Genomic DNA, 144,179 nt, shown 5'->3' with positions numbered 1-144,179 from the left:
GTATACTTTCAAAATGAGCTGCCTGCAACTCTAATAGAGTTATTATTGTTGTTATGCAACGTTTATATTTACAATTTACTTAAAGACTTTAGACTTCATATCCATGGTATATGGTTAATATACCACACCTATCAACAAATAGATTGCAATTTTGTTTTATATTATGCATTATAAGTTGTTGACATAATGTATTCTAAGTTCAAGGTTCATAATTCTTTGTAGGACTCATTCTCAGTGTGATGGCTGATGGGAGGCCGCTTAAATGAGCTCCTGTAACGTATTGTAACATAACGCAACGTGAGATGAGGCTCTCAATTTAATTATTGAGGCATCCTTAGTATCTCCACCAGGCCAAAAGTGCTGGATAATAAGATAGTGAGATAATAAGATAGTGCTGGAGATTATGTTTTTGTCCTTGTCTGTGTGTCTGTATGACTGTGTATATTTGCTGAGATAATTTTGCAACCCACTGGATCAATCACCTCCGCATTGTTTGTACACACTGCCAGTAGGCCAAGTAAAAACTACATTTTTCAAATCAGCCTCATGGTGATGCTATACCCGCCTGATTTACGTTTTGGCCTATCTCTCTTAAATCATAGGTCATACAATCCAAACTTTTCCCTGGATTCCTTGGATAATTTCGCAACTCTCCATATACAGTAGGGAACCCCTATTTCTACCTAAATAGATTTTCTAACATTTTGTATTTAATTTAAAACACACTTTTTGCTACAACTTTATTTTGTCTAAGGCTCACACAAATTGCTACACGTTATCTCTAGAGTCATGTTATAAACACGTATCATGCAGATGTTTGATATAGCCTAACCATATTGCTATAATTGGCCTCCAAAGAATGTTGGAGGGGTCTATTTACAAAAAAAATCCAGAAATCTTCAACGCCTCATCCGACCAACCCCAAATTTGACTCTCTTATTGAGGGGCCGCTATACACTTTAGGCCAAAAGGGTTATCTAATATAGTGACACCATTATGCCGATTGGTGCTATAATTTTTTCCTGCATAGGGCCTCAGATTGTGAACCTCGCTAAATAAATAGGTGCTGTTAATATACTGTGGTTACCTATGGGCAACCACACAAAATATAATATTAGTATTGGTGTTGAACTGTATGGAGCCGTAATGTGCATTGCTGCGCATTCACATAAAAGGGAGGAAGGCCACCATGACCATAGCACTGCTGCCGTAGATGAGGAACTGCAGGATGTTTTTCTTTGTAAAAGTTGATTGAGCTTGTTGTATCTTGTTGTACCTCAATGTATTTCTTCTGCACTGTGCATGAGAATAGCATGACTAAGCATCATCATTTCCCACCACCACGACCAAACACATATACCCCCCTCAGGAGACGTACTGTAACTAAACACCCAGTCAAAAACTGTTTAAAGACTTTCATTTCTGGTTGAACCTCACCTGGATTACATATTGCCTTAACAATAGCACTAACACTACACTTGCCTTAAATAGGAATTCACAAGTGACCCGCTAATGTAATGAACGACTAATGCTATTACTAACTACTATTAACTGTTAATGTTTGTCGTTGCTGTAATTCATGACTGCTTAGAAATGAACTTGAGATCGTTGTCTTCATAATTCAGAACCTTGACCACAGAGGTTAATTAATACACTGATTGTTTGTGTCGTTGTCTTACCTGTATGAAGATGTGAAGGTTTAAGCCACTAGTTTGAGCAGAGACTGCAGCAGTAGAGAAATGGGGTCCATGACTCCAAACATCAAGGCTGCATGCTCAAACTAGTAGCTGTCTGGTATCTGGAGAGAAGAGCTTGGTAAAAAGACAAAAAGGTCATGAGAGACTGTGACAACACCACAGTGTCTTCTCCTGTGTTTATTTAACGACAGTGATCCACAGTGCAGTGAAAAACTTTAACCTGCTCCTTAGAGAAATGTTACATTAACATGGAAGTACAGTTGGCTACGATCAGCCGCAGGATTTTGGTGATTGTGGTGTGAAAACTGCTGGCTTAAGCCATCCTTCCCAGACTGCCTCAGTTCATACTGTATTTGTATTTACATATGTGCCTCTGTTGTTTGTCTCTGTATAGAGCACACCAGCAGCGTCATTTTTTATATTTATTTAGAGTCAATATGACCTTTGTCTGCGCTGAATTCTATATGTTCACTATATGAGAACATGTATAGACTCTGTGATCAATAAAGGGAATTACAACTGCTACCATAGTTGTGTATTGTTTCTAAATGCCACAATGTTTCTTGGGTTGTTGTTGAAGGCAAGCATTATTATTTTACTTTTTCACTTTTACTTTCTAATTGAAGTGCAGAAATAATACCTGTAATACCATAAATCTGGTTGAGCAGCTCAAAGGGTGTCAGTCATCCTAAGAAAATGGCACAATATCCCTTTCAGTTGAAAAAACATTTGTTTTCCAAATCTTCAAACAGATCCTTGAAATATGTTGACCATTCAACACATTAGGTGTAAAACTCCTATACCTTCTTTGACATGACCCGATTTATTGAATTTGATATAAAGAGCCACACGACAGAAATGTTAAGATGGTTAATGTATCTTAGACGTTTAGAAATGATATTCAATCTAGGAACTGCAGGAAGTTTTTCTTTGTAAAAGAAATGCATATAGGGCTGAAGGTTAGTGTGTTTTGTAATAATAATCAAAATCTACAAAGTAACTAGTAGGCTAACTAAAGTTTTCATATAATTGTAGTGGGGTAAAAGTAAAAGTATAGAAAATTGTAGGCCTACATACTGAAGAAAGTAAAAAAAATACCTCAAAATTGTAAGTGCAGTACTTGTGATGTTACTTTACACCACTGACTATACTGTAGATGAATTTATTATGTTGTTATAACTACCCTACACTCCATGTAGGCTAAGGCAATAAATACAAAGACTTCTCAGGATTTTGCCCTTCTTCGACTACATGAACTGATTTCACATTCGGTTCATACATTAGCCTATCATATAGGCTAGTGTGTGTGTGTGTGTGTGTGTGTGTGTGTGTGTGTGTGTGTGTGTGTGTGTGTGTGTGTGTGTGTGTGTGTGTGTGTGTGTGTGTGTGTGTGTGTGTGTGTGTGTGTGTGTGTGTGTCATACTGTTGCCAACTCTCCTGTTTTCGCCTAGGAGACTCCTGTTATTCGACCATTTCACCTGGACGACACCTGTTCTGCCATTTCTCCTGTTTTCGCCTGCTTTGTGGGATTCCACAACACCTCCCCTCACTGCTATGTTCTTCGATTTCTCCCGTTTTTCTCCTGTTTTGGGGGGTCCCTCAAGACCTCCCCTCACTGATATGTGGTCGGCCTCTCTCTCTCTCTCTCTCTCTCTCTCTCTCTCTCTCTCTCTCTCTCTCTCTCTCTCTCTCTCTCTCTCTCTCTCTCTCTCTCTCTCTCTCTCTCTCTCTCTCTCTCTCTCTCTCTCTCTCTCTCTCTCTCTCTCTCTCTCTCTCTCTCTCTCTCTCTCTCTCTCTCTCTCTCTCTCTCTCTCTCTCTCTCTATATATATACATACATATATATCCATAAACGTTACGTAACTTCAGTAAACTATGTCTAAACTAAACCTAATCTTAATTATTTATTCCTAAACGTAACCTCAGTAAAACGGTGTCACGCCCTAACCTTATCCTCACGTAAAACACTCTTTTTTTCGAGCGGTCCACGAAAATAATTGGGGGTGAGCGTGTTTTGGGGCGAGACTTCCCGTTACCGTCTTGACAAGTCACCGATTTCGGCGCAACACCATATGCTTTGTAGCAGAAACTTATTAAAATGCACCAGGCATCCGCTCTTCAAATTGTGAGTATGAATGAGCCTTTAGACTGATTTATGTTTTACACTTGTCACTGTAGGCCTGATATTAGATCATAATCATATTGCTTAACGCTATCTGCATGAGGGACGGACGATGGTCGTAGGCGTATATCCATTTCAGAAGCGAGGGGGACAAATTGTTCAATGTTTATTTATTCATTGAAAGTTCTCCAATTCGATATTCTCAAACAGAAATCAACAGATTTAAAATAACCCGTTATAGGCCTATTCACCTACACAAACTACATTCTAATGCCTGTCTTATTTGTTGAGCATAATAGCCTATTCATAAGTGACATTTTGTGACATTTTTCACCATGATCACAGGTTTATAAAGACTGAATTAGACCTACTTTGCTAGTCTACAATAGAAATGTAGGCCTATGGCCTAATGCCATGTTTAAGGGAAATACAAATTCCAAAATGTAAAAAATGAAATTATTTATTAAGCTAAAAATCTTAATAACCTACTGTAATAAATAAATTCGCTGTCAAGTATGTCTACCCATAATATGGTGACGTACTGTAGGCTATATAGCTGAGAAGGCAGTCTGCTATTATCTCTGTGGATCAGTGGTGGAAAAAGTACTCAAATATTTTACTTGAGTAAAAGTATCAATACTGCACTGTAGAAATACTCTGATACAAGTAAAAGTACGAAATTCAAAATTTACTTGAGTAAAAGTATTTTCAAATAGCCTAGGTATAAAATAGGGCTTAAGTGGTTAATGTATGTTTTGTAATGTAATATATTTATAATAATCTTTATTTGTATAGCGCTTTTTAAAAACAAGTTTACAAAGTGCTTCACAACACAACCCACAACAGACAGTGTGGGGAAAGCAAAACAAAAAACAGAAAAACAAGACACAGACAGTTCATTTAACAAATACAACAGCAAAAAAGCAGAAAACAACAATAGAGGCCATACAATGGAGTCCTCAGATGGGTATAGTGCTCTAGTTAAACGCCATTCTAAAAAAGTGGGTCTTTAGACGAGTTTTAAAAATGGCCAGTGAGGTAGCTTGTCTAACTTCCAGAGGAAGATTATTCCATAAAAGTGGAGCCCTAACAGCAAATGCTCTACCCCCTTCTGTGACCATATTAGATGTTTTTACATCAAGCAACAGTTGGTCTGATGATCTAAGGTTGCGAGAAGGGATGTAAGGGGGCAAAAGGTCTGAGATATAGGCAGGTGCAAGGCTGTTTCGTGATTTAAAAACAAACAATAATATTTTAAAATCAATTCTTAAAACCACAGGTAGCCAGTGTAGTGAGGCCAGAACAGGGGTGATATGGTCAAATTTTCTGGTTCTAGTAAGCACCCTAGCTGCAGTATTTTGGACTAGTTGAAGGCGGTTGATGATTTTTTGAGGGAGACCGGAAAAAGGGGAGTTACAGTAGTCCAGGTGATTTGTGACGAAGGCATGAATGAGAGTTTGTGCATCAGAGAATGTAATGAATGGCCTGATTTTTGAGATGCTCCTTAGTTGGAAAATGGCAGATTTTGTGATGTTGGAGAAATGTTTATTAAAATTGAGACTCGAGTCAAAAATGACAGCAAGGTTGTTGGCCTCCTTGGAGCATTGCAAACCTTGGGCTTCAAGCAGCAGGGATACACTGTCTCTGTGTCTTTTTGGTCCAAACACAATTACCTCAGTTTTGATCTTATTCAGCATCAGGAAGTTGTTTGACATCCAGGATTGAATGGCAGTGAGACAGTCGAACAGTGGGGTGAGTGAGGCGAGTGAGGTTGGATCTAGTGGGTCTATGGAGAGTTAAATTTGAGTGTCATCGGTATAGAAATGGAAAGATACTGTATGTTAAACTTGCGGATAATTTCACCTAATGGGAACATATAGATGCAGCAGAGGACCAAGGATTGAACCTTGCGGGTCGCCACAGGTTATGTCCGCAGGGCTGGAGGACAGATTACCAACTGCGACAGTGAAAGTTCTGTCACTTAGATAGGACCTGAACCAATCAAGTGCTGGCCCGGTCACACCCAGCCACTTTTCCAGCCGACCAATTAAAATGTTGTGGTCAATTGTGTCGAATGCCGCCGAGAGGTCCAACAACACCAATACAGTACACAGGCCCTTATCCGAATTCATCCTAATATCATTTATCACCCTAAGAAGTGCGGTTTCTGTGCAATGCTGTGCTCTAAAACCCGACTGAAATCTTTCAAAAAGTGAGTGCTCATTTATAAAAGTTAAACGTTGAGAATAAAATAATTTTTCAAGGGCTTTTGAGAGAAATGGTAATTTAGATATTGATCTAAAATTATTGAGGTTATTGGTGTCAAGTTTGTTTTTTTTCAAAAGAGGCTGAACAACGGCCGATTTGAAAACAGCAGGAATGACACCAGAGGATAGAGATTTATTAAAAATTGCTAAGATGTCTGGGGACAAAAAATAAGTAACCTCTTTTAAAAATACAGTGGGAATCGGATCTAGGGGCGAGGAGGAGGGTTTCATACTGGAAATTATCCGCATTAACTCCGGTTGGGAGACTGGATAAAAATTATTACAATTTTGCAGCACCTCCGCATATGGAGGAGTGCACTGAGAAGGCACGATTTGGGCTCTAATACTTAAAACTTTGTTTAAAAAGAAAGACCGGAATGCCTCACATCTCTCAATGGAAACAATGTCAGTGGGATCGGAGGGGCGGTAAATGAGAGAATTAATTGTGCTGAAGAGAAGTTTTGGATTGTGAGGATTAGTAGCTATGAGATGAGAGAAACAGTTTGATCTCTCAACTTTTATGGTATGGTTTAGATCTAAGAGCAGTTTCATGGTGGTGAAATTATGTGGTAACCTAGAGGCTTTCCATACACGTTCTGCGTGTCTACATGCCCTTCTTCTGGCCCGGACACGGTCATTAATCTATGGTGGAGGCTTTTTTGCTAGTGGAGAGGCTTTGGATATTTTAAGGGGGGCTGCGGTGTCCATGGATACAGTGCAGTGTTGCATAAATTGCATGGTTAACTCGTCTACAGAGCACAGGGGATTTGGCAGCTCAAGCTGCTGGGAAGCGTGGTACAGTAGGTGCTGCAGCAACTTCTGCATGGTCAGTGGAGTAATGGGCCGGAAAGATCTGGGGGCTCTCGGCATAGAGACATTATATCTGCAAAGTAACTAGTAACTAAAGTTTTCAAATAATTGTAGTGGAGTAAAAGTATAATATTTGCCTCTGAGATGTAGTGGAGTAGAAGTAAAAGTATAGAAGACAATTGGAAATACTTGTACTTAAGTAAAGTACTTGAGTAAATGTACTTAGTTACTTTACACCACTGCTCGTAAGACTGCGCCGGCAACCGGTGGAGTCACGGAGTCAGGCTCGGAGAGAGATCCGTTGTAACCAGAAATCTCCCACGCTGCTGATCCATAAACTGCCCTTCCATCTCATGGGAGAAAAGACTTCAAGACTTGCGCTTCCCGAGCTCAGCTGTCATGTCTCTCCAGGAGGCCAGTGAGGCTTATCTGGTCGGTCTGTTGGAAGCAACCTGGGTGCCATCACGGCCAAAGACATCCAGCTAGCCCGTAAGTGGAGAGCGTGTTTATTCTGACCTTGTTGCCTGGCCAGCAGAATAATAATCTTTTAACCAGTTAACTGCGTTTTTTTAGCATAATATACAATTTTCAGCTTCTAATGAGGTCCTGCAGGGTCCGTTCCCAAAGTGTTGCATTCCCATACTTCTTCATGCTTAAAAAGGCTCAGCCAAGGGTTCTTTATCTAAGCGTGTCAGATGTGTAGACCCAGATATACGTGACCTTCATCATGCTGCCACATCATTGGGATACCAACTGATTCCATTACTACTCTAGAGGCAAGGAGAGAGGAGTCCAATGATCCAGACCCTTTCTACAAACACAAATCACTACAATCTAAGAAATGGGAGGTCACTCACACAGCCTGTGAGACGCACAAAAAGGCACCAGATGTCCTTCCTCCCAAGAGCATACAAAGCTTTACCAGAAGTGATTGAAAACGTTTTACTGTTTGATGTTTTTGACGTTTGATGATTTGTGTTTTTTAAATGTTATCTTAGAGTGATCCTCTTTAATCTGTAAGAAACATCATATTTGATACATAATGCAATGATGTTTTATAATAAATTCGAAACTTAAAAATGTAAAGCATAGTGGGATACACAATGAATACTAAGATAGAGAACTAACTCTCTCTCTCTCTCTCTCTCTCTCTCTCTCTCTAGGCCATGCTTGCATGGGTTTTCACGTGTGCTGTTGGTCGTGGTGGTCGTGGTCGTGGTGGCGGTACTGGCGGTAATGGTATATTAGGTAATGTGTGTGTTAAGTGCATGGGGCACTTGAGTGGCACAGTGGTAAAGTAACTGTCCTCCACCTAGGTCTAGGCGTTCAAATCCACCGCGGTGCATCCAGCTTTGTCGAGATTCTATACAAACACAATTGGCCTGTGTTCGGGGGGCGGAAGCCGGTTGGGTAGGGTGATATTTGCCACTTTACGACATATTCCTACAGGCTGGGGCAGCAGGAAATGTTGAATGGGAGTAGAAAGCATAGATATATATAAAGGCTAGATGGCTCAAGGGGGCGGCGCAAGCGTAGCTCAACCGCGGCCATCTTGCGACGGTCACTCATAACATTATGTCTATGGTGCATATACTTTGAAATAACCATAGCGTGCTCAATTTTCATCCGATTTTCAAACGGTTTGGTGTTTTGTAAACACCAAAGATGTAGTTATGATACTGCATACTTATAATTATAATCATGTTTTTTTTTTTTATACAATAATATCATAACTACATCATTGGTGTTTACAAAACACCAAACCGTTTGAAAATCGGATGAAAATTGAGCACGCTATGGTTATTTCAAAGTATATGCACCATAGACATAATGTTATGAGTGACCGTCCCAAGATGGCCGCCATGTGGCGACGTCGTACTCCATTGGCCAGCAGCGCGGGTGAGTCATCTAGCCTTTATATATATCTATGGTAGAAAGGAGGTGCTACGTCCTGGGGACTCCTCACTGGCAGGGGAGCCAGTAGGGTAGGCCTACAACAGCAGTGACAACACACAGAAATGTGTGCGGGGAGGAATGAATTGGCATAGTGACTAAAATGGGGGGTAAAAAGTAAAAGTCATAATTTGATTTGATTTGATTTGAATCCAAATATGTAAACAGACCTGAAACAGACTCTGTGTTTGTATAGATTTTCGACAAAGCTGGATGCACCGCGGTGGATTCGAACGCCTAGACCTAGGTGGAGGACAGTTACTTTACCACTGTGCCACTCGCGTGCCCTCCATGTGCACTTAACAAATAACTTCTCCCCACTCCAGGATTTCACCCACTCAAAGGACTTGTCGTTTTTTTTCTTTTAGTTTTACTTTTAGCAGAAAAAATAAAATAAATACACAAATAAACATGTAAATTAACATTCAAAGAAAATCAGAGTAAGAAAATGTACATTAAATAACGACTTGTTGTTTTCAATTGTTTTGCTTTATCAGTATGTTATATAGGCCTACTATAGACCAAATCATCATGACATCACCACAACCAAAAATCTATTTCCGGGTAGATAACGCCAGCTGCGTCGCATTGCAGTAGTATTATTCATTAACCTTATTTCTGGAAGAACAGGACTCTTATGATATTGATAATTGAGTATTAGAAATTAGAAGTATATACAGTATACATTTTGTTCTAAATATTCACAGGTTGACAAACATTGCTAATGTCTGGGTCTGTTTTCTACATTCTACCTGAAAATACTGCCCTACACATTTGTTTACAAACATTCTGGTCTATAGACAAACTGTGTTCAGCATATTGTTTTGAAACTACCTCAAGTAAAAAAAATAAATAAACTTGCATCCTGGGTACAATGCAGGAAAGTGATTTATCTCCTGTCTTAACCCCATTCAGCCGGTGTCAGTATGCAGGCAATTTACATTGGGGTGGGCATATTCCTTTCCATCCTGGTCCTGACTTGTCTGTGCTTGTGCTTCTGTGACGGCTGCCACTCAGAGGATGCAGAAGAATATTCAGCTTCCAGCCAAGCTGGAGGGGAGGTAAACTCTTATGTCAGCACTTCCCAACCTGTGGGCCAGGCACACTGGTGGGCCGTGATGAGAAAAAATGATGGTGTATTTTGACAATGCGTTTTCATTGTGCTATAGATAAGGAACAGAAAGTATACTACGTTAGCTCCATTGATCCAAGCCGGAACACAATCGATTGATTGATCATTAAAATAAACTTGCTCTGAGAATGGACGTGGCCCTCCGATCTGATCACTTAAGTTGTTAAGAGTGAACAGGACTGTGCCTGGTGTGCTTTCCTAACTCCACCAAAGGGGGGTGTTAGAGAGGAGTTAGCTGGTTTTGCTAACTCCAGGCTCCACACCCTTCTGACCTCCAACCTCATTGTGAGCTTCCAGGTCCATTCTGCGAATTAAGAGTCTAATTCCGCTTTTTTTGTTTTTTTTTCATTTCCTGAAAAATGAACATTTACCGTACCAGTCATAATTCCATAGTGGTATCTCTAGCTCAGTGGTTCTCAAACTTGTTTGGCTCAGGTCACCCCTGTAAATGATCATCCACTGTACCCCTGAATTACATCATTACTTTATAGAACCTTATGTTTATGTCATATTACGGTATGTAAATATGTAAATCTTTCCCCCTAACATACAGTATGCCACGAGGAAAACTTATAATATTCGTTTCCCTTAAGACAGATTGAAAATAACTTTATACTTGACGTTTAACCACTTGACCCCAGCATCCCTATTCTGGGAGGAATATTCGCCAACAATAGCCGATCTACAAGCTCACAACGTGCCATGTTGTGAGTTGTGACGCGTTGTGAGCTTGTAGATCTGCTATATTTGGCAAAGAGAATTGGTGTAGATTGAAAAAGAAATACAGAGCAACTCTGGTCCATTTTACTAAGTATAGAGGGTCTAAGGGGTTCAACTGAAGTGATATTGATGAATTCCAAATATTATCAAAGTATTCTGCGGGACCCCTGGACTTGCGTCACAGCACCCTAGGGTGCCACGGCACTCATTTTGAGAAACCCTGCTCGAGCTGTTTCTCTGTTGCTTGTCTGTGGCTCTGGTCTGTTGCTCTGTCTCTGGTAAGAACGATTTGTGCTCCCCACTACCTGTGCCTTTCCTAATTACTGCACCTGTGCCCCTATATATACAACCCTGTGCTGTTCATCTAATGCCTGCAACCAAATGCCCAATAGTAATACTGCAAAATATAGTATAATAACCAACTTAACATAATAATTTTGATGATTGAACAAGGTAACATCTGGACCCCGCCTTAAAGGACAACTTTGTTTTTTTACAACCAAGGTTTATATTTTAGCTTGTAATTAAAGTAAATAAAAGATGAGTGTTATTTTTTTTTCATTTACTGCTTTCTATAGTTTTAGCAATTTTCGCATTTGTTTTTACAGTGGGCGGGGGCATTCTGTCCGGAGGCTAAATATGCTTTTTTACACAATAAAAAAGGTCCTGTGGTCTTTGATGGCCAGATGTGAGTTATTGGGGGCTAGAAGAGCTACTGTAAATAATAATAAAGAAAACGCCGGGTCATTGTGTAAAAAAAAAGGCATATTTAGCCACCGGACAGAATGCCCCCGCCCACTGTAAAAAATATCGCGAAAATTGCTAAAACTATAGAAAGCAGTAAATAAAAATAAAAAAGCACTCATCTTTTATTTACTTTAATTACAATCTAAAACATAAACCTTGGTTGTAAAAAAAACAAAGTTGTCCTTTAAGTTTATTTTTGTTTCACTCTAGAGGTTAATCTGAAGACAGTTTGACTTCGACTTTTGACTAAAAACAAAAATGCTCAACCTGTATTCTTGTTTGCTAGGAATCAAATCAACTTCATACTACCAACAAGCCAACGGTTCCTTCATACAACACTTGCCCTCCCAACCCTCCCAGCTATCAGAGTCCAGAATTCAGTAACGTAAGAGCTTCTTTTTCTGTGCAAATGTCTGTTCATTCCCTCTCCTTAACAGTCCCATTTCACTTAACACTTAATACAATGGGGATTTTTTTTCATATGAATAGACACATTCATATCAAATGGAAGTCTACCTAAACTCAAATCCTTGGGTCACATCTCTTGTTGTAGGTTGTTGTTGTTGTGACCGTTCCTTTCCCTAAGGTTTATGTATGCATTAACACACACAAACTATACAAAACATCCATCCCAACAGGCCAGTTGATCTTCTGTTTGGTAATAGTCTGTTCTTTATAATCATCTACTGGTGGTCAGACTCGTCTGAGAATAACTTTCTTTTTTCAGTGAGCATTCAGTTGTTGTTTTTTTCAGACTTTGAGACTTTGTGAAATTATCTCACCATCTTATCAAAAAAAAAAAAAAATTAAGACTGAATATATAACAGCTAAATATGGACATGCAGTACATCTACCCAAACCAACAGCATGCAATAAGAGTATAAAAAACATTTATAAACATGAATTCAGAAAATCACTGAAAACATGTACATCCTACACACAGCATACTCTGCAATACATTCAGGAACATTTACAGCTATGCTAGCAGCCTCAGCACTATGCTGATTTGTTCTATTCCTGCTCAACACAGAACCCAGCGCCTGTGGTGAACAATCATGGCTTCAGTACTCCACGGAGTCCACGGAGTCCAGTCAGTCCACGCAATGGGATTGGTGCCTCCTCACCGTTCCGACAGGTACTGTGTCTACAGCAATGTTTCTCAATGTCGAGTGCTATTAAAATGTTTTATCATTAATTCATTGTGATATTGATTTGAAGTCATATCGCCAGGCCCTGGATGACGCGACCAAATGTGAGATCAGTTTTGCCCAAATATGGAGTTCCACACGGCTGTGACATGGACTGTGACAGTATATGATATTAACTCTTTGACTGCCAGAAATAAAACATTGTTTGCTAAGCCACTGCCGGCGATTTTTTGTTTTCCTTACCTTTTCAACTAGTCACAGAATATTTATCTGTGCGACCCCCCGTTCGCTATTTATAGGCCATTGGATATAGCATGTCTCGTCAAAAATGCAGAGGAAATCCAGGGAGGCGAGAAAAACTCATCAATTAGAAGTTGATTCACTGATATAAATGAATTCATAAAGAAATCAAAAATAACTTCTTTTGAGGTTTCGTTAATTTTATAGTAATATATTATTTATGTTTAAATGACATTGTTTTGTATTGTTAAACATTGTTTTATAATTCAGTATATCTTTTTGTCTGTTTTATCATCCGTGTGCATAGAAAACCCTTCAAACGTAATAGACTGAGGAGGAGTCTGAAGCCTGTCCTGGACAGGAGTCTCCAGAGGGTAAAAAACAGATGCTGATGTGTGTTTGATTCTCTCTGTACAGGGTCCAGGTCTGGTTGACGACGGGCAACGCTTTGAGCCAAAAGAAAACCAAAACGACTCTGCCACCGGTGACGTGTACACCTCAGACAAACTCAACTTCCTGTAAGGCAGTGGTTCCCAAACTTTTTAGCTCGAGACCCAAAAGAGTAATTTGATGTCCCCCGGGACCCAAACTTGAAACGTGAAAATAGCAGAATTACAAGTTCACAACACGTCACTATGTGAGGCGTTGTGCTATTTTCACTATTTCTGGAACATTTCTTTTTCTTATTTATGAAATCTCTTTGATTGTTGTATTTATCTATGAAAAAATGTTTGAATTTGTTTTTAATATATGAAAAATTGTGAATTTCTTTGGACATTTTTGGAAAATCTTTTGAAATGATAATATTTTTTTTTTTAAAAGGTAAGGGATATTTAGTGGGTCCCGAACCACTGTTTGGGAAACAGTGCTATAAGGGGTCAGGAGAGGGTCGGGGTTTGTGGGAAATCAGGTATCTGCTTTAAAGGGGACCTACTGTATTCAAATCATAGTTTTTACTGCACTGAATGCTGCTTGTTTTTTTTTTTTCCTACTTTCAAAATGAGCTGCCTGCAACTCTAATAGATTACTTATTATTGTTGTTAATAAGTAAGACTTTAGACTTCATATCCATGGTATATGGTTAATATACCACACCTATCAACAAATAGATTGCGATTTTGTTTTATATTATGCATTATAAGTTGTTGACATAATGTATTCTAAGTTCAAGGTTCATAATTATTTGTAGGACTCATTCTGAGTGTGATGGCTGATGGGAGGCCGCTTAAATGAGCTCCTGTAACGTACTGTAACATAACATGATGCAACGTGAGAGGAGGCTCTCAATTTAATTATTGAGGCATCCTTAGTATCTCCGCCAGGCCAAAAGTGCTGGATAAGATGATAGTTTGATAATAAGATTTTAAGTTTGATAATAACCTTATTTCTACCTAAATAGATTTTCTAACATTTTGTATTTCATTTAAAACACACTTTTTGCTACAACTTTATTTTGTCTAAGGCTCACACAAATCGCTACACGTTATATAGACTCGAGTCATGTTATAAACACGTATCATGCAGATGTTTGATATAGCCTAACCATATTGCTATAATTTGCCTCCAAAGTTTGTTGGAGGGGCCTCTTTACAAAAAAATCCAGAAATCATTAACGCGTCATCCGACCAACCCCAAATTTGACTCTTATTGAGGGGCCTCGTTACACTATAGGCCAAAAACGTTTTCTAATATAGTGATACCTTGATGCCGATTGGTGCCATCATTTTTTCCTGAATAGGGCCTCAGATTGTGAACCTCACTATTACATGTTGGGGTTGAATAAATAAATAGGTGCTGTTAATATGCTGTGGTTACCTACAGTATGGGCAACCACACAAAATATAATATTGGTATTGGTGTTGAACTGTATGGAGCCATAATGTACATTGCTACGTGTTCACATAAAAGGGGGGGAGGCCACAGTCATCATAGCACTGCTGCCGTAGATGAGGAACTGCAGGATGTTTTTCTTTGGAAAAGTTGATTGATTGATTGAGATTGTTGTATCTTGCTGTACCTCAATGTATTCCTTCTGCACTGTGCATGAGAATAGCATGACTGAACATCATCATTTCCCACCACCACGACCAAACACATATACCCCCCTCAGGAGACATACTGTATACTAAACACCCAGTCAAAAACTGTTTAAAGAGTTTCATTTCTGGTTGAACCTCACCTGGATTACATATTGCACTAACACTAGCACTAACACTGCACTTGCCTTAAATAGGAATTCACAAGTGACCTGCTAATGTAATGAACTACTAATGCTATTACTAACTACTATTAACTGTTAATGTTTGTCGTTGCTTAATTCATGACTGCTTAGAAATGAACTTGAGGTTGTTGTTCTCATAATTCAGAACCTTGACCACAGAGGTTAATTAATACACTGATTGTTTGTGTCGTTGTCTTACCTGTATGAAGATGTGAAGGTTTAAGCCACTAGTTTGAGCAGAGACTGCAGCAGTAGAGAAATGGGGTCCATGACTCCAAACATCAAGGCTGCATGCTCAAACTAGTAGCTGTCTGGTATCTGGAGAGAATAGCTTGGTAAAAAAGACAAAAAGGTCATGAGAGACTGTGACAACACCACAGTGTCTTCTCCTGTGTTTATTTAACGACAGTGATCCACAGTGCAGTGAAAAACTTTAACCTGCTTCTTAGAGAAATGTTACATTAACATTTCATGCATACATGGAAGTACAGTAGGCTACGATCAGCCGCAGGATTTTGTTGATTGTGGTGTGAAAACTGCTGGCTTAAGCCATCCTTCCCAGACTGCCTCAGTTCATACTGTATTTGTATTTACGTATGTGCCTCTGTTGTTTGTCTCTGTATAGAGCACACCAGCAGCGTCGTTTTTTATATTTATTTAGAGTCAATATGACCTTTGTCTGCACTGAATTCTATATGTTCACTATATGAGAACATGTATAGACTCTGTGATCAATAAAAGGGAATTACAACTGCTACCCATTAGTTGTGTATTGTTTGTAAATGCTGCAATGTTTCTTGGGTTGTTGTTGAAGGCAAGTATTATTATTTTTAACTTTCTAATTGAAGTGCAGAAATAATACCTGTAATACCATAAATCTGGTTGAGCAGCTCAAAGGGTGTCAGTGATCCTAAGAAAGTGGCACGATATCCCTTTCAGTTGAAAAAACATTTATTTCCAAATCTTCAAACAGATCCTTGAAATATGTTGACCAATCAACACATTAGGTGTTTGAAAAATCCTATACCTTCTTTGACATGACCCGATTCATTGAATTCGATATAAAGAGCCACATGACAGAAACGTTAAGATGGTTAATGTTTCTTAGACGTTTAGAAATTATATTCAATCTAGGAACTGCAGGTAGTTTTTCTTTGTAAAAGAAGGTTAGTGTGTTTTGTAATAATAATCAAAATCTACAATGTAACTAGTAGGCTAACTAAAGTTTTCATATAATTGTAGTGGGGTAAAAGTAAAAGTATAGAAAATTGTAGGCCTATGTAACGGTTGATCTGCGTTGTGTTGTGTGGATGAATGAAGTTCCAGACCCCTCTCTTTGTTGACAGTATATTCTGGTAAGAATAGACACAATTCTCTTGTCAGAAACCTCTTTTGGTATAACACACGCCTCAGCAGCACGTCTTGGACAAATCTAATCAAGAATCAATAAACCAATCAATAAACATAGGCTACTGTGCAACACAATACAATACAATGAAATAAAACAAAACAATATGTACCTGGTAAGAATAGACACAATTCTCTTGTCAGAAACCTCTTTTGGTATAACACACGCCTCAGCAGCACGACTACAACAGAATTAAGAGCAGTTTGTTGTAAACCATATACTGTTTGGTATGTCAAAAGTACTAACTGAAAACATGTACAAAGCATCACTACTTCATGTAGGTACATTTAGCATGTTTAGAATGACCAGTATTCATCACAGTAAACACTTATTGAAAATATAGTGTGCTGAGGAACGCATCTTACCTTGGGCAGATCTAATCAAGACTGGCACCCCTCTAACATGGACACCTGTGTTACTCAATAAGGTGCCGCCGCCCACTAACCAATAAGAAGGAGCTTAAGGAGCAAGTGGAACCCAGTAATCTCTGTTACACCTACATACTGAAGAAAGTAAAAAAAAAAGTACCTCAAAATTGTAAGTACATTACTTGAATATATGTGATGTTGGCCTACTCAGTTACTTTACACCACTGACTATGCGGTAGATGAATTTATTATGTTGTTGTAACTACCCTACACTCCATGTAGGCTAAGGCAATAAATACAAAGACTTCTCAGGATTTTGCCCTTCTTCGATGATGACATGAACTGATTTCACATTCGGTTCATATATTAGCCTATCATATAGGCTAATGTGTGTGTGTGTGTGTGTGTGTGTGTGTGTGTGTGTGTGTGTGTGTGTGTGTGTGTGTGTGTGTGTGTGTGTGTGCGTGCGTGCGTGCGTGCGTGCGTGCGTGCGTGCACACGCTCCCCCCAAAACACAGTCGCCCTGGGGAAATCCAGCGACCTCGGAACGGTCTCCACCTTCCTAAACGTAACCTCAGTAAACTATGTCTAAAGTACTAAACCTAATCTTATTTATTCCTAAACGTAACCTCAGTAAAACGTTGTCACGCCCTAATCTTATTCCTAATCTTAACCTCAGTAAAACTATGTCTATTAAATCCTTAATTAATTTCTAACCTTATCCTCACGTAAAACACTCTTTTTCGAGTGGTCCACGAAAATAATTGGGGGTGAGCGTGTTTTGGGGCGAGATTTCCGGTTACCGTCTTGACAAGTCACTGATTTCAGCGCAACATCATATGCTTTGTACGCTAGTAGCAGCAGAAACCTATTGAAATGCACCAGGCATCGGCTCTTCAAATTGTGAGTATGAATGAGCCTTTATTTATGATTTATTTTTTACACTTGTCACTGTAGGCCTGATATTAGATCATAATCATTTCATATTGCTTAACTATCTACAAGAGGGAGGGACGATGGGCGTAGCCTATATCCATCATTTCAGAAGCGGGACAAATTGTTCAATGTTTATTTATTCATTGAAAGTTCTCCAATTCGATATTCTCAAACAGCAATCAACAGATTTAAAATAACCCCGTTATAGGCCTATTCACCTACACAAACTACATTCTAATGCATGTCTTATTTGTTGAGCATAATAACCTATTCATAAGTGAAGCATCGTGTCCCACGTGCTTCACGTGCATCTCCTAATAGCCGCATTGTTTTATAATTTTTTTGTGTGATATTTTTCAGCATGATCACAGGTTTATAAAGACTGTTGACATTAAAAAACAATGAATTAGACCTACTTTGCTGATTAGTCTACAATAGAAATGTAGGCCTAATGCCATGTTTAAGGGAAATACAAATTCCAAAATGTAAAAAATGAAATGATGTAGGCCTATTAAGCAAAAAAATCATACAATCAAATAATCAAATAATAAATAAATACATTCGCTGTCAAGTATGGAGTCTACCCATACATTGGTGACGTTACTGACGTAGGCTATAGCTGAGAAGCCAGTCTGTTATAAATATCTCTGTGAATCAGTGGTGGAAAAAGTACTCAAATCTTTTACTTGAGTAAAAGTATCAATACTGCACTGTTGAAATACTCTGTTTTAAGTAAAAGTACGAAATTCAAAATATACTTGAGTAAAAGTCCAACATCAAAATATACTTAAAGTATGGAATTACAATAAAACTCCTTGAAAAGAAAAAGTACTCATTATGCATTGCAGAATGTCCCACTTCACAAGTTTTGAAATGTATAAAAATCTTTTGAAAATAGCCGATCTACAAGCTCACATGTGTGTCTGATGGCTGACCCTGAACAAAGCTCCTCTCCTGTGAGTCTTTTAGCGGAATCACTTCATCTATACAGTGTACCAGCTCTACTCCAGCAACTGTAGAGGCCCTAGTGCTCTGTTTCATAGTGCTTTAACCTTTAAACAAAAAACGTGTTTGTTTTGACCAAAAAAGATCACTTACCCTACCTTTTAAAATGATCTTTAAAACAACATATTTATAGGCGGCACTCAGGTCGTTGGCCTGAAAATGAAACCACCTCGTGCATCCAGCTTGGTTGGCCAAGCATCTAATCTAAATGTACACAACTAGAGGTGCGGGTCGCTACGCGACCCTTCCGTCTAGTCGCTGGCGCGAGGCTCTCGTGTAGTGGGCTGTAGACGTTTTGGACACGCAAACCAAAAGCGAGAGCAACAGCAGTGTTTGTTTCGAGACGCAAACCGAAAACGAAAGCAAACTGAGAGACGGACACATTTCACCCGTTCATCTATCTATCTATTGACACAGGCTCTTGCAGGAGTCAGGACCAGAATGTGCGGCACAGATTGATGAAGCAGCCCGCTCAGCCCAGAGCCTTCTATTAGAGAGTTGCGCCAATGAGGGTAGGGGGGGGGGGAGAATGAGGGGAGGGGTCAGAAACAGCGTCGGTCACGTGGTTCATGTAGCTGGAAATAATGACAAGGAGCCGTCGACTTCAATGCATTCCATTAACTTCCGGTTTAGGGATTTGTCACTATTCGCCAATGTATGTGTATGTAGAAGACCTGGCCCGAAGAAGTGAACGGAGTTGGCGTAACTCTCTAATAGATGGCACTGGCTCAGCCCAGCGAGACGGCGTTCGCTGCATTCAACCCTCCCAAAGAGTCAGACAGACAGTATTTGGATGTGGGGCGGGAGACAGACAGTATTTGGATGGGGGGCGGGGTTGCCATGTCCAGGAGTTGTAAGCGTGAAGTGGCGTACAATTGGTTAGGGAAAGTGCGTCCACACATGCGCAGTGCACAGCGCGGACACTGGTCGTCGCGTTCGTCTCGCGCATGACTGTAGATTCAAATTGTAAGGTAGATTGACAGAGGTCGATCTTTGTTACTGCTCTAGAGATTCCTTAAAAAGATCCCTTGCTAATAAGCCAAATATGCCTTATATACATTATAATTTGCTAATTGCTAATAAAACATTTAAAATGTTGTTTTGATGTGCATATTAACTGTAGGAAGTATTAAGTTGTTTTTTATTAGGACATGCTAATATCTTCCATAGGGCTGGACCACACATTGACAAATGACATCATCAACTTCTAAATTAACTAAGAGGTGTTTTTAATTTGACATTTTAGTTATAGAAATAAGGAATATTTGGCTTATTAGCCAGGGATCCTTTTAAGGGCTTGGGCAGCGTTTGTCAGACAGGCATGCTTCTGATCCATAAACTGCCCTTCCAGCTCATGGGAGAAAAAATTGCTCAGGACTTCAAGACTTGCGCTTCCCGAGCTCTAGCTGTCAGGTCTCTCCAGGAGGCCAGTGAGGCTTATCTGGTCGGTCTGTTGGAAGCAACCTGGGTGCCATCACGGCCAAAGACATCCAGCTAGCCCGTAAATGGAGATCGCGTTTAATCTGACCTTGTTGCCTGGCCACCAGAATAATAATCTCTTAACCAGTTAACTGGGGTTTATTCAAAATTAATATACCATTTTAAGCTTCGGCTGAGGTCCTGCAGGGTCCGTTCCCATAGTGTTGCATTCCCATACTTCTTCATGCTTAAAAAGGCTCAGCCAAGGGTTCTTTATCTAAGCGTGTCAGATGTGTAGACCCAGATATATGTGACCTTCATCATACCAGTCCTGGATGATTCACCTGTTTGGGCTGGCCTCCCAAAACACTTGACTCAGGATCTCGAAAGTCTGCAGAGAAGGTGCTGCCACATCATTGGGGAATGATTCCGTCACTACTCTAAGAAATGGGAGGTCACTCACACAGCCTGTGAGACGCACAAAAAGGCGGGCACCAGATGTCCTTCCTCCCAATAGCATACAAAGCTTTACCAGAAGTAATAGAACACTTTTTACTGATGTTTGTTTTTGACCTTTAATCTGTAAGAAACATCATATTTGATACTGTTATAATGCAATGATGTTTTCTAATAAATTCGAAACTTAAACATTTAAAACATAGTGGGATGCAAAATGAATACTAAGATACTCTCTCTCTCTCTCTCTCTCTCTCTAGGCCATGCTTGCATGGGTTTTCACGTGTGCTGTTGGTCGTGGTGGTCGTGGTGGTGGTGGTCGTCGTGGTGGTCGTGGCCATTCTCGTGCCGGCGGTACTGTCCATCGAGGTATATTAGGTCATGTGTGTGTTAAGTGCACATAGAGGGCACTCGAGTGGCACAGTGGTAAAGTAACTGTCCTCCACCAAGGTCTAGGCGTTCGAATCCACCGCGTGCATCCAGCTTTGTCGAGAATCTATACAACACAATTGGCCTGTGTTCGGGGAACGGGAGCCGGTTGTGGAGGGTGATATTTGCCACTTTACGACATATTCCGACAGGCTGGGGCAGCAGGAAATGTTGAATGGGAGTAGAAAGGAGGTGCTACGTCCTGGGGCCTACAACAGCAGTGACAACACACGGAAATGTGTGCGGGGAGGAATTAATTGGCATAGTGACTAGAATGGGGGTAAAAAGCAAAAGTAATAATTTGATATGAGAATCCAAATATGTAAACAGACCTGAAACAGACTGGCACATAACTTCTCCCCACTCCAGGATTTCACCCACTCAAAGGACTTTATTTTTTATGATCAAAATTGTATTTGAGTTTTACTTTTAGCTGAACAAATAATAAAACAAATACACAAATAAACATGTAATAAAATTAATATTCAAAGAAAATCAGAGTAAGAAAATGTACATTAAATAAGGACTTGTCATTTTCAATTGTTTTGCTTTATCAGTATGTTATATAGGCCTACTGTAGACCAAATCATCATGACATCACCACAACCAAAAATCTATTTCCGGGTAGTTAACGCCAGCCGCGTCGCATTGCATTAATATTATTCATTAATCTTATTTCTGGAAGAACAGGACTCTTATGATATTGGTAATTGAGTATTAGAAATTAGAAACACATACAGTATATATTTTGTTCTAAATATTCACAGGTTGACAAACATTGCTAATGTTCTGGGTCTGTGTACTTTTCTACATTCTACCTGGAAATACTGCCCTACACGTTTACATTCTGGTCTATAGACACCCAGGTAACAAAGTAGTATACTTTAGTATATGAAAAATATAATGTGTACAAATATTATTAAAAGTATGCTTTGGATTTTTATACTTAATTTAAAGCATATTAAAAATATAAATAACTGTACTTTAATGTGTGTACTTTGAAAACGTATACTGACTTACTAATACTTATAGTAGGAATTAAGTGTAGTGTAAGTATTTTATAATACACTATTTCTATGCTTCATTAAAGTATACTTTAATTTAACTTCATTATATGTTTGTTTAATTATAATAATACAAAATGCACTATAATAATTTTAAGTTATATTTTACTGCATTTTTTAAAATGATACCAAATTGCAAATACCTATAGTGGTAATTTAGTGCTCTTATGAAAAGTACACTTATTGTCATGCCTTGTGTAACATACTATAAGTATGCTTTATTAAAGTGCCCTTTAATTATACTCAGTTAGAGATGTACTTAAGTATGCTTATTTTAATGTAAGGTCATTTTAAATTTTAATTTCAATACATTGGAAGTATTTTTTAACTAGACTTAGCCTACAAATACTTAGTGGTGATTTAGTGTACATGTGTGTACTGTAGCGTACTTATTCTGAGTTGGTTTTAGATAGCAATGTTAACTGTAATATTGCAGTATTATTTTAAAACTTAATCAAAACACCTCAATGGCAGCTGTCTGGAAACAATCTATATTTCCCATCATTGGCGTGCCGTGCACAGACATTTTGAGGGGCAGGTGCTCAAGTGAAAAAAAAAGGGAACCTTGTGTGGCACGTGGAACCGCAGACTGCCTAGTAGTGTGATATTTATTACAGGCACATCTTGTACGTTGTAATTGCATATATATTTATTTCAATAGCCATATGCTGTCTGATGCAGATATTTAATAATATTCAACAGGTTGGTTTCTGCTGTAACAATCCTCCTATAATCCTCCTATAATTTGACAAACCTCTGTAGTGCGTGGTGTAGTGGTGAGGCCATAATTGGTTCTGCCCGTTTCTCCTCAGTGGCTGGAGCAATTGATCTGAATTTGCACACAGCCATTGACCATTACCATGTGCACCTATTTTCCGATTACACGAAATGTCAGCTGTTTATTAGCGCTTTTGTGTTCGCTGGCTCCGGGTTTGCCAGATCATGTGCGCATATCCCCCCACGGGTATGCTCTAGTTCAATATAACATACATAAGTAGGCTACTACTATTCTTAATGTACCTGTACAGAAGATTGAAATACCACCTTGAACTGAGCATTATTCACCATCAGTGGTGTCAGTCAGTGGACTCATCCACTGTCACAGCTAGACTGGACTGTGTATGTTTTACCATTCTGCCTCGGACGGCGCTGAGTCAGCCGAAGGTAACTTTGCAACGCTGGCTCAGCGGTGCCTCTCGTGGCTCAAGTCACCTTCAGACAGCGTGCCTCCGCCGGTGCACCCTTTTCAATCTGACTCATTCAGCATACATGGTGTACAGTCTAAGGATCACGTCAAACATTTATTATGAGAACAGTCCTGCATGTAGGTAAGCTTTCTTTCAGGATGATCATTGTCATGTTTTAATGTTTTTCTTCTCATATTATGGTGATTATTCAGTGAGGCTGGTCGGTGGTTCAGGCTCCTGTTCAGGCAGAGTGGAGATATACTACATTGACAGCTGGGGGACGGTGTGTGATGATGAGTGGGATCTGGATGATGCCAAGGTTGTGTGTAGACAGGTAGGCTGTGGAAGAGCTCTGTCAGCACCAGGGGGAGCCCACTTCAGACAGGGTGATGGAAACATCTGGTTGGATAATGTCAGGTGTTCAGGCAGTGAGTCACAGCTTTCATGGTGCAGTCATGGGGAGATTGGAGAGCACAACTGTGGACACAGTGAAGATGCTGGTGTTGTTTGTGCAGCAGGTAAATATTAATTTTATTGCAATTAATAATGATGTTTATATGTGTGTTGTTATCCTATCCTATATTCAAATTGACTAAAGGGAGGACGGGCCGGCCCCTGACATCACACTCATGTCACCATGACTCCATATAAGGAGTTCCCAATGCAGCTACCCCCAATGTTGAGCTCATAGGACTAGAATCTAGTCCTATGAGCTCAACATTGGGGGTAGCTGTGGCTATGCCACACCTGGCATAGTCAAAAGATCCCAGGGCACACCTAGATATACGGTGTGCATATATATACATATACGTATTTATATACAGCCTGAGCCCACGTATCTATTGTGTGCTATGATTGTGTGTGTGTGTGTGTGGGGGGGGGGGGGGGTGTTCTTTTTTCATTCTAAAAGTTAATCGGAACCCCAAGGCATGTCACGCGGCACAAAAAGGTCCGGCGTGCCGAGGTTGGGAAACGCTGGACTAGATAGTACAATCCCTTAGATTAATCAGCACCTGGTATTGAGTGGGGTAGGGGTAAACGCTCCACTGGGGTCTTCAGGTTCCTTCATTGGTGTTTTGTTGATAGGCCCACGACACCTGCTGCTGGAATCAGAGAGTCAATTTGTCTTTTTTGGCTTCACTTCAAATGTGGTCACTGCCTCTCCACCAGAGCCATATGCCTCTTGGGATAATAGGATGAATGCATATCTTTTACTGACGAACTTTGAACTTTTCATTCACATTGGGAATCCAGGCTTCTACTGTTGCTAAACCTGCTGCAAAAAATATTAAAAGTGTAAGTGGGCGATCTGAACTCTCAATGACCCCAATGAACAACCTGCCGACTCCTCAACGAGCTGTTGTCACGGAGATGACAGCCCATTGAGCCATAATACAAGTGTAGGACTACACAGAGAAGCAGTCTCATGTAAACAGGTCTTTTCAACTCTTGTGTGGGTGTGGCTGCTGTAGCGCACCTCTGTAGACCCGCTCATGTTGAGAGGGAAGGGAGGGGCACGGCACGGGAGTGCCGCAGGCACATGTAGGGGGATGTCTGGCAAAATTACGACACACATTTGGGCAATTGTTAATATATTAGAAGCTTTTAATTGATCGATGTCACCATGGACATCAAAACTTTCAAAAGGGCACTTGCTTGTCCAGAGGGCAAAATGGCAGGTGCTCTAGCACCACCTAGAGTCTATCTGTGCACGTCCCTGAAGTCTCCACATACACCCTTGAAAAGAACACACCCCCTATCGCTGCTCTACCAATCCTGAGACTGCATGCTGCACTGGCTTCCCCGTGATTGGTCAGAGTCACAGGGTCCCTTTCAGCAGAGCCATAGACCATATTCACACGGCGGCCATATTGGAATTTAACATTGAAAGTGCCGCCACCCGGGGTGGCTACTTTCATTGACTTCATAGAAACATGGCCGCCGTGTGAATTTGGTCTATTGGCTCTGCCTTTCACATTTGCTGTCATGTGATTATGACATAATCAAGTGTTCCGTTTTTTCTCCATCTTGTCACTGCAAAAAATCAACAGGAGAAGGGACACATGACTCCGTAGACATAATTCCACACCAGCCATTGCAGCCAACCAGCCAACCAAGTCCAGCCTCAGGTAGAGGGGTGGGGTTCGGGCCTGCTAGTTAACACTTGCGTGACTAAGCGGCCAATCTGACCTATTTTGAACAAGTGCATTTGAAATTGACTACAAATATGATAAAAGTATGTTAAATCTACTGTAATACCCTTTTAAGTAGATTTCCAACACACTCAAATTATGCTATAAGTGTATTTAGAATGCTTGCTGGTATACTTTTCACTGCTGTACTAAGTACACTTAAGTTTATAAAAAGTTGTAAAATTTTAGCACACAATTTGCACTTTGAATATACTCAAGCATACCTTAAGTAGTAATTTATTAGTACTTGAGTACACTTAAATTCAATTTAAGACGGCAAAAATAGTACATCCATACTAAAAATATACTTTAATACATTTTAAATAAACCAAATGGGACACTTAAAAAGTACATTTGAAAATTATTATAAATATGATAAAAGTGTTTTAATAATACCCTTTTACACTACTGATAATGTACTGTAATCCCATTTAAAGTAGATTTACAACACACTAATGTGTTGGTGAAAATAGTACATCCATACTAAAAACATACTTTAATAGATTCATCATAAGTATACTTTTAGTATGATCATTTTTTTACCTGGGCAAAGCAAAGCTGGGTTCAGCATATTGTTTTGAAACTACCTCAAGTAAAAAAAAACTTGCATCCTGGGTACTATGCAAGAAAGTGATTTATCTCCTGTTTGAATCCCCATTCAGCCATTATGCAGGCAGTTTTCATTGGGGGGGGCGTACTCCTTGCCGTCCTGGTCCTAGCTTGTCTGCACATGTGCTTCTGTGACGACTGCCTGTTTCCAGGACAACCTCCAGCTTCCAACCAAGATAGAGGGAAGGTATACTCTTATGTCAGCAGTCAGCACTTCCCAACTTGTGGGCCGGGCCCAGTGGTGGGCCATGAGGAAATTATAAGTGGGCCCCCAAATAATTGGCCAAAAATAATATTAAAACATTAATTTACAAAAAGTAATGGTATATTTTGACAATGCGTTTTCATTTTGATATAAATAAATAGGAATTGAAAGTATACTACGTTAGCTCCATTGATCCAAGCCGAAACATAATTGATTGATTGATCATTAAAATAAGCATGCTCTGAGAATGGACGTGGCCCTCCGATCTGATCACTTAAGTTGTTAAGAGTGAACAGGACTGTGCCTGCTGTGCTTTCCTTCAGCAAAGTCACAGGTGTTGTCTCTGACATGTACTGCCACAAGGCCTGCATGTACATAAAACATGTAAAATGTTTGTAACGGCATTTTTTACACTGTCCAAATTGTCCATTTCTATTGCCGTTACTTCACAGGTAGGGGAAGGGAGTGATCCTACGTAGACACAGATACAAACAGATATTGCCGTTTTAGTTGTATCGTCGCTGTCTGGCAGAAACCAGCTAACTCCTTTTTTCAGCTTTTTAATTTGTTTTCATAAATCAGTGCTATTGAACACCCTTTACGTCTGTGTGTTGGTTAAAAAAATATTAAAACAATGAAAAGTATTAAAAAGCGCTTTGTGACAAAACCAGTTAACTCCATTGGATCCTCAAACTGTCTGCTGAACCAGCTAACTCCACCAAAGGGGGGTGAACGTACCAGTCATAATTCCATTGTGGTTGCTCTAGCTCAGTGGTTCGCAAACTTGTTTGGCTCAGGTCACCCCTGTACTGTCCTGTGCACCCCTGACGTTTTCATCCACAGCACCCTGAATTACATTACATTGAGTTACTTTATAGAAGCTTATATTAATGTCATAAAACGGTACGTAAATATGTAAATCTTTCCCCCTAACATAAATGATGTCACAAGGTAAACGTATAATATCCGTTTCCCTTAAGACAGATTGAAAATAACTTTATACTTGACGTTTAACCACTTGACCCCAGCATCCCTATTCTGGGGGGAATATTCTCCAACAATATCTACAAGCTCACAATGTGCCATGTTGTGACGCGTTGTGATCTTGTAGATCTGCAATTTTTGGCAAAGAGAAACTCAGGTGCATTTTACTAAGTATAGAGGGTCTAAGGGGTTCAACTGAAGTGATATTGATGAATTCCAAATATTATCAAAGTGTTCTGCGGGACCCCTGGACTTGCGTCACAGCACCCTAGGGTGCCACGGCACTCACTTTGAGAAACCCTGCTCTAGCTGTTTCTCTGTTGCTTGTCTGTGGCTCTGGTCTGTTGCTCTGTCTCTGGTAAGAACGATTTGTGCTCCCCGCTACCTGTGCCTTTCCTAATTACTGCACCTGTGCCCCTATATATACACAACCCTGTGCTGTTCTGTTAATGCCTGCTACCAAATTTCCAATAGTAATACTGCAAAATATAGTATAATAACCAACATAATATGCCAACAACATAAATGGCTCCTACAATGTTTTTATTTTATAGATCGTACTTTTGGTGATTGAACAAGGTAACATCTGGACCCGCCTTAAATGTATTTTTTTCCACTCTAGAGGTTAATCTGAAGACAGTTTGACTTGAAAATGAAAATGCTCAACCTGTGTTCTTGTTTGCTAGGAATCAAACCAACTTCATACTCCCATCTTCATACACAAGCCAACGGCTCCTTCATACAACACTTGCCCTCCCAACCGTCCCAGCTATCAGAGTCCAGGATTCAGTAACGTAAGAGCTTCTCTTTCAGTGGAAATGTCTGTTCATTCCCTCTCCTTAACAGTCCCATTTCACCACACACACACACACACACACACACACACTGTATGTATGTATATATATATATATATATATATATATATATATATATATATATACATACATACAATACAACAGGGACATTTGTTCATATGAATAGACACATTCATATCAAATGTAAGTCTACCTACAGTAAACTAAAATCCTTGGGTCACATGACTGTTGTTGTTGTAAGTTGTTGTTCATATGAAGAATGTCACTCCTCCTCCTGTGACCGTTCCTTACCATAAGGTTTGTTAATGCATTAAACACACACAAACTATACAAAACATTCATCCCAACAGGCCAGTTGATCTTCTGATTGGTGATAGTCTGTTCTTTATAATTATCTACTGGTGGTCAGACTAGCACCAGACTAGCATTCAGTTGTTGTTTTTTTCCCTGACAATTCCTGAGACTTTGTGAAATGATCTCACCTTGTCAAAAATCAAACAAAATTCAGACTGAATACATAACAGCTTAATATGGACATGCAGAACATCTACCCAAACCAACAACATGATGAGAATACAAAACCCTTTATAAACATGAATTCAGAAAACATGTACATCCTACAGACAGCATCTGCAATACATTCAGGAGCTAACATTTACAGCTATGCTAGCAGCCTCAGTACTCTGCTGATTTGTTCTATTGTTGCTCAACACAGAACCCAGCGCCTGTGGTGAACAATCATGGCTTCGGTACTCCACGGAGTCCACGGAGTCCTGTCAGTCCATGCAATGGGATTGGTGCTTCCTCACCGTTCCGACAGGTACTGTGTCTACAGCAAAGGTTCTCAATGTCGGGTCCAACCGGTGACCACCAGGGATCCAAATGGACCCTACGGGTCTTTAACTCGGAGAGTGTAAAAATAGATTTATAGCCCTGGATTCAGAAAATCACAGGAAAGATGTACATCCTACACATAGAATAGGCTGCTCTGCAACACATTCAGGAGCTAACATTTACAGCTATGGTAGCAGCCTCAGTACTATGCTGATTTGTTCTATTGTTGCTCAACACAGAACCCAGCGCCTGTGGTGAACAATCATGGCTTCAGTACTCCACGGAGTCCACGGAGTCCAGTCAGTCCACACAATGGGATTGGTGCTTCCTCACCGTTCCGTCAGGTACTGTGTCTACAGCAATGTTTCTCAATGTATTGTTGAGTGTAGAAAAATCATTAATTCATTGTGACTAGAAGTTCGGGCCGCTGCGCGGCCCTCACATCTAGTGTCCGCGCGACGTCGCACTGTGTAGGTGTGTACATGTAGTGTGCAAGGAAGTAGTAGTGTTGAGTAATGTGATTGAGGCAAGAGAAGTATTGGGTATGAATGTAGGCGGGTTGTTGTTGATTGAAATGAGATTGCATTGTTTGTTAGATAGCATGGTTTATTGGCATGGTGTGATGTCGGACAGTGTTGGTGGCAACATGTAAATGTGAGAAAGGCAAAATAGCAGTGAAATGAAATGACATCCAGAATAACATTAACAGTGAAGCATTAATCAGGAGCAGGTGTACAGTATGTTGCATTGGGGGGAGAATACAAACAAAGGCAATGGCAATTATGTTGAAGAATGAAGGTCATTTGTCACTATGCAATCAGGGAGTAGCAGCACATGCAAAGTGTTTGAATGAGCATGTTTGGATTAATAAAAGAGTTCGGGATAAACAACGTTGTCAGTAATTCCCTCATCATTGTTCACAATGAAAACTTTGACGGCGCTGGCTCTCTTTCCCCTGGAGAAGGCTGTGTAGAGTTGGCCATGAGCGAACACAGGTTGAGGCAATCTCACACTCAATGATTTTGTCCATCATCTGCAGTACCACCATTCTGGTGCCATTCTTGAGAGTGCGGTCGGGACCTGCTTGCAGGTTTCTCAGCAGCATGACTGGGGCTCCTACTTTCAACTTGAGGTTATGATCAGGCATTCCAGAGGGTGTCAGTGAATTGAGGAATTCCACAGGCATGGAGTCCTTGTGGTCGTCCTCCAGAATTGTGTCGGCTGAAAAGTAGACTCTCTGTTCTGTAGGGAAGTCTGCCAGGCATATGTTGTTGATTTCTCTAATGTCATTATTCAGAGGAGTGTATACAGTGCCATTGAGAAGGTTGTCTTTGTTGACACATCCAGTTTGCAAGTCAGGAAAGGTGAATGAAATGAGAGTTTGGAGATCGTGAACCAAGTGGTGGGGTTGAATGCGGACCTGCCATTCTGTGTCCTCCTCGTGTGGGAGTGTTCCTTCCCCTAATGCAAGGAGATAGTGGGAGAAGTCCTTCTCTGCTGCGTGTGTTCTCATGTTGAGGTTTAGCTTGTGGTGTTTCATGTGAGGATAGAGTGTTGACATCTGGATGCATGCTGAAACTATCTGGGGCCTGCCTGCTCTTTTGATAACGGGGAGGGTTTGCCTTGGGTCTCCACCCAGGAGGACAGTTTTGCCACCCCAAGGCTGCTGTGAGTGCATGAGATCCCTCAGTGTTCTTTCCACACACTCGACGTTAAAGCGGTCAACACTGAAAATCTCGTCCCAGATGATTAAGTTGCTGTCTTTAATGAGCTTGGCCAGATTGGACTCTGCGTTGATGGCACAGACAGAGTCTTGGAAAATGGGGATTGGGATCTTAAATCGTGAATGAGCGGTCCTACCACCCTCCAGGTTCTGTGCTGCCAAGCCTGTGCTGCCCACACACAGCACAATGCCATGCTCTGCGCGTATCGTAGCAGCAATGACCTTAAAGGTAAAGGTTTTGCCATATCCTGCAGGGGAGTTGAGAATGAACTGGCGTGTGATGGTTTCTTCTTGTGGGGCATGCACTGCCTGATAGACGGATTCGCAGAGTGCCATTTGTTCCGCAGTGAGCTTAGGAGCAAGCGACTGTACAATTTGTTGTTGCTGTGTTATGTTGAATTTTTCAGATCTGAAGATTTGTGTCAGCCTTTCCTGCGCAGTTAGTGGTCTTGGCTGTGGCATGTCATTGTAGTTGGATAGACCGCTGCCCATTTGTGAGAGTTCATCATCAATTGCAAGCAGTAGCTGATTTTGTATGAATGTTGTGTCTACTGCGTCTGTGGGGCACCTTTGTGCAGTGGCCTCCGCATGGAGAAAGTCTTCACTGAGCTCTGCAAAGAATCTGTCATACAGATGTTTGGGCTCTGATGGGTGACAGTAGTGGAGGATGATGGCAAAGGTTTCGCGGACTTTCCTTGGAGATGCGTAGCGTGACACCTCATGCATGGCGGTAATCCATTCTAGATCGTCCTGAAGCAAGCCCATGGCTAGAGCTGTGTCTTTGAAAGTGTCATAGTGGTTGCCATCATGTACCTTAAGGTCCTCATAGGTCTGTGGTCCTCTGATATGTGCTAGGAGCAGTTTCAAGTAGAATCTTTCTCCTTGGAGCACGGATACATTGGACATTCTTCCTATTGTACGTGGAATTTCCCTGTCCTTGGGTGCGTGGACTCTTTTATTCCACATGTGGGCCTTCCATGTGTAGTGTTCGGGAATCTGCATGTATAGATATTGCCTTGCTTCAGGGTCCTGGCTGTTTAGTTCGAAGAAGGCAAGCAATGTAGTGGGTTTGGCTGCTGCTATGGCCTCCTGTGCATGGCCTTCTCTGAAGACTATGCTCTGCTGGCCGTCTGTGTGGATGGCGAGATTGGTGACAGCAGGGAGTCTGTCCTGGATCTTGTACTCCATAGTCCTCCAGTGTGCATCATGAGCATCAATGGTTCTGGCATTGATGAATTTGGAGATCTCATCCCTGTCTTCAATGTCGAGGGTGCCAACATCAGCTCCCTTATGTACGTATTTGTACAGGTACTTGATGGTCTGGAAGGAGCCTACAAATTCAACGTTGATGTGGCATTTGTATTTGAGAAGGACCCAGGGGTTGTAAGGAACGACCCACCTGCTGTCAAACAGAAAGCCTTTCTTGTTGAAGGTGTGGCCGTCAATGGGCCGCCTGTACTCCGGGTAGCCATGACCATGATGAGGCAGTCGAGTGGTGGCACAGAAGTTTTTGGGGAATTTCTTAGAACAGAGGCCATTGACCATGCAGGGGCTGTTGGGGTAGCCTGGACCACAGGGTCCATGGAGCATGGATTGACACACCAGCTGATGCAACTCTGGCTCCTTGTCCAGGTCAGGTATGTCTGCTCTAATGATGTGATCAATGTCATCTACAGTCAAAATCTCGTGTAGGAGTAGCAGTATGTGGGCATGTTTCAGTCCTCTCATCTGTCCCTCAACAGTGTGTATTCTAGCCTTCATTTTGCCAAAAACTCCCAGCTTCATGTCGCGGAGGAGCTCATCCAGACTCCGTTTGAAGACTTTATTGACAATGTCTGGTCTGTCAGTGGGCTGCTGGTGTTCAAAAATGTTATTGAGGACACCTTCACTCCGTGAGTTTGCCGTAATGGTAATGAAGAGGTCAAACTTTTTGTATCTGGCTGCTATGGCAAGGGCATCTAGATAGTGCTTGTAGAGGTATCTGGGGCTACCAGTGTGTGAGCCTGGAAGAATTATCTGTTGACCAATGTTGGTGGCCTCAGTCTGTCCTGGCTGTGTTTGCTGAGTAGCCAGGGAATCAATCAGACCAGAATACTGGTGGGCCCTGTACTTGTCCTGTAGTTCCCTACTCCTGTAGTAGTTCATCCGGCAATTTTCTATTTTGGAGTATTGATCACAGAAGTATTCTTGAGCAAGTCGGGCCGACTTCAGAAGGGTGTTGAAGGAGTGGGTTCTCTGTTGTAGATGGAATCTGAAGAACTCCTGAAGAGTGACTTTGGCTGTGGGTGACTGTGCATGAACCTTTGTGATGGGGTTGTCGATGCTGAAGCCAGCATCCCCATGTGGCAAGATCAAGGGATAAGCGGCTGGGTCATACATAGGGTGTAGTGAATTGATGTGTGTAGTCTGGCTGTGATTAGGTACATCAACTGGAGTTCTGTACAGAACAATGTCTCTGGGCTCTGTCTGGCATCCTGGTGCAAAAACAACAACGTCAGGGACAGCAGGGTTGAGGTGACTTTTGTTTGCCCCCTGTGAGCTTTTTGACTTGAACAACATTTTCAGTGCCTGAGTTGGGTTGGCATTGAGTAATTCTGCGCTGGTTTTAAAGATTTTTACTAAAGGGTTAACTGTCTTTAACTCATTTTGAATGAGGGTTAAAGTGGGCTCCTTAATAAGGTCCTCTCCCTTAGCCTGATGAAGGCGGTTCTTAATTTCATTGTCCTGATCAAATACAAAGATTTGTGAGAATTTGGGTCGGTTATTGGTGTCAGGAAAGAATGCAGAGGGAGTGAGGTGGTACATTTGGCCACTCATCTTGAACGGTCGTGGCCCTAGTCCTTTGAATGCAATGATTTTACCGGTGACATTCTTAGAAGCCATAGACACTAAGCCATTGTACTGTCGGATGTTGGCCATGAATTGTTGGGATTCTGGAGAGGTCCTGTCAAACAGAGCTTGAAGTGCAGGAGGGGGGTCCTTGAATGGCTGTAGTTGGATTGTTCCGTAATGGCAACAGGCACTGAAGGTTTTGAGTGGGACAGGATCTTTTGAAAGTTTTGATGTTTCCCAGGGGAACATGACGGCCTTGCATGAAGTGCAGATACAATCCATTGCAGGTGTGGGAAAGGCAACTATTTCTGTGAGTTGTTGTGGCTGTGTCCACGCTCTTCTGAAGTGTTTATCCTTTGGTTTTGTCCTTTGTGATGGATGAGAGTGTGTTGTGTATTGATGGTCCTCATAGCGGCGTTCTGCGAAGAGAGAGATGGACAGCATGCATGATTAGGCAGTTGTGAAATGTGTGCGTAACATAGTAATTGTAATATTCTGTGTAGATGTAAGGAAAAGGAATGTGAGAGATTGGGTGATAGAATGCATTGGAGGGATTATGGGGTAAATCAAAGCACTTACTTTTGGCGGGGGGGCGTCTGTAAGGAGCGAGTTGTCCTTCTGCTGGCGCGGTTGCTGTCACTGCGGTTAGCTGAGAAGTGGAGACAGTTGTGTGTGGGCAAAAAGGAATTAGCCGGGATGTTGTGGTATGCAGTTTGTGGTTGAGAGTATTTGTGACATTGAAGAGCGTTTGCGGCTGCATTTGCGCGAGCCACACGCTGGCGAGTGGCATTGCGTGTGCGTTTGCCCAGCATAGCTTTTTTGCGTGGTCCCATGGCTGCGTGCGAAGTTGTGGGTACTGTGTAGTAAAGTTTCCTGTTGTCTCTGTGTCGTTCTGTGTACTGCGTAGTAAAGTTTCCTGTTGTCTCTGTGTCGTTCTGTGTGCTCTGCGGGGGTAGGGGCTACGTGCAGTAGAGGGGGTAGGGGCTACGTGCAGTAGAGTTGCAAGGCAACAACACGTGGACGTGTGTGGCATTGGTAGCGTCGCTGAGGACACTGGCATTGGCCAGGGCATCCAGGTCCTTTATAGTGATGGCTGTGCCCCTGTCATTATGGTGATGTCAGATAGTGTCAGACATCTCCATATATGGAGCTGCCTATATCAGTTATGCCCAAATATGGGACCGTGATGGCTGTGCCCCTGTCATTATGGTGATGTCAGATAGTGTCAGACATCTCCATATATGGAGCTGCCTATATCAGTTATGCCCAAATATGTGGGTTCTCTGATGTCAGACCAAAATAAGCACCCGGAAGTGAATTTCGCGCTGGGGAAGAGATTTGCATAGTATTGGGGCATAATGCGTTTCATATTTATTGTACATCATGGAAGTAGAGTAACGGTATGGGAAGCAGCCGGTTCAGAGGCAGAATATTGAGGAATTTTGGGGTAAAATGTGGAGTTAGTTGGGCCATGTGTGTGCGTGGAGACCGCGCACACACACATGTGTAGCCCCATGAGTTTGGCCGTCAATTATAGGTGCAAGATATTGATTTGAGGTCATATCGCCAGGCCCTGGATGATGCGATCAAATGTGAGATCAGTCTTGCCCAAATATGGAGTTCCACATATGGCTCCAGACTGACCTCCAAGCACTCTGGTGTAATGGGTGCTGCCTACAGTAGCATACTGTAAATGGACTGTGACAGTATATCATATTAACCAACTGAGTTGATTATGAACACTTATCAATTAGAAGTTAAGTCACTGATCTGTCTTTTGAGGTTTCATGAATTATATATTATTCATATTTAAATGATATTGTTTTGTATTGTTAAACACTGTTTTATAATTCAGTATATCCCTTTACGTCTGTGTGTTGGTTAAAAAAATATTGAAACAATGAAAAGTATTAAAAAGCGCTTTGTGACAAAACCAGTTAACTCCATTGGATCCTCAAACTGTCAGCTGAACCAGCTAACTCCACCAAAGGGGGGTGAACGTACCAGTCATAATTCCATTGTGGTTTCTCTAGCTCAGTGGTTCGCAAACTTGTTTGGCTCAGGTCACCCCTGTACTGTCCTGTGCACCCCTGACGTTTTCATCCACAGCACCCTGAATTACATTACATTGAGTTACTTTATAGAAGCTTATATTAATGTCATAAAACGGTACGTAAATATGTAAATCTTTCCCCCTAACATAAATGATGTCACAAGGAAAACGTATAATATCCGTTTCCCTTAAGACAGATTGAAAATAACTTTATACTTGACGTTTAACCACTTGACCCCAGCATCCCTATTCTGGGGGGAATATTCTCCAACAATATCTACAAGCTCACAACGTGCCATGTTGTGACGCGTTGTGATCTTGTAGATCTGCAATTTTTGGCAAAGAGAAACTCAGGTGCATTTCACTAAGTATAGAGGGTCTAAGGGGTTCAACTGAAGTGATATTGATGAATTCCAAATATTATCAAAGTACTCTGCGGGACCCCTGGACTTGCGTCACAGCACCCTAGGGTGCCACGGCACTCACTTTGAGAAACCCTGCTCTAGCTCTTTCTCTGTTGCTTGTCTGCGGCTCTGGTCTGTTGCTCTGTCTCTGGTAAGAACGATTTGTGCTCCCCGCTACCTGTGCCTTTCCTAATTACTGCACCTGTGCCCCTATACACAACCCTGTGCTGTTCTGTTAATGCCTGCTACCAAATTTCCAATAGTAATACTGCAAAATATAGTATAATAACCAACATAATATGCCAACAACATAAATGGCTCCTACAATGTTTTTATTTTATAGATCGTACTTTTGGTAATTGAACAAGGTAACATCTGGAAAATGTATTTTTTTCCACTCTAGAGGTTAATCTGAAGACAGTTTGACTTGAAAATAAAAATGCTCAACCTGTGTTCTTGTTTGCTAGGAATCAAACCAACTTCATACTCCCATCTTCATACACAAGCCAACAGCTCCTTCATACAACACTTGCCCTCCCAACCGTCCCAGCTATCAGAGTCCAGGATTCAGTAACGTAAGAGCTTCTCTTTCAGTGGAAATGTCTGTTCATTCCCTCTCCTTAACAGTCCCATTTCACTTAAAACACACACACACACACACACACACACACACACACACACACACACACACACACACACACACACACACAATACAACAGGGACATTTGTTCATATGAATAGACACATTCATATCAAATGTAAGTCTACAGTAAACTAAAATCCTTGGGTCACATGACTCTTGTTGTAAGTTGTTGTTCATATGAAGAATGTCACTCCTCCTCCTGTGACCGTTCCTTACCATAAGGTTTGTTAATACATTAAACACACACAAACTATACAAAACATTCATCCCAACAGGCCAGTTGATCTTCTGATTGGTGATAGTCTGTTCTTTATAATTATCTACTGGTGGTCAGACTAGCACCAGACTAGCATTCAGTTGTTGTTTTTTTCCCTGACAATTCCTGAGACTTTGTGAAATGATCTCACCTTGTCAAAAATCAAACAAAATTCAGACTGAATACATAACAGCTTAATATGGACATGCAGAACATCTACCCAAACCAACAACATGATGAGAATACAAAACCCTTTATAAACATGAATTCAGAAAACATGTACATCCTACAGACAGCATCTGCAATACATTCAGGAGCTAACATTTACAGCTATGCTAGCAGCCTCAGTACTCTGCTGATTTGTTCTATTGTTGCTCAACACAGAACCCAGCGCCTGTGGTGAACAATCATGGCTTCAGTACTCCACGGAGTCCACGGAGTCCTGTCAGTCCATGCAATGGGATTGGTGCTTCCTCACCGTTCCGACAGGTACTGTGTCTACAGCAAAGGTTCTCAATGTCGGGTCCAACCGGTGACCACCAGGGATCCAAATGGACCCTACGGGTCTTTAACTCGGAGAGTGTAAAAATAGATTTATAGCCCTGGATTCAGAAAATCACAGGAAAGATGTACATCCTACACATAGAATAGGCTGCTCTGCAACACATTCAGGAGCTAACATTTACAGCTATGGTAGCGGCCTCAGTACTATGCTGATTTGTTCTATTGTTGCTCAACACAGAACCCAGCGCCTGTGGTGAACAATCATGGCTTCAGTACTCCACGGAGTCCACGGAGTCCAGTCAGTCCAAGTCGCAATGGGATTGGTGCTTCCTCACCGATCCGTCAGGTACTGTGTCTACAGCAATGTTTCTCAATGTTGAGTGTATAAAAATCATTAATTAATTGTGTCATCAGTCTTGCCCAAATATGGAGTTCCACATATGGCTCCAGACTGACCTCCAAGCACTCTGGTGTAATGGGTGCTGCCTACAGTAGCATACTGTAAATGGACTGTGACAGTATATCATATTAACCAACTGAGTTGATTATGAACACTTATCAATTAGAAGTTAAGTCACTGATATAAATGAATTCATAAAAAATCTAAAAGAACTTCTGTGTCTTTTGAGGTTTCATGAATTATATATTAATATATTATTCATATTTAAATGATATTGTTTTGTATTGTTAAACACTGTTTTATAATTCAGTATATCTTTTTGTCTGTTTTATCATCCGTGCGCATAGAAAACCCTTCAAACGTAATAGACTGAGGAGGAGTCTGAAGCCTGTCCTGGACAGGAGTCTCCGGCCGTAAAAACAGATGCTGATGTGCGTTTGATTCTCTCTGTACAGGGTCCAGGTCTGGTTGATGGCGGGCCACGCTTTGCCACCTGTTACGTGTACACCTCAGACCAACTCAACTTCCTGTAAGGCAGTGGTTCCCAAATGTTTTAGCTCGAGACCCAAAAGAGTAATTTGATGTCTCCCCCGGGACCCAAACTTGTGAAAATAGCAGATCTACAAGCTCACAACGCGTCACGATGTGAGGCGTTGTGAGCTTGTATATCTGCTTTTTTCACTATTTCTGGAACATTTCTTTTTATAATTCATTAAATCTCTTTGATTTTTGTATTTATCTATGAAAAACTGTTTGAATTTGTTTTTAATTAATTATTATTTTTTTATTTCTTTGGACATCTTTGAAATAATAGTAATTAAAAACAAAATGTAAGGGATACATATTTTGTGGGTCCCAAACCCCTGTTTGGGAAGCAGTGCTGTAAAGGGTCAGGAGAGGGTCGGGGTTTGTGGGAGTGTCATTGGCGTGAAATCAGGTATCTGCTTTAAAGGGGACCTATAGTATTCAAATCCAAATTTTGACTGCACTGAATGCTGCTAGGTGTTTTTTTTCTACTCTCAAAATGAGCTGCCTGCAACTTGTGATAGATTACTTTTTATTGTTGTTTTGCAACGTAAATATTTACAATGTACTTAATGTTAGACTTCATAGCCATGGTATGGTTAATATACCACACCTATCAAAAACAAGTCCAGGATTCATAATTCTTTGTAGGACTCATTCTGAGTGTGATGGCCTCATTTTAATTATTGAGGCATCCTTATTATCTCCACCAGGCCAAAAGTGCTGGATAAGATAGTTAGATAACAAGATAGTTCTGGATATTATGTTTTTGTCCTTGTCTGTGTGTCTGTATGACTGTGTGTATTTTCTGAGCTAATTTTGCAAACCTACACTGGATCAATCACCTCCACATTGTTTGTACACAATTCCAGTAGGACAAGGAAAACACTACATACATAACCATAGGTCATACGATCCAAACTTTTCCCTGGATTCCTTGGATAATTTTGCAACGCTCCATATACAGTAGGGAACCCCTATTTCTACCTAAATAGATTTTCTAACATTTTGTATTTAATTTAAAACACACTTTTTGCTACAACTTTATTTTGTCTAACACAAATTGCTACACGTTATCTCTAGACTCGAGTCATGTTATAAACACGTATCATGCAGATGTTTGATATAGCCTAACCATATTGCTATAATTTGCCTCCAAAGTTTCTTGGAGGGGCCTCTATACAAAAAAAATCCAGAAATCATTAACGCGTCATCCGACCAACCCCAAATTTGACCCTCTTATTGAGGGGCCTCGATACACTATAGGCCAAAAAAGTTATCTAATATAGTGACACCATGATGCCGATTGGTGCTATCATTTTTTCCTGAATAGGGCCTCAGATTGTGAACCTCGCTATTACATGTTGGGGTTGAATAAATAAATAGGTGCTGTTAATATGCTGTGGTTACCTACAGTATGGGCAACCACACAAAATATAATATTGGTATTGGTGTTGAACTGTATGGAGCCATAATGTACATTGCTACGTGTTCACATAAAAGGGGGGGAGGCCACAGTCATCATAGCACTGCTGCCGTAGATGAGGAACTGCAGGATGTTTTTCTCTGTAAAAATGGATTGAGATTGTTGTATCTTGCTGTACCTCAATGTATTCCTTCTGCACTGTTTATGAGAATAGCATGACTGAACCTCATCATTTCCCACCACCACGACCAAACACATATACCCCCCTCAGGAGACATACTGTAACTAAACACCCAGTCAAAAACTGTTTAAAGAGTTTCATTTCTGGTTGAACTTCACCTGGAATATATATTGCCTTAACACTAGCACTAACACTACACTTGCCTTAAATAGGAATTCACAAGTGACCTGCTAATGTAATGAACTACTAATACTATTACTAACTACTATTAACTGTTAATGTTTGTTGTTGCTGTAATTCACGACTGCTTAGAAATTAACTTGTGGTCGTTGTCTTCATAATTCAGAACCTTGACCACAGAGGTTAATTAATACACTGATTGTTTGTGTCGTTGTCCCAGACTGCCTCAGTTCATACTGTATTTGTATTTACGTATGTGCCTCTGTTGTTTGTCTCTGTATAGAGCACACCAGCGGCGTCGTTTTTTATATTTATTTAGAGTCAATATGACCTTTGTCTGCGCTGAATTCTATATGTTCACTATATGAGAACATGTATAGACTCTGTGATCAATAAAAGGGAATAACTGCTACCCATAGTTGTGTATTGTTTCTAATTTCCGCAATTTTTCTTGGGTTGTTGTTGAAGGCAAGTATTATTATTTTTAACTTTCTAATTGAAGCGCAGAAATAATACCTGTAATACCATAAATCTGGTTGAGCAGCTCAAAGGGTGTCAGTGATCCTAAGAAAATGGCACCTATCCCTTTCAGTTGAAAAAACATTTGTTTTCCAAATCTTCAAACTGATATGAAATATGTTGACCATTCAACACATTAGGTGTTTGAAAATTCCTATACCTTCTTTGACATGACCAAAAAAGTCCCTATTAATTGAATTTGATATAAAGAGCCACATGACAGAAATGTTAAGATGGTTAATGTATCTTAGACGTGTAGAAATTATATTCAATCTAGGAACTGCAGTTTTGTAAAATAAATGCATATAGGGCTGAAGGTTAGTGTGTTTTGTAATAATAATAAAATCTACAAAGTAACTAGTAGGCTAACTAAAGTTTTCATATAATTGTAGTGGGGTAAAAGTCAAAGTATAGAAATTGCAGGCCTACATACTAAAGTAAAAAAAATACCTCAAAATTGTACTCAAGTACAGTACTTGAATACATGTGATGTACTCAGTTACTTTACACCACTGACTATACTGTAGATGCATTTATTATGTTGTTATAACTACCCTACACTCCATGTAGGCTAAGGCAATAAATACAAAGACTTCTCAGGATTTTGCCCTGAATTCTTCGACTACATGAACTGATTTCAATATCAGTTCATATAAAGGATAATATATATGTGTGCGTGTGCGTGTGTGTGTGTGTGTGTGTGTGTGTGTGTGTGTGTGTGGTAGCGGTTTACCATTTAAATTCACCGTTGTTTGGGGTGCCAGCCGGCTTTTCAACAGACACATTTTTAGAGTGAATACTTTCAAGAGAACCCACCACAAGGATACATATTTACCAGCCATGCAACCTGCATGTATATAACATGAACCCATAATTTCCACACCAAACTGTTTCAGTCACAATTGGTCACAGGGGAAGTCTCAATTCAACACATATATTTTTAAACAGTTCAGATAAAAAAAGTAACACGCTGTCCTTGTTTAAATCAAAAAGTACCTTTTAGGATTTTATTCATTACTCAGTTCATAGTTCAGTTCTGCAGTTCCACTTCCAAAAATACCCTAATAGTTCCTTAATCCACAAAACCCAAAATAAATCCTGTTTAGTAAACAGTTCCACGCCCAATATAAACAAATATAACCCCCTTCAAAACTCCTCCAACCTCCGCGCTCCACCTGTTAATAGGCTCCAAAGAAAACTTTAACTCCAGCAACCAGGCTCCCCTTTACCTTTGGTACCATGGCGTGGAAGGTGGAATCCTGGATAAATGGCCGGTCCTGATCCGCCGTTGCTGTCGCCTCGCCGATGTCCACTTGTTGAATTGTTTGTTTCGTTTTGCGCGGATCCAACGGTCCTCTCGACGCGGACTGGCGCGCGGCGCACGGACGCTAAAGCCACTTAAAACATATGGCTATAATAAACACAAACCGAACGGTCGCAGCCTCTTCGGTTGTGAAACATTACACAAACACACACAGACAGTGACGGAGCCAGCGAGGTGATTTCCTGGAGTGCACTTCAAAGGGAGCGGGGTGGAGGGCGTGCGGAGACAGAAGGAAGGTGATAGGCTGACCGGTTTTGTGAATGGGGAGTGGAACTAGTGAATGAACGTGACGTGAACATAAAACTCAGGGGGCGGACCGCCACAGTGTGTGTGTGTGTGTGTGTGTGTGTGTGTGTGTGTGTGTGTGTGTGTGTGTGCGTGTGTGCGTGCGTGCGTGCGTGCGTGCGTGTGTGTGTGTGTGTGTAAATTAATATATATATATATATATATATATATATATATATATATATATATATATATATATATACATTTATTTCTAACTTTATCCTCTGCACGTAAAACACTCTTTTTTCGAGCGGTCCGCGAAAATAATTGGGGGTGAGCGTGTTTTGGGGTGATACTTCCGGTTACCGTCTTGACAAGTCACCTATTTCGGCGCAACACCATATTATGCTTTGTAGGCTATTAGTAGCAGCAGAAACGAATTAAAATGTACCAGCCGGCATCCGCTCTTCAAATTGTGAGTATGAATGAGCCTTTAGACTGATTTATGTTTTACACTTGTCACTGTAGGCCTAGCTGTAGTGTACAACCCTCGTAGACGTATTTATGATTCTGACGTTTTCAATCTACGAGAGTTGTAGGGTTCACGCCCCATGGAGACATGGACTTTCTGCACTATGCCCCGCAGATACTCCAAACGTGTACAAAATACGTGTATGAAAATAAAGGTGCTTAACCACACGCGTCAAATGTTAACTGTCTCTACGTGGTAGTAGTTTGATATAATAATCCATATCTTTCAATAAAGAAGTGTTTTAATGCCGTCTGTGGCCGATTCTGTCGGAAGTTCCCAATGGGCGGTAGTGACGGGGCGCATCCGGTGAAACCCGGAATTACACTAAATGTAAAAAGGAAGTAAACGAGGGTGAAAAAATGGCGTTCGGCCACAGACGGCATTAAAACACTTCTTTATTGAAAGATATGGATTATTACATTAAACTACTACCGCGTAGAGACAGTTAACATTTGGGGCGTGGGGGTAAGCACCTTTATTTTCAATTTGTACACGTTTGGAGTATAGTGCAGAAAGTCCATGTCTCGATATTCAACAGAAATCAACAGATTTAAATAAATAACCCATTATAGGCCTATTCACCTACACAAACTACATTCTAACGCCTATCTTATTTGTTGAGCATAATAGCCTAGTCATAAGTGAAGCACCGTGTTCCACGTGCTTCCCGTGCATCTCCTAATAGCCGCATTGTTGTTGTTTTTTGTGGGTGTGTGTATGTGACATAATACAGCATGATCACAGGTTTATAAAGACTGTTGACCTTAAAAAACAATGAATTAGACCTACTTTGCTGATTAGCCTACAATAGAAATGTAGGCCTAATGCCATCTTTAAGGGAATAGTAATACAAATTCCAAAATGTAAAAATGAAATGATTTATTAAGCTAAAAATCTTAATAACCTAATAATAAATAAATACATTTGCTTTCAAGTATAAGTCTGCTTATTAGGGTGATGTAGGCTATAGCTGAGAAGCCAGTCTGCTATTGTCTCTGTGGATCAGTGTAAAGTACTCAAATATTTTACCTAAAAGTATCAATACTGAACTGTAGAAATACTCTGCTACGCAGGGGCGGACTTACCGTTGGGCTAGGGTGGGCTGCAGCCCACGGGCCTCCAACTGGGGGGGCCTCCGATTTTTTGGTGAAAAAAAAATAATAATAATATTATATATATATATTAATATATATATATATATATATATATATATATATATATTTTATCAAATTGTTTTTTCCTAACCCTAAAGCCGAAATAAAGAAACCAAAAACGGGAAAAAAACGAACCCAATCTGCCCAAAACCGCGAAAAACAGGTCCAAAACGGGTCCATTTGGTTTCATTTTACGCTCTCAAGATTTATTGTTTGACATCTGCATTACTTAATTAAAGAACTGTTATTTTGATCAACGTTTGCCTGTAGTCTCTTCTGGTACCAACATCAATACAGCATGGAATTGTGGACAAAATCGTATCCAATGATAACAAAATATTCTAAGTCTTTGGGTCTAAGAGTCTAAATCTGATCAAATGGTGGTCCGTGGCTCAAATGCCGAATAACTAATGGTCCTTGATATGAAAAGGGTTGAAAACCACTACTCTAGAGGCGAGGAGAGAGGAGTCCAATGATCCAGACCCTGTCTACAAACACAAATCACTACAATCTAAGAAATGGGAGGTCACTCACACAGCCTGTGAGACGCACAAAAAGGCACCAGATGTCCTTCCTCCCAAGAGCATACAAAGCTTTACCAGAAGTAATAGAAAACTTTTTACTGTTTGATGTTTTTGACGTTTGATTTGTGTTTTTTAAATGTTATCTTAGAGCGATCCTCTTTAATCTGTAAGAAACATCATATTTGATACTGTTATAATGCAATGATGTTTTCTAATAAATTCGAAACTTAAACATTTCAACCCTTTAAGACCGAGAAAGCGTAATTTGCGTCATTTTAAGATGTCTTTGGCAGATATACAAGCTCATAGCGCGGCACCGAGTGCAGTGCTATGACCTTGTAGATCTGTTTTTGTTTTTTAACGTGAAAATGTGTGCAAATCTTGGAATATATATGTTTTAAAGCGAACATTTGTACAACATTTAGTTCTAGGGACCCCCAGAAGCAAAGCTTTGAGTTACAAATGTTCGCTTTATAAAAAATATGCTATATACGAAAATGGATACGAAATGAATACTAAGATCTCTCTCTCTCTCTCTCTCTCTCTCTCTCTCTCTCTCTCTCTCTCTCTCTCTCTCTCTCTCTCTCTCTCTCTCTCTCTCTCTCTCTCTCTCTCTCTCTCTCTCTCTCTCTCTCTCTCTCTCTCTCTCTCTCTCTCTCTCTCTCTCTCTCTCTCTCTCTCTCTCTCTCTCTCTCTCTCTCTCTCTCTCTCTCTCTCTCTCTAGGCCACGCTTGCATGGGTTTTCACGTGTGCTGTTGGAAGTAAAGGACGTGGCCTAGGACTGCTAGGAAGTTCTAGTTATAGAGGAGGACAAGGATCAGCCGATGTCGGTCGAGGGACTCTACTGGGTAACGTGTGTGTTAAGTGCATCTTTGTCGAGCGTCTATACTGTACGAACATAAATTGGTCTGTGTTCGGCCATATTCCTACCATAGATTCCTACAGGCAGCGGGAAATGTTGAATGGTAGTAGAAAGGAGCTACGTCCTGGGGACTCCTCACTGGCAGGTCAGCCAGTAAGGTACAACAGCAGTGCAGTGGTGGAAAGTAACTAAGTACATTTACTTAAGTACTGTACTTTTACAATTGTAAACTGTACCATTTTGAGGTATTTGTACTTTACTACCGATCTACAAGCTCACATTGTGACATTGTGAGCTTGTAGATCTGCTATTTTCAAAAGATTCTTTATACATTTGAAAACTTGAAATGGGACATTCTGCATAATGACTACTTTTACTTTTGGTACTTTAAGTACATTTTGATACCAATACTTTTGTACTTTTACTCCAGTAATGTTTTAATTCTGGACTTTACTGTAGAAATAGTATTTCTACATTGCAGTATCGATACTATATATATATATTTTGTTCTAAATATTCAAAGGTTGACAAACTAGACATTGCTGATGTTCTGGGTCTGTGTACTTTTCTATAGGGTAGATATCCATAGACATTCTACCTGGAGATACTGCCCTACACATTTGTTTACAAACATTCTGGTCTATAGACAAACTGAGTTCAGCATATTGTTTTGAAATCTACCTCAAGTTTAAAAAAAAAGACAAAACTTGCACCCTGGGTACAATGCAGGAAAGTGATTTATCTCTTGTTTTACTCCCCATTCAGCCGATGGGTGGGGAAAGTTCCTTTTGAAGTGTATTGAGGTGTTCATCTCTACCGCCGTGGTCCTGTGGGTGCTTTGTCCGTGCTGTAGAGTCTGTAGAGACTTAATTCCCGACCCTCGACGTCTGTACACGATTCTCTGTGGCGACGACAGAGATACCAAACCTTCAGAGGATGCAGAACAACCTCCAGCTTCCAACCAAGATGGAGGGGAGGTAAACTCTTATGTCAGCACTTCCCAACATGTGGGCCAGGCCCAGTGGTGGGCCGTGAGGATATTGTAAGTGGGCCCCCAAATAATTGGCAAAAAATAATGTTAAAACATTAATGTACAAAAAAAGAGTAATGGTATATTTTGACAATGTGTTTCCATTGTGATATGGATACATAGGAACTGAAAGTATACTATATATCTGCTATTTTTGAATAGCCCAAAGAACTTAACAGGGACATTTGTTCATATGAATAATAGACATATTAATATTAAATGGAAGTCTACCCAAACTCAAATCCTTGGGTCACATCTCTTGTTGTAGGTTGTTGTTAATATGAAGAATGTCACTCCTCCTCCTGTGACCGTTCCTTACCCTAAGGTTTGTTAATGCATTAAACACACACAAACTATACAAAACATCCATCCCAACAGGCCAGTTGATCTTCTGTTTGGTGATAGAGTCTGTTCTTTATAATCATCTACTGGTCTTCAGACTCGTCAGAGAATAACTTTCTTTTTTCAGTGAGCATTCAGTTGTTGTTTTTTTCCTGGCAATTTCTGAGACTTTGTGAAATGATCTCACCACCTTATCAAAAGACTAACACATTTAAGACATAACAGCTTAACTCATTCATTTCCAGAATAAATAAATACATAAATGAATCATCCACTGCCAGCGATTTTTTGATTTTCTTATCTTTTCAAGTAGTCACAGAATATTTATCTCCGGTATGATCGATCCCCTGATCGTTGCTAATCACGGGGGGTTTCACTGTGCTTCCGCGAAAAAAAACTAAATGTCATCGCGACCCCACCTTCGCTTGTTATAGGCCGTTGAAAATAGCACGTCTCGTCAAAAATACATAGTAAAACACAGGAGGCGAGATACAGGCGATTTTCCAAATACGTTAACCAGGAAGTAGACTGAAAGAACGAGCCCAATCGATGGTCTTGAAGGGCGGAGCCAAACGCTGGATTCCACTGGATTCCAGCGCCTGGGTTTGGAGCACTCTGATCGGTTAGGAGATAACAAGGTCCTAAGACCAGCGTTCCTGCAAGGTTCTCCCAGGCTTTTTTTCTTTTGAAACAAAAAAAGGCATGGGTTTCCGAGGCTAACCAGGAAGTGAATGGAGCACTAAAGCCTGGGATGACGTGATCTCCTGGTTCTCTGTGCATCTGGGTATGAAATGGCCACTCATGTGATAGCAAAGAGCGCCATCTAGTGGAAACACCAGAAAACACTAAAGTCGTCCTTGGGAGGCTGGGCCTTTGGAAAAAAAGTCGGCAAAATCGTCCTTGGCAGTGAATGAGTTAATATGTACATGCAGTACATCTACCCAAACCAACAACACGCAACATGATGAGAGTACAAAACCATTTATAACCATGAATTCAGAAACTCTGCAACATTCAGGAGCTATTTAAAGCTATATGCTAGCAGCTTCAGTACTATGCTGATTTGTTCTATTGTTGCTCAACACAGAACCCAGCGCCTGTGGTGAACAATCATGGCTTAAGTACTCCACGGAGTCCACAGAGTCAAAGGAGTCCACAGAGTCCACGGAGTCCAAGTCGCAATGGGATTGGTGCCTCCTCACCGTTCCGACAGGTACTGTGTCTATTAGCGATGGCTCTCAATGTCAGGTCGGTCCGGAGGCCACCAGGGGTCCAAATGGACCCTTACGGGTCTGTAAAAATAGATTATATTAACCAACTGAGTTGATTATGAAAATCATTTAGAAGTTAAGTCAGTTATATAAATGAATTTTAAAAAAATCTAAAATAACTTCTGTGTCTTTTGAGGTTTCCTTAATTATATATTAATATATTCATATTTAAACAATATTGTTTTGTATTATGTTTCTTAAACACTGTTTTATAATAATTCAGTATATTTTTTTTGTCTGTTTTATCATCTGTGCGCATAGAAAACCCTTCAAACGTAATAGACTGAGGAGGAGTCTGTCCTGGACAGGAGTCTCTGGACGTAAAAGCAGATGATGATGTGTTTGATTCTCTCTGTACAGGGTCCAGGTCTGGTTGACGATGGGCCACGCTTTGATCTAAAGGAGCTCCAAAACGACTCTGCCATCGGTGACGTGTACACCTCAGACAAACTCAACTTCCTGTAAGGCAGCGGTTCACAAACCTTTTAGCTCAAGACCCGAAAGAGTAATTTGATGTCTCCCCCGGGACCCAAACTTGTGAAAATAGCAGATCTACAAGCTTCCTGCGTCACGATGAGCTTGTAGATCTGCTATTTTCACTATTTCTGGAACATTTATATTTCTAATTCATGAAATCTGTAAAAAAACAAAAAATGTAAAGGATACATATTTTGTGGGTCCCGAACCACTGTTTGGGAAGCAGTGCTGTATAGGTTCAGGAGAGGGTCGGGTTTGTGGGAGTGTCATCGGCGTGAGATCAGGTCTGATCTCAATATCTGCTTTAAAGGGGAGCTACAGTATTCAAATCAAACTTTTTACTGCACTGAATGCTCAATTCTTTGTAGGACTCATTCTGAGTGATGGCTGATGGGAGGCCGCTTAAATGAGCTCCTGTAACATAACATTTATTATCTCTGCCAGGCCAAAAGTGCTGGATAATAAGATAGTGAGATAATAAGATAGTGTTGGAGATTATGTTTTTGTTCTTGTCTGTGTGTCTGTTACGACCTTATAAAGGTCTAGAGGATCATAAAGGCGTAACACATTTCAGAATTAACTTGGTTCACAGGGGAAAAACAAACAGGGGAAGCATTATCATCAGGGTGGCCAACGCCATAACAACCCTACCTTAAACAAAAAACAATCTAAGCTACACCCAAAACAAAAAGTACAATATACACTCCCTGACTAAGAAAACAGGGGGGAAAAAGGGGAACAAAGAAAATGGCGGCACACCCCTACCAGCTTCCCTGTTTGTAGGTACTCAGGAACAAGGCTTTGTAAATACAACGAAGGAACTTAGTCTAAGTGGACTTAGTCTGAATATAGTGAAGTGGAACTAACTAAAGCAATGCCTAGCCGATGAGGCTATTACTATAAGTCAGTTGGAAAACATAGGTCTCGGCATGTGGTGCTTGCAGTGGTAAAAGAGGGTTTGTAGGAGGTTCTTTCCAGGCTTTTATAGGCTGGTTGATTTGGGGGAAATGGGAGCCAGGTGTGTGCACACTCTCCACGCCACTCCTCCAATCTCCATGGCCACTCCCACCTTCACTCATCCTACAGCACTGGAAACACTGACAGACTGTTAAACACACACACACATACTATGGCCTTCTAGGGCCGTAACAGTGTCTGTATGACTGTGTGTATTTGCTGAGCTAATTTTGCAAACCACTGGATCAATCACCTCCACATTGTTTGTGCACACTGCCAGTAGGCCAAGGAAAATACTCAATTTTTCAAATCGGCCTCATGGTGACCAGCCTGATTTATGTTTTGGCCTATAACTCTTGAACCATAGGTCATACAATCCAAACTTTACCCCTGGATCATTTTGCAACTCCCCATATAGGGAAACCCTATTTCTGCCGAAATAGTTTTTCTGCTATTTTGTATTTAATTTAAAACACACTTTTTGCTACAACTTTATTTTGTCAAAGGCTCACACAAATCGCTACAGATTATCTCTGGAGTCATGTTATATAGACACGTATCATGCAGATATTTGATATAGCCTATACCGTCCATATTGCTATAATTGGCTTCCAAAGTTTGTAGGAGGGACCTATTTACAATGAAATGCCAGAAATCATTAACGCATCATCCGACCAACCCCAAATTTGATTATCTTATTGAGGGGCCTCTATACACAATGCGTCCCCCCCCCCCCCCACACACACACACACACACACACACACACACACACACACACACACACACACACACACACACACACACACACACACACAGGCCTCTGTAGAGCACACTTCCATGACGAGAACAATTTTCTCCTTGAATTCCAATGCATTGAAATGCATTGGAGTCTCGGATGTGTCATTGTGTCTGGCCATAGATTAGAGCTCACAATAGAAATCTTTTACCATTCAAGGTGTTTTTCTCTTTTAACAGCTTTTACATTCACATCCATTCCATAAGGTGTAGTTCCAAAGCTGTTGCGTCAATCTAATCAATACCTCATTGTATACTGTAACTCTGATTCTCTACTTTTATATGAAATGAAAAAAGCAAAGATTATAACATTTTGAATGATCAAGACTTATAGGCCAAAAAAGAGATCTAATATAGTGACACACACCATGATGCCGATTGGTGAGGGCCTCAGATTGTGAACCTCACTATTACATTTTGTGGTTGAATAAATAAATAAATAGGTGCTGTTAATATACTGTGGTTACCTGTGGGCAACCACACAAAATATAATATTGATATTGGTATCATAACAGTATGAACTAATACTCATTTTGTTGTTCATACATTTCTACGTGAAACACTGTAGTTTTGACTTGGGCAAGGGTAGGCAACATTATGAAGTAACTATTTCAGCTGGTGAAAATAGCAGATCTGTGAGATTGTAGATCAATTATTTTTTATAATTAACCAGTTGAGGCACACACGCACGCACGCACGCACGCACGCACACACACACACACACACACACACACACACACACACACACACACACACACACACACACACACACACACACACACACACACACACACACACACACACATACATTTTTTTATATTGGTAGCCAACCAATGAACCTCTCTGTGGATTTATTTATTTTGCATTAGAATGGCTGAGATTTTATTATAAGACAACTTTTACATTTTGTGCTGCAGATTTGGGCAAAAAAAGCCTGCCGCAAGCTGTTATGACTTTGTCATTTCTTGTTTATATTTATTTAGAGTCAATATGACCTTTGTCTGCGCTGAATTCTATATGTTCACTAGATATGAGAACATGTATAGACTCTGTGATCAATAAAAGAGAATTACAACTGCTACCCATTAGTTGTGTATTGTTTGTAAATGCCACAATGTTTCTTGGGTTGTTGTTGAAGGCAAGTATTATTATTTTCAACTTTCTAATTGTGCAGAAATAATACCTGTAATACCATAAATCTGGTTGAGCAGCTCAAAGGGTGTCAGTGATCCTAAGAAAGTGGCACGATATCCCTTTCAGTTGAAAAAACATTTGTTTTCAAAATCTTCAAACTGATATGAAATATGTTGACCATTCAACACATTATGGTGTTTGAAAAATCCTATACCTCCTTTGACATGACCGAAAAAGTCCCTATTAATTGAATTTGATATAAAGAGTGTGACAGAAATGTTAAGATGGTTAATGTATCTTAGACGTGTAGAAATTATATTCAATCTAGGAACTGCAGTTTTGTCAAATAAATGCATATAGGGCTGAAGGTTAGTGTGTTTTGTAATAATAATACAAATCTACAAAGTAACTAGTAGGCTAACTAAAGTTTTCATATAATTGTAGTGGGGTAAAAGTAAAAGTATAGAAAATTGTAGGCCTACATACTGAAGAAAGTTAAAAAAAAAATACCTCAAAATTGTACTCAAGTACAGTACTTGAATACATGTGATGTACAGTTACTTTACACCACTGACTATACTGTAGATGAATTTATTATGTTTTTATAACTACCCGGTCCCTACACTCCATGTAGACTAAGGCAATAAATACAAAGACTTCTCAGGATTTTGCCCTTCTTCGACTACATTAACTGATTTCACATTCGGTTCATATATTGGCCTATCATATAAGCTTGTGTGTGTGTGTGTGTGTGTGTGTGTGTGTGTGTGTGTGTGTGTGTGTGTGTGTGTGTGTGTGTGTGTGTGTGTGTGTGTGTGTGTGTGTGTGTGTGTGTGTGTGTGTGTGTGTGTGTGTGTGTGTGTGTGTGTGTGTGTGCGTGCGTGCGTGCGTGCGTGCGTGCGTGTGTGTGTGTGTACACAGTCCCCCCAAAACACAGTCGCCCCGGGGAAATCCAGCGACCTCGGAACGGTCTCCACCTCGTATTCCTAAACGTAACCTCAGTAAACTGTCTAAACTAAACCTAATCTTATCCTCACGTAAAACACACTTTTTCGAGCGGTCCGCGAAAATAATTGGGGGTGACCGTGTTTTGGGGCGAGACTTCCGGTTACCGGCTTGACAAGTCACCGATTTCAGCGCAACATCATATGCTTTGTACGCTAGTAGTAGCAGAAACCTATTGAAATGCACCAGGCATCCGCTCTTCAAATTGTGAGTATGAATGAGCCTTTAGACTGATTTATTTTTTACACTTGTCACTGTAGGCCTAATATTAGATCATAATCATATTGCTTAACGCTATCTGCAAGAGGGAGGGACGATGGGCGTAGCCTATATCCATCATTTCAGAAGCGAGGGGGACAAATTGTTCAATGTTTATTTATTCATTGAAAGTTCTCCAATTCGATATTCTCAAACAGAAATCAACAGATTTAAAATAACCCGTTATAGGCCTATTCACCTACACAAACTACATTCTAACGCCTGTCTTATTTGTTGAGCATAAATTACCTATTCATAAACGAAGCACCGTGTTCCACGTGCATCTCCTATAGCTTTATTGTTTTTTTTGTGTGACATTTTACAGCATGATCACAGGTTTATAAAGACTGTTGACATTAAAAAACAATGAATTAGACCTACTTTGCTGATTAGCCTACAATAGAAATGTAGGCCTAATGCCATGTTTAAGGGAAATACAAATTCCAAAATGTAAAAAATGAAATGATTTATTAAGCTAAAAATCTTAATAACCTAATAATGAATAAATACATTCGCTGTCAAGTATGGAGTCTGCCCATAATATGGTGACGTAAGCTATAGCTGAGAAGCCAGTCTGCTATTGTATATGTCTGTGGATCAGTGGTGGAAAAAGTACTCAAATCTTTTACTTGAGTAAAAACATACTAATGCGGAAATCTCACATAATGCTCTGTAGATGTCAAGGTGGTATCGCTTTTTAAAGCTTTCTGTACACCTTTGTATACGGCTCACCTGTGGAGTAACTACAAGGCTAGCAGCATGCAAAAACTAAAAGTTGCATTTAATGATGCTTTATGGTTGCTGGTGAGGGTACCAAGATGGCACAGTGCCAGTCAGCTGTTTGTTAACTTGGGGGTACCTTGGGGGTGTGATATGGACCTTGAGTCTGAAATAAAGATTGAATTGATATCAATACTGCTCTGTAGAAATACTCTGTTACAAGTAAAAGTCCGGAATTCAAAATGTGTCGCAATTCCACGCTATAAGCTTGTATATCTGCTATGTTTGAATATCCAAAGAAATCTAAAATGACAGAGATGCGTTCCCGGATTAAAAAGGCTCAGCCAAGGGTTCTTTATCTAAGCGTGTCAGATGTGTAGACCCAGATATACCTGACCTTCATCATGCTGCCACATCATTGGGATACCAACTGATTCCATCACTACTCTAGAGCAGTGGTTTTCAACCAGTGGTCTGGGGACCACCAGTGGTCCTTGAGGGTGTTCCAGGTGGTCCCCAGCTAAATGATGGAGAGTTGGTAACCAAATGGACCCTTATAGATCTTTAACTCTTGAGTGTATGTTGCTGTGTATGTTTCTTGAGTGTAAAATGAAACCAAATGGACCCGTAAGGGTCCATTTGGTTTCATTTTACGCTCTCAACAGCCTGTGAGATGCACAAAAAGGCACCAGATGTCCTTCCTCCCAAGAGCATACAAAGCTTTACCAGAAGTAATAGAACACTTTTTTACTGTTTGGTGTTCTTGACGTTTGATGATTTGTGTTTTTTTAAATGTTATCTTAGAGCGATCCTCTTTAATCTGTAAGAAACATCATATTTGATACTGTTATAATGCAATGATGTTTTCTAATAAATTCGAAACTTAAACATTTCAACCCTTTAATTCAATTCAATTCAATTCAATTTTATTAAAGTGTCAAATCACAACAAGTTGTCTCAAGACACTTTACATGTAGAGAAGAGACCCAACATCCCACCCTGAGCAAGCAATTTTGCGACAGTGGCAACGAAAAACTCCCTCTTAATTCAACAGGAAGAAACGTCAGACAGACCCTAGGCTCTAGGGCGGGGGCCTTCTGCCTCGACCGTGTTGGGGGAAAGAAGAGAGAGAGAAAGGGAGAGACAGAGGAGAGACAGAAAGAGATACAGTGCAAGCAGTAACAATAACAATAATAGCAAATATAATAGTGTAAGATACTAGCATATGATAGTATAATATAGTACAGCAATAGTGTGTATGCAGTATATAATGGAATAATATAAAAATGTTTAAGATAATATAATATGCGGTATAGTGTAGTGTAGTAGAAGTCCACGGTCGTGTCCAGGTCGTGCTCCATGGAGAGAGGCCCGGTCCGGTCCGCAGTCACAGTCTTGAGCCGCAGCTGGGGGTCCGTAGTAACAGTCCATAGACTCCATGGAGAGGCCCAGGCCCGGTCCGCAGTCACAGTCTTGAGCCGCAGCTGGGGGTCCATAGTAATAGTCCATGGACCTGCGACGTGGGTGGTAGAAGAAACTCCGGGGAACGAGTCCCCGGTTGTAGAATTAGTGGCAGGCCTTACTAGAGCGTGAATCCGTACAGGGTTAATTACGATTGTACCAATGGGACACAAACCCACACAACCAAAGGGAGGACGGGAAGAGAGAGGACGAGGGGAGAGAGGAGAAAGGGGAAGGTGGGGGAGAGAGGATGACTATAGGGGGACTGAGTCTATACACTTCGGCTATAGGCTTTATCATAGAGAAAGGTTTTTAGTCTAGTTTTAAATATACAGAGTGTGTCTGCTTTACGGACTGAGACTGGGAGAAGGTTCCACAGCTGAGGTGCTTGAAACTTAAATGCTCTACCTCCTGTTCTAGTTTTTTGGGGGTTTACTGGAACCGTAAGCATTTTTTCATACTGTGGACGCAGTGGTGTTCTGGCTGGTTTACGGGGCTCGATGAGTTCTTTGAGATATACTGGTGCCTGTCCATTGAGAGCCTTGTATGTGAGGAGGAGAACTTTAAACTCTATTCTGTATTTAACCGGGAGCCAGTGCAAAGAGGCCAATGAAGGAGTGATATGATCTCTTCTTCTGGTTCCTGTCAGTATGCGCGCAGCGGCATTCTGGACAAGCTGCAGGCTATTTAGGGACTTACTTGGGCAGCCTGATAGTAAGGCGTTGCAATAGTCCAGCCTAGAAGTAACAAATGCGTGGACAAGTTTTTCTGCATCATTTTGGGACAGAATGTGCCTAACTTTTGCAATATTACGCAGGTGAAAAAAGGCATTTCTTGAAATTTGTTTTATGTGGGACTGAAAGGACATGTCTTGGTCAAACGTGACTCCCAGATTCTTTACAGTGGCCCTGGAGGTCAAGGTAATACCATCTAGGGTAAAATTCTCATCGATTAATTTATCTCTGAGGTGCTTAGGGCCGAGTACAATAACTTCAGTTTTGTCCGAGTTGAGGAGTAGGTAATTACGGGTCATCCAACTCTTGATGTCTATAAGACATGCTTGAAGTTTAGCCAGTTGATCTGTTTCATCTGGCTTCATTGATAGATATAATTGTGTATCATCTGCATAGCAATGGAAATTTATAGAGTGTTTCCTAATTATCTCACCTAAGGGAAGCATATATAGAGTGAATAGTATTGGTCCAAGTACAGAGCCTTGTGGGACTCCGTATTTAACCTTTTCGCGTAGTGAAGGTGTATCGTTAACGTTTACAAATTGAAATCTGTCAGACAGATAGGACTCAAACCAGTTCAATGCAGCACCCTTAATGCCAACCAGATGCTCAAGTCTCTGCAACAAAATATGGTGATCAATAGTATCAAATGCAGCACTGAGGTCCAACAGAACCAGTACAGAGAGAAGGTTATTATCGGATGCAATCAGGAGGTCATTTGTGACCTTCACCAATGCCGTCTCAGTGCTATGGTGTGCTCTGAATCCTGACTGAAAAGCTTCAAATAGCTTGTTGTTATGTAAAAAATCACATAACTGCTTGGCGACTGCTTTCTCAAGGATTTTAGAGAGAAATGGGAGGTTCGATATAGGTCTATAGTTAGCCAAAATGCCTGAGTCGAGAGTAGGCTTCTTGAGGAGGGGTTTGATGACAGCTACCTTAAAGGACTGTGGTACGTAGCCCGTCACCAGAGACATATTGATCATATCGAGTAGGGGTGCACCAACCGGGGTCAGGGCCTCTTTAAGCAATTTAGTTGGGACTGGATCCAAGAGACAGGTCGTTGGTTTGGAAGATGTGATCATTAAAGTGAATTCGGAGAGCTCGACCGGGGAGAAACTGTCCAAATATACACTGTGTCGTACAGTCACTTCTGAGGATATTACGTCGGAGGGCGGTCCGGTAGGGGCTGAGAGTAGTAGGTTATCAATACTATCTCTGATAGTATTGATTTTACCATTGAAAAAATTCATGAAATCATTGCTGTTAAGGGATATAGGAATACGCGGATCAGTAGAGTCATGACTTTTTGTCAATTTGGCTAGAGTGTCAAAAAGGAACCTATGGTTGTTTTTGTTTTCCTCTATTAGAGAGGAATAATAGGTGGCTCTGGCATTGCAGAGAGCCTTCCTATATATTTTAAGGCTGTTCTGCCAGGCTATACAGGATTCTTTCTGTTTGGTTGAACGCCATATCCTTTCAAGCTTACGTGACGTTCGCTTGAGATTTTTAGTTCCAGAGTTATACCATGGGGCTAGCCTCTGTTGCTTTATTACCCTCTTTCTTAAAGGAGCAACAGAGTCAAGCGTTGTCTGAAGGGAGCCTGTGACATTATCAACAAAGTGGTCGACCTGAGAGGGGCTATAGGTATAAAGATCTTCAATTGTATTGGAATATACTGAGTTGATGGCTGATGGTATTGCTTCCTTAAATTTGCCCACAGCACTATCAGATATATTTCTACCAAATACATTTTTGTCCAATGGTGAGTAATCAATTAATGTAAAATCAAAAGTTATTAAATAGTGGTCGGAGAGGTTCTCATTATATGGGAAGACTATGAGATGTTCAATTTCAATACCATAGACCAAAACAAGGTCGAGGGTATGGTTGAACTTGTGAGTAGGTTTATCTACACACTGAGAGAAACCAATTGACTCAATTAATGTAATAAACGCTTTACTGAGGCTATCGGTTGCAACATCCACGTGGATATTCATATCGGCAGCCAGAATGATTCTGTCAGAGTCTAGGACTAGGCGTGATAGAAACTCTGAGAATTCAGATAGAAATTCAGTGTAGGCAGAGAAAGCATAATTTGTCATTTTAAGATGTCTTTGGCAGATATACAAGCTCATAGCGCGGCACCGAGTGCAGTGCTATGAGCTTGATGATCTGGTTTTGTTTTTTAACGTGAAAATGTGTGCAAATCTTGGAATATATAAGTTTTAAAGCAAACATTTGTACAACATTTAGTTCCAGGGACCCCCAGAAGCAAAGCTTTGAGTTACAAATGTTCGCTTTAAAAAATATATATTATATACGAAAATGGATACGAAACGAATACTAAGATTTCTCTCTCTCTCTCTCTCTAGGCCATGCTTGCATGGGTTTTCACGTGTGCTGTTGGTAAAGGAGGTGGTCGAGGAGGTTCTAGTTTTAGAGGAGGACGAGGATCAACCGGTGCCATGACCAACCTACTCGGTAATGTGTGTGTTAAGTGCTCCTTTGTCGAGCGTCTATACTGTACGAACATAAATTGGCCTGTGTTCGGCCATATTCCTACCATAGATTCCTATAGGCAGCGGGAAATGTTGAATGGGAGTAGAAAGGAGGCGCTACGTCCTGGGGACTCCTCACTGGCAGGTCAGCCAGTAGGGTACAACAGCACTGGCACATCAGCACTGGCACATCACTTCTCCCCACTCCAGGATTTCACCTACTTAAAGGACTCGTTTCCAATTGTTTTCCTGTCATTAAATATCAGTATGTTATATACAGTACTGTAGACCAAAACATCATGACATCACCACGACCAAAAATCTATTTCCGGGTAGATAACGCCAGCCTCGTCGCATTGCTGTAGTATTATTCATTAACCTTATTTCTGGAAGAACAGGACACGTATGATATTGGAAATTGAGTATTAGAAATTAGAATATATTTTGTTCTAAATATTCACAGGTTGACAAACTAGACATTGCTGATGTTCTGGGTCTGTGTACTTTTCTATAGTGTAAATATCCATAGACATTCTACCTGGAGATACTGCCCTACACATTTGTCTACAAACATTCTGGTCTATAGACAAACCGAGTTCAGCATATTGTTTTGAAATCTACCTCAAGTAAAAAAAAAAGACAAAACTTGCACCCTGGGTACAATGCAGGAAAGTGATTTATCTCTTGTTTTACTCCCCATTCAGCCGATGGGCGGGGAGAGTTCCTTTTGAAGTGTATTGAGGTGTTAATCCCTACCGCCGTGGTCCTGTGGGTGATTTGTCCGTGCTTCTGTAGAGACTGTAGAGACTGTGGTCCCTACCCTCCATGTCTGTACACGAATCTCTGTGGCGACGACAGAGATACCAAACCTTCAGAGGATGCAGAACAACCTCCAGCTTCCAACCAAGATGGAGGGGAGGTAAACTCTTATGTCAGCACTTCCCAACCTGTGGGTCGGGCCCAGTGGTGGGCCGTGAGGATATTGTAAGTGGGCCGCAAATAATTGGCAAAAAAATAATATTATAACAATGTACAAAAAAAGAGTAATGGTATTTTTGACAATGTGTTTTCAATGTGATATGGATACATAGGAACTGAAATTATACTATATATCTGCTATTTTTGAATAGCCCAAAGAAATCTAAAATGACAAAGATGCGTTCCCGGTCTTAATGGGTTAACACTTAACACAACAGGGACATTTGTTCATATGAATAATAGACATATTCATATCAAATGGAAGTCTACCTAAACTCAAATCCTTGGGTCACATCTCTTGTTGTAGGTTGTTGTTAATATGAAGAATGTCACTCCTCCTCCTGTGACCGTTCCTTACCCTAAGGTTTGTTAATGCATTAAACACACACAAACTATACAAAACATCCATCCCAACAGGCCAGTTGATCTTCTGTTTGGTGATAGAGTCTGTTCTTTATAATCATCTACTGGTCTTCAGACTTGTCAGAGAATAACTTTCTTTTTTCAGTGAGCATTCAGTTGTTGTTTTTTTCCTGGAAATTTCTGAGACTTTGTGAAATGATCTCACCATCTTATCAAAAGACTAACACATTTAAGACATAACAGCTTAACTCATTCACTTCCAGAATAAATAAATACATAAATGAATCATCCACTGCCAGCGATTTTTTGATTTTCTTATCTTTTCAAGTAGTCACAGAATATTTATCTCCAGTATGATCGATCCCCTGATCGTTGCTAATCACGGGGGGTTTCACTGTGCTTCCGCGAAAAAAAACTAAATGTCATCGCGACCCCCCTTCGCTTGTTATAGGCCATTGAAAATAGCACGTCTCGTCAAAAATACATAGTAAAACACAGGAGGCGAGATACAGGCGATTTTCCAAATACGTTAACCAGGAAGTGAATGGAGCAGTAAAGCTTGGGATGACGTGATCTCCTGGTTCTCTGTGCATCTGGGTATTAAATGGTCACTCATGTGATAGCAAAGAGCGCCATCTAGTGGAAACACCAAAAAACACTAAAAGTCGTCCTTGGGAGGCTGGGCCTTTGGAAAAAAAGTCGGCAAAATCGTCCTTGGCAGTGAATGAGTTAATATGTACATGCAGTACATCTACCCAAACCAACAACACGCAACATGATGAGAGTACAAAACCATTTATAACCATGAATTCAGAAACTCTGCAACATTCAGGAGCTATTTAAAGCTATATGCTAGCAGCTTCAGTACTATGCTGATTTGTTCTATTGTTGCTCAACACAGAACCCAGCGCCTGTGGTGAACAATCATGGCTTAAGTACTCCACGGAGTCCACACAGTCAAAGGAGTCCACGGAGTCCCCGGAGTCCCCGGAGTCCACGGAGTCCAAGTCGCAATGGGATTGGTGCCTCCTCACCGTTCCGACAGGTACTGTGTCTATTAGCAATGGCTCTCAATGTCATTTGGACCCTTACGGGTCTGTAAAAATAGATTTATATCCCATGATTCAGAAAAGCACAGGAAACATGTACATCCTCCACATAGAATAGGCTGCTCTGAAACAAATTCAGGAGCTAAAATTTATAGCTATCCTAGCAGCTTCAGTATACTACGCTGATTTGTTCTATTGTTGCTCCCGTCACTTGTTTAAATGTCATTGTACTAAGAGGAAGGATAGCGCACCAGAGGAGTCAGAGCGCGGTGATAACAAAAAGTGTTTCTATTGTTGCTCAACACAGAACCCTGTGCCTGTGGCGAGCAGAGGCGTCACTCCACCCCCTCCAAGCATCAATGTGATTGATGCTTCCCCACCGTTGCGACAGGTACTGTGTCTACAGCACTGGTTCTCAATGTCCAGTGTAGATCTGCTATTAAAAAAAGAAATCATCATAAAAAAATCACACCCAGTGTGAAGTGGGCGGTGTGGTCACAGTGGTCATCACAGTGATGGAAGTAATTCACTTAAAAAAAACATGAAAGTGTTTTTTTTAAGTCCATACTGCTATTCATAGGGCTGCACATGTGTCTCGCTAGCCAATCACAGTCCTGGATTTGCAAAGTCAGACAATCACATTACAGCTAGTGGTGATGACACTAGCTGTAATGTGATTGGCTGACATTGCAAAAGTATAGATTTGCATTGACTGTGGAAGGGTTAGGGTTGTAGACTGCGTTGTAGACTATTGGCCAATCACGGTGCAGGATTGGTCAGTGTCCAAACCTCACTTATAGGGGGCGGTTACACCGCCCCAAAAATATCAGATCATCGCACTGTGACAGTATATCATATTAACCAACTGAGTTGATTATGAAAATCAATTAGAAGTTAAGTCACTTATATAAATGAATTCATAAAAATTCTAGAACTTCTGTGTCTTTTGAGGTATTGTTAATTATATATTAATATATTATTCATATTTAAAAGATATTGTTTTGTATTATGTTTGTTAAACACTGTTTTATAATTCAGTATATCTTTTTGTCTGTTTTATCATCTGTGCGCATAGAAAACCCTTCAAACGTAATAGACTGAGGAGGAGTCTGAAGCCTGTCCTGGACAGGAGTCTCCGGACGTAAAAACAGATGATGATGTGCGTTTGATTCTCTATGTACAGGGTCGAGGTCTGGTTGACGATGGGCCACGCTTTGATCCAAAGGAGCTCCAAAACGACTCTGCCACCGGTGACGTGTACACCTCAGACAAACTCAACTTCCTGTAAGGCAGCGGTTCACAAACTTTTTAGCTCAAGACCCAAAAGAGTAATTTGATGTCTCCCCTGGGACCCAAACTTGTGAAAATAGCAGATCTACAAGCTTCCTGCGTCACGATGAGCTTGTAGATCTGCTATTTTCACTATTTCTGGAACATTTCTTTTTCTAATTCATGAAATCTCTTTGATTTTTGTATTTATCTATGAAAAACTTTTGAAATTGTTTTTAATTAATGAAAAACAAAATGTAAGGGATATTTAGTGGGTCCCGAACCACTGTTTTGGAAGCAGTGCTGTATAGGGTCAGGAGAGGGTCGGGTTTGTGGGAGTGTCATTGGCATGAGATCAGGTCTGATCTCAATCAGGTATCTGCTTTAAAGGGGAGCTACAGTATTCAAATCAAGACTTTTACTGCACTGAATGCTCAAGTTCAAGGTTTATAATTATTTTTAGGACTCATTCTGAGTGTGATGGCTGATGGGAGGCCGCTTAAATGAGCTCCTGTAACATAACATTTATTTATTTATTTATTATCTCTGCCAGGCCAAAAGTGCTGGATGAAAAGATAGTGAGATAATAAGATAGTGTTGGAGATTATGTTTTTGTCCTTGTCTGTGTGTCTGTATGACTGTGTGTATTTGCTGAGCTAATTTTGCAAACAACTGGATCAATCACCTCCACATTGTTTGTACACACTGCCAGTAGGCCAAAGAAAAACACTACATCAAATCGGCCTCATGGTGACACTATACCAGCCTGATTTACGTTTTGGCCTATAACTCTTGAACCATAGGTCATACAATCAAAACTTTCCCATGGATTCCTTGGATCATTTTGCAACTCCCCATATAGGGAAACCCTACCCAAATAGATTTTCTGCCATTTTGAATTTAATTTAAAACACACTTTTTGCTACAACTTTATTTAGTCAAAGGCTCACACAAATCACTACACATTATCTCTGGAGTCATGTTATAAACATGGATCATGCAAATGTTTGATATAGCCTAACCATATTGCTATAATTGGCTTCCAAAGTTTGTAGGAGGGACCCATTTACTAAAAAATGCCAGAAATCATCAACGCATCATCCGGCCTCTATACACAATGCGTCCCACACACAGGCCTCTGTAAAGCACACTTCCATGACGAGAAACATTCTCACCTTGAATTCCAAAGCATTGAAATGCATGGGAGTCTCGGATGTGCCTGGCCATAGATTAGAGCTCACAAAATAAATCTTTTACCATTCAAGGTGTTTTTCTCTGTTAACAGCTTTTAAATTCACATCCATTCCATAAGGTGTAGTTCCAAAGCTGTTGGGTCAATCTAATCAATACCTCATTTTATAGCTCTGATTCTCTACTTTTATATGAAAGGAAAAAAACTTAAATGATCAAGACTTATCCACAAGTTTCCTAGGGCGTTGTGGGCATCACTTCCTGTCGATTTGATCCAATCAAATCCAATGAAATCGACTGGAAGTAATGCCCACAACGCCCTAGGAAACTTGTGGAGAGACCAAAAAAGTTATCTAATATAGTGACACCATGATGCCGATTGGTTATAATTTTTACCTGCATAGGGCCTCAGATTGTGAACCTCGCTATTACATTTTGTGGTTGAATAAATAAATAGGTGCTGTTAATATACTGTGGTTACCTAAGGGCAACCTACATATAATATTGGTATTGGTATCATAACTGTATGAACACACATTGCTGCGTGTTCCCATAAAAGGGGGAAGGTCACAGTGATCATAGCATTGCTGCCATAGATGAGGAACTGCAGGAAGTTTTTCTTTGTAAAAATGGATTGAGATTGTTGTATCTTGCTGTACCTCAATGTATTCCTTCTGCACTGTGCATGAGAATAGCATTACTGAACCTCATCATTTCCCACCACCACGACCAAACCCATATACCCCCCTCAGGAGACGTGCTGTAACTAAATACCCAGTCAAAAACTGTTTAAAGAGTTTCATTTTTGGTTGAACCTCACCTAGATACATATTGCCTTAACACTAGCACTAACACTACACTTGCCTTAAATAGGAATTCACAAGTGACCCGCTAATGTAATGAACTACTAATGCTATTACTAACTACTATTAACTGTTAATGTTTGTCGTTGCTGTAATTCACGACTGCTTAGAAATTAACTTGTGGAACCTTGACCACAGCTGTTAACTAATACACCGATTGTTTGTCGTCTTACCTGTATGAAGGTTTAAGCCTCTAGTTTGAGCAGACACTGCAGCAGTAGAGAACATGTATAGACTCTGTGATCAATAAAAGGGAATTACAACTGCTACCCATAGTTGTGTATTGTTTCTAAATGCCGCAATGTTTCTTGGGTTGTTGCTGAACGCAAGTATTATCATTTTTGAGCGGTGCAACCGCTCCTATAAGAGGGTTTAGGACCATCCGTGGTGAAAGTTTGTCTTTCGCTGAGACGCCATGCTGTGGAAAACACGCCCATAGGCTAAGCTTTGCAGGACGTGCTGTGATTGGCTAGCGAGACACATGATGAAATTAATAATAATGTAAGAAATGCAAGCACGTCACTTCACAGGACGTGCTGTGATTGGCTACCGAGATGCATGATGAAATGAATAACTCATAAATATCACCACTCACTTCACACTGGGTGTGATTTTTAACTTTCTCATTGAAGTGCAGAAATAATACCTGTAATCCCATAAATCTGGTTGAGAAGCTCAAAGGGTGTCAGTGATCCTAAGAAAGTTGCCCGATATCCTTTACAGTTGAAAAAACGTTTGTTTTCCAAATCTTCAAACAGATCCTTGAAATATGTTGACCAGTCAACACATTAGGGGTCTGAAAAATCCTACCCACAAGTTTCCAGCGTTCCGTTGGGCATTGCGTGAATTATGGGCATCACTTGTTGTTGTCAGTCATTCAATTCATTTGAGTGATCTGTGTCAGTCAACAATAATGTGGGAACACAACCTGACAGAAATCAAAAACGGTCACATTAGTTTGCCTACTTACCCTAAATGAACTCCCTCCACACAGCTGATTCAAAATACTGATCAATGGCTGACACTTGCTCTAAGCAGTAGCCTCCTGTCCTGTTTTTCCTGTTGCTGCTGTAACACCTGAATCATGAATTTGAATCAGCTATGTGGAGGGAAAGCGTGCAGGGTAAGTAGGCAGACTAATACAGTATGACCCTTTTTGATTTCTGTCAGGTTGTGTTCCCACATTATTGTTGACCGATTTGATCCCTGGAATGAATTGATTGATTGACACAGGAAGTGATTCCCATAATTCCCTAGGATTGGTATGCACAGTATCCATTGATGATATCCATGACTACCAGGTTTACAGGATCTCTGTTGCTGTAATGGTGATGGTACGGACAGAAAGCAGTATTGAAGTATGCATAAATACTTCAATACTGCTTTCTGTGCGTTCCAGTTTTAAGCTGAGCTGCCTTGACGTTTGTGTCATCACTATATCACTATGATGTCAGCCATGCCCAAACCATATCCATGTTGGAGGTGTCCAAATATGGAGTCCTATGATGTCAGATTGGTTTCCAATCACAATATCTGATAACCCTAGCAACCTGATATCAACCAACATGGATGCAGTGAAAGGCACTTTTTATCTGCCACCAAAATCCGTGAACATTCTATGTTGCCTTGCGGACTCATACACATGTCTCAGAGAAGATTCCATCTGTACACTAACATATTGGACATACATCAACATTCGTGACTTGTGCCATGTGGTAAAGACATTTTTTGTGCTATGGCCTTACATAAGATAGATTATTACCGTTGCTGGAATTGATGGTGTAAGATGGATGGGTCAGACCACGTGAGACTTATTTAGGTTGCATGTGCCATGACTCGCCCCATTGTGACATACGGGTGACGTTGATGAATTTGGTCCTTAAAAGGCAGGGTTAGTCACAGTCAGTGATTCATTCATAACAGTAGCTACGTTTTGCCGAAGGTCTTTTACTACACCAGCTGCCCGCTATGTTTCGTGGAGTAGCAGTCACAGGAGGCACAGGGGGAGCCCCGGCCAACAAGCCAGAGTTGTATGAGGAGGTGAAATTGTACAAAAACGCAAGAGAACGAGAACAGTATGACAATATGGCTGATCTGTTTGCTTTGGTCAAGACCCTCCAAGCCCTGGAGAAGGCTTACTTCACGGACTGTGTCACACCTACTGTGTACACTGCATCATGTTCCAGACTTCTGGTTCAGTATAAGGCTGCTTTCAAACAGGTGCAAGGCTCTGACGTTGGCTCCATCGATGACTTCTGCAGGAAGTACAGACTCGACTGCCCACTAGCCATGGAGAGGATCAAGGAGGACCGGCCGATCACCATCAAGGACGACAAGGGCAACCTGAACCGCTGCATCGCAGATATCGTGTCTCTCTTTATCACGGTGATGGACAAGCTGAGACTGGAGATCCGGGCCATGGATGAGATCCAACCGGACCTCCGGGAGCTGATGGAGACCATGAATAGAATGATCACCATGCCTCCCGACTCGGAGGCCAAGGAAAAAGTCAACCTCTGGTTGACCACGCTCAGCGGCATGTCCGCCTCCGATGAGCTGGACGACTCCCAAGTGCGACAGATGCTGTTTGACCTGGAGTCGGCCTACAACACCTTCAATCGCTTCCTCCACTCCTCCTAAACCGGCCCTAGTCGTCCATGCATCTATCCAGATTATTGCCTTCTTGATTCGTGCCCCGGTTGCTTTGTATGCCATGTCCATGTGTTCTCTCTTCTCTGCCGTCTAAAATGAAAAGCACTCTTCAGTCCACCGTTTTCGGGTACGGAGGTGGCGCCCCATCTTCTCGTTGTCCACTCCAGACCAGCTGTCCACACTGCCCTGTCCAGCAACCTCCTCCTTTGTTTTCACCTCTGGGGGCACCACCTCCTTTTTTTGTGTAGTAAAAGGAACTCGGTTTGGCTCCTCCCCTTTCTTAGTCCACTTCCTCCGGGGTTCTTTTGTGTTTATTCCTACTAATAACACTACAGAATCAGTCTTAGGTGTGTGTGGTAGGTTGTCACCTTTTCTCCCGTGCGTGTACATGTGTAGATGCTCGGTATTTTTTTCCATCCATCCTGTGTTTCAGGCTTACTGCTAATAATGTGCACCTGAATTTCCCCATGGAGATCAATGAGATCCGTCTGTCTGTGTGTCTACAATGTCAGCCATACACAGGGATTTGACCCCATTTTCCTTTAATGGACATAACATAAAAAGTGTTGTTTAATTGTGATGTCATAATTAAGTGCCCTCATGAATGATATCATTCTCTGTCACAAAAAGACAAGAGGGAAAAGCAAGAAATTAACATTAAAAAAGGCTTCGTTCGTAATAAAAAAAAGGGGGGTTGGAGAAAAAACATCAAATAAATAAACATTATTAACAAAATTAAATCTGTGACATACAAAATTCATTTGAGTCATAAAAGTTCTTGGCCCCTCAGTGTTGGACAGTTTACAATGGCAGCATGTTTACGCATTCCATTTAGATTGAAATCACGTTTCCTGTTGGAGATACAGAGGAACACCCAGGGCCACAAATAAATACAACACTTACACATAAACCTCACTTGTGACACGTAGGTCTCTGGAAAAAATAAAAAATACGTTTTGGGGCTTACTTGGGTAATGTTGGATGTGGGGGTCAGAACAGCTATGCTGAAATCCCCATTTCTGTCATAAAATTACTGTACACAAAATACTTTTATTCAGGTGGGGTAACTTATAATACTGTTAAGTGATAATACTGACATTACTGTGTAACTACAGCCTATGGATGTTTCATAATGTGTCAAATAAACATTGGGCCTCATTCACCAATATTCTTTGAAGTTTCTTAAAATTCTTTAATTATGTTCTCGCATATCCTCGTAACTTTAACTTGAACTTGCGATGATTTTAATTTGCTGACTTTTTTTTAATACAAATTCCCACGAGTTGTCCCTTAATAGAGTAGTCTGTCAACAGGGATGGAGCCATACACAATCCTCCTAGCCTGGTGAAGCACCCCCCCCCCCCCCCCCCCCGCTAGAAATCGGGGTGTGGTTCACCAGGCTACAATCCTCCAGCAGTAGATACAGGAATTTAAATGAGTCTTAGACGCGCCACTGTGCTTCCTAGCAGACAGTCCATGCTTAGACAGAGGGTTTGAGCAGACAGTTCCCTACACTCTGAACATAAAGGTAGGTCATTGAAAACTTTTATTTATGTGTTATGAAAAACAACTGCATTTGTTCTTATGAAGAGAGAAGATATTCTTATCTTTTGATGGCCCTAAAGCCTTGTAATTATGAGATACATGCTTTGAACTGTATTAATTTAATTGATTTAATTACATTAGTACTAAAGCTGACAACAAAGTGGCTTTAACTGCCGTCAAGCCCAAAATGTGACCAAGACGTTCTGTGCAGACGGTTCAGTTTGCTTTAAGGTGTCATTTGGCTCTACCTTTGAAATAAATGTCTAAATATTTTAAAACTTACAAACCACCCCTTTTCTTATCACATACCCTTCCATAGGTGTACGATGGAAGTGAAGGTATGTGTTGATGGTTTCCCGCGTGTAGTCTGTGGTGTTACTGACAACACAACCTGTCAAGAAGTGGTCATTGCACTGGCTCAATCCCTCGGTATGTATTTGTGTGGTTTGAAAAAGGGGGAAATGGATTTGAGATGTTCAACCAAGATGATGACCTATGCCAATTCTGTCTTACATTCCTGTTCAGGTCAACCAGGCCGTTACATACTGAGGGAGAAATTCAAAGACTTTGAGCGGAGCATGGCCCCCAATGAACATATTCTGGAGTCACTTAAAAGGTATGGTGAGCAGGTACGGGAGGTCCAGCTCACTCTCCTTCACAACACAGCCTATCACCTTAATGGAGCGAGCAAACCGAAAGGCGGCAGATACCAGCCTGGCCCACAGCTGAGAAAGAGAGATGCCGGGGCTAGAATGCGGCGGGGTAGCGGTTTGCAGACTCTGCATCGTCAAAGCTTGCCCCCGCTGTCCCGCCTGCGGCAGGACGCCGAGCAGCCACCGGAGGATCTGAAAAGGCCCAAAAGAAAATCTTTGACGCTGATGGAGGAGGCCTGGGGATGGCTGGAGAATCTGGGAAAAGGGAGAGCTCATTATTCAACCTGTGACAGCAGCGGCAAGAACTGCAGCTCCCTGGATGTGTCCGTCACCGTTCACACTGACACCTCTGTCTCAAGCACTTTGCAGAGCAAAGGGAAAGGGAAAAAAAGTGGACAATCCCTATCCGATGTGGATCAGCAGATCTCCTGCTGCATGAGAAATCAGCACAGGGATAAGGAACGCAAACATTCTGAGGAATCTGCAGCTGCGGGGACAGCTATAAAGAAAGCTGAGGACCCATCACGTTCAAGTGGCAGCAATGAGATCGAAGAGGACAAAAAGAAACTCAGAGAGACCATTAAGCTGCAACATTCTTGCTTGCACGAGCTACAGGTTCAGATAAAGATGACAGACAAACGAATCAGGGAGCTGGAGGAAAAACAGAGGGCCAGGAAGGCTGAGGAGGAAGCTCAACAGAAAGTTATCGAAGAGGAGACGGAGCAGCTCTTGTTTTGGGAGAACGAACTAAAGGCAGAGGAGGGTTACGGGAACGATTTGCAGGTTCAGTTCATGGAGATGCGGGGTAAAGCTGTGGAGTGCAAAGCCAGGTTGGAGGAGTACAAAAGCAAAATGCAAGGGTTTGAATTCTCTAGGGTTCAAAATGTTGTCCAAGAGAGACCAGATATGACTACGAGAAAAGGTTCCGCTAGCACTGCCACAGAGAGTTTAACTGCTGCAAATAAAGTCCTCAGCCAGCAGAGATCACATCTTGCCAGCGATGTAAATATCGACAGGAAGTTCCCACCCCGAGACGATTTAAGTCTTCCTCATGCTCTAGTTCATCCAAGCATGATAAAGCCACGCCGGCCCACGGGTCCAACAGAGCTTAGGGAATGGTGGACACGCTGGTCTGAAGCACAAAGCCCTCAATCTGAGACTAAATGTAAGAATAGACCCAAGGTGATACATCGCTCAGAGCTCACAATATACCTCAGTACTCAGGTTTAGATAGCAAAAAAACGTTTTTTAATCAAAATAAGTTTAACGCTTCTGTAGTTTTGTTCATTTATAGTCTCATGTTGCCACTGATGTACACATAAAACGTCTAAGTTCCTCGTAACACAGTTTAACCACTTAAGTGCTTTTTGGGTAAAACCGGGAGGCATGCGATAATCCGACAGACCTTTTCTCCGACTATGTGGCATCCGCGTGCGGTTAGGGTTAGGGTGCGGGTTTGGTTCGGGTTTAGTATTGAAACGTCGGAGCGCTGCGCTGTCGGAGGAATGCGCTGTCGGACTAACGTACTGCACCCGGTAAAACCAACCATTTTGTTTAAAAGTACAAATTCTATTTTGATAGTAATCATTGCTAGTGTTTATACAGCAACAGGGGTCCCCCCGTCTCTCCAACATGTTAGTGTTCCAGTTCCAATTTTGCCTGCCAATTTATCTTATCACTTCCATGTGATCAGACCCTGTGTGAGTTCCCTCTCCTGTCTCCATCTCCTGTCTCAAGAACTGAAAACCTATTTTAGGTGTACTAAAGAGTTGGGGAGACCAGTTAATCACTTACACTAGATTCAAGCCCTATTTTATACTTCGTTGTGAAAGTAGCCCATCTATAAGCTCAATGTATTACACCACAACATGCAAGTTGGTAGATCAATTTGTGAAAAGTCATTTTACAAAAACATTTACTTAGTTATGACACTAAGTGATTAAAATAAAGACAAAGACCTGGTATGGTTTTCATAAAACTTTAATTCATGTTGTTTCATTCAAGACCATTAACAAAAGTACATACATAGGAGAACCTCTGTATGTGGCTCCTCAGGAACCCAGTGTTCTCCACAGTTGAAAGTAATTTTGACTGTAACTTAATGTGCATAGAGGCACAACAGCTCTCCCACCAATGTCTCCAGAGCACAATACATCCTGATCCTTACGTTTTTTTTGTTTGTTTTTTTGTATTTTTGTACTTTATTATTTTTTTCTAATATGTTACCATTCCCCTTTTTTTTAAGTTAAATTTGTTTTTGTTATTTTGATGTTTGAATCTTTCACTAAGGAAAAAAGCACACATTACATACAGTATATTTCAACCCACAGGTATTTGGGATGCATACCAGTATTATTTCTACTAGAAAAACAAAAGCCACCCTAAGATTGTTCTGAATATTTTGGCGGTTGGCTGGGGGTCAGAGGATACATCTAATTTTTTTATATTTTTTATTTTGCTTGTAGTTTAGGCACCTTATTCTTACTTTATCTTATGTATTATTAGCAGATCAAGTTTCAATGAAAAAAAAAAGAAAACAAGAAGAAAATATGTGCAAGGAAAAAAAAAACATTGTATAAAAGAACTGCTAGATATAAGATGGCATAAGGAATTCTGCACCTGGGAAAATTTGCTTAAATGAGCATGTGACTACCAAGGCGGCATCGAAGGACTCATGATTGGTAAAAGTAAATCCCCATTTGATAAACTACATTCACATACAACACACACACACACACACACACACACACACACGCATACACACTCACCATGCTTTCACTTCAGCTCTTGAATAAAGCATTTTAAAAACTGCTCAAAAAAACGAGCAGAGAAGTAGCCTCAGTTTAAGCTCGCACATATGAGAAATATGATCCTCCTTATGGAGGGAACTTCGCTTTGCTTTATATGTTTTTGTAGGAAAGCATACAGTAGTGGAAACTCAATGACACCATTTTAAGTTTCCTTGAGTAAGGAGAAAACTACAAGGGGGAAAAAAGAGCGGATGGCTCAAAACACATGCCAACATCAAACACACTCCCACACCAACGGGAACAAAAAAAAATGGTTGCAGGTGCAGAATTCCAGACAAAGCAGAGAAATCAAAGGAGATGGGGACAAAGACAGTCACAACCGTCACTCTTGATTTGGAGGGCCAGGGCCCTCGAAAAAAACAAAACAAATACCTCCATTAACATACTTTAAGCAACTCTAGGTACAGCGCACACACACACGCACTCGGAAGAGTTCCCCATGTACACTGCAGTGCAGAAGTGGACATGGGAGGCTGGGAACTATGGAATGAGAGGGTTCCCTTCGTAGATGTGGACAGGGACATGGTAACACATGCTGATTACTCTATGTATGCGCATGATTTTGTGTATGAGTTTGTGTGTACAAGTATGTGTCAAAGCAAAACAAAACACCCTTATCCCCTGTCAGCTTTTTTTTTTTTCCAATATATATTTGTTTTTATATATTTGTTTTCGGGATAGCGTTTCTTAATCTAGGTCCGCCTACTCTGGATGAGGTGGAGTGGGGGGCGGTCTGTATTGCTCAGTCGATGACACCAGGTTGACGAGTCTTCCATTCCACATTGAAGCCCTGCACATAAAATGAACAATATACAGACTTCAAACTTAAAGTTGACTTCAGCTTGATTTATACTTCGTCGTAAGATGGTGTTGTTTGCCAAAAATAGCCGATCTACAAGCTCGATCTACAAACCCACAAAATGAGTTTGTACATTAATAGTCAAACACCATCAATGTAGTATACATCTAGCATTAAAGAAAGTTCAGCTACTTCCTTGTCCCAGACTATTTCCATAGTCCATACAATGACAAATCGCGAAAATGGCTGATCTACAATCTTGCATTGTGGGCGCGGTGCCTTGTGGACTTGTAGATTGGCTATTTTTCACTATTTTGGTGAAATGTTGCATATAATGATATGCCCAAAATAGGGACACCAGGTCGAAAGTGGTTAAATACAGTTGGAACAAAAGGAGGCAAATGACAACAGTGTACCTTTGAGTTGTCAGGACCACGGGGCTGCCTCACAATGACAAGGCGGGGGGCACTGGCATCGTCCAGGGTGATGCTCTTTAGTCGGTTCACCAGCCGATCAGGACGTGGGGTTGCAACCGGCTTAGGCCCTTCACTATATGGATGAGGAGAGAAAAAAAAACACATTTAGTTCCAACACATTTCATCAGGGGTTCTCAAACTTTTTTATGCCACTTATGGTGAAAGTTTTTTGTCTACCCCACACTATTGTGTAATTTCAAAGTGGAAATAAAGATCTTAAAATAAAAGCATACATTGTTGGCCTTATGAATATTCATTAGAACATTATAGCAGCAATTCCTGCAGATTTGTACGCCTATCTAATCAATGAATAAATTATATTGTAGCGCAGCCCCAAAACACTGCCGTGACTTTTGGTGAATTTTTGAATGCCATGGTAAAAGTGGTTAATGAATACAAAGGGCCCCACCACACACACTGCCCCCTGGTGTCCTTACCAGACTCTGCGTACGTTGCAGGCACTACACTTTCCTGTGCGTTGATTGAGGATGACTGAGAACTCCACCTCATCCCCGGCCTGGAGTTCCAGTCCATCTTGCACCTCTTTGACATGGAAAAATAACTTCTTGCTCTCGCCGACTTCATATGTGATAAAACCAAACTGGAGAGAAGGGCACAAAACATTTAAGTATCCTTATTCACAAGTGGCAGCATTTACACCAGAAATGCACAATAAAAAAAAGTCATTCACAGTTTATTCCTAATGCACTTAAACATTGGAGGTTCAAGTGATATGCCTTTGTAAAAACAAGTGTTGGCAATCATAGTGTTCAGTAACAGGGGTTTTGGTCACTCCTGCTCATTAGTAAACAACACATGTGTTATTCATTCATGTATACACGCAATACGGTAGATCTATTGTTGCTTATTGTAGTTCTTAAATTGAGGCATATTGCATACAAACAGGGTTATTACAATGATACATTTCATGCTATAATTTGTATGGCTTGTTTGGAGGATAGCGGGCAACATAAATAGTCTCCCATCAATCTGTCCTTTCATTCTCCCAATGACCCATATAAAATGCTTCTACAATTTCCCCCTACTTCAAGTAGCCTACACTCACCATTCACAGACTATACCAAAGGTGGGACTACATCACAGTGGTGGGGAATGACATGTTTATCATTTGCTTGTCTGTTTATTATCAGGACAGATGGGAGACCCCCATTACAAAAAAACAACTCTATAGCAATGATAATTGTAATATAGAGCAACCTCTTTTTACATTAACATATCACATACACCCCTTTAAAGACATGTCACTTTGAGTTGAAAGAGATCACTACCTGGTCTTTGACACACTCCACCAGGGCTCTACGATGCGGCACCACACTACAAGCCATCTTCTGTCCAGTCTGGGCCACAGTACATAGCTGGAACTTGACCATCTCTCCCTTCTGCAGACAATCAGCCTTGTTTGCCATGCCCATGATGCCAAAAGGGTAATTCTGACCTTTAGTTCCACCTGAATGAGGCCAGAGAGAGACAGAGGGAAGGATTATTTTGGTTCTACCGTGTCTTCCAACAGAAAGGTCTTGTATTACTTTTGTTCAAGAACCACATTCAACCTGGCGCTCCTTGCGAGCTTGGTAGAGCGTCTATGCTTGCCTTGTGACACTATCGTACGACAAGAGTATAAAAGAGGTCTTAAGTGGTTAACTGAGACGCACCTTCTTCTATAACTTCAATAAGTCCTTGGTACTCTGTTTGGGAAGGGTCCACACTGCGCAGAGGACGGACCACTTTTCCTAGCATCACTGTTGCACTGATGTCCTCTCCGACCCCGACGCCATTCACTAATAAAAATAAAAGTGGAACACAAGTATGCATAAGCATGCACAGACAGAAATAACTTTATAATCAGAGTAGTGAGTAGCATAATTTAAACAAAAACACCAGGAATTTAAACCCCTCCTACCTGCTGCCACTTTGGTAACTTTCTCAGCACTGACTTTGTTTCCTTTTCCCTTGGACAGGATGTATTCCACTGTATCACCCAGCTCCATGCTCTCCAACTCTCCACACACCTCACTATAAGTGAGAAACTTGAGTTATATAGTGATTCTCAAACCTTAAAATTATGATTCTGAACCTTTTTCCATTTCAAAGGACCCCAGTTGGACATGCATTAGGCCATGGAGCCCCATCCTATAATACATTGCACAAACCAAAACCCATAATTTCCCCGTGTCACTGTGTCGGACTAAACACAACAACAACATATCAATGTCACTAACACCACAAGCCACAACGCGCACAATTACTTCACGCAGTCCGTAGGCTACTTCTCACTGCTCAGCACACATCTGCCCCCTCGAAGCATAATTAATTGCGGCCAACACAAACTCACAACATTAAGGTCGGCCATGTTGTTCCTTAGCGTCATCGCTGACCACCGCCCAGCGAGACCCAAACACCGCGAGGCAGACAACATTTCGTGTAAACCATTTTTGTTACCTTTTATTTCCTCCGAGGTGGAAAGACTGGTGACGCGAGGTTAGTTCCCTTTAGCTGTCACGCAGTTGCCAGGTTGCGCGCGCCAAATAAGCACTCTTTCTCTCTCTCGGCGAAAGAAAGAGAGAAAGAAAGACTGCGCTGCCAAGTGGGCACTGCGTGGCCACTAGAGCGAAATTCTAGTGTGATACGATTCTTTTTAAATAATCAGAGGATTTTACAGTGTAGCTTGGGGTACCAGTGTTAATTTAACGAAGAGTGTGCAAATGGAACCAAACAGACCCCTATCAATTGTATATAACGGTCACATGAACATTTTATGACAGCCCCAAATGTTTATGGTAAACAATAAATTGCTCCAGTGTGTTTGAATGAACTTACCTGTAATGGAAGAAAATCTCTTGGTCGTGATTGGCCGTCTCGATGAAGCCAAAGTTGTCCTTGAGCGTGGCGACAAAGCCCTGCAGCTTCTTGCTATTGTTGCTGACCGGACGGTTGAGGACCTTGATGTTGACGGCGCTCTGCTGGCCAGTTCGCTTCACTTCGTTAATGGAAAACTCCACCTAGTGGCCAGACACATTCACAAATGTCACATATCGGTCACTTCACTCAATACTTAGTGAAATGTTCAGATCCTAATACATTTAGAATGATTCGTTTTTTTTTTTTTAATAAACCAGCACATACCTGTTAAGACTTACAGGACAGTGAAGGAAATATTAAAATACCTTATCTCCAGGTTGTGGGTAATAGGATCCCTCCAGATCCTTGACATGGTAGGTCACCGTCATTTTCACTCCGCAGTCTTCATATGCAATCACTCCCTCCTCAGGTTCCTGCAGAGGACAACACAAGACGCATTACAGCATTAGACCACTTTACTAATACAGGAGCCAACAGATGCCATCACTAACGGCATCTTTTTCCTGCACAGTACCGCTTAAAACCTTTTGGTTTTCCAATTTCCATTGGGCACTTTTCTTTATATCACAAGGGAGCAGAGGCTAAACTAGTCTTGCAAAGCCAGATGAATGTGATATCTAAATTCAATGTAGGGGCTAAAACTGAGTGCAAATAATTAAAAAATGTACAGATAAATAACTGCATTGCAGAAACAATGCAGAGACTATATTGGGAAATTATCAGGATTGGTTCTCATAGCAGTAGGTATACATTTGTTGGCGGAGGTTTCACGACTGTACTAGCCACTACATTTATTGAGCAACTGCATGGTCTACTACTTGCCTAAAATGTTATAACCGTTTGGAATTTACAGAGGAAATGGATATTGTTTGCAGACAGCATTAGCTTTAGTATCATTTAGCACTTTCCAAACAGAGGGATGGATGTCACTATTAAGACCAACCACAAATGGTCCTTTCTGCAGTGAAAAAGCAAGTCGAGTCTGTACCATGCAGTGGAAAAGCACCAGGACACACACCATGTAGCTCTCAGTTTTACACACAAGCAAAGGATGTGGTTGTAGTAGTTGTTATCCATAGCTAATTTGTGTGGACCATTTGTCTAAAAAGTAGTGGATGGGATGAAAGGCTGGGCTTAACAGGCACACATTCAGTGGCACACCATTAATTGGTTAGCAATAACTGTTAGTATTAGCTTAATTTATTTGAACAAATCTTCAACAAGCTTGCGCTTCATTCATTGCCTCATTTGGTAATTCAGGTCTGAGTTGATCAATATTGAAATCTTCAATTCCATGACCTTTAGGATGAAATCTCCAACTTGCATTCCTCTCTTATATTCACAATGATTTCTGGGACCAAGTATCAACAACTTCGGATTGTCTTACAAACGTGCATTGGCGATAAAAGCTATAATCTGTACATTATAAGCCCTCTTGACACCTGGGATTCCCACATGGGAAACCACATTGGACTTGTGATCTTCAGGCAGGACTACTTGTCAACCAGTAGTTGTCCTACCTAACTCCCAGGATCTAAAACTCTCAATGGAGGGAGACCGCACCACCTCCAACCATTACACATGTGCTAGTTAAATATAGTAACACTGCATCAAGTCTACTTGATGCATCCACTGAAAAGCTCCTACACAGAAATTGCTGTATTCCCTGCATTCAAGCATGGCTTTCTCTATGATGATAAGTTTCATGTAGTCAAAGTTTGTGAAGTACTGTTGATACTTTAATACCTTCATTCAAAATCAGATTAGTTTCAATGTCATTTTGGCCATAACCATGCAACCCTATGATCAGAGCATGTCACAAATCTACACTCATTGCTGTAGGCGGCTTGGTGAGGCAAACTGTGAAACAGCCACAAAGGAAATAAGTTGGATTAAAGTTTCCAATTCTAGGTTAAGTTTGGATTAAAGTTTCTATTTCTAGGTTGCTCAGGTTAAATGCCGACGCCAAGACCATTCCATCAACAGTGGGGGCAAGTAACAGTCTACATAAGTTGACCACAGGCCTGCAAACACTGACCTTTTCTACAACTTTAGCCTTAGAGAGAAGAAAAGAGACCCATTAGATAGTCACAGTCTAGCTAACAACAAGAATTCTCAATCTTTCAACTTCATGTAATAACTTTCAGATTGCTCCAGTAAAACTAAGCGGTTAGCTCTAATCATTTATTTATACTAAATGTTAGTATATTATTTACAGTAAAGGTTTTCCAACATTGTAGATCATTTTGTCCATGATAAATGAGCATGGCTTTTTTTGGGCCAATTATTCCCCAATTGAGTTTGTATGGCAATTTCTGAATTCCCCACACAATGTAGTGTGTCGTCTTGTCACTGCTGACCCCTACCGGTTGGCCTTCGGACTGGTTTGCTCTGGTTGGTCCTAGGGATGGTATTGAGGAGTTGGGAGGATGTAGCGTGTGGAGAGGAACACACTATTCCTCATAACTAAACATCCCTGCTGACCAACCTGTAGGAGTCGCTGGTGCAGCAACACCACTGCACCGGACAGTGAGGATCACCCTCACTGTCCGGACTTCCCTCCCGTGAATATGGCCAACTGTGTTCGTATGGACGCCCGGCCAAGCCAGATGCACCGGAGAGGATTAAGCCCCTAGCCTCTGCGGTGGCGAACAGGAACTTCACTCCTGCACCACCCGAACGCCCAGACGTACGCTTGTCTATGTTATTTTACTTATCTCAGTGGGGAGGCATCATGCAAAAGCCCAGAATCCTACCTTGACTTTTTTTTTCTAATGAAGTGAGGGAGCATGAGGGGGTGGAGTTTTGTGGAAGGAAAAAAGCAAAAAGGAATATTAGAAGCTAAAACCGGCCAACTTCAAGCCCCAATTGAACATAATCACAGCAGCCACTTTGCTCTCACATCATACTCTGGGTGGGAAACAAATATGACGTCAAGGAGGTTGTATACAAGTCTAAAAACTGGACTTGAGGATCACAATGGGAACTAAAGCCCAGAAGATGGGAGAGAATAGGACCCACAGAGCACATTGTCATGGGTTTTTACTCAGTGACTTTCAGCTCTCGTACCTTCTCCTTCTCCTTTCCCTTGCTGGGACTGGCGTTCTTGGCGGAAACTGAAGGCACTTCCTTCTCCACCACACCTGCAAAACGCTGCTCAGACTGCGTGTGAAAAGACACGGTGCCCTTCGGCAGCTTCTTGATGCGCACTGCGTGGTTCCTCTGAGCGGACAGCATGTCCTGGTTAGGAGAGAGAGAGAAGGTAAAGTTGCTGTGTAAAAAAAAACTATAAAAAAAAACATTAAAAATAGTGGAAATGGCTGACCTACAAGCTCACAATACATTGTAATGAGACTGTTGTGAGCTTGTAGATTGCCCATCCGTTATTCGCCGCACAACAAAGTAACAATTATGCATGTCTGAAAAAGAGCAGAGGTATGACTTACAGGTACGACTGTGAACTCCACTTCGTCGGAGATGTGTAGCTGACTGTCTTCCAGGACTTCGCTGAAGTGAAAGAACATCCTGGCATCCCGATCCACGCACTTTATGAAGCCAAAGCCGTCACGCATGGCAGCGATCACACCCTAGAAGGCAGAAAACAAAAAATCCCTTAAAGTCACACAAAGCCAACGTAAAAGCAGCATTACTTTACATTTTTCATTCATTTTGTATTTAGTTGACTTCTTTTGTTTAGCCATATTAGTTTTAACTTATTTTTAAACCATTTAGACCTGGAGCCCCATTAGGTCAGGAAAACTTAAGTCAGGATTTAGTAGGCGTTTTTATAATCGGCCTCAGGTCTAAATGGGTTAAAGCAGGTTTGCTCATTTAGTTTCAAAAAAGGTAAAAAAAAAAAAAAAAGTGTTGTTTAATCAAAACTCAACAGTTAAAACTGGCACAGCTAAAACTTGAAAGCTACATTTCATATCCACCATGAAAACAAAGGGGTTTCTCACCATTTCACGGACCTCCTTGGTGAAATTGAAGGTGTCAGAGAGGATGTCAATGTTGGTGGCTCTCTCCAGCTTGTCCCTGCGATCGGTGGAGATGTTGAACTGGACGTGGTCTCCCTCCAGGAGGGTCACCTTGGACTTTGTGTCCTTCTCCCCGAACAGCAGTTCCTTGTCAGTGAAGCCAATCCTGGCAGTGATACGGCCTGGTAGCGGGTCGTTCTGCCAGTCACAAGAGACAGATTGAGAATGCTGTGCCTCAGAGCAATCAATATTCCCCTAATTAGCCGCACAGCCATAGCAACTGACACCCTAGGCTCACAGCGCAGATCAGCAATTTGTGTGTGGGGAACTAGATATCAAAAGGCATTGTAGTGTAGGTGTGAACTAGATATCAAAAGGCATTGATTGTAGTGTAGGCAGTGTTGTGTTCTAGTTTTTACGGAAGGTATACGCTACGATACGATGCGCGTGGTCGTGGGTATACGCTCTCGCATTTTCAATGGATGAAACCGTTTTTGAAGGTATACGGTAGCGACGAAAAAAAATCTCAAGGTATACGCCGTACACAGCATCTGACGGTAGAACACACCACTGAGTGTAGGTGTGAACTAGATATTAAAAGGCATTGTAAATTTGTATTAAAGCTTTTTTGGAAGAGTGCCTTTGTTTTTTTCATCTGCATTTCTTTTTTATGTACATTTTTATCCCACGATTTTGTAACCCATTTTTTTCACCCAGTGCCAATTGCCTATTTAATCCTGGGCACTACTCTCCTTCTGCCAATCTGGGGAGAGCCCAGAACCTTCAATGCATTGTCGGAAATATTGACTTCCCTCAAGCCGAAATATGACCTTCACATACACAACAAAAAGCATCCAACAAACAAAAAAAACAGCCAAGTGGACATAAGGCACTAAAATACACTGCTAATTTGGGGTACGTTTTTGCAAGTACCTGGTTCTTGGTGGGAACTTTGGGGATGACCTTGGCGACTGTGCCTTCAAATTGCTCGATGCTGATGTCCTCGAAGATGACCGTTCCCTGGGGGAGCAGCCTCACATCAGTGGCCACTTCTTTACCCTTGGATAAGAAAAGATAGAATGTTTAAAATCTTGTTTGTAGACATGATGATTTCTCCCAGGTTTGAGCCACGTAAACTCTAGGAATGACTGTTAAAATGATAACCCACCTCACCATCATTTATAAGAGAAGGCGAAGACAGATTATAAACACTAAAAGGGTATATAAAACATCTCTGAAATAATACAAATAAATTAATACATCCACAGGGCCTTTACACAGTGTGGAATCTCATGTAAAAAGGTGTTGTAAAAGAGCGACATCTAGTGGCTGAATGTTGTTTCGTGCCTGCTTTAAATGGCCGAGTATATGAAGACACCTACATTTCTGTCTTTAATGGTGAATTCCACATCGTCTCCTGCCTGCAAAGCCTCCAGATCGCCCTTGAATTCACTGTAGTGAAAGAAGATCTCCTTAACCACGTCAGCCCTCTCGATGAACCCGAAGGCCTCCTAACAAACACAAACGACACCACATGTTTAAAGCAACAGCTGACCATAATGTAATGTTAGGATTAGCAGTGGCATGGCTCAGCCTTACCTTGGTGGCACACACCACACCCTGGCACCTCATCTGCTTCTTCTTCACCAGGTGAATACTGTGAGCACTGACTGCACCGGTACTAAAGAACACAACAAAAGGAACAAATTCAATCATGCTCCAATAGATCACAATTGTGGAGCCCCAGCTGTGATATTCGAATGTGGACTATTATAGTCGTTATCGCTGACATTGTAGTTAATAATTTAGTCCCCTTGAATTGTTTTGGGGTAGGTGTCACTGTACATTTGCTACTATTGTTGTTGGTGTTATTGTCTTGCGTCATCCCCGCCTCCCCCTTTCCCTTCGACACGGTCATGGCAGATGGCCACTAACCCTAGAACAGGGGGTAAACATGGGGGTCTCTGCTCTAATTGTAAAATGTCTTTAGGCAACTAGCTATGATTTGGCACTATAATAAAATGTCATCAGTGCAACCTAGAAAATTATGCTGTGAACACACATTAAAGGACGACTTCACCCATTTTCAACCTGTCTTGATAGAATTGGTCCTCACTAATGCTCATGATAATATGGCAAATTTTTTGTCTACTCAGTCTGTGTCTCAGAGGAGGGTTGTGGACAGTTCAGAAATCCGCGTACCAGTGACATCATCATGGGGAATCCAAGCTAATAGAAACTACAGGCTTTCTATTCCTGGAAAGTTAACATGCTATAATGGAAGCCATTGTTCTCCTGTTAATAAAATGTTTAATTAAAAAAGGAAATCTTGAAGAAAAAAACCTTCCAAACGATGATGTCACTGGTAGGCAGGTTTCTGAAGTGTCCACAGCCCTCCTATGAGACACAGACCGAGTAGAAGAAAATGACACAATTTTATCAGGAGCATTAGTGAGGATCTATTATATGAAGGTTTAAAATGGGTGAAGTCGTCCTTTTAAGAGTTAAAGCCTCAATTTGAACATGACAACTGATCTTGCACTTGAGGATTCAAATCGATTGCCTACTTTTTGTGTTATCCTTATAGCATAACCTTGACTGGAATACTTGTACTGTTAATAAGCAAGTTCATTAAGTATTTAATCAATCAATCGAGCCTTGGCCCAGATTCCATCAAACCTTTTAGATTTTTACGACGAAAAGTGTGCGCCGTCATAGAGGCGAGTGTGCGCCTCTATGACAGAGCGTGATTGTCAACGACAACGTCATATGCAAAAGTAATTTGTTAATTGTGCGACGTTGAGTCTTTACGCAGTTTTAAAATGTCTTTAAGTGTGCTCCAAGGCATTACTTAATACAAAATATTATGGCTTAAGGACTTACTGCTTGTTTGTCTCCATGTAGAAGCTGACTTTGTCTCCAGTGTCAAGATGCATGTTGCCCTCAATATCATCAGGGGTGTAGGTAAGGTAGAACACTTCCTGTGGAGGTCATACCAAATAGTTACAGCTTTGTCACCCAATCATATCATAATACTATATTAACGTAACGTACATACATACAATGTCTGGATCCGCATCATAAATGTGTGCAAGCAAACCAAGCCAAAGTACAAAACACTTTTAGAGAAATTAGGCTCTGATTTGCACTCTAACAAATACAAGTTCAAAATACGTTGACGTGTTGTAAGCTTGTAGATTGGCTACTAAAAAAAAGGGGAAAAAAAGAAGAAAATGCATCCACATCATAAATTAGGATCTGAGCCACTTTCAATCTGGTGTCCCGATTTTGGGCATGTAAAAAATGTCCCCCGTTTCTGTAGTATAAATATGGCTTAAAGTGTTATGACGTCCAAAAAAAGGGGTAGTCAGGCTAATCAGATTAGCTAATATTTTGATGACGTCACGCTGGGGTATATTTTATATTGTGTTTATCATTTATAATGGACTTTTATCGACTGTATTGTACTCCACTCTCTCTCCCTTCGCGTCTCCCCTCGCTCGCACCACTGAACCAGGAAATGGTTTTACATGAAAATGTATTTTATTTGTTAATCTGTGTATATAAAATATACATCCAACAAAATCTAAGTTACACCAACATTGTTCATGTGAAGTAGTTTGTTTATGCTTATTTATTGAAATGATAAAAATCGGGGTTAGGGGGAGGCAAGGCATGAATTCTGGCCGGGTTCAGGGCATCTGAGAGCGGGGACACAGAGGGGAGACACGGCCATGGAGATTATAATACACGCACTGCCGCAGCTCGTTTCTAAACAAACTATTCATTTCAGCCAATAAATAGATCACGTAGTTGTTCAACATTGATTTTTATAGGCACCGAACTTTTACCAAACCTTTCTCAGTTGTCGAATATTTATGTGCCCGCCCCCCTTGTCAGTCATCCAACTTCAAGCTACTACTGCGATTCAGCTGGGGGGAGGGACGGGACGTAGCCAACTGGCGCTGGCTGGAGATACAATGAGTGTATTTCTCCCAGGCCAGAGGGGACACAGAGCAGCTCTGGGGAGCTCTCAGAGTCCCCTCGGAGAGACGGAGACCCATGCAGCGTTCAAACTATAGCAATTTTTATCATTTCAATAAATAAGCATCAACGAACTACTTTGAAGGGGAATATATAGACAAATATGATGTTGAGGTCACAGACTCATTATTGCTGGTCTGTTTGATGCGAGTGGGGAACTCAGAGCAGAGCTACTGCAAATGCCAAATCAATCTGTGATACATCCCGCCCTGTTTTCAGAGAGACCACATGACGTACAGTATAAAATATGATATTTTCGGGCCATGTCATAACACCTTTAAGTGGATAATCTCAAGAGACTAGAGTGAAACCTCCCTTTCAACCATTTATGTGTGTCTTTGACCAGCTGGCCACTGCTCTAACTAGAATCTCTCTGGGTGACATCTGATACGTACCCCATTTCTCTCATAGCAAACACTGCCAGTGGGCACCTGGCCAGGGGCTGACTTTCCATCCAGGTGAGTTGGTATTGCTGAGACAACCTATGTGAAGGAGGCAATCACAAGAAATTGGACACTGTTAAAAAAGGAAGGGTCTTTCAAAAACACATTCACAAGGCATGTTCCAATTTAATGTATGGTTGCAATTACATGTCCTGCTTAAATGGCTGATTTTCCAATGTCTACACAGTGAGAAGTTGGTAAGACAAGATAGTATAGGTATCATGAAATAAGTACACTGCATATGTGTACGTTCTCTCATGAACTCAATGTATCTAATTATTCATGTCATAATAGGTGAACAATCTGCAAATATAGGCTTATATTCAGCAATCTGGCAGATCTACAAGCTCAACGTGCGACGCGTTGTGAGCTTGTAGATGTACATCAGCTATTTTAGCTATTTGACCTACAACAAAGTGGTTAAGTAACCAATCCATTTTTGTAATATTGTCCCAGCAGTGTGTTCATTTACAAATCAGCCTTCAAAATTAGTACATACATGATTGATCAACTCACTCTGCAGTTACATCAAATCACTATCACAGTATCTGAATTTGCTGCTTAGACATACAACACTTCTACAGCTTTGCACACCAAACATGCAGGTCGAGGACATTCAAGCTCATTGTAAACCCCGATGGAAAAAAGGGCACGTGCCATATTTCTATCACTACTAAATGCCAATAGATGACTGGAATACGTTTATGGCTCACCATAAACATGTCGGTTTCACTTTTAGAAAATGGATAAACAAATATAATAAAATTTACAATGTGCTTGAAAAAAATGCATTTCAAAAACATAACAGTAGACAACACTCACTGAGATGACAGACACAGACAAGTAGACAACCAAAAATAAAATGGTATTCCTTAACTGGATGAATATAACCATGCAGGACAGTAAAGGGAGAGGCGTGCGAGTCTGGCCCCACCTGGCCCGAGATGCGCTCCTCTGGCAGTACCTCTGGCTTTATCTTAAGCAGCTTCACCGCTATGGGCTTGCCCGTGCGCCTGTCCGAGGACACCTCAAACTCCACGTCATCTGAAGGGTGAACGACAAGAAGAACAACGACAAGAAGAGAGAAGCCAGTAGTTAGGTTAGTACACAAGAGCAATACAAGCACAGCTCCAACTACTTGAAATGGCTTCTAGACTGGGGTCTCAAAGGTACAACATTTTATCAAATGGGGGTCCATAGAATGATGTACATCAAACCGGGGGTCCTTAAATCAAATGGGCTGAGAATCATTGCTAATAAAACTTACCTAGTGTCTAGCAATGGCCAAATATGTCAAAGAGGACCACAGATTGTGTGCCTTACTTTGTACATGTTGATATAGCTACTGAAACGAAGCCAGCAGGTGGCGCTCACCTCCTATCTTGAGCTCTTGCAGGTTACCATTGTACTGGGAACAGTGAAAGAAGAGTCGTGCCTGCCGCTCCGAGCACTGAATGAAGCCGTACGAGGTGAGCAGCTTCTCCACCACGCCCGTCTCCCTGATGCTGGGCCCTGTGCCGTTGGCATACGCGGTATGCCCATTGTTGTGGAGCATGCCCGGGTCAAAACTCATCTGGGCAAGGGGGAGGACAAAAAAGTGTTATTAATTTTAGTACTGATTAAAAAGGCCAATTAACCACCTAAGCCCTTTATACTATGCCAAATGACATAGCGAAAATAGCTCATCTGAGCATGTAGATACGGCATTTTCCCTATTTTTGAAAATGTCTGAAAGTTTTCAGCTATAACGACATGCCCAAAATAGGGATGCCAGTTTGAAAGTGGTTAAGATGGCAAAATGAACCAGCACAGAAAAGAAAAATGAGGGCTGGGGTTTAATGAAGTCTGATGTAGATCTTGAATAAAAATAAATAAAAAAGGTTAATCTTCCACACCATCTATCTACTTCACTAAAACATGCAAAGAACAGCACACATGGGGGTGGGGGGGTACGGTCTATTAGAGCATTCTAGGGCTATCTAACCACCATTTGTGAATAGAGGTGAACACGGATAGACCGCCACGCCTAGAGGGAATTTCATGATGATTCAGACCATTCGCTGCCAACAGGACCACACTGTATGGACTTTCTAGTTGTATCAAAATCATGCGGTAGGCTACTTTGTACCGAGCTTTGTCAGTAGTGTTTTAGGCCTATGAGACGCAAAAGCTAGCATTAGGCACACTTTTCATGCACTCCTTTAAGTAAAATACTGTAAAGTAAAGTATTACACTGCAAACAAAACCTTTTACCTTTTTCTACCAACCATCATTGAAGAGCAACGATAATGACCATCAATGGTCCTACAACTATGGGTGTTCAACAGCACACCAATATAAAAGTGAAACCATGCTGTTAAGGCATCCTAGCTGCACACCGGGCTGTTAAAAGTCAATGTGGGCACAATTCAACATGCCCACTTACAGATCTCTGATACAGGGGAGTCCGTTTGTGTTTTTTACTTCCTGGCTGGGGATGACATGAGACGGAGGAGGAGCGGGGTATGGGCACGGGCCCAGTGGAGGTGGACGTGGAGGGGGCAGGGGCAGTCGTTTTGCGTGCCACCGGAGGTTCAGAACAGCCTCTCTTCTCCATTTCTGACAGTGGGGGCAGAACTCTGACACGCCGTTGAGAGAAACCACTTTCAAAAGAGTGGATCTTTACATAAAATAAAAGTACCCGATGGTAAATGTTCAGTCATTTTGGTACAAATACAATACCCAAGCATCCAAAGTAATTGGAGACTTACTATCCAACACACCAACGGTAATCCAACATGACGGAAAATTGTACTTGCTTGGATTTTCAATGCAACTCTCATTGTTTTCCCATAAATAACAAGCCGCTTTCATAACCTCTTTCCTGTGTAGTTTCTTGCCATTACCCGCATCTTACCCATCCTAGTAGTAGCAGTAAGCAGTCTGCCAGAATATAGCAGTCTACACAGGCAATAGATTCCAGTTCCAATACTTAAACCCTAAACTCCATCCATAGACCTGGGTCCCCCGGGAGTCTATTCTGCTTGGCCCCTCCTTTTCCACTCAAAATCTGTTTGCCGAAAATAGCCGATCTACAAGCTGACAACGGACGATCTACAGGCTCACAACACGTCCCAAGTGTCACGTTGTGAGCATGCAGATCTGATATTTCCGCCAAATGTTCGCATACCCACAATAGGGATCATGTGGTTAAATCCTTGTAGGTAGGCTCACATTTATGATCAATAGTGACGACGAGTAGTTTTCATAAAAACAAAACTCAATGCATTGCAAAGACAATGCTAATGCATTAATTCCAAGATTGCGTCAGAGTAGGAAGATTGAAAGAACTGAAAAACATGATCAACTGCTGCAGCCAGGAATAGTGAGAAATGGCCACAGTGACATAATGCTAATAACATTGACTAAAGTCAAGTAAGAAAAACTATAAAGTGTGGAGAGGATTGGAAAATGCAAATGACGGGTTAAATATAGGGTCATCTACAGTAGACAGCGAGTTGGTGATGGGTTATGAGGGGTCCCAGAGCAGCCTCCTGTTAGGTCCTATACTGTGCCAACAGCTATTCTGAACACAGGATTTAACAGATGCTTAGGTCTGTTAGCTCTATGTGCTCTAGCACAGGAGTACAAAGTAACACACCCAGGGGTCTGTTAGGTCTGAGTACATCAGAGTACCAAGTCTTGGAATCCTACACATTTGAGTTTGGTTGTTCACCAAGCAAATTGTTCTAAAAACAGTAGGCGCTAAAAACATATATAAAACGTATACAAATATAAAATAGCTCAACAGCCTTATGTATTACAAGATTGTGAATTGGATGGATATGTATTGCTTGTGAAGTGCACAACAAAGTTAATCATCTCAATTCAATCTGTGTTCAGATTATTTTACATCTCAATTTCTTCTTGATTCAAGTGAATTGGTTTACCTGTAACAGAATTCAAATTTCCCAGCATTGGCCGTTTTGTTTTTTAAGGGAGCTGTGTGGCACAGGCAAAATTTACCATTTGCAGAATATTCAAGGAAAGCCAAGTTTCCAGACCCTTGTTAAAACCTTAAGCCATTCACCCTGCAACACTGCACCTCAGCAGAGGCTAGTCTTGGGTCCCGGAAGGGATGGAAGAGGTTAGGCCAGTCATAGCAGAGAGATGCAGGGCAAGGTTGGTGGATTGGGGCTCGATGGAGTGGGGAGGAGGGGGTCACGGAGGAAAAAAGTGGGAAAGGTGGAACTTACGGATCGACCGTACGGTGACAGGCTGAGTCCGACGGGGGAGGTGCTGCTCAGGTCAGCGCTAACGAACGCGGTGGGTGGTGACGCAGGCAAGGTAAACTCGACAAAGCCTTTCCAGGGGCTGCCCATATTTTTCCATAAACTCGGACCAAACTTGAGCCCTTGTTGTACTTGATAACTTGAAATTGGTTTGTTTTGACTTTTGAATTATATTTCTATGTAACCAATGTTACACCGCTGGATGTCTGCAAGGGTGAAGAGAGGGACAAAAATATAACGGGTAAGGCAGACAGGACAGCCAGTGTGCCAAGTGTTACAATCACAGGGAAAGAGCTGTGTGCTTTTTCAGGAAGGGAAGAACATGACAGGATAGTGTAGTGGGGCAGTGGTTGTGGACAAGCTGTCAAATCATCCCAGAAACAGGTGAAGTCACAGATTATGAGTCTTTAGAGACAATTCAGTCTTAGAAATACCCACTTGATCTCCAGGATGGAAGAATGTATTTGTAACAAATTGCCAAGAGTAACTTATTGGGCATGAGGATACAAATCACATATTTACTGAAATGCAATGCATCAGTCAAACATTTTGGAACAACATATTCAATGGATTGTTTCTACATATTTTTAAATCCCCATTGATGAAGCTGCAAATCGAATGGACACAGTTTAAGTAAGAGCCATGTTAAAAATGCTATAGATATGGTATAAATGTGTATAGAAGAGCAGCCTATCACTTAGTCAAGCAAAGACGACAAGTTATGTGTGCACAGTCATGAAAAACATCATCTGCACTGCTGCCCCCCTGGACACATCTTCAGGACACAGTGTCTGCCCATAGACCATTTACACCTATGAATTCGACCCAACATGCCCTTTGCCCTAATTATGCCCCTTCAATGTAGGATTGAATATTTCGAACATCTAAAATTGTTTCACAGAAGAAGACTGATAGCATACTGGAAGAGGCATTTCAGACCTTCATATCTGTCAAAAACATCCTCAAAGTGAGATAATCATCTTTGCTAAAACAAACTTTTTTTTAAACTGCCACAATACAGCTGTAACCAGTTAAATCTAATTTCACAACCTGGCATAAGATGTTAGACCCACCTTTGATTGGCGTCTTGAAACTTGCAGTTGTCAGGAATCTTGATAACTATGCAGTTGTAGATCTCTTCACACACAGTTGCGAACACACACTTTGTTGTTACAGGTTTCTGGCACAAGTTCTAGATGGTTGCATAAAGCAAAAAAGAAAAAGAAAACAGAGGGGGGACTAGCACAAAAAAAAGGCAAATGCAGGTGCAATAACACTGCTTAGAAAAACGAAACAAAATGAAGACAGTGGGAGTAGATAAGAGGAAGAGATGGGGAGACAGTTGGGGGACTGAAGGGGGATAGCAGCCCACTCCGCACCCCGGGGTGACTCGGTGGTGCGGTGAGGATGAGGGGGCTAGGAGCAGCGTTGGGACGTGTGCTTTGTCAAAGCTGTTGAGTAGGCACAAACTTCTGGTTTCAGATCAGGTATTGTCTTCTCAGTTATTTGCGTAGGCGTAGGATTGCTTCTCTTCAGCGCGTTTCAAAAATGGCGTCTTTGTCTTTGGTCGTTTGGTTGCTTCTTGTATTTAAATCCTTGAAGTGATCCTTTTTTTCCTTGTCTTGAGAGGTGCAACGTCTTGCTTTATTTTGGGATGTTTGGCTTTAGTTTTGTCGTTGTGATCTGAACTTGAAGAAGCAGTTGCGGATGGTACAAAAATTCTGTTCTGTTTCACTTCATACTGTTGGGAAAGAGTAGAGAAAGTTAGTTTAATACACTTCAATTACAAAATTGTACAAATCCAAAACAACAATAAAGTAGGATAAAGCTTTGGAGTAAACATGAAAGCGCCATCATACAGGGTGTATCACAAGCGCTGGCTACCGGCCAAAAGAGCCTCCGTATCCGGCTACTTTTCTACTGATCGCCCTGCGGCTCCGTACGCCAGTGGACACCGGGCAGTGAGCTTTGCATCAGCTACGTCGCTCAGCACTTGTTAAGAAAACCAAAGAGTAATTCAAGATTTGCTAATAGTATTAGTATGCCGACCGATCACAGTTGTATAGGCTACAGTTGCGTGGTGCAAACTTAATTTAACCCATCAACTACTGATAAAACTTGACGTGTTGCCCTCATTGCGTTATAAGGATGCCCCGGCCTCGAAACAGACGAATACCGTGGTGCAGTCAGACTGGTGCGTGTCACTCTCTTACCCCTATTATCCAAAACATTTCAACATTTGCCATGATTGATCAGCAACTAGTGCAAGTGTACATGTATATTTCAAGACATGGTGTCTTGTTATTTTGCGTGGCATCATGGACGCAGCCTCATTTAGACTCCGTTCTGCTCTTCCCCACTAAAAGCAGCAGCTAAGATAATACCTCGCATCGAACGTTGCCTGCACGTTTCTAGTCGGGCTATAATTAAGCATCCATAAAGTGGCCACTGTACTATTAGCCTAACTGACTAAGACACTTCATATTTTGTCACATGAGAGAACAGGAAAAGCCCTCTGGAGTGTGGACCAAAGGCCATAGAAAGTACCATAGCATATTTTGTCTTATTAAGACCAGATTCTTTGCCCTCAACTCACAGGCATAAAAATAGGGTTTCCTCAGCTGCCTCTGGACAGCCCACAATGCCAGGCAGCTGACTAGATGTAGCAGGCTGCTTTTGTGGATCAACAAGTCCTTGTGCATACCTCCCACTCTGGCCATGCTGATATTTATGGCACCGTTTCTGACTAGGGACCACTGCTTCATCATAACACTTTGATGTTGTGCACCCTTTTGTGACACTAGCTATACACCAGCAGCAAATGTAGTATTGTCCAGCTACCTATCCAGGGTTTTTAAAAAAAGTTTCGTTTCATGTTAAATGCAGCAGCTAACCTCAAGTCAGGGGAGATGGGTGTGTTGTTGACCTTAATACAGCAATATGAAAACAAGCTTGGCTGACCAAGCCAAAGACACATGATACCTATTCTGCTATGGCTGTGTCGCAATGGCTCCCACCCAACATGCCTCTAGGATGGTTCAAAAAAAATGTTGTAAAAAGGCTGCAAATGGCATTCCAAGCACCCCTTCCACACACCCCGGGTGTATCATTTAAATTGCTTTCTTGGCATTTCAGACTGGTAATTTGTAGAACTTGGGACAATCCGATTGAACTAGTCTGAAGCTCAGATGCAGTAAACAAGAGTGCACATGTCTGTGAAGGATGCACATGTCCAATGACATCTTTTTTTTAACATACTTATCCATGTATATGCCCAAAGGACTTGGTGATCTTTTCAGCTCTTATTTTGAGTGATTGAGTTCTTGTACAGCCTTGGAGCTACACAGAAGCATGACCCGTCATCACAAGCTGTATCAGTGGGTTAGAGGTTACTGGCAAATAAACAATGGAAACCAGCCTTCTTGGACACGATTTTCAGCCAAAAACACACTCCTCCCACTGAACCAGCAGCAGTGATTGGCCATTTTCAGCACTTTCTAACAGGTTATCAAACTGTATCTTAACTGGGTAATAATTAAACCAAGACATTTGGCAACACTTCACAAAATGCAAGGTAGTAAACAAATGAAATCAGTCCCTGCCAGAGGCCTTAGGTGCACAACCTGATAATATTGACAAAACATGACTGAATTACCTATTAAACTCGAAAATTCAACTGACATCTTATATTTGTTTTACCTTTGTCGTTTTGCCTTTTAAGAACAGGGTGGCGAGGAATAATATAATCAGGCCATAAAAAAAGTATAATTTCTTTGTCAACCAAAGCCAGCTGTGGTTTACATTCCCGAATAATCACCTCGGTTGCCTTCTGCAAGATCACTTTACTACCTAATCAGATTTTACCAACCAATAAGTATGTGGTAATAGGGTTAAATTAGAACTCCAGTACGTACAAAAACATTTCGTTATCTACCGTTATTACATGGTTAGGCTAATCAGACCTGGGCCTGAATAACAAACTGGCGTCACTCCGACATTGGTGACTCATCGAAATATGTGACTACAGAGGTTTGTATAGAATTTGCAAGACACTCGACCGTTCGGATCATTTAACCACTCCCGATGTTACAACCGTGACTCGCCTGTACTTTAAGTACAGTAAAGAACTTCTCTCACACACACATCAGCCAAGTCCGTTGAGCTCCTGTGCGGCCATACTGCGGCCCTAAGCCTTTGTGCAACGGCAGCGAGGAATGGATTGCCTCGAAACAGCGCTCTCTGGCGTCACATAATTCGGGAGGTCACAGATGTCGACGCAACAGCGGCATTGACACACACAGGAGCAGCACTGCCATGTGATTTCCTAGAAAACAACCGTTCTCTCATCTTCTCATCTGGGGCCTGAACAAACACGTTGCGGCATGTCGCAGCCCCGAGTCCCCACACCAGCTATTGTCGCCAGCACAATCAACACAGGAAGGCCTGGTGGGGATTATTAGACCTTTATATTAAATATACCAGATATAACGCTATAACATAATTTATGCAATTAGTCAGCGTTTGGGAGTGATTGGGACCACGGCTTTTAGAAGTAACCTACAATACTACCATAGCGCGACTCAGTGTGTCGGTCCGACCGATCCGAAGAGAACAGATCTACAAGCCAACAACGCGTCATGTTAGCCAGCTTGTAGATCTGTTCTTTGTCGACGAGCGACGGGACAATTAGATGGGGCATTATTATATTATTCTTATATTGTATATTGTTAAACGTTTGAAGCACATATTTATAACAATAGAGTAGCGTCCGTCTGAGACCAAAGTAAGCAGGCCTCCATGTTAGCATGCTAGGCAGTGTTGCCAGATTTTGTGAGGAAAATAAGCAACCAGGCCTATGAAAACAAGCCCAAAAAAAAAGCAACTAGGCCACATGAGCTTTAAACCTTTATAAAATGTGGAATATTTGGAATATTTGAAATATTTCTGAAACAGTCTTAACAAATGTTCCCTGGGCACAAAACATTTTAAGAAAATATTTGAGAACCACTGGTTAAATATTATTTTTGGAAGAAAGCCTAAATAAGCAAGTACACTTTAGGAGCAAGCCCAAAAAAACAAAACCACCAATCTTTAGCCCAAATTCGCTTATAATAAGCCGACATGGCAACACTGATGCTAAGCCAACATGCTAACCGCTATGTGTTGTGTGATTTACAGCGACGAGGACGAACACCGCTGCTGCTGCCTCCACCCAGGAGGCCCGAGCGAGAAAAAAACACACTGCGCCTCGAAACAGCGGACCCCCGTCGACAGACAACCACCGCTAGAATTACTGTCGCACGCGGCGACCAGAAATATACACAAAGTGACTTTTATAACGATGAAAATATCAATAAACTCACCCCAACAGCTTTCAGCACTGTCACCAGCGCCGCTAGAAGCAGCACGGCACATTACGTAGTGATTAATGAGTGGGACTACCGCGAGATTTCACCCTTCTTCTCGGGAAGACTGAACAAAGAGCATAAAAAGGAACGAGAGCGCCACCTACTACTAGCCCAAGCCCCCAGAACCTCGGTAGAACAGTGAAGCTGCCGTTCGCTTGGTGGTCAAATCTGAGATTGCAATACTTCTGCATTTAAAACGCTACTGTGCATGCTTTTATTGTCTGAAACGCTAGTGCGCATGCTCTATTGGCTCCGCTATTGGAGCCAATCTAATGAAGTATAGGTACTTCCGGGTGCTTCATGCGCTGGTGAGCAACTTCCATTGGAATGAATTGGTGGGGGCGGGACAGTCCGCCCTCTAGATATATTATAACCATAGAGTTATAAATTGAATATACATTTTCATTATAGTGATTATAAAGATAGGCTATTCAGTTTGATTGATTGATTTCTGTACTTTATTTAGTAAGACATGAGAACAACAGTACATGGAAGTACAAATTCACAATACAGGGTCTACTAAACTGGAAGACTCATAAAGCACCAAGCTTGTTTAAAATGAGATCCCCATGCACACAAATCATGATGACAGTCCATTCTCAACAATATATTTAGGCAAAATGGGAAAAGTCTTGATAATAATTAAATTACTGCAAAATATCTGTTTACCTATAAAGTCTCAGATTGCACTTTTGTATCTAAATTAAATCCAAAAAGAAATATTTCTGGTCAGACTTTCAAACCATACTATTGGGCTCTCATTTGTTTGTAAATAAATCACATAAAAGTGTTGCTAACTTGTGAAAATAATTTGTAATTTGCACACTCTCCAATGTGCCTTAACTCAATCATTTCGGGTCTCCTAGGATTATCTGGTGTATTTCCACATGTTGGGACATGATCAGATGAAAGAGTAACATCAGTAACATCAACACCTCCTGAATATTAAAAGCAGGCGCAGTCCAAAACACCAATTCCTTCCTTTCACACAGACATGAAACGCCTCTTCAACTGTCCAGGTGTCAAACTGATGGCTTGATGGACTATAGTGAGATTTAACGAATCGTTCTGCAATGCAAATAATACATTTTATCAATACTAAGTACTTTTAAGAAGAAAAAAGAGAAAGAGGGGTTTATATCCAGTATCCAGGTATTTATTTTTCACACAGAATGTTTGGGTAAATAAATAGTTACTATATCAATTTTAAATCATTGAATCGAATCGTTCTAAATTAACCTGTATCGTTCATGTATCGTATCGACGACCAAGTATCGTGATACGTATCGAATCGTTGTTAAAACATATCGTTACACCCCTACTCCATCCATCCATCCATCTTCAACCTCTTATCTGGAGTCGGTGGCAGGGGCAATGGTTTCAGCAGAGAGCTCCAGACTTCTCTTTCCTTCCCATGGCTAGCCTCAAAGAAATTCCACATTATTTCTTTGATTATATATATATTTGTAGGGTTCCATTGAGAGGTAGAAGAAAGGTCAGTTTTATTGTTGAAATGTCCCTTTTGTTCAACATTGCTAAATCAAGTGTGAAATAAAAAACACTATATCTATAACAATTAAAATATATTCATTCTGTGGGAAATGCCATTTTTGTCACGTAAACTCAAATAAACATGCATGTATGTATACATAAACATGACACAATTTACTTAACTAAATATACACTTGCTTCAATATAGACATTTTCAGTCCAGATATTAAAGCACCTTGGAGGACCAGATATATCTGAATGAAGGAGAAACTGACTTTCAGTCCAACGTCCAACTGTTTTTGACTCCAGTATGCAGTAATTATTTATTCAAATGAATTTATTCAAATCATTTATTAGAAGAGGAAAGTTACATAGTGCAGCTTTAATAATCTGAAGGTTCATGGATCAATGTAATTTTGTGTAGACATTTAAGTTTCCTTTTCATGTTATGCTTATGGGTAGTTTACTCAGTTGTGAGTTTTAAACTGTTCATTATACTTTATTATACTGTTATATATGTTATTATATCATGTCATTATATGTTCACTATGACTGTTCAGTCAGAGGTCTATCACCATTATCACACACTGTGTACATTCTATATAAGTACTTCATACAGTGAAACTGAGAAACATGACCTTAGATTTGATCTCCCATCTCCTAAGTACTCTTGGGAGAGAATTGGCCAAGATATTGTTTAGCAGGTGTATGAGTGTCACTTTTGTTGATAAGAAATCCTAAATCCTAGTTGTGACCTGTGACCTTTAAGCCGTATATAAGTTGTGATGTGATGTGCTGTGACCCTGTACAGTACATCAGCTATTGTAGCTATTTTGGAAGACTTTTGAAAAGGTTTGCCTATAATGCCATGCCGGCCAAGTTGAAGGTGAATAAACAACCAAGAAGTAGTTCATGTTTGCCTTGTATTGATGATGTTACACGAGGAGAATTTAGTCATTATTCACGTTACAAGCAGACAATAGTACTCTACATGGGTCGGACAATATTCCTGCCTTCCAGACATTTTTTGTAAAGGTGCAGCAAGTGATATTTACGTGTTAAATACTGTAGATATTCTAATAGCAATCATTGCTCATTGTTCATTGTTTGCTCAGTAATAGCGGTCTCCCTGTCTCTCCAGCTATTTAGTTAAACAGAAAATACATTGTCAGGTCATATCAATTTCATACAATCAGGGAGAGAGAACTCATACAGGATAGAGGACAAACTAGTGAAATGCAAGTGATGATTAATTGAATACTTTATTAACAGTTTGCAAAGACAAGCACAGGGAAGTACAGTTCAATACAAGGTCTGTTAAGAGGATTTTTTAACCCAAGAAAGCACTATGGCTTGTTTCCATTGGGGTGTCTCTCTCTCTCTCTCTCTCTCTCTCTCTCTCGCACACTCTCTCTCACACACACACACACACACACACACACACACACACACACACACACACACACTTTAATTTTACATGTTTGGATTGTTGTTGAAACAGACAAACCATAGCCATCGCTTTATGATACAAACACATGCAGTTCTTGAACACACCCCGTTTGCTGAAATGCGGAAGTGACGTCAAATCAAGTCATCTCGGAAATTCTCCACAGTTTAGTGGACTTCACAACAACATGACCGTACATTTACTGTTTACTTGTACATACGTTACATTTGATCTACAAACACATATGTTGCATACACAGGCCTGACTTGCAAACATTTATTTTTTTGCAAAAAAAAAAGAAGGAGAAAAAAAGCTTTGGGCCTAGTTGTCGACTCGTCTATGTAAGCTTATTAGCTAATGGTGGTTAGTGAACGTTTAGGGTAAAGTGTGTTATTCGGTGTGATCTTAATGGCGTGTACTTTAGAGAAGGTCCTGGGCGATGCCCGGACCCTCCTGGAGAGACTCAAAGAGCACGACACTGCAGCAGAGGGGCTGGTGGAGCAGTCTGGACAGCTCAGCCTGAGGGTCCAGGGCATGAGAGAGGTGGGCAATGCCCTCCCTGACAAGGTAACAGAGAGTAGCTTCACACTGTTTTTACCAGTGGTGGGTAAAAGTATCAATACTCCAATGTAGAAAGACTGTTTCAAGTAAAAGTCCTGTAGTCAAAATGTACTTGAGCAAAAGTACAAAAGTATTGGCATCAAAATATGCTTGAAGTAGAAAAAGTAGAAAGTTCTCATTCTGCAGAATGTCCCATTTCACAAGTTATCATATGTATAAAATGTATACACGTCTTGAAAATAGCAGATCTACAAGCTCACAACGCCTAGCATCGTTTAAATAGGGCTGAAATGTTTGGCAACATATGTGATGTCTATCGTTTGTCTTTTGTCTTATGTGTTTTGTTCATGAAAAATGAATAAAAGTTTAGTGGGGGGAAAAAAGCATAACATTTTCAAAAAAAAATCAAGATTTAAGATCTAGATCGGCTAATACCTAAACAAACAAACGAATAAACCAAAACAAACAGCAGATTATAATATACTATTTAACTACATTTATACTGACTTGACTGCGTCGCTTGCCGACAAGAAGTGATCTACAAGACCGTTGGTGCGTTGTCAGCTTGTAGATCTGGTCTTGTCGACAAGCAACACGGCAGTACTACAGAGTATAAGTTGTTAGACGTTACATTGTTTCCAGTGTCACATTTGATCTAGTGCCATCTGAATGTCTCCCGTGTTTCCACAGTACATGGAGGAAAACTCTGAGCTTCAGGAGCTGACCAAGTACAAGCCTCATGTCCTTCTGACGCAGGAGAACACACAAATCAAAGAACTGCAACAAGAGAATAAAGGTAACACACACCACGTCGTCATGCCTTTGTCACCATGCTGATGTTTATTGTATTGTTTATTGTAGATTGACTGGTCCACTTTAATCACTTTCAACCTGGCTCCCCTATTTCAAGCATGTCAAACATTTTCACTTTAATAGTGCTCGCTATTAAAGTGCAGTGGCTTAGGAGGTAGAGCAGCTACCTGGGACCCGGAATATTCCGGTTTTATCCCGCGGCTCCTCCTGGCTTCCCGTCCTTGTGTCCTTGAACAAGACACGGAACCCTGAACTGCTACCGACAAAAGAATTAGCGTACAGTAACTGTCTCCACAGAGCTATGGCTGTCTCTCGAAGAACACCAGTATGCGCTCGAACTGATCATGGGTCGATACCGTAAGCAGATGCTACAGCTCATGATGGGAAAGAAGGAATTGGACACTGGACCTGTGCTTAGCCTCCACCAAGACCATGCCAAGGTAAAGTGGGCTTCAAAGTGGTGAACGTGGTGCATTTTGCACCATCAGTTAGTCATTCTTAAAAGTAGGGCAAACAGATGAGGGACAACTTTAAGATATTTACCTTCTAGTCCATATCTAGACAACAATAACAGTTGCTTTAAAAAACATATATATTATATTGAAATGACCTAGAATTAATGCAAATATTGGCCTATAAATGTGAATTGTAATGTATATAACAATGTATATAACATATATGTATATAACATATATATTGTTTATGAGAATGCCAAATTATAATATAGGTCTATTAATCAACCAATCAATCAATGTATCATCTGTATCGATCCCAAAAGTCCAGTGTGGGTGGTGCTCTAACTTCAATTACATTTTGAGTGACAACTGACGACTGCTTCTCTCTCATTTAGGAAGTGCAGAGCCAGGTGGAGCGGATATGTGAGATGGGCCAGGTGATGAGAAGAGCGGTTCAGGTGGACGATGAGCATTACTGTTCTGTCAGACAGAAGCTGGCTCAACTAGAGGTAAGAAGAACAGTGTTGTGTTGGGGGACAGGGCTTAAGGGGTGCACTACACTCTGTCACACTCATGTTCACATTCAATTCAGTGCTTCTATCATTTCAGTCAAGTTACGTAACTCATATTTTAATTACCGCTGTTTCAGATTGAGAACAAGGAGCTGCGAGACCTACTGACCATCAGCAAGAGCTCGGTGAAAATACAGAAGGAAGAACCAACCAACCAACCGGCGACAGCACAAGAGTCGGTGGAATCACCATCCGTGGAATCACCATCCATGGAATCCTCACCATCCGTGGAGTCCTCACCATCCGTGGAATCACCATCCAGTGATTAGAATGGTGTCAGGACGAAACGTCGTCCCTGAGGGAGCAATCAGACACGGTCTGGCTGCATCTTCAGCTGTGTTAATCACATTACTCTTCAATGTAGGCTGGAATTCAGTCCAGTCAGCGTTGCAATATGTTTTAGCATATTGCTTGTGACTGTTAAAAACATCTACCTGCAGGTGTACAGAGGTGATAGATACTATTACATTTCTACATAAATTGAGTTTTAACCACATTAACCCTAGTGTCCCTACTCTGGGGCCAAAAAAAAACAATAGCTGATCCACAATCTCACAACGCATTGCGTTGTGACATGTTGTGAGCGATTTGTGGCAAAGATATTTAGTCTACAGAGAAAGTAGAATAGAGCACTGAGGGACTCTGGTCAACTAAGCATTTTGGGTTTAAGTGGTTAAAAGTGAGTTTTAATATGAGAAATGAAATGCATTCTGTCTACACAAGTGTATGTGCAGGTTGGAGTGAATTTGAACACTACCATCTCAAGATTTGCATTGAGATCGTATTGTTACCACTATACCATAAAACATATTTTACAAGGAGAAGAGCTAAAGCACTGTAAGGCACAGACGGGTGGAAAGGGCCTTCAAATAGGAAAGTGTCAGTGGGATTGGTAAAGGGTGAATTTTGTTTATTTTGGCCAAAGAAAAACACGTTTGCTTTTAAGGACATAGTTTCTACCTCTTTAGTGTCCCTCTGCTGTTCACAGTCACAAGCTTTTGAAATGGTTACAAAATGCTCATAATCATCCCTGCTGTTCGGTAGGAGTCCAGTGATGATACCTTCATTTTGAGCCTGCACCGTTTTTCTTTGGAGGATGTGCTATCTTGAATACAAGCCTTATAATCACTCCTGCGCTAATATGACTCCTGGCTATTTCACAAGTCTGTCCATCTGCCTGGTGTAGAGTGACAATGGATTATTTGTACGTGATTGTTTGATGTGTTTTTGATACGTTTTGTCAAAATCTGTTTGTAGAATTCATTAGTAACAATTTCCAATCCTTTGACGTCTTTCGGTGTGTGCATAGTAATACCATTTTTCTAGATTTCAGATTTGGGATGCAGGGTAATCAAATATCTGAGATTATCACATTGTCACATTTTTACTTACTTAGGTTGTACAAATCACAATTTAAAATGGTCAACCTTTTTGTCTTGTAAACATCAAGCAATTTGACACTGTATGTAATTGCAAGTTGTGTATCATCTCAGGAAATCAGATTTTTTAAGGTAAATGTGCTGTAGTGACTTCATGGCAGTAGATTGATATGTGTCAAATAAAAGTTAAATCAACAACATTTGTATTCAGTGTTGATATAATGATTTGATGTACCACACCCTACTGTCTACTATCAATAGGCCTACCGTGGCCATATGTTTTCCTTTGTCCTTTATTATAAAAATTGTATGATGTATGGATTTGTATAATGCTCTAGAATGCTTTGCTTTGTTCTGTTACTACATGGGTTTAAATGATCTGAAAACGTGAAGCAGATGCATCATAATTTAGATAAAATGTAAAAGTTTGAAAAAGTATGGAGAATGAACACAACACTAATATCCGGTTCTGGAAAAGTTGTGCACAGTCTGCAGTATATGGGGAACATTTATTTTTGCGATGATGAATGAAACACACATTTGGCTAGACTATTTTATGTCGTCATAGAATCACTTTTCCAAACTTTTTATTATACAGCCTGTCGAACAATGACGAAAATCCAAAGTATTGCAATTTCAAATGGAAACATAGGAACCCTCAACCTCCTAACGTCAAGCCCTCACAGCTGTGTCGCTAGATGGCGACATTGGGCCTACCAAGAAAGCAACACACATCGCGAGGGTAACAGGATAGGTGGGCACTAGGGACATCTGGGCACCTCGATGTAAAATTGTCTATTTTGTAAAATGTTAAAAAATACAATATTAGAAAAATGGTCTTAAGTAATGAAAAGTATACATGATGTGAACATGCATGGTACATCATTTTCAGACTTAATTGTATCCTTCTAAACATATTGTTTATGCCCCAACATGACTGGATATAGGCTACAGGTTCTGTAGCAATTTGTAGCAATTGTAGAAATATTAAAACTTAATTGTCGAATGTTTAAGCATGTTCTAATCCTGCATACTTTTTACTTGAGACCATTTTTCAAATATTGTATTTCTTAACAGTTTGGACAAAATAGCCAATTTTACATCTGTGCCCAGATGTCCCTAAGTGCCCACCTATCCTGTTACCGCGAGACTTCACCCGGTGCGGAAAATAGCAAATCCACAAGCTCACAGCGCGTCGCGGACGCGAAGCGCTGTGAGCTTGTAGATCTGCTATTTTCTAAGCGCGACACCGTCGTACGCCGAAGTACAAAACTATACACTACACTTTGGCTTTTCAAGTTCATCTGAGCTGCGTTGCATTTGACATTTCATCGCCTCCAGAACAGCAACATTAAAACATGTCTGAAAAAGAGCTGGGGAAGAAGTGGGACCGATGCCTCGCAGACTGTGCCGTCAAAATCGGTAAATAGTCGGCCAAAAAAACTAAAGAAATGAACGCAACTAAAACCGCATGAAGACCCAGTCTGTCTAATCTGACAGCTAACGTTAGCTCACAGTCGTCATTGACTCACACTAAGGGGAGGCTAACCATTTAGCCACATAAAGGTCTAGATAAGGACACTTCAATGTATTTATATCCATGTAACGTTATTGAATTCCCCAATATGCTAGCCATATATTATATTTATATATATTATTAACGATATAAGATCTTTATTAATATAGAGATATTCAACGTATTTTCCCCCTTTACAGTGAGGAAAATAATTCTCCAATATAAACGATTGTCTCTGTTGCTGCGTTTGACCTGCGATTTAGAAATATTGATTTCTATATTACAGGTTTAAAGTGTGCAGATGTGTTCTCTTAAATTCACCAAGACTGACAGTTTGTTCCATATGGTACAATTATACGGGGAAAAAAAAGAAAAAAGAACATTAAAAACAGTCCTAGTCCAAGCTGCTTGATGATGCTTCCAGTTTAAATAGAGTATATTTTAAGACTCAGCTAGGCTTGTGTTATGGTTATGGATGCTTTTTTTTGTTTTTCGTTTGCATCCCTCTTATAAGTAAAGTAAGAGTTCAATGAAAAGTTAGGGGAAGCAATACCGAGCAATGCCAGTTCAAATGAGAAGTATTTTGAGTGTATTGTGAAGCCTATGTGTCTTGAGTAATCAGATTGCTACAGGGTGAAAGCCTGAGTATTCATTGAACTCTTGAGAGTATAGTTACAAATGTAACTGGTCCATTTGGTTATATTTGTACACTCACTGAGTTGCAAATGGATAAATTAACAATAAAGATGTCAAAATGTCAACAAATCCATTGTAAACGTGCTGTAGAAGCATTGCAATCAGACTTCTCAAGCAGCCTCATATCCTCTGGATGTGGTTTGAGGCGCTATGTTTTCGATCCATCCATTAATGTGTCTTTGGACTTTGGTACTTTAACATAGTTTTAAAATTATATTGCAATCTGGTTCAAGTTCGCTTTTTAGTGCATGTGAAATGTAAAGACAGTTTTGTTACCAGCAACTATCGATTATTTTCATAGAGAATTAGAGATTATTCTATCGATTACTTTTCCAATTAATCAAATAATCGATGAGCGTGTTTTTTATATATATTTTTATATATCAATGAATCAATAGGTTTATTGATTAATTACGTTACAGCTTCATTTTATACTTTGTTGCGTAAGTGTCGTGCAAAAATAGTGAAATAGCAGATAAGCGTAGTGAGTTTCTACGCTTTGCGAGCTTATAAATGGCCTATTCTTACTATTTTAGATTCATTCTTAAACTTTTTGACGTGCTCAAAAGAGGGATCAATTATTAATCGATTATTTTATTATATTATTGATTATTTTTGTTTATAATTGATTCAATTGAACTGTTACACCCCTAAATACTATTCTTTCTTCTGTAGGTGCTGGCCTGGGGCTAGGGATTGTGTTCTCAGTGGTGTTTTTCAAACGTGAGTAGTTCCAAAGGATTTCATGTCGCATGCCTTGTTAAACATTATATTAGCCTCAAGGTAGTCTCTTGAACCACACTGTTGACTCACACAATTTTCAAAATGCTTCCAGAACAGAAGAGACAGGAGTAAAGCGGATTCCCAGCCCCCCCCCCCCCCACACTCCTGTTTGGTGTAATAATGTAAATCAAAGTAGTCGAAGCCGTAATAGCTTGCTGCTTAGCAGAAATTAAAAGTTAAAATATATTTTAACGGAAATGACGAACAGATGACAACCTTCTGTTATCAGCTTTCAGTAGGCGTAGTTAAAGACTCTTTATAGCATTCAGAGATTGTGGGAATTGTTGCCTGGCTTGAGAGCCTTGCCCCAAGGTGACTGCAGTTGGTAAAGCTGCAATCCGGAACTCATTTCGTCATTTGAATTAATAAAATGTTACCAATCTGTAATTATATACAGTATAATACAACATAACTAGCACATCTGCAAGTGGTTGCATTGAGAAATTTAGACCTTGGTATCCGGTAGGACACCTACTGGTTGAATAGTACTGCCTGAAGCTCATTCGTGCAATCTATAATATCCCCTGGCCAAGAGGGCTTTGCCTCTTACCTGAGCGGTAGAAATTTATTTGAGATCCCAATTATTTGAGATAATCACAATAATCTTTCGCATTATCGTCATAATCATTTCCAACCATGTTGAACATTTTTCATATATTTTCAAACATTTAAAAAAAATAGTGGATAATCAAATCCTGCTTAGGACATAAACGTTACAGAATGCAGCTCTAAGCTAAATTTGCCACATTATTAAATGTATACAATGACTTTTCAGTGGGTTTAATGGATCATTTTGCCTGGTTAGTTTAGTGACTGATAACACAGGGCTGAATTAATCAAAATGAGGGAGTGAACAGATCTTCACATAGCAGCATTGCAAGGTTTTTTTGTTTTAGGTCATTAAGTGTTTCTTTGTATTAATGAGTGTGGGATAAAATTCAGTGCTTCTATCGTTCACAGGACACACATGGCCGATTTCATTTGGCTTAGGAACGGGGCTTGGCATAGCATATTCCAACTGTCAGAACGATTTGAGATCACACTATTTGGTGCACAGAACTAAGGAGGTGAGTTTTTCCTACACATACAATAAGACAAAATGTAATTATTTCCGATTAACTTCCATATCTTTATGAAAGTGATGTATTGTTGCACTAGCTAATTATTTTTTTCTTTTCGTTATTTACAGGAGCAATAGCTGGCATGTCATCGAGGGCCTGTCTTTTCTTTGCCTTTTTTTGCGGGTGGGGAGATGGGGGTTCACCATTTGCACTATTTAGTTTCCACACTTAATTTGACCATAAATTGACTTGAGTTTGCTTTGTATGTGCCTGTAAAACAGGTCAGTTTGTGTTTATTAATAAAATAGTTTCAAACAAAGACAAAAGAAGCAGTCACTCAGTTCATTTATTCACAAAGCAAGCATACAAAATCATGTGTGGTCACCAATCACCATCCCTGCCGTCACAGAAAGTGTGTGTGTGTGTGTGTGTGTGTGTGTGTGTGTGTGTGTGTGTGTGTGTGTGTGTGTGTGTGTGTGTGTGTGTGTGTGTGTGTGTGTGTGTGTGTGTGTGTGTGTGTGTGTGTGTGTGTGTGTGTGTGTGTGTGTGTGTCTGCAAGGAGGGTACCCCAATGGGAACTATTTCCACTACACCTGAAACACACAGAGCATTCTATTCTGGAGAGGTATGGTTATCAAAATATTCAATGAAAGGCCATGCCTTGAAAAAGCCTGCAGTGGTTCCTACATTTTTTTTTCTAAGCTTAAGAAATACATCATAAAAGCTAATTTATGGCAAAACATTTCATGAAAAATGATTAAAGAACTTAAATAAAAAAGGAATTCTGTTTGCTTGAGAACAGCGGGTGCTAAAAGTACAATGCATGTTTTGGTTTTCTAGTGCTCGCCAATCACAAATCATATGCACATTTAGCCGATGAGGCAAAAAAAGATCTTGAGTTGGAAGGTACACAGGAGTCATGAAAGTGAATTGTAAATTATTGTATCATTTCAAAGTCATTATGTACAACTTGTAATTAGCCCCCCTATATAGCAGCCGTACAATACCGTAATCCAAAAAGGACAGAAGAAGAGGCCACCAACACACCCACCATGTCCAGAATTAGCATTTGGTGGCTGTGTGCATGGGCATGCATTAACAACACACTCCTCCTGAGAGGCCGTGCGCTCTGGCTGGGAGGCGCGCTGGAGTGGCCGACACAGGGATTAGAGGGAGCGGGGATATAACCACTTAAGCCCTATTTTATTTATACTTTGTTGTACGACAGTGTTACGCAGGGAAAATAGCCGATCTACAAGCTCACAACGTGTTATGATGTGACGCGTCGTGAGCTTGTAGATCTGCTATTTTCGAGAAATGGTCGGAAGTGGTTAAAGACGCTGTTACCCCGTCTGTCATACTTTGAGAGCACTTATTGTGAACAAAGCCTGTGCTTAACAGCTGCACAACAGCATTTGTTCTCTTTTGTTCTCTTTGTTCTCTTTTGAGTGTAAAAATAAATAAAATAAAAAGGTTTGTAGGGTGAAATAAATACATTTCTGGCTGCAATGCAACAAAAGGTGAGGTGAGGTGAGGGATAATTCTGAAAACTGGTCCCCATTTTAAGTTGCCTCCTTTTCACCGGCTGCGTGCTCTCAAGCTCAGTCAGAAGAACCCACGTCTCCACTGGCCCTCCCCCGGTCACTGTCATCACCGTGTGACACGCAGCTTAGAAAAACCCACCGCCTGCCACCGAATGGCTCACTCTGGCTGTTAGCCGTGGATGAGGCAGGGACGTTTTTGGTACGATGGGGGGATGCTGAGGTGGTGGTGGTTGTACTGGACATATCCACAGGGCACCAGGGGCGTTTTGCACCAGTAAGGGATGGCTAGTAACCTGGGGGCAGTGGTCCGGTTCACCTTCCCACAGAGAGCAATGAGTGGCTTCCCAGTGCAGCGTTCCAGTGGCTTCTCTCCACATTCTCCTTGAAGTGTCCGTTTTGATTGTGTCAACTGGGAGCAGACTCTGCACTTTTAACACTCAACGACGGCTCTTGAGCAAAGGACTGGCTGAGGTGGAACTCCAGGAGCCAGCCACCGCTTCCTACCAACACCATGGGTGACCTCCCCTCATCAGGCTTGGATGGAGCAGCGGTGGGCGTAGATGGTATAAACCTACCATGGAGCCATAACAGCAGCGTTTCAACCAACAGCGCCTGGGGTGTTACTGGCAGTGGGCCCTGGTTGTTGGCGTTCATGCTGACCGTCATTATCATAATGACGACTTGTGGCAACATACTGCTCATTGCTTTGGTGTTCGCCCATCGATCCTTGCGTTGCACCTCCAACTGTTTCCTGGTGTCACTGTTCTTCTCTGACCTGATGGTGGCGCTGGTGGTCATGCCTCCGGCCATGCTCAACGTGTTGTGCGGATCCTGGGTTCTGTGGCCGGGCTTCTGCCCCGTCTGGCTGTGTTTTGACGTGATGTGCTGCAGCGCCTCCATCCTCAATCTCTGTGTGATCAGCCTGGACCGCTATCTGCTCATTAACTCACCTCTGCTTTACAAGCAGAGGATGACCCCTCCACGGGCCCTGCTCCTGGTGGCAGCCTCCTGGGGCCTGGCAGCGCTGGCCTCCTTCCTGCCCATCAAGATGAAGTGGCACAGCTTAGGCCACAGCAGCGGTCATGCTCCGATGCATGGCAGCCGAAGTGCCAACGTCAGCTCGTACTGGGACGCTCTGTACCCCGCCTCCTACTTCCAAATGTCACCCTCCGGTGGCCAGTCGTTCCAGTGCCGCCTGCGAGTGACCTTGCCCTTCGCCTTGGTGGCGTCCGTCCTGACCTTCTTCCTGCCCTCCAGTGCCATCTGCTTCACCTACTGTCGGATCCTGCTGGTTGCCCACCGACAGGCGAGGCGGGTGGCGGCGCTCAGCCACCCTCCCTACCCACATCACTCTATCGGGGAGCCTTCCCGGCCCCCATCGTCTGGGGCCGCCGCTGGTCACGCTCACCAGGAAGGAGATGACTACAGTCACCCAGAGCATTCTGTGTCCCGTAACGTACCGGTAAGAGAGAGAGAGTGGAATGTGTACATAAAATGTCTGAGGTTTCTCTATTTTGAGCTGCTCAAAGTTACACAGCAAACTCCAGTGTTGATTTAACTCTGAGAACTTAAAAATGTGTCAGTATCATCCGTGCTACGAGGGCATCTATCCCCTTACGAGGCATTAGACAATGGAGATGGATTGCTGAGGTGGAGCACCACACCTACCATCAGCTTCCAGTAGGTACTCACCATATTTTAAGGCTCTTTTCAACTCTTTTAGTACTACCTCCTGAGCAGGGCCCAAATGAGGTTCTGAGAACCTTATCTGAAATTGAGCTGTATGGAAACCAATCCAGTCTAAAAGAGCTTTAAGTTACATAAGCCTTGCTACTCTCATACACTGAGTTGGTGGTGCCTGGGGTCAAACCTAGATCTTTGTGGTTCAAAGGCAAGTGCTCTACTGACTGAGCTGGACATTGTGAATTAAATAAACACTCCAGATTTCACTTTGAATGGAGTGCTGATTGTTCATGTTCACTCACTGTACTTGACATCTCATTCACAAAGACTGCAACATCATAATGGATTCTACATTGTAGAATAATAGGGTAGTTAAAACCCCAGACAATGCAACTCCACTTCCTGTGTGCGTGTGTGTGCGTGCGTGCGTGCGTGCGTGCGTGTGCGTGCATGTGTGTGTGTGTTTAATTTGCCACATTGCCACATTAACCTATATATCTCCTCATTAACACGGTAGTACTTATTCAGGTTTGCATGCTGAATACAAAAAGAGAAGAGAGGAGAGGCATAGGATAGGAGGCAAGGATAACTGAAAATCAAGGTTGGATGGGATGTTTTAGCCCTGATGAAGACCGCTTGTGGTCGAAACATGTTGGTTTAATAAAATCTTTTAACTCTGAGTGCCCGCATCTCCCATTTTTTATCTGATGTCCTCTCCCATCTGATCCAGGAGCACGTTTTACTATTTTAACTCTGTTGACTTTTACTGGAAAATTCGACAAATACTCATAATACTAGTTGGAAAATGTTATTACCTGCCTTAATGTCTGCAGATGGGGATCAAAAAACGAATTATGACCATATTAGCATTCATTTTAGTTTAGGAATCTAGGTCCAGGTAATAAGGTACTGTAGGTAGCTCATAAAGAAACTGCTATCTTTTTATGAAAGAATTTGGTATTTGGACTTAAGTTATAATATGTCCAATATTTGGACAAATGTAAAGAAAACTGTGGGGCAGGAGTGATATAACAATTAGCATCTATGTAGGAATTTACACGTTTATTTGTATAGCAAATTTCAACAATGCAATTCAGTGCTTAAGTGCTTTACACAAAACGTTAAGCATTAAGACATTAACTCATTCAGTGCCCAGCTTATTTATGGAATTTTGGCTCTGAGTGCCACAGCCAAAATTCATTGTGGGAAAAAAAGTGCTTAGGAGCTGAGATACAGCCTTTTTCAGTAAAAAGTGAAACAAAGAGTGAATGGAGCAGCAAATCTTCAAATCATCATATCTCGTTTTAAACGTCCTGTGGCACACGGGGCTTATATCAACGGACGTTTTAGACGTCCAGTGGCACGATAGAGCATTAAGACACATTATAAAAAATATTTTATAAAATTAAGACCATGAAATAATGCACAAAAAACATGTCAGAAAAGTTACATCCTTGGTAAAAGGCATCAGCAAAAGAAAGGTCTTCAGCTTGTAACAGGCATGCACCTACACAGTACAGTATAGTATGTATACTGTGTGTGTGTGTGTGTGTGTGTGTGTGTGTGTGTGTGTGTGTGTGTGTGTGTGTGTGTGTGTGTGTGTGTGTGTGTGTGTGTGTGTGTGTGTGCTTTCATTTGCCACATTAACCTATATATCTCCTCATTAACACGGTAGTACTTATTCAGGTTTGCATGCTGAATACAAAAAGAGAAGAGAGGAGAGGCATAGGATAGGAGGCAAGGATAACTGAAAATCAAGGTTGGATGGGATGTTTTAGCCCTGATGAAGACCGCTTGTGGTCGAAACATGTTGGTTTAATAAAATCTTTTAACTCTGAGTGCCCGCATCTCCCATTTTTTATCTGATGTCCTCTCCCATCTGATCCAGGAGCACGTTTTACTATTTTAACTCTGTTGACTTTTACTGGAAAATTCAACAAATACTCATAATACTAGTTGGAAAATGTTATTACCTGCCTTAATGTCTGCAGATGGGGATCAAAAAACTAATTATGACCATATTAGCATTCATTTTAGTTTAGGAATCTAGGTCCAGGTAATAAGGTACTGTAGGTAGCTCATAAAGAAACTGCTATCTTTTTATGAAAGAATTTGGTATTTGGACTTAAGTTATAATATGTCCAATATTTGGACAAATGTAAAAAAAAAAACTGTGGGGCAGGAGTGATATAACAATTAGCATCTATGTAGGAATTTACACGTTTATTTGTATAGCATATTTCAACAATGCAATTCAGTACTTAAGTGCTTTACACAAAACGTTAAGCATTAAGACATTAACTCATTCAGTGCCCAGCTTATTTATGGAATTTTGGCTCTGAGTGCCACAGCCAAAATTCATTGTGAAAAAAAAGTGGGTGACCATTGACTTTGTCGTTTTTTTTCATTCTTCTCATGCGTTTCATGCAGGGCATGTATGATTTCCACTCTGTGCCACTAGGGGCAGCAGCGGTCTACTGCCTACAGCTGCCTACAGCCCACAGCAGACAGAAAGAATATATTTGTTACTAGTTACTGTATATCCTCTCCAAACTGTACATACATTACTTTACACTTTTGTATTATGTTTTGACACTTGCTTTGGAAAATGTAAACGTATGTTTTATCACGCCAATAGCTCATTTGAATAGCAAAATTGTTTGTTTTGGGGTTTTTAGGCACTGTTTTTCCTAGAAAGACAGAGAAAGATCCTGTATGTTGCTTACAGTACAAGATGTGACATTTATATTAAGCAAAATATTAAGCAAATAAAGTTAGATAGCATGATGCTGCGCTTAACATTAGTTTAATTTTAACGTCTTAATTGATAAAACGAGACGGGAAAATAAACGTATTTTTTTCTCTTGCTAATAGATTGGGTTTTCTGTTCAGCGTCGGGCAGTCAGGAACGCATCTCTGTCATTTTAGAAATGTTCAGACACACATTGGTTTCTGTCTGTCTGTCTCAAAAGTCCATGGAGAGAGAGAGAGAGAGAGAGAGAGAGAGACAGACAGACAGACGTCTTATATGTTTTTTTTTTCTCGCATCAATTGTTGTGTAGTAGTATTCCAACATTTTCCTCTGTAAATGAAACAGCCCAGCTAGTGTAGCGGTTAAAACTGATGTCCGGTGATTTTTCGACCTGTGTTCGAATCCTACGCGATGAGCATACAAATTATTCATTCTCGTCTATTAGTTTGTATTGGCCAGTGCGTTATATATATATATATATAATGTATGTATAATGGATTAATATTCATAAAACCAACAGACAGACTTTTATTTTAAAACATAGCAGATCTACAAGCTCGCAAAGCATCATGGTGCAACACTTTGTGAGCTTGTAGATCGGCTATTTCCACTACTACTTAACCAAAGTGGCACAGCCTGTCATGTCAGTTAACCCCGACCCACTTTGGCAGTTTTTATAAGACAGGGGTTATTGGCGTCTTTTTGGTTTGTTTTATTTTATTTCCTCGTTTATAATTATTTCCTCCTCAATATTGTTTAAGAATTAATGTGCTATCCATGACATGCTGTCACCAGTTTACCAGTTCACTGTCTGTTATTTAATGATGATCGAATATTGGCTAAATGTTTACAATTTCTTCTGTCCAAACAATGAAAAGCACATAGAAAAGGCAAGTGAGTCTCTCTTTAATTAAGCATGATGAGCCATGTGTTTTCCACAAAACAATTGAATATCATTGAATATAATGGCACCCTTGTCATACTACTATGTTATTATAGCTTTCAGTTGGCCACCACAGGCACAGACAGTGCGTTTTAGCGCAGCGCGGCCTGGCGCAGCGCGCCGGAGTGGTTGCGTGCGGGGGGTCGGGGGGCTTTCGTGGGAGGGGGGGACGGGTGGATCAGAGCTTAACCCTAAAACCGAAATAAAGTAACAAAAAAAAACTCCAATCCGCTCAAGAACCGCGCTCCCCCACTTCCAAAATTAGCACTAGCCTACAACACTGGCCCAGTCTCTTGCTAAACCGGTTATGTTAATGTATGCAGCCTATTCCAAATAAGCCAAGTGAGGAACTCTGCTATCAGGTTCCCCCTCCCCCCTACAGTACCTCTGTAGGCCTATCTCTTCTATCAAAGTATTTGTTCAGATACAAATTCAGAGCGGCCAATTTTGATATTTTTAATGCGCCTACATGAAGTTAGAGGGATGGGCAGAAATGGTGTAGGGTGTAGGCTATTTTCAACTGTTAATGGGTTTTTCTTTCTTCACAAATGAATTCTACTTTGTTGTACAACAGTGTCCCATAAAAGCTCACAAAGTGTTGCATCATGATTTGAATTCCGACTGAAAACGCCACCCTTGCGTCTCCGTGTGTACAACCAAATACGCATCTTTCCTGCACCGATGACGCTTGGGGCTTTTACAGCGCTGCTCCAACACTACCACGCACCGTCAGCAACAAGTGGACATGGAGTAAATGTACTTAGTTACTTTCCGCTTAGTTACTTTCACGTGCATATAAATGAGCCACGCGGTCTTATAAGAATGAAAACAAACGCCTCGCTGTTGGCCATGGATCACATGACGGTCGTCTGTTACGGTCATGGATGAACTCAAAATGTTACTTGAGTTCAATCAAAGTAAAAGTACAAAAGTATTGGCAAATATACTTAAAGTACTGAAATATTTGAAAATAGCTGATCTACAAGCTCACAATGCGTCGCAATGCGTTGTGAGCTTGTAGATCGGCCATTTTCAAATAGACTATGTGAAATAGGGCAAATAATGTATGTTTTATAATGTAATGATTTATATCTGCAAAGTAACTAGTAACTAAAGCGTTCAAATAATGGTAGTGGAGTAAAAGTACAATATTTTCCTCTGAGATGTAGTGGAGTAGAAGTAAAAGTAAAAATAGCAAGTCAGCATGCTTATAGCGTGGGATTCGAACCCGGGTCGTAAAATCACGGGACTTCAGTTTTAACCGCTACACTAACTGGACTATTTCATTTATAGAGGAAAGAGGTAAAATGATACTATACAGAAATTGATGCGAGAAAAAAAAACATATAAGACGTCTGTCTGTCTGTCTGTCTATCTCTCTCTCCACGCACTTTTGAGACAGACAGACAGACAGACAGACAGACAGACAGACAGACAGACAGACAGACAGACAGAAACCAATGTGTGTCTGAACATTTCTAAAATGACAGAGATGCGTTCCTGACTGCCCGACGCTGAACAGAAAACCCAATTTAAACGCTCTAAGCACACGTAATTATTGCTAGTTATTATTATTATTATTATTAATAATAATATAAGACATCTATCTGTCTGTCTGTCTGTCTGTCTGTCTGTCTGTATGTATGTATGTATGTCTGTCTCTCTGTCACAAAAAAGTGACTCCAAAGCGGCACCTTGTGGTAGTATTTGGAACTTAAATTTACTGCAAAGCGGGTGAGGCAAATGAGTGAAGTGATTCTCTTATGAAAAGCGACAAAGTCAATGGTCACCCACTGTAATGTCTGCAGATGGGGATCAAAAAACTAATTATGACCATATTAGCATTCATTTTAGTTTAGGAATCTAGGTCCAGGTAATAAGGTACTGTAGGTAGCTCATAAAGAAACTGCTATCTTTTTATGAAAGAATTTGGTATTTGGACTTAAGTTATAATATGTCCAATATTTGGACAAATGTAAAAAAAAAAACTGTGGGGCAGGAGTGATATAACAATTAGCATCTATGTAGGAATTTACACGTTTATTTGTATAGCATATTTCAACAATGCAATTCAGTACTTAAGTGCTTTACACAAAACGTTAAGCATTAAGACATTAACTCATTCAGTGCCCAGCTTATTTATGGAATTTTGGCTCTGAGTGCCACAGCCAAAATTCATTGTGAAAAAAAAGTGCTTAGGAGCCGAGATACAGCCTTTTTCAGTAAAAAGTTAAACAAAGAGTGAATGGAGCAGCAAATCTTCAAATCATCATATCTCGTTTTAAACGTCCTGTGGCACACGGGGCTTATATCAACGGACGTTTTAGACGTCCAGTGGCACGATAGAGCATTAAGACACATTATAAAAAATATTTTAGAAAAATAAGACCATGAAATAATGCACAAAAAAACATGTCAGAAAAGTTACATCCTTGGTAAAAGGCATCAGCAAAAGAAGTCTTCAGCTTGTAACAGGCATGCACCTACACAGTACAGTATAGTGTGTGTGTGTGTGTGTGTGTGTGTGTGTGTGTGTGTGTGTGTGTGTGTGTGTGTGTGTGTGTGTGTGTGTGTGTGTGTGTGTATATATATATATATATATATATATATATATATATATATATAAATATATATATATATAAAACACTAAACTAAAACTAAACACTGCTTCTCCACATTTAGTTCTGACTCCGGGTTCAGAAAGCAGACCAGTACCAAACCATGAAGAGACAAGTCCGTCAAGAATGTTCAACATGTGTAATATACAGTATCTAAAACCATCACATTACCCCGTGTGTTATACTGTCCACAGTTGTCTATGAACACAGAGCGTCGTCTAGCTCGCAGGCAGGGCCGGACAGCTCTTAAGGCCAGTCTGACACTGGGAGTTCTGCTGGGCCTCTTCTTCGGTGCCTGGTTGCCCTTCTTCATCACCAACATGGCTCAGGTCAGTAGAGACAGCAGACACTGGCCCAGGATGTTACACAACACTGAGCTTATGGCGGGGTAGAATTATAATGTAGCTTAATGTCACAACCAGAAAATAAAATAAAAAATAAGCATTTTCAACCAAACTGGTGTCCCATTTTGGACATAACATTATAGATGAGAAATGTTAAAATTTCTTTTACGAAAATAGGCAATCTACAAGCTCACAACGCGTCGCAAGCTTATAGATCGGTTGTTTTCATTACCAGTCAAGTAGAACATAGAAATCATAGCATCATTCGTACAATTTAAATTGTTACATTAAAACATAAGCTAAAAAGCAAATCCCCAACCACTGTTTCCCTCCCACCACCCCCTTCAAGCCCTCCACAGTCCCATTCTCCCTCTACTCTCGCACAAGCTGGAAAATGTTCAACATTAAAGGCATTACATAAAGGTAGGTAATACAAAAACTCACAAGCCATGCAGCTATAGTGGAAAAACACTAAATTGGGGACATTTCAATAATTGTGATGCAGGATAAGTAGGTTCGTTTGGAGTAACAGATATTATATAAAAGATTGGTGGACATTCTATGCTGAGACTACAGTGGGATCCCTTTTAGAATGAAGGGCTGCCATGCTCTTATGAAAAGTATTTTACAGATATAATTGTATAACAGATCTTCACAAGCTCAATTTAGAGTCGAAATTTTAGACTATGATTTCTTTCAGCCAGTATGCAGAGCAGCCTCCCAAAACTTCAAAAGCAACACAAGATGGTGTAGAACAGAAGAGAAAAAAGCAGAACTACAAGCTCACAACGTGTTGATTTTGTAGGTTGGCTATTTTCTGCAAAAACTATTTGTTGTAGACTATGTGAAAAATTTGGGGGGGCAAGTATACAGTAGACCCCTGGGGGACCCCAGTCAATTAAGTGTATGAGTTTAGGCTTGGACAAAACCAGTACATCAGAATCAGAGGGTTTAGTTGTGGGCATTATGAATGGTGTTGGTGCATAACTTTAAATTGAATAAGAGCATGACAGGTAGTGCACCCGTCAAGAGTATTACTACTGACTCGCAGGAAGACAGGAACAAAAACTTGAAATGACAGCAGGGCTTTACTTCTAATACTTACGTAAAAGTTATGAGAACAGTCAGTGATTTCAGAGGATCTGACAAATACTTGCATATAAAGAAACAGGTAGGCTTATATCTGGGACTAACAGGTGCAACTCAAATGACAATCAAACACAGGATAGGCTGAGGCTAACAGGACACAGGTGAACAAGATGGACCATAATCCCGCGGTGGATGAGACAAGACTGGCAATAACAACAAGGGCAGACAGGAAACACTTTACTTTTCACATTTCTACAAAATAAGGTACCAGAAACACAAGAACACATTTCAAAATACAGATTCTGACAGTTACATCCCAGGTACAATCAATAAATGGCTAATTCAAATTATATCAAATCGTAAGGGTTAAATAATAATAATAATAATAATAAACTTTATTTGTATAGCACCTTTCATGACATGAAATGCAGCGCAAAGTGCTTTACAGAGCAAGAATACAGTTACAGTTACAACCAATTTAACAATAAAGCAAACAAAAAATAAAATAAAATAAAAGCAAAAGCATAAAACATTAAAATAGGCAATACAGTGAGGACTTAAAAATCAACCAAAGAGTCAGCTAAAAGCAAGAGTGAAGAAATAGGTCTTGAGCTGTGCTTTAAAGCTATCGACAGAGGCTGCCTGTTTTAGGTGTAATGGGAGTTTATTCCACACTGTTGGTCCGTAAAAGCAGAATGCTGCTTCACCGTATTTTTTATATGTCATTTTAGGCACCTCGAGTAGGTCAGCACTTGAAGACCTGAGGGTCCGGTTTGGATCATGTCTCTCTAGGCAGTCATAGAGGTAGGAAGGTGCCAGACCATTTAGAGCTTTATAAACTATTAAAAGAATTTTAAAATCAATCCTAAAAACAACCGGGAGCCAGTGTAGTGAAGCTAGTACTGGAGTGATATGTTCTCTCATTCTAGTTTTAGTTAAAATTCTGGCTGCCGCATTTTGAACAAGTTGTAATCTGTCAGTTGTTTTCTTAGGCAGGCCAGAGTAGAGTGCGTTGCAGTAATCAAGCCGAGAGAAAACAAAAGCGTGGATCAGCGTTTTTGCATCGTCTAACGACAGATAGTCTCTAATTCGCGCAATATTTCTAAGATGAAAGAAAGCAATCTTGGTGACATGATTAATGTGTGCATTCAAATTCAATTCAGAGTCGATAATAACCCCCAGGTTCTTTACTGTGGTGTTACTTTCTACAGCCAGGTTACCAAGTCTACTTATTATTGATTCTCTCTGCTCACTGGAGCCAATTATGAGAATTTCTGTTTTATCCTCATTTAGCTTAAGAAAGTTCTCACTCATCCAGCATTTTATACTGGACAGACAGGTCAACAATGGGTCTAGAGCGCAGGGGTCGTCTGGAGCCACCGAAAGATACAGCTGGGTATCATCAGCATAGAAATGGAAGTTCACTCCGTGATCGGCGATGAGTTCTCCCAGTGGTAGTATATACAGGGAGAACAATAAGGGACCCAGAATTGAGCCCTGTGGAATACCAGAACAGATGTCATGTTTGTCTGAGTCAAAATTAGCTAGGCTGACAAAATAGCTTCTGCCTGTTAGGTAAGAGTAAAACCAAGACAAGGCTGTGCCTGACAAACCAATCCAGTACTCCATGCGTTGTAGTAGAATTTTGTGATCAATCGTGTCAAAAGCAGCGGTTAAGTCAAGGAGTAGGAGAACAGATATATTTTTGTTGTCAGCGGACACCCTAAGATCATTAATTACTTTTACAAGTGCTGTTTCTGTGCTATGACCTTTCCTGAAGCCAGATTGGAATTTGTTATGAACCTTATTGTTCTGTAGGAACACATCCAGTTGATGAAAGATAGTTTTTTCTAAGACCTTTCCCAGAAATGGCAGATTAGAGATTGGTCTATAATTACCCAGCACCAATGGATCAAGGTTGTGTTTCTTGAGTAACGGCCTGACTACAGCCGTTTTCAGTGAGTCTGGAAAGACGCCTGAAAGTAGAGAGCTGTTTACAATTCTTAGGATATCTCCAATCACGCTGTCTAAAACCTCTTTGAGAAACGGGGTGGGTATTGCATCCAGTGAACAAGATGATGATGTCATCTGTGATATAGTTTTACGGAGTTCCTCTTCATTAATTGTGCAGAAAGATATTAGACTTCCTCTGGAGTGATCTACGTTTTTGCACCATGCACCATTTGCAGCATTTGCAGTGCTAGCAGCAGCATTCATAATACCAGCTCGAATGCTAAAAATTTTGTTTGCAAAAAAGGACGCAAACTCATCACACTTAGCTTAAATGAGAAAAGAAAATATGAATATCTAAGAACTTGTGAGATCTGTTTGTGAAATTTCCTGACCTGGAGAACCCTGGGGGGAAAGAAATTGTTCTTATCTGGGAATCCCGTATTTTTGGAAAATATATTATGTGTATAATAAATGTGCAAGTAGGTGTAGCATAGCAACCACCATGAAATGTATATAGGATACGTAGTCCTGTTACTACAGAAACATAAAGCGGTCCACAGTCCAAAAACACTAAACAACACATTTGTATCATAGCAGCGTAGAGTAAAATGGATGACAGAAAAACAGCTCCATCTCAATTGGTAATTACACTTATCCTGCCTTTCAGCTTTGATGTTCCAACTGTGTCTACTCAGAATGCACAGTCTGTGCCCTCCTTCATCATTGTCAACGTAGCTCTGCCTCCGGCCCCATCCGCATCCCCACCTCCTGGCCTCCCCCTTCTCCCATCCGCATTCCGCACTTCCCCCTTCTCTCGTCTCCTACCTCACCTTCTCTCATCTAGATGGTACTGGAGCCTCCACTCCAACAGCTGGCTCCACTTTCAATTAGGCTACCTACAATTTATATTACAATTTATACCTAAAAGGGCAATGCGTTGTGTTTAACTTGTATAAAAGCTTTAGATCTAATGCGTCAGCTTTAAGATCAGTCCTTGTCAGCAAGTGGTGGCATGTGATGAACAGCTTGCTACATGATCAGTGTCACATGTGAGGGCAAGGTTCTAGTGTTATCATAGAGCTGAATACATAAATAAATAATAAAAAATTGTCAGATTTCTCTTTAACCTTGTGTTATTCAGACACTGTAGCTAAGCTATACAGCTTAACGTTCTACCACACAGCTCTCACTTTAACGGCTGCCACTGTCTGTGTCATTGGGTTCTTTTCTCTCAGGCGGTGTGTGAGTGCATCCCCCCTGCGCTCTTCGACGCCATCACCTGGCTGGGCTATTGCAACAGCACCATGAACCCCATCATCTACCCACTGTTCATGCGGGACTTCAAGCGGGCCCTAGGGAAGCTCCTGCCTTGCTGCTCTTCGCACTCCCCCCGGAGACCTTCGCCGGTCTCCCTGTCCCTCCGCAACTCTGGCGACCCCAATATTGCCAGCGAACTAGCGTCTCCTTCGGCCTCCGATCCTCCCCACCCCCCCGCAACGGCCACGGATGCTGTGAACCTGCTGGATGCTGAACACGCCAGGATAGAGATGCCTTTGCTCCTGCCCAACCAGGTAGACACGCTGGACTGACAGATGGGTCAAACACGGAGATGGGGATCACCGAAAGAGAGATACATAGTTACTGTATACTCAACTGTACCCTAAACAGGCCCTAAACAAAATTTGTTTAGGGTTACTGTTTACTTTGTTAGTGGGTCGGGCCAGCCCTGTAAATTTGGCCCAGTAACAGTGTCAAACATAGTGTAAAAAAACTGAAAACAAGGCCAATGTGGCAGCGATTGAGCAAGAATTTTATTTTTTGGCCTACAAAGGCATAGCAATTGAAGGACTTTGCAAATGACTTTTGGTGAGAACCGATCAGTATGCTGCGCGGAGTGGCAAACCCCAGCTGGCAAGGAAAGATTGAGAGCTTGTATTCTCTGCTTTTTCTGTGTGAAACCTTCACACAGTGCATAATATTTTCAGGCCATGTGACAGATGATGCAGGTTTATGAAATATTTAGTAGGCTGTTTTCTCAGAAACTACGTAGCTTCAATCCAGTCTAAAAGACAATACTGACAAAATATGAACACTATTATTTTCACAGTCTAGCTATTAATAACAATTACAGCTATACATTCAATTAAAAAGAAATTCAGGGTTAAAATGACTTGAGTTATTGAATCACATTTGTTCATTTCAAGTTGTATTATGATTTCTCATTAATAAATTATCACTGAGCTGAGAACGGAATGCACAATTGCTCCCATGATGCTGAAAAGTCAAGTTCACAGGAGTTGAGTTTACAAGGAATAGCAGTTTCCAGGGTTCTTAATGGCTTAAATAGCTGCTTTACAAGCTCACAACAGTCTACAATTTCCCAAAAGGAAATGCACATATTCAGTCTGACCAGAAGCAGGGATAGAACATATCCCCGCTGGCGAAATAAATTAATGGCCAGTAGTGGGGGGATATCAAAATCAGAGGCGTGGACCCACCAACCTAAAGCAAATCGAACCCTGGCTGTTCCTACTACGTGTGGTCATGTTTGTTTTGGTGTGTGCGTTCACTGGTCCAGGGTGTATCCTCCCAGCTCCAGGACACGTGGTCGTTGTCTGAGCTGGCCTCTTCAGCACCGTCACAGACGCTGTTGAAACCTGCGTGTGTGACATTAGAGTCACTGTCCTCTGCAGGATGTGGCAAATGACTCCCAACTCCCTTTTCAGCTGCACCGTCTGCATCATTCAGGGAGTCCAGCAGATCAGAAATATCAGGGATATCCCATGCGTCGTCCACATCCTCTGCCTCCAGCACCTCTCCCTGTTCTCTGTCGTCTTTGGTGCCAGTCTCACCGATTCCTGCTGAGCTACATTCAACGGTTTGCCTCTTGGCGACTTGCTCCTCGAGGCATTCGTCAGCGATGTCCCCTTTCCCTCCTGTTATCGTTACTGTCTGAGGAAGCCGACCGGAGGCCGAAGCTCCCGGTACTTCTCTGGTGGGCACGCCCACCGCCACCAAGATGGTGTCCATCTGACGCATGTAGTCCAAGTGTCCCTTCACCTGGGAAGCACACAGACAAACTTTGTTGGAGCCTTCTTGAAAAGGAGGGGACATTTTTTATGTAACATTCTAACAAATGTGAATTTGTTTCTATTCAATTATTTTTTAACTATTTCTACTTTCTATATGATTCTGCATGTCTTCACTTTTTGATGTCACAGTTTATCCGTTTCAAAATGTTGTTCCCCATATAGTGCACCCCTCCCCCAATCCCCATGGCTATCAGACATTCATTTGCAGATGATAATGTACATTTTTCATCTTCATCTGAGTGATTTCAATGAGCTTAACCACTTTCAATCTGGTGAACCTGGTGAATGTCATTATCGGTGAATTTCTTATAACAACGTTCTAAAAATGACGATAACAATGTTTTTTTTTAAAGGCCAAAACTGCAGATCTACAAGCCTGCACGTATTGCTTCGTGACCCATTGTGAGTGTGTATAGATAACTATTTTAGTATAATTGCTTAATATCACCACAGTGGACTCTTGAGACAAATGTACAGTTCCTGCTTTTAACAGAGGATAGATAGTACAAAACCACATGCAAAAAAATAAGTCATACAGTATATTTCAAAATCTACAACAAGAGGTCAAAAATACATATTTTAAAGGATAATTCCTTTTAACAGGTCGTTCATGAAAGTCCTTGCGGTCTTGTTTCCAATGAGAACCTGTGAGCAATTAGGGGTTAAGAGTCTTGCTCAGGGACAAATTTCATTTCATCAACACATATGCTGGCGTGGCCTGGAATCGAACCTGGGGCAACCAGGGCCTCTGGCTCCCTAGGCGGGCTCACTAACCACTCAGCTATGGCCGCCCCAAAGTATACATTATGGCTTTGAAAAACATTCTGAAAATATATTTTCAGGGTCTACAATGTATTTTCAAATCTATCGTATGTAGTACTGAAGAATGAAGCTTGAGCATGTTTTAAAAGAATGCATTGGGTACAGTTATGTTGTCACACAGGAACATGCAAACTGGCTCTCTGCACCCACCAATTAGTCACTGACCCCTAATTATTATGCAGATGCCAGCCTGCTAACAAACAAAAGTCCCCAACGCAATAGATGAATTATGTCTGCTTGACGCAATAGTGTGGCAGCCAGTGGTGTTTTTGTGTTAAGTAGTAACCTCATGTTAGTCATCATGTTGATTCGTTTGCTATTCACATTAATTAAAAACAAGCTCCCAATTTCCAGGCCACTCGTTCTCAAAAGGGTCTGTAACGAGTGGTGACTCACCACGGAGGAGAGATCCACATTGACGATGCGCCGGTCGTCTACGTTGACTGGCTGTAGCCCGGCGACAGAGAGCTGTGCAGCTGAGCTTCGGTACAAGAACCCCAGGAGCCAGTCTCCCCTGATAGATGATGAGAGATTAGGAAACATTACATCCATGTACGCATCACACACAATCTGTAAATATGTGGGACTGGGCTTTGGAGGTGACCACATCCTGTGCATCCTAGGCCTGGGGAATATAACAAATTCCCTAATATGAAAAATTCAATATTGCAATTTCATCTTCAACCACTTGCACTACAGTATATATGCCCTATATACTTCAACACATATGACGAATAGGTAACATAGCTGATCTACAAGCTCACAACACGTCATGATGTGACACTTTTTTTTGGGAAAGATTTGCAAATGTGGACATTTTCATAAAATCTTTGGAATTGTTTTAGAAAGGTTTCACGCATCTTCTTTTCTATTTGTATTTTTTTTTTTGTTTAAGGTTTCATGTGACATACCCAAACTAGGGACACCACACCAGGTTTAAAGTGGTTAAACAGTGTAATTAATAATTAACCAAAATCTATCTCTTTCAGTTGCTCCACCTTTAACCTGTGTTATTCAGAAGTCTGATTTCAGCAACTGAAGACATGCATTGTAACTACCGTGTTTACATGACAAAATGGAACATAATTCTCATAATAACACTTTAAGTCATGTTGTCCAGCTCTAGTTAGATATTCCATGTCCATTATACAGTCATAACATTTTTTTGTATTCATTTGTATACTATATTCACATTTAATGTGAAAATACAATTAATAACAACATGCAATAAAATGACCTCTTAACACTTCGGGTGCCAGCATTTTTTCATAACAACTTACCGTGGGTGCCAGCATTCTCCCCATTGACTGCGCTTTGCTGTTTAAAGCTTCAGCGTGCGTTACAAGCAAATCCACGCAAAAAAAAGCATCGATTCATGTTGTCCCATGAGCCTGGCTACAGCCTGGAACCAAAACATTACCCTGGCGAGTTACAACAAGGGGGGGATCGCGCATTGCGCATGACCGGTTTTCCCCACAGGAAACAGATTCGGAGATATAGGCGTTTCAAAGTAGGAAATAGACAGGAAGCGGATGGGGAAAAGAAATTTGTTTCCTGTGAGCGATCGGAATTCCTTCGCAGGATTACAATGGGTGCTCCCAGAGCTGCTCTAGCCCCGCCCGCGCGGAGAAAAACGAAAAAAACAAAAAGACTAAACTCACGGTTCAGACCGTGTTCGGCACCGAAGCGGCGGAACCGCCAGTATGTAAACACACGGTTCAGACCGTGTTTGGCACCCGATGTGTTAATATTCAAGAGGCTTAAAATGAAGTTTCACTGGAGAATAAAATTAATCAGCATTACCAAAAAAAGAAAGAAAGAAAATGTCTAATGACAAGCTTTAAAAGACGATGCTTATTATGGAGGTATAGTTACTTATTATGGTATGATTATGGACATTATTACATTTCCTTACATGCTAAAAAGGGGAGATCCCTGTCATTTTTACCTGCAGTAGCCGTTTACGATCTTGCCCGCCACAACTTTGGTTATTTTCTTCCAGGCCTTCTCGGAGCCTTCGACAGGAGCCCCCAACAGAACCACATCCTCCACTACACCTTCACTGCCTAAGAAACCAAACCACATGCCACCCACATTACAAATATGTCTGTACAAAACATACACATGAAATAAACAAATCCTCCCCCTTTAATGCTCAATATATTACGCTTGTTTTGATTATGGCTGGAATTGTCGCAACAATTCTACTCTACCTAGGATTTAGTAGAAAACCACAGGGGTAGTTCAGTGGCTTGGGCTGATAAGATAATCATGACATGGGAACAGGGAGTAATTAATCTCAAAGCAATCATTTCTAAGCATCCTTTGCAACCTGAGCACCTCAGATCTCAAGGGGAATTATTATCGCACTGTGCAAAAGTGCACGGTGTAAGCACAGGTGTTATTAAACATGTTCCAGTTTAAAAGCACATTTCCATTGAGGGATTTCTATATTGTTTGGTGAAATTACACAAAAAGTTGACTTAAAAACAAATAAGAGAAACCAATAGAGACCCTAACGGGTCCATGTGGTTGTAACTCACGTCCGTTTTATAGAGAGGGTTTAAGTGGTTAAATGAACACTCATGGTTTTACTGTGAAGTGGACTAGTGGACATACCTTTCTCATTGGCAAGCTCCTGCAAGCAGAAGTAGATGACCCTGGCTCCCAGGCTGAAGCCTATGAGACTGACTGGACGCTTCCCCTTGAAGTGCACAGAGATGGAGGCAGTCAAACAGATGTAGCGCTTTGATCAACAGCCTACATTTTGCCCTCCTGCTATTCGCTCAACATGCGGTCCAGAAACCACTCCTCTCAAAGCCAAGTGGCGTCATTTCACCAGCCACACTTTCAAGTCGTTTCATGATCCTAGGCTGGAAATTGAAAGACTTGTGTCATCCGAGTCCAAAGAGTGAGGTCATCGGTGTTGGACGTTTAGTTTTCCCCCGTTTCACCATGGACCACAGACCAAGAACTACAGACCAATATTAAAGGGAGACTTTGCCAGTTCATAACCTCAATCCCACTGTTCTGATGTGAGATTATAATACTGTAGATGTGGGGACACATATGTGGGTCGCGGACCAATTCTTATGGGTCTTATGGGCTTTTTTTCGTTTCCTACCAAAAAAAAAGAATATATATATAATATAAATGAAAGGAAAATAACTTTTCATCAATTAAAAACAATTCCAACATTTTCCAAAACTATTTCATAAACAAAATCAAAAAATCGAATGAGTTCCATATTCCATAAATACATTTAAGAAACCTTTAAGACGCACTAGTGAAAATAGCAGTCTCCTCAAGCTTGCAATGCGGTGCAAAGTGGCGCGTTGTGAGCTGCTTTTTTCACTAGTTTGGGAAATGGGAAACCATGTGTGCAATGTTAGTGGTAACAACTTAACAGTGGTGTTACCTGATGCCGGCTTCTGAGAACGTGGGCCAGGTGTTTGCCCACCTCTGCAGAGCGGCTGAGACAAACAGACCAGGGGTTGTCGATGACACTGGCTGCTGCCAGCAATGACGCCGGCCATGTCAAAGCCGTAACAATGCCTTACCGGGGAACAAGGACAGACAATGATTCACAGATTGTTAAGACAGAGAGGGACAATGGCTAGATAAGATAGCTGGGATTGGTTGACAGACTATAACTATCCTACAGTCAATAGTGACAACCTATGAAACTGCTTGCGTTTGCACAAGGAATGGCTTTTCATATCCAATGCCCCATTATCGTATCCAGCGCCGACACGCATATTCATATTATCAAATAAACACGTATAAAAGGTGAGATTTCCCTCCTCCTGAGTGCTTAAAACTACTTAAGCCTTAAGACCAATAAAATAGGAATGCCAGAGGGCTAATGTGGTTGATTGGTTTATGTTAATAGGCCAGTCCTACCTGATAGGATGGTGTATTTCAGGGCTTCCTGGGCCATCATGCTGACGAAGCCGTCCAACACGGAGGTCATGACTGATCCCAGGTCTCTGAGGAAGCGGGACTCCCACACCAGGCAGTACTGCTCACCACTATCCAGGCTGCACCACGGGGCCTGGAACGAGTCTAGAAGGGGTTTGGCGGCGGGTTTGGCGAGAGACAGGTGGGTGAAGGGATTCAAGATTCAAGTTGTTTATTGTTACATCTTGCCTACGAGTACATACGTAAGAGTAAAATGATTTTGTTCTGGTTCCTCAGACATTGTAGCAATAGTCAGAGAGAGAGAGAGAGAGAGAGAGAGAGAGAGAGAGAGAGAGAGAGAGAGAGAGACAGGCAGCTCAGAGAAAGTGAGTACCACTCCTACCTGAAGTGTTTTGTAGCGATTGTGTTTGAAGAGGACACTGTGCACTGTGCTTGAAAGCGGTTTTATATATTGCTGAGGTAAACTGGCTGCTTCATAGCCATTATATATAAGTGGTTTGTTTGCATAAAAGCAGCGTGAACCTCTTTTCTGGTTTTAGTGAAGTATGTGGACAAACGTTGCTGATGTCTAAAGATAAACTTTTTTGTATGCAACATATTATTCACTTATGCAAAAGTTATATATTATTGCTGTCGGGCAGAAACCTTGCAGATTATTTTTTTCATAAATTAATGCTCTATTTTATACTTCATCATATGAAGCATGATTAAGCTACTTTTGCATAATGTCGTGCAAAAGTAGCAAAAATACCTAATCTACAAACTCACAGCGCATTGCTGTGCGATCTTTGAAAACAAAAACACTAGAGCTTAGCTGACTGAATAACAACTACATTGGTACAACACAAGGTTTACCCCCGACGGCAACGATATGAAATGCAGTATAATCCATAATGCCATTATGTGTGATCGTCGTAAGCCGGTGCTTACTGTATTTGCCGCTGCAGAGCCAGCCAGTCACTGCTATGGTGAGGTGAAGGTGCTTCCCAGAACTCAGGGGCAGGAACTCAAATTCCTCTATCGCTCCCACACACTTATTCATCTTATAGCCTGGGGAGAGAAAGATAAGACAGATAAGAAGGTAAGATCTAGACAGTGCTCATGCTTTCTTTTCATATGAACAACCCATCCTATACAGTACATGTATAATCCTACCAGTCAATCCGGCTCCTGCTGCTCCAAACATGGAAGCCATGATGGCGATGCCAGTGGCAGAGCCCAAAGCGGCAGCCCCTCCTGCCCCTAGCACCGCACCCGCCCCTGCTGCCACCAGAGGTGCTGCCAGTCCACCTGTCACTCCTGACGCGGGCACAGGGAATCAGAATTATGCACACAAATTGATCTTTTTGATTGATGAACATTTTTAATGAATCAGTGCAATATGAGTTTGCATTAGTAAAGGCCGGCGGTATCATGTCGCAATTAACAATTAAATTCATACCGTATGAACTGATTTGTTAAGTGTCTATGACCTGCTGTAATGAGACCAGTTGGGTGTTGCTGAAAAGCCTACGTCTTGTTTTTAGCAAATTGTCTTTCGTGATATTCTGCAATTTGAGTGCTGAAATGTCTACTACTGAGCATTGTGAGCAAAGATGGAAAGCCTGTTTAAGCCAATAATTAATTTTACATCGAGGTGCCCAGATGTCTTTTTTGCCCACCTATCCTGTATCCTTTGACTACCCACTTACATGCCGGCCTAGATGCAACAACACAGTAACAAACACTGACCGATTACAGTACCGCCCCCCACGGTGGCGAGGCCGATGAGGAGGTAGCGTCGTAACCTTCGTCCTCTCTCCCTCTTCAGCCTGCGAGATGAGTCCTCTCTAACCGACGCAGAGCAAAACAAAACATGGGAATGCACTGGTCAAATGGATTGCTCCAAGTAATAGATGAGTGTTTTGGATGCAAGCATAAGACATGTTTGTGCGCAACACTTTTAAGAGTTTGAGCTTTACTTTTTTGTTTTAGTCAATCATCAGGTTGAACAAAAAAGCATAAACGTTTAGAGGATAGTAGGATGATAATCTCACATAAATAAGGCTTCACAGCACAAGTCAGAACAAAGTGATGCAAACTAGTGGCTCGGAGTGAAATTTGGGTGTCATTCAGGCTGTGACAGAGCTGCTATGATACCGTGTTCTGTGACTAAATCCAGCAACATGCAAAAGCATCTCAACATCAACAGACAAACTTACTGTAGAAGTCGGTCCAGAATGTGAGCAGTTTAACGTGAAGAGACATAATATTAAATGATCAATGCAAAGAACATCACTATCTTTCATGTGCAGAAACACTCAATGCCATAGCCTTCCTCAGTATCATGGTCAGTATCATGTCAGTATCATGTCAGCATCATGGTCAGTATCATGTCAGCATCATGGTCAGTATCATGTCAGTATCATGTCAGCATCATGGTCAGTATCATGTCAGTATCATGTCAGTATCATGTCAGCATCATGGTCAGTATCATGTCAGTATCATGTCAGTATCATGTCAGTATCATGTCAGCATCATGGTCAGAATCATGTCAGTATCATGTCAGTATCATGTCAGCATCATGGTCAGTATCATGGTCAGTATCATGGTCAGTATCATGTCAGCATCATGGTCAGTATCATGTCAGTATCATGTCAGTATCATGTCAGTAGCATGTCAGCATCATGGTCAGTATCATGTCAGCATCATGGTCAGTATCATGTCAGCATCATGGTCAGTATCATGTCAGCATCATGTTCAGCATCATGGTCAGCATCACAGTCAGTATCATGTCAGCATCATGGTCAGTATCATGTCAGTATCATGTCAGTATCATGTCAGTAGCATGTCAGCATCATGGTCAGTATCATGTCAGCATCATGGTCAGTATCATGTCAGCATCATGGTCAGTATCATGGTCAGTATCATGTTCAGCATCATGGTCAGCATCACAGTCAGTATCATGTCAGTATCATGGTCAGTATCATGTCAGTATCATGTCAGTATCATGGTCAGTTCCTCACTTTCTTAACACTTGTTTGCCACCCACATTCTTCAACTATAAAGGCCCCATCCATCCATGCATCCATGCATTCATCCATTACTTACTCGCTCTCCTCCACTGCCTCCCTGAGTCTCTCGCCCAGGGTCTCCTCAAAGTCCTCCAGTTGCTGGGGAGACACTCGTAGCAGACAGCTGACATGTCGGATGAGAACCCTGGCTCTGGCATCGTACTGACCTGAGCACACATCACAGCACCACAATGATTTATTGGTCATAATACAATTACAATGGTTTTACATCAAAGACAAATATGCATTCATAACACGTGATTCTTACCGTCTTTGACAGAAAAAGACACCAGGTCCTGTAACAGAAAATAAAAGCAATTGAAGCACATTTTGCTTTTTTTTTTATATACAATACAAAAATATGCATTCTTTTGTTTTCTTACAGGCAAGGCAAATTGGACTGTATAACCTGAGTCATTTACAATTTTGGTATTTATGTCAGAAATATATGTGAGCAACAATACAGTGTATATATATATATATATATATATATATATATATATATATATATATATATATATATATATATATATATATATATATATACAGTATATATATATATATATATATATATATATATATATGTATCTAAGCATTATCCTGTAGGGCTGTATGTGTGAATGCAAATCTCTAACACAGTACGACTTGAAATGCAACAGACTTGACACTTGCCAACTCCCTTGAGTTAAGTCGGCACCTCTAGGGTGGTAAATTAAACTTCCTGGTGCTGGGAGTCTGATAATAAACTCTAAATTATACTACTAGCATCTCTCTAAATAGCCAACAAACAGATATTGGGGGACACAAGGATAATATAATGCACCTGATTCGGATGCTATCAATGCATTGAATGGGACATTATCACCTTTTATTAGACCATTGAATGGGCGAAGTAGTCGACCTACTTACCTACCCGCGATTTATCAGACCATTCATTGGGTGTTATCAAGACATACTGACCTACCAACGGAGATGACTTAAATACTTCAGTTTCGGTTTTGGTTTTGGTTGTTTTGGTTTCGGACCATGACGGAGGCGCGCAGTCTCAGGCGAACTGGAGCCCCGCGAAGGACCACCGAGGGAGCTAAAGCGACCGAGTTGCCGTCCTGAGCGGTGCGACGCTCGCCTGAGCCTACTCAGCGCCGTTGGAGTTATGTACCGATAGGCACAGAATCGTAAATATTGTTGTGGGGACTGCTCCGCCTCCAAAGTAGGTCAGTAGCTCCTGATTACGCCCAATGAATGGTCTGACAAATCGCGGGTAGGTCCGTGTATCGCCTACTCGTCGCCTACTCGCCCATTCAATGGTCTGATAAAACGTGATAATCTCCCATTCAGTGCATTGATAGCATTCGAAGCCGGTGATATAATAAGTGCTAGGAGATGAGGTGGAGTTTGACTTGGTAGAGGTGGCTTTTCAGACTGTGCTGGAAGATTGGGGAGATGGGGAATGAATCTGTAGTGCTGACTGATGGATGGGGGTCATTCCACAGCTTGCTAGCCAGTTTAATTTTGTAATTAAGGGTTAGATGGTAGTTAAGAAAAATGACAAGTCATATCGCCCAGTGCTAGTGTGAACTACCTGTGCGACTGGCGTGGCCCCAGCAGCCAGCAGTGGCTCAGCCTGGAGGATGGAGTAGAAGGTATCAGAACCCTCACAGCCCAGGCCCGACAGAAAGGCCCCCATGACAGGCATGACGGACTCATCCAGGCCCAGCCAGTTCACCAGGCCCTCCAGGTACTGTTCACGAAATGCTCTGGACAAACCACAGCAAAATACACTCAAAATACTACATATTTAGTCTTCACGCATCCATTACCTGCTGTATAACTACAGTCGGTAGGGCGGCACAAGTGGTGTAAAGTAACGAAGTACATGTTCTCAAGTATTGTGTTTTGAGGTATTTTACTTTCTTCAGTATATAACATTTTCAATACTTTTACTTCTACCCCACTACATCTCAGAGGAAAATATTGTACTTTTACTCAACTACAATTATATAAAAACTTTAGTTACTAGCTACTTTGTAGATTTTGATTATTATTACAAAACACACTAACCACTTCAGACCTATATATATTTCGGCCATTTGAAAATAGCAGATCTACAATGCGACACATTGTGAGCTTGTAGATCAGCTATTTTCGAAAGATTTTGTATACATTTGGAACTCATAAAATATGACATTCTGCCCAATGAGTACTTTTAATTCTGGTACTTTAAGTATATTTTGATGCCGATACTTTTGTACTTTTACTCAAGTACATTTTGAATATGGGACTTCTATTTGTAACAGAGTGTATCTACATTGCAGTATTGATCATTTTACTAAAGTAAAACATGTGAGTACTTATTCCATTACTGGGCGGCACTCCTGATAAGTTACCTGTTTTCAGGCCCACCAAACAGCTGACCCAAGGAAACAGCACACATTGCAGCATAAGCAAAACGCCCTGATTCTGTCAGCTGTCTCCCAATGATCGCCTTCTGGCTGGGCTGCAATCCCGACCCTCCGGGGTCTGATGAGACAAAGCACATACTGTAGGTTTGAACCAGGTTTGAATGGAAGCAGAATTTGTGACTGCCCCTTCTCATCCTCCGTTAATAATTTGACTCAAAGTAGGTGAACAACGCCCTGAAAAAGCTACACTTCATGAGACAGTTTTCATATTTATAGCCATTGATAACATGTGGGGCAAAAAATAAAATAAAATAATAATTTAGTCCACTCTAGTTGTTTTGGGGGGTATTTGTCACTGTACATTTTGCGCATAGCGTGAAATGTGTCCTCTGCATTTAACTACCCTAACTGTTAGGAGCAGTGGGGATTTGGGGAAGTGACATTATTTCAACGCCTGGGGCACAAACAGTAGACTGGCGCCTGAGACACAATTACACAGAGACTGGGTGGCGAGGGTGGGAAACCAAACCAGCGACCCTCTGATTACCAGACAGCTTTACTCATTCAGCTACGGCTGCCCCAAACTCGTTTAATACAGCTCATACAGTTCAGTCCAGATGTGTTGAACAGAATGTACAGTACAGTAGAGCGCCCGAGGCTGCAGCATGTACTGTACAGATGCTATGCCAAAATGTGTGACTCCAGGGGTCAGTTGCTGTACCTAATACAGTCATTGCATATACATAATTGTAATAATAATAATAACATTATTTATATAGCACTTTTCAAAACATGAGTTACAAAGTGCAGAACAGCAGTTGGGGCATTAAATATATAAATAAGGTAAAATAAAACAAACGTTTACAATAAAAAGCATAAGGGAATAATAGAGTTAACAAGTCAGCTAATTCTGACAAGCAATAAAAAAAACACATTAAGCAAACTAAAAGGAGACCAAAAGAACTTTGGTCTCGTTGCCCACATCAACAAACAGATACAGACATACGCAACACAATTATGGCAAATGGGGTGATCTAGGGGAAGGCTTTCCTGAACAGATGTGTTTTCAGAAGTGATTTAAAAGATGCCACAGAATAATATACTGTATAATAATACATACTGTATGTTATAATATGTCTGTATGTAGGCTATAAGTAGAAGTAGGACCTATACACACAGCACCAACCTTCAAAGCACCTCAAAATGTGATATGATTATTAATGTAGGGCTATCATTTATGTTGTTACTGTTGTTGTTGTTGTTGTTGTTGTTGTTGTTGTTGTTGTTGTTGTTGTTGTTATTGATGCTACAGTGTTGAGGAGCCAAATCCAAAGAATCTTTTGTGTACTGGTACTACTGATGAGATGTACTGTAACAAATAAGAATCTTGAATAACTTCTAAGAACTTTCTACTACAGCATTACATAAACACTGTAAAAAATAAAATACAAATCTTAAATGTAATTAATTCATTTAAGTCCAAAATAAGAGGAACTTATAATGCCAAATTCAGCAGTATTAACCAACTCTACAAATCTACTCTAGTAGAGTAGAGTTGTAGAGTTGGTTAACAATACCAGTGGTGGCAAAATAACAAAAATGCTTGTACTCATGCAGAATGTCCCATTTCACAAGGTTTTCAAATGTATAAAATGCTTGTAGATTGGCTATTTTCAAACGGCCAAAATGGGCTGAAGTGGTTTTGTAGTAATAATCAAAATCTACAAAGTCACTACTAGTAAAGTTTTCAAATAATTGTAGTGAAGTAAGTACAATATTTGCCTCTGAGATGTAGTGGAGTAGAAGTAAAGTTGGAAATACTCCAGTAAAGTAAAAATAAATACCTCAAAAGTGTACGTAAGTACAGTACTTGAGTTGAGTACATGTACTTAGTTACTTTACACCACTGGTTAATACTGGATAGATGCATACAGTAGCAGAACAGCTGCCTGGCAGACAGTTATAACTCAGTAGTTACAAGCCAGTCATCTAAAACCGCCAATAGGTGAAATCATAAAACAGCAATACTCAATATATAACACACTTTGGTTTGGTTTCTTATCTTGAAACGTAGCAGTGCATATACTGTATACCTGGAGTGGAGTTTCTTTCCGTGTTTGTCTCTTTCTCCTCCATATTGTCGCTGGTTTCTGGTTTGTCAATACTACTGCTACACACACTGTACACACAGTGTGAACTTTGTTTGCAACTTCGTCATGACGTGTACGTCTGCTGCTGTTGAGGAACAGAGCTGTGTTCAAGACTGCAAAACCAAACGTTTACTAAAGCCTCGTGTACATATTCCGCAGTACGACGGTGTCGCTCGCCAAAGATCGAGCACTCCTGCCAAATGAGTGCTGTAGTGCCATCATTGTCCAGCAGGTGTGAGTGTAACATTTAGTCATTTTGATTCACACTGACTCTTTTCCACTGTCCTGCATCATGTCCTGTATTTAAAATAGCCTAGTTTCCTTAGCTGGGTCAATATAAGCTACTTCCTTTCTGCAAGGTATTTTGAGACCCACGGTAGTTGTGATGTCGACATGACTGAAATGAAATAATGATGACTGATCATGCTTTTATAAACATTAACCACCCCAGCATTTTTATTCGGTGAAAAACCTTTTTTCATTTTTTGCTAAAATTGTTTATGTAGAGCAGTAGTTCTCAAACTTTTTGGTGCCAAGGACCCCCAAATTGATATATATTTGGCCGCGGACCCCCCCCCCCCCACCATCTGACAGGTCTGTAAGAGCTTGCGGAGTGGCACGAAGTGAGGTGCTGTGAGCTTGTATATCTGCTGTTTTTTAACAGCCAAATTTAGCTGGGGACCCCCTGGAACCCCCCCCCGGCCCCCCCACACTTTGAGAACCAGTGACCACAGAGAGTGAAAGCAGGGAAGACACTATATAAGCCCTGAGGGACTCCGGCGGACACTCCGGTCAACCATATAGGGGTTAAGTGGTTAAAATATTATATACTATATACTGTATGTATGTAGAGATCCATGTCATCCATTTGAACATTGTCATCATGGTAGGTAATTCCTGTCTATTTGCATGTTTATCTCTGTCCTCAACACATGTCCTCTCCTCTCCTCCTTTCAGATGATATGAGGCTGAGTCTGACCGGTCAACACCCCAGGTAATGTATAACAAACTGATTCATTCGTTCAAGGTCATCACGATGGGAGCACACACAGTAAAATGCTTACAATTCTTTTGGAGTTTTGTAGCTGCACTGTCTCAATGGCCATTAATCAAGAGAGAGTGACTCAGATGAACAAACACATCAAGGCAAGGCCACAGAAAGGGTGTTATTTGACGAGATTCTAAGTAAATCCTGCTTTTGGTTGGCTTGAGTAACCTTGAACAACATACAACATAACATTGAACAATTGGAAAACATGGTGGAAAGCGCCCGCATTATCAGCTTGTCCGTCTTTGCCAGGGGTTATTATCGCACTCAAAACGTGTTCAGGTTTCAGTTGGCCCACCCTCCCAGCATTGAAGTCAGCTATGATGTGAGCAGCAGTACTGTGACATCAGGCATATCCATATTTGGACATAATCAAGGGTTAGGGTAAAACCGTAGCAATGTTGATTTGTGCTGTCAGCAGGGATCTCCATTTATGGGCATAATCAGGACACACGCACGCACGCACGCACGCACGCACGCACACACACACACACACACACACACACACACACACACACACACACACACACACACACACACACATCACACACACACACACACACACACACACACACACACACACACACACACACACACACACACACACACACACACACACACACACACACACACACACACACACACACACACACACACACACAGGTATATCCATATATGGGCCTTTGACATGCCATTTTGCGCCGATGTCAGGCATTTCCATATTTGGACTGATAACAAGTGTTATCAGCATGTCCATCGTTGCAGGGGTTATCGCATTGGCAACACGTTGCGATTGTCCCTGTCTATTGGCATCTATGCGGCCCGTCACAGACCCAAACTTTATATTGTAGAGCTAATATAATATAACATAACATAATATAATATAATGGTTCTAGAAACAAGAATGTCCTCACGGATAGCACTTTCAGCTGCATCCTCCTTATCCATTAACGTTTATTAAGTTTATTGTGCTTCATGAGCTCTGCTTGTGTCTGCCGAATAACATGTTTGCATTTTTATCTGTACTGTACTGCTCGGCCATGAGATCACATCACATCAAGCACGCACATTATGATTTAATCAGCAGCGCGTCTCTGTATACTGTATGTTGTAACCATTTCAATCACTTGTTTCTAACTGTTTTAACGACACTTCTCTTGAGTTCCTAGTTTCCCTGAAATCTCTTTTTCTCACACACATTTGTTGTTTGACCCCCAACAACCCCCTCGAATGTTGATTTCACAATCAACCATGCTGGCTATTGAAAGTTATATAGACTGGCAGAATTAAAGGGTTGATTCAAGTTGACAAGATATGTGCATGGAAAAAAAGCATAAAGAAAGGACTGATCAACTACTACAGTCTTGGTCTACTAAGACCGAATCGACGATTAATCAACTACAGTATGAGTTGACAGCCCTAAACCCTGTCGTTCCAATTTTGGGCATGTCGTTGATTGATTGATTAATTGAATACTTTATTAATAGTTCAAAGAGAGCTGTAAATAGTACAGTGGTACGTTTGAAAACAATGGTGCTAAAAGGATAACACAAAAAGCCCTGAGGGCTTATTTCCATTGAGGTCCTGTATATTCAATTCATAGAGCAAGCATAAAGTAGGTGAAAATAATCTAAAAACAAAAAATCTAAATCCTTTTGAAAAGGTTTGTGGTTAAGCGGTTAACACTGAGGATTTGACTATGGTCTTCACCATTCGCTGGCCTACAGTGTGCCCCCCATGCCATCTTCCGGACGACATTCTGGACAATCACAAGACAACAGTCCAGAGAGGAGACAGGAAAAGTGTGTGGGGGTGGATTAAACTCCCACCGGGCTTCATGAGCTGGACTGTTAATACAACCAGGGTACTTAATCAAAATAATATCCTGGATGTGTCATGGAGGAATCTCCCAGTCTACGTACTGTACTGTTTTTGTCTCCCTGAGCAAGGTATCCTGTTTATCCTGCCTCTTTGCGGCCTCTCGTGTGTCATAAACACTCCGTTTTATGTACGGTAACAGATACACTGTGTATTTGGTAATGACACAGTGTATCTTGTCAACGTTCTATTATCGACCATTAACAGTTGGTTAATAAATGGTAATAAATATTCAGTTCATCGTCATTGATGACGTGTAGTGTGTAGACTTGTGGTTGGTTATACAATTTACATACCTTGTCTGTTTGTCAAAGCTTGTGATCAGGGAAATATAAAAAACTTTGAACTCTATTTGTAACCACTTCTGACTTTGAAAGCACTGGACATTGAAAATGGTTAGGGTTAGATAATCACACAAGGTATTCCCCTGTTGTCCAATGCAAAATATTCCATCTAAATATTTGTAGACATGTGTGTAGTTACTCTGTAAGGGCTTTGCTTAGATTTCTCGGGAGTTATACAAAGCAAAGCCAGTGGTCTGGTAAACATCAAGTCTCTCCATGACTGCTGGACACACTCTCCCCAAAGTCCAATCTTAGAGAAACATTCAAGCATCTCGATACAAAAAAAGGGAAATCTCAATACAATAAAGTGGGGTCAGATTCTATAGCGTGGAGAAAAGCGGCAATGAAAAAATAGCATGTATAACTTGAGGAGGCAAATACAATATTTATTACTTTGAATTATGGACTGGAACGCAACACAACAAAATAGTTGGATGACTTTAGACGATTGACCAAAAAACATATTGTGTTGCAACAGTTTAATGAGGCCGGATATGAACAACATGTGTGACCTCCTTTCATTTTTCATTTTGTACTATTTATGAGATTTATCATTTCACTATTGGTATTAATCCTTGTTCTGAATAGGTTAAGAAATACAGACATTTGAGACCACCTTCCTAACAGAAGCAGCAGCAGTCTTCTCAGTCTTAGCCATCGATCACCCCGGGGCTAAAACGCCCCTTCCCCTCGTACCTTGGCTGTGTCACCCAACCCGACACTGCATGTGTGTGTTCAAGTCCCACAATGGATTACTCATTGAGAGCAGACAGGTAGACAGCCGGAGCTCACAGCAGGCAAGTTCAAACACATTCCCCCCTAGTGCCATATCACTAACAGACAATGTCAGGTTCATTCTCACTTTGACTTCTGTCACTTTGACAAGAGGCTGGTTGAGTGAAAATTTGTCAGATTGGAATGTCTGACCTTCTTGGCTCTGGGGAAGGGGAGTAAGTCTGTCTCTGTGTGTGTCTCTGTGTGTGTCTCTGTGTGTGTGTGTGTGTGTGTGTGTGTGTGTGTGTGTGTGTGTGTGTGTGTGTGTGCGTGCGTGCGTGCGTGCGTGCGTGCGTGCGTGCGTGCGTGCGTGCGTGCGTGCGTGCGGGTGCATGCGTGTTGTGTTTGAAAGTGTCGGATGCTATAGGATTCAGCAGGAAGGAAAATTGTGTGCATGCGAGTCCATGGGTGTGGGTGTGGGTTTGCTCTTGAGTGCGCGGAAGCGAAAGGCCCAGTTAGGAATGAGAGGAGGGTGGATTAGGATGAGGGCGCTAACAGGCTGAGCTGCGAGGCTTTCATCTGCCTGTCAAGAAGAACCAGATAGCAGCATCTGGTATCCCAACAGATGCAGGTTACTACTGTACTTCTGTCATGTTGTTACTGCACATACACAGACACATAGACAGTGCTGGGGAAGCAATACCAACCTTCAGGAATGAGAAAGGGGTACACAGCGGAGCACATATATCCGCCAGGCTGGGTGATCTACCCAGGGCTGTGTAAGAGGCAAAATGTAACGTTGTAGGCATGATGAGCAGACAGTGTGGCATTGTGCCAACCTATGCCTACTGCATAGGCATATGTTTTGATAATGTGTTTTTTAAAATGGGTCTTGTAATGTTGGAGCGTATAGCTGTCGGCCATATGAACCGGCATTGTTTGAGGATAAGGAATATAATGAGTATAAGGAACCGCAAGAGCTACAGAGTGGAACCGCAAAGAGCTACAGAGTGTGGCAGAATTAATGCAACTTTTGTGGATAACATTGGATAGCAAAAAGTATATTATTGCATGTTACAATAGCAATGTTCTTCACAGCATGATCAAGTATACCCAGAAGGCACGCCCCAGTAATAATACTTAACACTGTCTGATGCAGTATGAGTATCGTTACCCCCGTCTCTCTCCCTTTCTGTCTTTATGCCCGTGCGCACGTCATTATCACGACTCATGTGCACCTAATTTGGTGAAGATTGAATACCAAAGAAATCATGTTTCTTTCACTTTTTGTGGAACCCCTTATAGGTCGAAGTGTAATTGCTTTCCGTTCTGCATTGTTTAGAAGCCCCATTCTATATTATTCAAACATGGGATAGATAGGACGATGCGTTCAAGATTTTCTCTGTAAAGTAAGCCCCTTTCACAAACGTTAGAAGCCATCAGTATGAAATATCATTTGTAGCAATTTGTGTGAGTTATGGAAAAAATATGTAGGAGTAGCAAAAAGTATGTTTTGGAAGAAAATGTAAACCTAGTTAGGCTGAAATGGCGTGTATGGGGCATGAACCATTTATCGGCCAAAATATAAAGCTGGCTGGTTTAGCGCGGCTCTGAGGCCGATTTAAAAAATATAGGGGACAGTGACTTCCTTCCCCTACTGGCAGCGTGCACAAGAAAGCTGGAACTGATTGGTCTGGTAGTTTCAGCTCTGTACACATGCACGCACGCTCACAGAGACAAGGACAAAAGCAAAACATCAGACGTTTTACCTGGTGGGATAAAGAACAATGGAATGAGGTGAGCTTAAATAGACCACCAAATTGGCCAGCCACAAATTGGCTAGTGTGATGTCACAGATGACATCACACATACTATACATGTCACAGATACATAACCCACATAGTGATGTGTGCGCATAAACCTCTGGAGTATATCTGTCTGAGGTAGCTTGCAAGCTGTGCATTCTTTCAGTCAGATGTCAGATGACACACAAATAGATGAAAACATATTTTATTTAGAATGTAAATACATGTGTGAATGTTTAATTTGATCTTGGCATTCAGTCTCTACTGAATTTTGCCCTTGTGCTCAGCACATTAAAAGACATCCGCAAACGGCATAGATAGATAGATAGATAGACAGACAGACAAGATAGACAGACAGACAGACAGACAGACAGACAGACAGACAGACAGACAGACAGACAGATAGATAGATAGACAGATTGATTGATTGATTGATTGATTGATTGACAGTTTAATTGATAGATTAATTGATAGATTAATTGATTGACCTCCTTTAATCCAGTGAGAGAAATCCAGTTGCCATAGCAGCCCACCACAGTAGGAAACACAGGACAGATACAGATAGATAGGAGTAGAAAAACTGATCAATCCCGTCTCCACAGGCTGGAGGAGGAAAGGTATTAAATACTCCAGTCACCTTTTGATTGTTTAACAGAACTTAGTAACGTTATGTATTGAGTTGTGTCAAAACGGCGGTGCTATCGAACAGCAACGTTATCATTCCAGACTGTTTGAGAGGATCTACATGTACTAGCCCCTGGATTTTCTCAGAATGGATAATCCGGATCCTGAAGAAGACCCGTGCGCCCAGTCAGCAGGGGTTCAGATGAGGAGGAGCAGCTTCCAGATCACCAGTGTGACTCCGGCTCAGACTTCCGTGAGCGCCAACAACAGCACTTTGGAGGACACAGAGACCTATGATGACCTGGATGAATCCCACACCTCTGAAATCCTGGATGTGTCCAACAACATAGCCAGGAGGCTATCTGACCCAGGTGTGGACCCAGGTCTGGCCCCAGCCCCTGTATCGTCAACTTCATCCCAGCCCACCCCGGCTCCCACTACCACTACTACCAGCTCTCGCTTCAGGAGGGTGAAGCTGGAGACCTTCAAGAGGAGAAGATGGACATGTTCTGAGTTCTACGACAAGGTGGAGACCATGCCTTCTGTCCCTACATCTTTGTTGTCGGAGACTACATGTCCTTCTGGCCTGAGGCCAGGGGAAAGCGTGATGCAGTTTACTCCCGAGACCTTTTTGGTGGGTTCAGAAAGGGAGAGCACTGGTGGGAGCTCTGTGAGTAGCACCACCAGCATGTTGAGCCATTATCCAGACAGTGTGTGCAGTGGCCAGGCTGCAGAGACCGTAGAGCCCAAGCAGTCCCACGATTTTGCCCCACCTCCGGGCTGTCAAGCACCCCTTGCTAGTAGCCTAAATATGGGAGTGTCCCACAGCCAGCCTCATGTTCACCCACAGGATCTCACCCATTCACAGCTGAACACCACCATGGCCCCCTCGGCTCCTGAAAGCATTCACCACCAGCCTGTCTCGATGACAGACAACCAGACCACCGTGGGCCACCCTCTGCCTGGTGTTGCCCAGGAGGTGGCTAGTCCACCCCCAGACTCCACCCAGTGCCTTGTGGGGGTTCAGCAACAGCAACAGACGCCCTACACTTCTCTGCCCCAGCAGCCCTTTGCCAGCTCTCAGGCAGCCCAGGTGCAGGTGACACCTCCAGAGTACACACTTCTTCACCCAGGAGTCCCCAAGCCTCCTGCTGCGGGATTGACACCTGCTGGCCCTGCCAACGGAGCTGGCCACATTATAGCAGTTCCTCAGCAGCAGGCTGTGACCTCACAGCAGCCACAAGTCCTTCAGCTTCATGCCCAGCAGAGCTCTCTTCAGGCCACCACTTCCACCATGGCCCCTCAGATGGGGGTAGAGGGTCTCAACCAACAACCCCCGAGCCACCCTGTCACTCTGGATCAGCAACAGTCACTCCCAGCCCAAGCCCAAGTCCAGTCTGGGCCAGTCCACCAGGTAGTAGCATCCTCTGTGCCTCCTTCTAACACGCAGAGTGATCCACAGCCCCAAGCCCTCAATGGGGAGCATGGTGGCGGGACCTCTCAATCTGTTCAGTCTGCTCAGATCCACCCACCCCATGTGAGCTTGACCCACGACTTCACGAGTGCCCAAGTCCAGGCTCAGACAGCCCAGGCCCTCTATGCCAACCTGCCGAACTTCACCACCACTCAGTTGGAGGATGCCCAGCGTCTTCTCCTCCAGCACCAGTCGGCCTTGTTGGGGCTCCCTGCCTCTGGGGTTGGTGCCAATGGAACTGAGATAAGCGCTACCTCGGTTGGTACTTTAACTTCCTCAGTTGGGTTCCTCAACACTGCCAACGGAGAGGATGACAGCTCGCCAGGAGCCAGTGTTGTGGCTATAGACAACAAGATTGAGCAGGCAATGGACTTGGTGAAGAGCCATTTGATGTATGCCGTGCGCGAGGAGGTGGAGGTACTGAAGGAGCAGATCAAGGAGTTGATTGAGCGTAACTCTAAGCTGGAGCAGGAGAACACCCTTCTGAAGACTATGGCCAGCCCCGAGCAGATGGCTCAGTTCAAGGCCAAGGTCCAAACCAGCTCCCCCCCGGCTACGGCTGGGCCCCAGGGCGATGCCACAGTGGCAGCCCTGCTGCCCCCACCCGTCGCGCATGATTCGGATGCCTCGACGGATGCCTCGACGGAGAATTCCCACACGCCTACAGACACTGAGCAGCCCGAACACCAAGATCAAATATAATATTCACACCATTATCAATATAATGTTTTTATATCTATTCATTAGTTATCTGACTGAAATTATGCGTAGCTTGTTAGCTAGGTCAGGCAGATATACTTGAAAACAGCTGACCAATTTGGCACTGTATTTAAGCCCACCTCATTCCACCCTTGCTGTGCCCAATCTCACTGCAAGTTTGCATGCCAAGAAACGCATATGAACCGCCAGTGACAGCAAGAAGAACTACAGTGGAATGGTGATCTTAAATAGACCATCAAATTGGTCAGCTGCTTATTACAGTTGCATTATGCGTGTACATAACCTACATAGTGACGACCATGCATGTAAACCACTTGAGTATATCTGCCTGAACTAGCTCACAAGCAAAGCATAATTTCAGTCCGATAACTCACAAATAGATTGTAAAACATTGTGAATATCAATGGTCTTGGATTTCAGGCTTATTCGATACATAATTATTACTCCCTGCTCAGCACATTAGAAGACAACATTTAAGACTAGGGAGATATATCACAAAATCCCCAATCCCCTGGATTCCCTGGATCATGACGCAAGTTCCCATATATGCCACGCCCATTTACGCCTAACTAGATTGACCAACATTTAGCATTTTCTTCAGAACATACTTTTTGCTACTTATGCAGATTTTGTCGAAAACTCACAAATTGCTACACATTATCTTTGGAGTCATGTGATAAACATGTATCATATAGATGTTTGGTATACCGATTGTTGGCTATAATTGGCTGCCCCTCCCAATGTTGTAGGAGGGGCCTATGTTATAAAGAAATGCCCAACATCTTGAATGCAACATCCGATCGACCCCATAGACCCATTAGATCCATTACCCACCACAAACACTACAAATGTCACTGTTTTTTGCAGAAACATGTTTTTTTTTCTCTGTCTTCACCAAATTAGGTACACATAATCTCAGGAGACATGTGACAATGGGCGTCAAACATCGTTTAGATATTCCATTCTGTTTGCCTGTAATTGGCTTCCAAAATGTTTCCCCATTTGTAAAGTGCGACAGGAATCAAGCTGTCTCTATGAGGGGTCTATCTGTCTGTCTGTGTGTGTGCCGGAGATCATCTCGCAAACCGCTGGATTGATCAGCTCCAAATGTCTTGTGCCCACTACCGGTAGACCACAGAGGTACCTCCACACATTTTTTTCAATATATGTTTTAAACCCTTTGAGATGCTTAACTTTAATTTCATAATGCATCGTGCTTAACAATGGCCCACAGCTGTTCTAAAATCATCATAAACCACGGCCTCATGTGGCTTATTACTTTATGCTATCATACGCAGGCTAGCGCATATAAAATGTAAATGTCTGTAGTGACTAATTTGGTAATCGTGTTCAAGGGGCTTTGGAAACTGAGTTTACACGGATGTTGTGTACACTGTCCTTTTATTGGTGTCCTCCCGTTTGATGAGCGGCTTACAGGAGAGGCGGGTCGACTGACTGACGGCTTTGATAGGTTGCCAGCCTGTCCCCCCCACTCAACCTGCCCTAACAGATTCCACTGCGGATGCGCTTATAATTACAACATGTCTTTAACCTCCAGACATACCACAAAAGTGACTTCAGCTACCTTTTGTGTGCACTCGCACCTGCGGGCTATGGTGATGTGTGTACATGAGCTGGCATATGTGTGTGTGTGGTTTGTGTTCGTGTGTGTGCATGTGTGTGGTGCACACTCGCATCAGTGTGTACTGTACATGTGAAGACTTGCGTATGTGTTGCACGCCTGTGTTTGTGTTACTAAGGGTGGAAGACAGCTGTAACAGGGAGAGGGGATGTGTGTGCGTGTGCGTGTGCGTGTGCGTGTGCGTGCGTGCGTGCGTGCGTGCGTGCGTGCGTGCGTGCGTGCGTTCGTATGTGTGTGTGTGGGTGGTATGAGCTGTAAAGGGCCATGAAATCATGAAATGTAGAATCCAGCTGCTTTGCACCGTGGCCAATGTGCACAGCGTGCACTGGGGATCACAGCTGAGGAGGACAGCGGAGACAGACAAATCAATAGACTTGTTTTGATTAACAATATTATAGTATATATATGACGAATAACAATTTACAAGCTCACAAACACATCACGATGCAACAAGTTGAGAGCTTGCAGTTATGCTATTTTTACCATTTTTGAATGAAAAACAACCTGAAGAAGTTCTGAAGAAAAAAAACCTGCCTATAATGGCATGCCCAAAATTGGGATGCCGGTGCTTAAGTGTTTAAAAAAAAGATTGTTGGGAAGAAAGTGGTTAAATATTGGAGAATAAGATAAATAGATGCACCAGTGTGTGTGTGTGTGTGTGTGTGTGTGTGTGTGTGTGTGTGTGTGTGTGTGTGTGTGTGTGTGTGTGTGTGTGTGTGTGTGTGTGTGTGTGTGTGTGTGTGTGTGTGTGTGGTATCAGTTACATTCAACCAACGCCTGTTTCCGACACTGTACAATCCAGAGTGTTCATTTAGCTCAGAATGTACTAAATGAACGCGACTGTGCCAGAGTCAAACCAGAGCTTGAAGAACCCACAGTGCCATCGGTGAGTCATTCCCGGTGGCCTTTCTCATGTGGTTTACTGAGCAAGTGGGCTTTTAGTATTTCTCGGTTTTAGGAGTCATGCAAGGGTTCTTTTGAGGACTTTTGGACAGAAGTCAGTCAATTCATACAGGAAGGGGACCTTTGGCAGCCAAATGGATCTCTTTTTACATCGCTGCAAGTCATTGGCGCACAAGTAAAGCATTCCTCTAGAACAGTTCCTGCATTGTGTCAACTGTTCACCGAGATATTGAAAAATCTGTCCTAAAAATGTACAGGCTATATCATTAGGCTACTTGTGTTAATTGTGTGTGACCC

At 41.4% G+C, this 144,179-nt stretch overlaps 7 protein-coding genes across 15 annotated transcripts; 5 read left to right on the top strand and 2 right to left on the bottom strand.

The window, feature by feature from the left end:
• Positions 1-65,600: 65,600 nt before the first annotated feature.
• On the top strand, positions 65,601-66,272 carry LOC311053636 (vacuolar protein sorting-associated protein 28 homolog; the record flags this gene model as incomplete). The annotated part of the gene is made up of 1 exon (XM_084069271.1): positions 65,601-66,272. The coding sequence occupies one exon, from the start codon at positions 65,601-65,603 to the stop codon at positions 66,270-66,272; it is 672 nt and encodes a 223-aa protein (XP_083925397.1).
• A 1,441-nt stretch (positions 66,273-67,713) lies between these two features.
• On the top strand, positions 67,714-69,844 carry rassf11 (Ras association domain family member 11). The gene is made up of 3 exons (XM_084069260.1): positions 67,714-67,812; positions 68,149-68,258; positions 68,355-69,844. The coding sequence occupies exons 2-3, from the start codon at positions 68,156-68,158 to the stop codon at positions 69,710-69,712; spliced, it is 1,461 nt and encodes a 486-aa protein (XP_083925386.1). The 5' UTR covers positions 67,714-67,812; positions 68,149-68,155; the 3' UTR covers positions 69,713-69,844.
• A 600-nt stretch (positions 69,845-70,444) lies between these two features.
• On the bottom strand, positions 70,445-93,660 carry csde1 (cold shock domain containing E1, RNA-binding). 9 transcript variants are annotated; one of them, XM_084069235.1, is made up of 23 exons: positions 93,546-93,660; positions 89,256-89,923; positions 88,147-88,388; positions 86,337-86,570; positions 85,286-85,484; positions 84,789-84,955; positions 83,864-83,950; positions 82,308-82,405; positions 81,768-81,821; positions 81,024-81,105; positions 80,807-80,935; positions 80,358-80,483; positions 79,407-79,622; positions 78,894-79,034; positions 78,517-78,687; positions 75,753-75,860; positions 75,406-75,587; positions 74,489-74,601; positions 74,241-74,366; positions 73,857-74,035; positions 73,005-73,168; positions 72,508-72,640; positions 70,445-72,082 (listed from the first exon to the last, which is right to left on the bottom strand). In XM_084069235.1, the coding sequence occupies exons 3-23, from the start codon at positions 88,270-88,272 to the stop codon at positions 72,035-72,037; spliced, it is 2,883 nt and encodes a 960-aa protein (XP_083925361.1). In that variant the 5' UTR covers positions 88,273-88,388; positions 89,256-89,923; positions 93,546-93,660; the 3' UTR covers positions 70,445-72,034. The 9 variants fall into 9 exon arrangements, with proteins under 9 accessions (XP_083925361.1, XP_083925363.1, XP_083925364.1 ...); XM_084069237.1 differs by having other exon boundaries at positions 84,846-84,955; XM_084069238.1 differs by having other exon boundaries at positions 84,876-84,955.
• Positions 93,661-96,671: 3,011 nt separating this feature from the next.
• On the top strand, positions 96,672-100,506 carry sike1 (suppressor of IKBKE 1). Its single transcript, XM_084069268.1, has 5 exons — positions 96,672-97,095; positions 97,780-97,885; positions 98,200-98,342; positions 98,753-98,866; positions 99,007-100,506. Exons 1-5 carry the CDS (start codon positions 96,937-96,939, stop codon positions 99,196-99,198), a joined length of 714 nt encoding a protein of 237 aa, XP_083925394.1. The 5' UTR covers positions 96,672-96,936; the 3' UTR covers positions 99,199-100,506.
• A 1,068-nt stretch (positions 100,507-101,574) lies between these two features.
• Positions 101,575-104,708, top strand: micos10 (mitochondrial contact site and cristae organizing system subunit 10). Its single transcript, XM_084069275.1, has 4 exons — positions 101,575-101,730; positions 103,196-103,243; positions 104,264-104,370; positions 104,493-104,708. Exons 1-4 carry the CDS (start codon positions 101,667-101,669, stop codon positions 104,499-104,501), a joined length of 228 nt encoding a protein of 75 aa, XP_083925401.1. The 5' UTR covers positions 101,575-101,666; the 3' UTR covers positions 104,502-104,708.
• A 1,711-nt stretch (positions 104,709-106,419) lies between these two features.
• Positions 106,420-118,879, top strand: htr6 (5-hydroxytryptamine (serotonin) receptor 6; the record flags this gene model as incomplete). Its single annotated transcript, XM_084070008.1, has 3 exons — positions 106,420-107,370; positions 114,099-114,233; positions 118,526-118,879. 3 exons carry the CDS (start codon positions 106,420-106,422, stop codon positions 118,877-118,879), a joined length of 1,440 nt encoding a protein of 479 aa, XP_083926134.1.
• Positions 118,880-119,079: 200 nt separating this feature from the next.
• On the bottom strand, positions 119,080-132,791 carry tmco4 (transmembrane and coiled-coil domains 4). Its single transcript, XM_084068457.1, has 14 exons — positions 132,674-132,791; positions 130,566-130,698; positions 129,761-129,935; positions 128,447-128,474; positions 128,216-128,345; positions 126,857-126,954; positions 126,281-126,424; positions 126,056-126,175; positions 125,108-125,269; positions 124,623-124,759; positions 123,824-123,908; positions 123,153-123,270; positions 121,601-121,718; positions 119,080-120,350 (listed from the first exon to the last, which is right to left on the bottom strand). Exons 1-14 carry the CDS (start codon positions 132,714-132,716, stop codon positions 119,823-119,825), a joined length of 2,019 nt encoding a protein of 672 aa, XP_083924583.1. The 5' UTR covers positions 132,717-132,791; the 3' UTR covers positions 119,080-119,822.
• Positions 132,792-144,179: the final 11,388 nt, after the last annotated feature.

Source organism: Gymnoscopelus microlampas (genome assembly GCF_963454915.1).
Source record: "Gymnoscopelus microlampas genome assembly, chromosome: 10".
Lineage (NCBI taxonomy): Eukaryota > Metazoa > Chordata > Actinopteri > Myctophiformes > Myctophidae > Gymnoscopelus > Gymnoscopelus microlampas.
This window is presented reverse-complemented; position numbering and strand designations above follow the sequence as displayed.

What these genes read in the sequence shown, in the direction of transcription:
- rassf11 (XM_084069260.1), top strand. Translation starts at nt 68,156, where the DNA reads ATGGAAGTGAAGGTATGTGTTGATGGTTTCCCGCGTGTAGTCTGTGGT. An exon ending in TGCACTGGCTCAATCCCTCG is followed by an intron (nt 68,259 to 68,354) that starts GTATGTATTTGT and finishes ATTCCTGTTCAG; the next exon opens with GTCAACCAGGCCGTTACATA.
- csde1 (XM_084069235.1), bottom strand. Translation starts at nt 88,272, where the DNA reads ATGGGCAGCCCCTGGAAAGGCTTTGTCGAGTTTACCTTGCCTGCGTCA. An exon ending in GAGATTTTCTTCCATTACAG is followed by an intron (nt 74,602 to 75,405) that starts GTAAGTTCATTC and finishes TCTCACTTATAG; the next exon opens with TGAGGTGTGTGGAGAGTTGG. An exon ending in AGTTACCAAAGTGGCAGCAG is followed by an intron (nt 74,367 to 74,488) that starts GTAGGAGGGGTT and finishes TATTTTTATTAG; the next exon opens with TGAATGGCGTCGGGGTCGGA.
- sike1 (XM_084069268.1), top strand. Translation starts at nt 96,937, where the DNA reads ATGGCGTGTACTTTAGAGAAGGTCCTGGGCGATGCCCGGACCCTCCTG. An exon ending in ACTGCAACAAGAGAATAAAG is followed by an intron (nt 97,886 to 98,199) that starts GTAACACACACC and finishes CTGTCTCCACAG; the next exon opens with AGCTATGGCTGTCTCTCGAA. An exon ending in TCCACCAAGACCATGCCAAG is followed by an intron (nt 98,343 to 98,752) that starts GTAAAGTGGGCT and finishes TCTCTCATTTAG; the next exon opens with GAAGTGCAGAGCCAGGTGGA.
- micos10 (XM_084069275.1), top strand. Translation starts at nt 101,667, where the DNA reads ATGTCTGAAAAAGAGCTGGGGAAGAAGTGGGACCGATGCCTCGCAGAC. An exon ending in AGACTGTGCCGTCAAAATCG is followed by an intron (nt 101,731 to 103,195) that starts GTAAATAGTCGG and finishes TTTCTTCTGTAG; the next exon opens with GTGCTGGCCTGGGGCTAGGG. An exon ending in CTCAGTGGTGTTTTTCAAAC is followed by an intron (nt 103,244 to 104,263) that starts GTGAGTAGTTCC and finishes TATCGTTCACAG; the next exon opens with GACACACATGGCCGATTTCA.
- tmco4 (XM_084068457.1), bottom strand. Translation starts at nt 132,716, where the DNA reads ATGGAGGAGAAAGAGACAAACACGGAAAGAAACTCCACTCCAG. An exon ending in TTTGGTGGGCCTGAAAACAG is followed by an intron (nt 129,936 to 130,565) that starts GTAACTTATCAG and finishes TGGTTTGTCCAG; the next exon opens with AGCATTTCGTGAACAGTACC. An exon ending in AGCAGGAGCCGGATTGACTG is followed by an intron (nt 126,176 to 126,280) that starts GTAGGATTATAC and finishes TTCTCTCCCCAG; the next exon opens with GCTATAAGATGAATAAGTGT.